At 41.3% G+C, this 121,132-nt stretch overlaps 1 protein-coding gene across 1 annotated transcript; it reads left to right on the top strand.

Annotated features, from left to right (window-relative positions):
- Positions 1–34,748: 34,748 nt before the first annotated feature.
- Positions 34,749–107,529, top strand: efna3b (ephrin-A3b). The gene is made up of 6 exons (XM_042490685.1): positions 34,749–35,111; positions 35,341–35,560; positions 93,258–93,550; positions 96,922–96,987; positions 98,028–98,105; positions 107,081–107,529. Exons 2-6 carry the CDS (start codon positions 35,451–35,453, stop codon positions 107,197–107,199), a joined length of 666 nt encoding a protein of 221 aa, XP_042346619.1. The 5' UTR covers positions 34,749–35,111; positions 35,341–35,450; the 3' UTR covers positions 107,200–107,529.
- The last annotated feature ends 13,603 nt before the right edge of the window (positions 107,530–121,132 follow it).

Genomic DNA, 121,132 nt, shown 5'->3' with positions numbered 1-121,132 from the left:
AGGTGTTCAAGTGTCTTTGAGGAGGTGGTTCACTGATTTCAACAAGATAAGTTCCTCCTGCATTCCCTCCTAACCCCCCCAGCGTGTAGTTACAGTGTAACTCCAGGTATCTGAGTTGGGCAACAGAAGGCTATATTTGGGGGTTACAAAAATGAGATGGGAGGGGGGGTTTCAGGGGTCCTCCTTTAGAAAATTATGAGCATCAAACACTCACTTTCAAGCATTGCACAGATTTTTTTATAGCACCAATTTGTGCCTTTTCTGTTTCAATTCATGGTGGAAATGTCTTATTGTTATTATCATTATTATTATTATTATTATTGTTATTATGTCAAAATAAAAGTCCTTTGGGACCATGGATAAATTAAAGAACAGGCCTACTGAGCACAGGGGCCAAAAGTGTCACATGGCCCCCCTGGCCAGCACCCGCAAAATGTCAAATTAGCAATACGTGCCAACCAGAAAGAAGAGGTAAAATATCGACAAAGAGACACAAAAATACCACAAAGAGATGCAAAGGAACTGTAAAGAGACTCATAATAACTACAAAAAGGGGCAAAGCAAACACAAAGAGACATAAAAGTGCTAAAAATGGGCTAAAACAAACAAACTCACAAAAAACAACAAAGATGCAAAAAATTTTCCCCCAGAAACACAACATATCAAATTGAGATACAGAGGACCTGCAAATAGACCAAAAAAGGCAAAAAATGACAAACAAAAAATACAAAGAGACAAAAAAAAAAGCACCAAAATGTGCTTAAGACACAAAGTGACAAAAAGTGACACAAAATGATGACAAAGAAACATAAAATTCTCACAGAAACACAACATACCAGGTAGGATAGACTCAAAGTAATCAATCAGTGGGGAGCCACACCACCCCTTTGACTGTTGGCTACAAGATCCCAATTTAGTTCAGCTACAGTTGGCTGCATGAGCTGTTTGTGTGTGTGTGTGTGTGTGTGTGTGTGTGTGTGTGTGTGTTGAGAAGTATTAATTCACTGGTTGTTGTCAGCCGCCCCAGGGGAGGGTGTAGTGACAGTAATCACTACGCCTCCATGGGCGAAAGCCACTGGTGGTCCTCTCTAATTATCTGATTCTCTTAAGTGAGTGAGTGTGTGTGTGTGTGTGTGTGTGTGTGTGTGTGTGTGTGATTACTATTGTTTCAGCACTATCAGTCACCCAGACAAAGTTACATTGATAGCTTTGTGTTATTAGGGGCTGAAACTGCACGTTTGGCTATTTCCTTTCTGCAGGACTCCCCCCTTCCTTCTCCCGCTCTCTCTATCTTTTATCCTGCGTGTGTGTGGTTCATCGTGTACATTTGCGCGTGGCACTAGGACTCATTAGCTCACTTCCTGGAGGTCCTGATCATTAATTTCCCATGATGCCTCAGTGCTCCTGTGTGGCTAATTTGTCCCTAGTGAGCTCGCGCTCCCTCAGCAAACGTGGAGCGGACCACAGAGGAGTAACTCACTCTGCAGGGGTCTCTCTCTCTCTCTCCCTCTCTCGTTATGATTGATCTGTAGAAACAGACAGAGCCTAACAAATTTGGTAAGAGTGCCAGAGGTTAATAATACTTTGTGAAAATTCATTTAATTCTCTCTCCTTTTCTCTGAAAAACTTTCTAACTTTCAATTTGGAATTGTCTTCAGAACATAACAGTTTAAGTACGCAGTGGCCCTGCAGCTAATTCTTCTGTCTCAGACTATAAATTGACCAGTTTTCCCTCCTTGACTCAGATTAGATTGCAGAGAAAAGTGGTCTCATTTACCTCATGGGAGCACCAATTGAAATCTACAGTTATGATGCACTAAATTAAGAGCCGTGTTGATTGCAAAGCTGATGGATTTTGCACGTACTAATGGCCGTGTTAACTTAACAGCCAGAAATGGAAATCTTCGCACGAACTTTACAGCTTCCCCTCTCACAAACCTTTTCTTTCTCTTTCTCCTGTTCTCTTTAATATTTTCTCCAACTCCTGTGTGTCTGCTATTCATCATTATCAGCACTCTTTCCAAAATCTTTTCTCTCTTTTTTCCTCAATCTCTATCCATCATCCGTCCTAATCTTCCCTCTCATTGATCTTCTCATTACTGGTCAAATATGTTTTCCCCCCACATCTCCTGGCACAGTTTATCTCGGCAAACATTTTTCTGTTATCCCACAGAGTTTGTCCTTTACTCTACTCGTCATGTATGAATCATATAAACCTTAAAAAGTATTTCTCACGTGGAGTGATTATCTTCAACTAAATGTGCAACGATTTAAGTTTAAATTGGTTTGTTTTTTTTTTCAAAAACATGGGGAGAAGGCAATGAAAACAGGGCCCAAAAAATCTGCAGGAAATTTGTGGGGAAAAAAAGCTAAAAATGATTCATGAATATGTCAACATGAAGTTCCAGCCTGTATTGATTTTCTCCAATTTCTGTAACATGTGGAAATCTGGGGTAAGAGGTTCAAGAAGTGGTCAGCTGTTTTTTTACCAAAAAGCATGCACAGATATAGAAAATGATAAACTAAAGAAAAGACAAAAAAGCCATGTCGTTAGAAGAACTTATTGGCATTGTAAGTTTCTGCAAACCACAAATACATTTGTATATTTCATGTAAACATTTTACAGTGACAAAATATATAGATGATTTGTAATCGGGCAAAGAAAGAGGGGATGGAGGATGGTGTGACATCCAAGTGCGACGTCGCAGACCATCATTTGAGACCTTTAAACAACTAAAGCATCTGTTTTTAAGTGAGTGATAGCTGTGTTTCCAGCAGCTTTTTGCATCCAAAGTTGGGTGGGTTTTTTTTTTACAACCTGTTGCTGATTTTTGAGTGGGAATAGTACTACAACAAACAGTTATTTTTTACAAAGACATTGCTGCAGTATCTGCAACATTATAACGTACAAATGTAACATATACAGTGGTTTTTGCAGAAATGCACAATTGTAACATTTTTTTCTGACAATTGATTGGAAAGTGTCTTGGTGAAGTGCCGGGCTCCCACAGACTTCCAGAACAGCTTCAGCGGTCCTTGTTATAGATTCTGTGCATCTCTGGGGATCTATTTGAGGAATGAACACCATTCCTCCAAAAGATGTTTGACAATGATAGAGTCTAACAGAACGCTGTCTTACAAATCTCCCATAAGTGCTCTACTGGGTTAAGATCTGGTGAGTGCAAAGGGCATAGCATATGATTCATATCATTTTATATTTATCAAACCAGTCAGTGCAAACCAGTCAATGACCCCTTAACCCTTTAAAACCTGCATGGACATAACTTTTCCTGTGTTCAGATTTGTTCACGATTTCAATCTTTGAACTCTGAGCAAACGAGCAGCTTGGCAAGAAATGTTACGCAAATTGCAGGAAATTAGTTGATTTGGAAAATTATTTTTAAAAAAGCTTATTATAGGCATGTCTGGTGCCTCAGTGGATAGAGCAGACACCCCATGTATGAAGGCAATGTCCTTGCAGCAGCAGCAGCCGTGGGTTTGACTCTGGCTCATGGCCTTTTGCTGCATGTTGTCCCCGCTCTCTCCCCCTTTCATGCTGTCCCTCGTCCTATCCAATAAAGGCAAAAATGCCAAAAAAAGCTTATTATATACTTCTATAATTATAATTATCATATTTATATACTTAAAATTACCCTACAGGATTAAGTTCTCAAGCATTTTTTCCTGGGCCATTTCCTTATTTGTTTGTTGTTTTTCTATTTGTTTGTTTTGTCAACTTTTTTTTTCTAATTTGCCCATAATTTCTTGTAATTTATCAAAAAAATTTCCTTTATGCTAATTTTTGGGTAATTTCTCAAGTTTCTCATTGCAAAAACTGAAGCTAATTTGCTGAGTTTTCAAACGGTTTAAGTGCCCTAAATGGAATTGGCATTCTGCACTGTATTTACTTCGATTTGTCACACATCCGTGTTGTAATTCTATTATTATTTCTAAATATTTAGACACATTGCATTCATTTTTTTTACTATCATATGGAATAGGGGGAATATTCCTTTAAGTCTCTTTTCCTTTTTCCTTTTCCTGCCGTTCCTCCTCTTTCGCTCTCCTCACCATCACTCGCTCTTCTCTCTCTCTTTTGTACAGTAGTGTCAGTAGCCTCTTAATCCTGTTATCTCCACATATACAGGCTGACACCAAGCCACTAGCCAGAGCTGTAATCAACTACCCTACACACACACACACACACACACACACACACACACACACACACAGCATGAACACACTCCTCTCTCTTTATCACTCTGTCTCTCACACACTCAAAGCGGGCCTGGCCCCATTCTCCATCTACTCTGTAATCCCGCTATTTTTGGTCTCTTACTATTTTGATCGGCCATATGCCTGCATGTTTCATGCACATCTTGGCTTGTCTATCACTCATCACTTGAGAACTACTGCTTCCCATAAGATATCTTGTCTTCGCCTGTCACTCCTCCCTTTCCACCTCACTTTTACACCACTCCATGTCCTCCTCTCTTTCCATTTCTTTCTGTGGTGCCTGCAACATTAATACTCATCTCCACTTCATCAGAGAGTACTCTAATTTCTTTTATTTGGCTTAATGATCAGCCAGGATTATTACAAGTTTGTTAACTCACTCTCACCCTACACTAACTTACAAAAGAAGCCTTTTTCCTAGGCTCTCTCTTTTTCTTTTATTTTTGTCATTATGTTCTTTCTGGAGCTGCTTTTTCCCCCTGCCTTTCCTCTGCACGCCTACTTCACTTATTTGCAACAGTGCCAATTTTAAGGGGTCATCACTTTATTTGTGTGTATTTTTCATTCTCACCTTTTTCTTTCTGTAAAAGTACATTGTGTGCGGCTCTTTTCTTGCGTGTACCTCCGCTCTTTTCCTCCCCTTCCCTCGCTGCGTCTCAGTTCCGTAATTACAGCTCTGGACTCAAGCAGTGATGGTAAATGCTTTTCTATTCCCCTCTCTCCATCACTCCCCCTCAATCTCCATCTTTCTCTTTTTCTCACCAAGCAAATTACATCTTGGTTACTATAGAGACGTGTTTATTGAATGCTTTTTGTCGCACTTTCTTAGTTCCCCCCTTAGCCCCTTCGCCTTTTCTCCTCTCTTTTTTCCCCCTGCAGCTCCACCTGTCTTGTGTTTACTTTTTCTCACACACCTGTATACTGACGGTCATCTGTGTGTCTTTTTCTTCATTTCAGTTCTCTCTTTTGTTGTCTGAGGAGCCACCTCAACTTCTTTGGGGACTAATAGTGGACATTTGTAAAGAAAAGATGAGAATTGAGTATGTCGGATAGATTTTCAATGCAGTAGTCGGGGCTATTGTTGTCTCTGTGTACTACATGTAAGCAGATAAAGAAAGCAAGGTCTCTTCTGCAGCATGTGCTATCCATTACTATTGACTGTGTAAGTGGCCCTCCCTGAATACAACACTCTGAGATGTGAGCAATCCGATTGTGCCTCTTCTTTGTTCTCATCATCACAGACACAGTGCCGAATCTGCTTTTCTGTCTTTCTCTATTGGCTTTTCTCTGTCTCTGTTTGTTCATCCTTCTTTCAAAGCTGCTGAGCCCTTTCTTCTTGTGTCGCCCATCTTTGATGAAGGTGGAAATCAAACTTCAAAACTCTTTTTTGTACTGATGGAAATGTATCTTTAGCATTATGTGCACAAAGCTGGATTTGCATGCTTGCACAATTTTTTTCTTGAGCCTCCTCTTTGATCAGATACATACCTACTTAAAGCTGTAGTTGGTTACTTTTATGAAATCAACTTTTTGTCATGTTTATGAAAACTGAGACAGCTGTCCATGAGATAGATATCTCTGAATGAAAATCATGCTCCTCTTCCTCCTTGTACTTGCCCTAATGCCATTCGCTAGAATCCAGCACAGGTGAATGAAGACAACCAGTCACAGCTGAACATACTTGTGTACTGTCAAATGAGCCAGATCAAAATAAATCGACAAAAAACGCCTGTAAATAGGCTAACTGTTTGAGCTATTCAGATCTCCTCACTGAGAAATAACATTAAAACTACTTAGACAGCTGTTCAAACATTCTTCGCAAAATGAGCAAGACTTATTGATGCTGATAAAGCAGGACTTGCTCATGTCCACTACATGTCCCCCGAACTGTGCGTCCTATTCGGGAAAAACTGCTCTCCAAATGACAGTTTCTTGAGTCCGTAGGAGTATATAACAAATTATTTCACGTTATTTTTTTTTAAAAGAAGACTGACTAAGAAACAAAAAGCACTGGTCTAATGTAAGAATTATGCCCTGTAATTTAAAATAGCAGCACACTGTTAAGGGCCCCCATCCTGTTGCTTCAAGTGGACCAATCAACAATGCATTGCTAACTACACTACCAAACCGTTTTTGACACATACAGTATTTTACCGTTGAAGACTGGCTGTAGATTAACAGCAACTGCTTACAGTGAACACTAAAATATGTTACTGAAAGCATCTGGGGGGAGAAACAGGCAATGCAGTGACAGAATCTTGATTTATATCTGATCAATTTTGTACATTTTTTAAATTGCTTCTATATTTTTTATCTCTTACACTATTTAAATTCAATATTTTTATTCTTCCTTTATGTTAACTGTTTTGCACCAAAACACCAGGTCCAACTCCTTGTATATGTTAATGTACTTGGCAATAAAACCGGATTCTGATTCTGATTCTGAAAAGTGCTGCCAAGTTTGACATTTTGGCCACAGTTCATGAGCAGTGATTGACATGATTGACAGCTGCATCAGGTACACTGGGATATTTTGCAAGAGAATAAGTTACTGGTCATACTGGACCAAATTGAGGCTGTTGTAGAAAAAAACTGTAGCAAGGGTGTGATTGATTTCTTGAACTTTCAGTATTTCATTTTTAAAAGAAAGAATGTGTTATTTTAGCATTTAAATGTTGAAAATCTCATTTTAAATAAGATTTTTTTTCAGTTTGGATGAAATATCAACATCCAGAATGATAATCTATTACAGTATGTTCACACGTAAAAATAATTTGACTCTTTTTGTGAGAAGCTCACTATATACAGCAGCCTACATAAATTGTAATACATAAACAGACATGCAACTGCATGTCTAAGACATTAAGTTTAACAACAACAACAATAAAAAACTGGTGAAGCTATTATGTGACATGATGAGGGCTGACCAATATTTAAACTTGGTCCACTGATAGAGAACATTAGATGTGGTTCTGAGGACTACAAAAGGCTAATAAGTGGATTTTGAGTTAGAACCTGAGCTGGTGATGAAGTGGAGATAAGCATTAATGCTGCAGGAACCACAGAAAAAACAACACCTGAGATGGTTTATGGTGGTGAAACAAACGTTCAGTTCACAGGAAACAGCTCTGGTGGACATTCCTGCAGTCAGCATTCAAATGGCACACTTCCTAAAAACTCGGGACACCTGTGGTATTGTGCTTTGTGATCAAACTGCACATTTTGGAGTGGCCTTTTATTGTGACGATCCCAAGACACACCTGTGTAGTACCGATGCTGTTTAATCAGCATCTTGATGTGCCACACCTGTCAGGTGGATGGATTATCTTAGCAAAGGAAAAGTGCTTGCTAACACAGATTTTAATAAATTTGTGACCAAAAGTTAAAAGGAATATATCTACTGAGTGCATGAAAAATGTCTTTAAACTTAAAATTGTGGAAAATGTTTATTCACACTGGTGCTTTCCACACTGTGACATGTCAAAATGTTTTCTAATAAAAAAAAAAAGCTGTGTTGACAGTTGACAAGGATATTACTGTAGAAAGTATTCAGATCCTTTACTTAAGTGGAAGTATTAATATCACACTGTAAAAATACTGTTACAAGTTAAAGTTCTGTATTTAAAATGGTATTTAAGTAGAAGTAAGTAAGGAACATTTACTGAATAAATAAATAAATAAAACAAAAAAGAAAAAAAAAATAAACCAGAAGACTACTTTATATACTGCTACCCTGTTTATCAAAAATATTTGACAATTTTTTTTTTTTTTGTCATTCAGCTTATTTATGAATTGACTTTTGTTTCAGCTGTACTTGTATTAACTGTTGGGTTGTTTGATAAAAAAAAAAGTTTCTTGCTTTTTATGCAAAAATCTTAATTTGTCAAGTAGCTAGTAACTAAAGCTTTCAGATGTAAAAATAACAATATTTCTCTCTGTTATGTAGTGGAGTAAAAGTATAGCGTCGCATGAAAAGAACAGACTCAAATGAAGTGAAAGTACCACAAATTTTCACAGTGCAGTACTTGAGTAGGTGTACTTGGTTACATTCCACCATTTACTGCATGCACCTGCTGTTTCACAATGATTCTTTTATGCTAATATACCTATTTTATATTATAATGTATGTGTAGTATCACAGGGTGCTCACATGGTTAATGTGTCTAGACACTGACGATTATGAACTCTGGATTTTGATAAATAGAAAAGCAGTTTTGTAAAAGAACATTTTTTATATTCCACCATGTGTGGTATCAAAAAAAGTATAATCTTGACATTACTAGTATTCAAAAAGCCCCCAGTCCGAGTGCTGGACACATCCCGCTCTCATCCTCACTCTTTCCACAGTGTTGCTTTGCCTTTCTTGTCACCTACTTTCTGTCTCCCCTGTCCTCCCTCCTCCCCTCTCGCAGCATTTGTGGATGATTAGTTGAGTCAGATGGAAGCAAGAAGAGGACACGCGGCCCGCTCTGCATATTCATCTGTCCTTCTGTTCCTTCTATTCACTCTGCCCCCTCGCTGCGGACTCTCTCTGCTCTCTGTCCACTTTTCTCTCCGTCCTCCCTGCGTGCCAGCAGTCATCCTCTTCCCCCCCAAACACCCCCACAATTTATCCTCTCCTCCCCTTCTGTCCCCTACTGTACAGTGTCTCCCTTCGCTCCCCTTCTCCATCCCAGATAGACCGAGCGAACCCTCTGTAGTAAAATTAACTTTGAGATGAATGAGGCGATGGCTGTTTGCGCACGCAGTTTGACACTCTGCCAAAATGCAGTGAAGGTTATGTCTTGATCTATTTACTGCCAAGACACTCCACTTTTGTGACTTCTTCCAATTACGCTCTGCTGTCTAAAAAGAATCAATTCCGCTCTGTGCCAAAAAAGAGACTTCCAATTTAAATACAGCCAAACAGCAGGCAGCGGGGCAGTGTGGTGGTTGAAGTGACTGTCCCAGTACAACACATCAAGCTTTGAACCCCATCAAAGTGCCTTTGAGGAGGACACAAATCCCTTACCTGCTCAGTCATGTGGCCCTGAAAGAGATAAGAGAATAAATGAGTCTTTTTTTAGTAGCTGTGTGCTGTGTGACGAGAGGCCAACACATACCAGAACTCGATTGTCATTTTGTGTGTTTCTATAAACACTCGCTTTAGACACCAATATAGAAAAGAGGAAATGTTGACACCTTTGATGTAAAGTCACAATATCCTATATTTAAGTGGATCAAAGCTGGCAGATACAAGTGTCGTACAAACAAAACTCCATTTAGTTTTGTCTCGTCTTTGTGACCTCTATATATTCATTCACTCCTTGCTGCTTTCTTCATTAAGTGCACAAACACACACACACACACACAAACGAGTGTTTTCTAGTGTGTGTCTTTGTGTCTGTAATCTCCTGACTGTCAGTGTGTGTTTTTGTGGGCAGCGATCTGATGGGGATTTGGCAGACATGCTTATGTGGTAGGAACTAAAAGCACGTTAATTGTTCCCCTAGGAAATGTTCAAACAGGCCGGACCACTTAGAATTATGGGCTGAAGATAAAAATGCAGATTTTTTTTTTTTTTTACCCTGTCAATGACTTTTTTCCCCATCAACGATTTTTCCTGTGAGTTATTACTGCGGAATCAGACACTGGCAGTGTGTGTGTGTGTGTGTGTGCGTGTGTGTGTGTGTGTGTGTGTGTATTCGAGAGAGGGAGACTTCTCTGTGTGTTTGCGTGTCATAAAAACTCCTTCTCTGCTGTTCTTACAGTGCGCATTTGACAGGTTTACAATGAATACCTGCAAACATTTAATTAAACTGGAAAAGGCGTGCATGTTTTCCAATAATCCCACTTCATGCTCTGTAATTAACTCTACACACACTATAATTTAATTGCTCTGGGAGGAGACGTGCTGTAAAGGAACAAACAATATGCTCGGCATATAGCTAAGACATAATTACCCTGATCGGATAGATTTACCTCCAATGCCGACACAGAGAAAACTAAATGAACAAGAGCTCAAAGTTTCTGTTAACAGGTTCTTGCAACTCCCACGTGTCGATGCAGCGGCTGCTGGTTTGTCATTTGAATTATTAATTGCTAGTTATTGTCTTATTGCTCGAGGATGTGGACTCTCAGACTGTGGCGTTTTTCCCCTCCGCAGAAGATGGGGGAAAGTGATATCTTCTAATGATTGCCCTCTCAGTCTCCCCCTCGCCCCCCTCTCCTTCGCCGTCTTTCAGTAAATGAGGGAAAGTGATATGGTTCTCTAATGACCAGTGTGAATAATCGCCATCTAAATAAAGGCTCTGTTTGGTGCTCTCCCAGTCTGTCTCTCACTATCATCCTCTGGCCCATTAGCTGATGAACATACTTCTCCAGTCTTGTCTCCCTCTGTCAATTTCACACCTCTAAACTCTACTTTTTTCACTGTGTTAGGGTGAAGTCAGGTAATGTGGAACACTTTTGGGCAGATTACTGAGAAACCACCACTTAAACTCTGAATACTACTTTATCCCTATGAAACCTGAACAAGTTGACTTGTTATGGCTTTGATATAATCAGGCATTCCTAGTGCTGTGAAAATATCTTAATTCTAACTCAAACATTTAATTAAATGCAAAATCTTACAACCACTTTTGTTGTTATGTCCTCATTATTTTACTTGCAGTATTATTTTTTATCAAAATTACTAAATCAACATGCCATGGCTTTTCTTGCATGTTTGGCGACCAGTGCACTTTTTAATCTTAGTTGAACCCATTGTACTTATCTCAGACCAATAAAAAAAAGATGAATGTAAAGCACGTTTGTATTAACATTGCAATGCATGTTCGGTGCCTGGCTTCTAATATTTAAAGAGCCCAAGATGTAAAACCTTATTTGTCCCATTTTACCTGATGTCCCAAATTACCTGACTTCACCCTATCTCATGGCCAGAGTGCTGTCCCTCTTTCATCATTGATCTTCTGTTTAAAGTTTTTTTTTTCTCTCTGGTCCCATCCTTTTCCTCTACCTCAAACCAGATGGTCCATCTTTTATGTGCTTGTCAGTTTGCACATCCCCAGTCCATTACAGCTGTTGGGTGTGTGTGCGCGTATGTGTATTTTCTCTCTCTCTCTCCACAGATCAGAGAGGAGCTCAAATTGACATCCATTTCGGCTGCACGTTTAGCTTTTATATCCTCAGCCGGAGTGAATGGTGAGAGGAACCGGAAGACATGAAAGAGTGGGAGAGTGCTGGGGAGATAAAAGAAAAGCACTAGAAAAACCTCGCTGTCTGTCCGCACGTTTATTTTGTGCTTACTAAAGTTCTTCTTCTCGCACATTCTCTCTCTTCGTTGGGGTGAGGAGGAGCTGAGTTATTAAAACGCCAACCTTTCCAACAAGAGGCAATAAATCAAACTAAATATCCAGGGGAGAGAGAAAGAGGAGAGAGACAGAGGAGGAGAGAGAGAGAACGTGGAAATGAAAAATAGGGAATGGATAAGTCTAGGAGGGGGATTTGATGAGCAGAAGGCTTGGGAAAGAGGGAGAGGAGACGCAATGAGAGAGCGGTATTATAAATTGATGTAGAGGATGAGAGGAGAAGAAAGTAGCGAGGAAAATAATGAGAGTCTCATCCGGCCGGTCTGATGCCTCCCCTCGCCTCATCCACTTTGATTACAGACAGACAGGCCGGCCAATCAGGGTTAATTCCCCATCACTGCAAATCAGTCGGTCAGTGAGCGACTGTAAATGTTTTCCGCAGTTTGTGGCAAATGTGACTTCAACCAGAAAAAACATGGAGTAATGGAGACAAAAGAGCTGATGGATGGATGTCAGGCCTTTACAGCTGTGATGATGATGTACAGATGATGAGAGGAGTTGGATGTGAAGCCTCAGTATAACCCGAACACCATCTGGACCAGGAGAATTATAGCCAAAGAAAAGTTAAAGTACATGAACCCCTCGACATCTACTCCATAAACTCAAATTAAACCAAGAAAACGCTGGCCGGTGGATACAAACAGATCTTGCAACCCAAAGACAGATGCTAAAATCCATACACTAATGGTATGCAGGGGCGGAGCCAGATGTAAACATTCAGGGCTCAGCCAAAACCTAGGGCATGCTCTCCCAGGGAGATTTGTCTCATTTACAGCAGCTAAGAAGAACTTCTTGAAGATGTTGGCTTAAGAGTTGAGATCGAAAGATTTTGTTACGCTAAATAAAGATAAATTAATCAGTCAATTAATTATTCTCCACTTCCAGCTTCTAAAAAGTGAAGACTTTTGGCTCTCCCGTGTGTCATATCACTATGAAATGAATTGAAATAGGAAACAGTCTCTTTTTTTAAAAAAAAAAAGTCCTTCTGGGATCAAAATTGGATTCAAATGTTGTGTGGCATGGAGTAAGTGTGCAGGTGTTTCGTCATGTACACTATTTTTTGATTTCCTTGATGTGCAAATACTTACTCTCTTGAATGACTCTTTAACCCCTCTCCAGTGGCTCCTTGTCGTATTGACAAAAAATGTATATGGAAATGTCTAAAGGTGATTTTTGTCTTTGTTTCTACGTTTTAAATCTTATTTTTCTCTGATGTAAGCCAAAAGTGATTCATTTCGTCAATAAAAATGTGCCTCACATGTTTGCAGCCCGGCACCTTTTCCTCTAAATTTTGCTGAACCTCAGTGGCAGTGGTTAGTCTTGATTCTAAGGCAGTAAAGCTATTGGTTCCAAATCCAAAAAAAGAAAACTTCTCAAAGGAAAATAGAAAATAGACAGATTTGTTACCTTTCACTGCCAACACTGCAAAGGTAACCTTTTGAGAGCTAAGCACCTGGTTTGATTTCTTTCAAAAATATGAGCAAAATGAGCAACTTAACAAGACATGGCCCAAAAAATAAGCAAAAAATAGTGCAAAGGTTACAAGAAAATTACCTGAAAATAAGAAAAAAAAGGTTAAAAAAATGAAAAAACAAATTTGCTGAAAAATAAAAACTGTATTTACTTTATATATTTTATTATATTTTTATGGAACATAATTTTTAAAATAAAATTATTTTAATTATAAACATAGGATTTGGACATTTTCCTTTTTTTGGGATACTATTCTTATCCTCCTCTTTTTAAAAAGTTTTTAGGTAATTTCCTTGTCACCTTCTGCCAATTTCTTGCAATTCATGGAGCATTTCTTGCCAAGCTAGCCACTGCCTTTTTCCTGTTTTCGAAAGAAATCAAACCATTTCGCTCAGCTTGTGAAAGGTGTCTGAATGCAGCAAAAGAAAACTGATGTCTCTTCAGGTTTTAAAGGGTTTAAGTACCAAACAATCACCTTGTGGTAAAATATAGATGCTTCTTTAGACTAATTAGTAATGTTTGGCCAGTAAAGGTTGCCGACCCCTGGCGTAGAGTACAAATATGTATGTATAAACCAGATGTCTTTATTAATTACATTCTGAATCATTGTAGGCTACTTACTGTAGTTAACCTTGACTTGTGCAACATGATCGTGGTACTAAAGCAGCTTTAAATTAGAGACAGAGGCCGTATAGAGGAGACACGGGGCAGAGGGGGCAGTTTGAGCATGACATTGAGAGGGCGCCGAGGTTAAGTGGTTAAATGGTTTAGGCCCTCTGAAGTGGCTGCTGTCCCCCTCCCCACCTCCGTCCTGTGCTCCCTCTCTCTACCCCATTTGTCTTTAAATGACTAATTTGAGAAAAGAGACATCAATCATAACTCAGACACACCGAGAAGCGTGCGCGCACACACACACACACACACACACACACACACACACACACACACACATCCACATCCACATGCTGCATTAGTGTTTATAGATGGACTCTGTGCTTTCTTGCATGTGTGTGTGTTTCTCTTTTTTTTTTTTTGGAGATTCGGGAGACTTCCAGGGTAATAGAGAGATTCAGGGAGCGTGAAAGAGAGATGGAGCAATAAAGAGTAACACTCTTCTTCTCTCTCCTCCATCTCTTTCCCCCACTGGACCATGAGATGGGCTGTATTTCACTACATGCATTTTTAAAAAGAAAGCAATTATTATTTGCCAAGTCTGAGCATAATTATGTAATTTTTAACAAGCTTCCTCTACGGGCAGTATTTTGTATTTTTGAAAGTGTTTGACTATATAATGTATGAAAATAGAATTTAGGATTTTTCCCTGCTGAGAAGTAATTTAAGGTACTGCTGTAAAAATAAAACAAAGAAGAGAAACCAGTTAATCAAGACCTTGGTAGAGCTGGAAACATGTCTGAAGACTGTCAAAAGACAGATCTGACAACTTGTCTCCTTTAATAACTTAACAAATATCTTCCTGCCCACAATTTGTGTCTGATTTCTGATTATTGGGATGATTTAATTCTAAGAAAAAGTCTTATGTTAGACATCAAACAAGGAATACTATCTACTCAATGACTAATCCAAGGTGTAACACCATCTCTGAGAAACTGACTTAATGAAATAATATTAAATTACTACTCATTTTTAAAGGGATATTTGAGTTTTTTTAAGCAGGGTTGTATGGGCTACTCAGCCATAAACAGTATATTACCAACAGTAGATGTCAGCTGGCCCTCCCTCAGTTTGGAGAAGCAGGCTGGAGTCCAATGGGGAAGCTAAACATTGTACAGCTGTGGAAGGGTCAGCAACAAAACATCTTTTAGCTACCTTAAAAAGTCCCACCTACAAATATCAATATCGGTTTAAGTGTATACTATATTAAGAGTATTTCGCTGCTTTATTTAATGCCAGAGAGTGATTTTCAGTAGGAAAATGAAGCTCTCTCTTCAAAGCCAAACTCCATTAAAAAAAAATCATTGATTTAACATCGCTGAACACAGCAGCTGCTGGTCTGCACTGCCTCGACCAGTTAAGTTTGTTGGTGTTATTGAGTGACTTTGGTGTTTAAAAGGGTCGCTTCAGATTCACCAGCGTCACACAATAACACAAAGTAACTAACTGAATCAAAGCAGCAGTAGACCAGCAACTCCTGGTTTCAGCGAGCTAAAATTACTGTTTTTATCGATGGAGTCTGGTGGCTTTGACAAGAGTATAGATGGGGAACTGAAGACATTAACGTCTATCCCATTGAAACGGGTTGTCTGCCGGAAAGGTATTTAAGTTGTTAAAATACTCTCAATATAGCACACACTGGAACTGATATTGTTTTTTGGGGTTTATTTTAGGTGGCAGAAATACGTTTTGTTGCTGACCTCCTTCCACAGCATTGCTTAACTTCTGTGTCGGACTCCAGCCTGCTTCTCCAAACTGTGGCCGTGCCGACCACCATCTACTATGTTTAATATACTGACTGACTATGGATATGGACACTTTAAAAAATCCAAACTATACCCTGGACTTTAAACTAAATCCCTGAGTAGTCAACACTCTTTTTAAAATCCTGAGCAATTAAAACCAGTGAAAACTTTCACCGTTTGGACCCTTTCGTTTAGATTGTGAGAGCCTTTTTCTCCTCTCCTGTTTGTATGTTTAGACTTCAGGGTCTGAGGCAAGAGTTGACCCAAGTGAATAAGAAAACGGACTTGAAAGACAGGGGCATCATCCTGCTGCTGTGAGCATGAAAAACAACTGTGAGCCAATGAAAACAAGATGATGAATAATGGAAAAGCAAACAGAGAGACTACGGTTAGGCTATTGTTTGCTGTTCTATCAATTTCTGGGGTTGTTGCAAGGAATCACATATTTTGATTCAGTATTTTTTCCCATCAGAATATTAATTTACTTGGTAGCATTTTATCTTATATATTTCTGAGCTTTTCTCTGACATTTTTGCCACTTAATGCACAAGGAGACACACGTGAAAGAGTGCTGTATATCAGTAAATGGTTTTACATTAATGAATGGACTTTGCTCAGCTCTAAGCGCTTGCACACACACTCACAGACACACAGACAGACAGACACACACACACACACACACACACACTACGATGTCATACACACAAGGTAGCTGACCCTATATGCTGCTACTAATTGAATCACGTACTACATTTCCTGCAGGATTAGTTTAGCCTGAGAGAACGGCAATGACTGCACGCACTGTAAGACAGTTGGTGTTTGTGCATCTGTGTGTATACTGTGTATTCATCGGGATGGAGAACCTACATATCAATTATTCATCTTGTGTGCTGCTCAATCAGATACTCAGGTATCCATCTCTGCCTCTTTCTCACCTGCAGGGATTACAGGAGGTGCGGTGATGGGACACACTATGTTGGTTTCACAGTGAATTAGCATGCTGCTGTTGTGCTGGCCAGGAGGAATGTGCCACAATGGTTACTGATAGAAGGTGGGAAATGCTCATGCTACTGGTCTTACTGGGTGATCTGCTGTTGCAACGGAGTCCCAGCTGACTGTGTTTAACTGACAGAATTTCAACCTCCATGGCCTAGGAGGGGTTGCATAAATAATAAAAAACCAACCCGTGAAGGGCATTACAAGCTGTCAAGGAAGGACTGAGCAATAATGCCAGCTTTGTTAGCCGATGAAATAAGATTTAGCATCAACAATGTGGTTTTGGTTTTACAACTGGATCTGAAGATGGAAAATCCTCATATATGTGCCACTCAAACGCATCTACTTTACACTGATCCAAATATGTTTTTAAGCCATCGGTAAGCTCTGTAAGCACTTAAGTACAGCGGAGCTCATCTTATCTAAATAAGATAAGATACGATATACTTTACTGTCCCCAAGGGGAAATTTCGCTCAAGCAGCTTCAATCAGCTTAAACAAAATGTATCAACAAGATAGTACAGTGATACTCTGAGGACACAATAATAAATTAAATATAAAAATAAGAATAGAATATAAAAAGTAACACAAAAAAATTAAATAAAATTCCAAAACATCACTGCATTTAGATGGCTATTTTTCACGATGGGATTGTGCCACGAAAAATGACTTTTTTTTTTCAAAGACATCGCCGCTTTTCTTGCCGGAATGGTGCACTGGAAAGTGATTGGGTTTTTTTTCACCAAGATATTGCTCCATTTTCTGCTAAGACAGTACGACAAAAAGCATTTGTTTTTTGTCAAGACATTTTGCATTTTCAGACAGCAAAGTGCCAAAAAAGTGGTTGTTTTTTTATTGAAATTGTTGCATTTCCTGCAGAGATAATACCTGCTGGGTCATTTAAGCTAAAACTCGTTCTTACCCTAACTGTAACTAAGTGGTTTATGAACCTTAAACCTTATCATGAGTTAATCACTGCTTCTTTAAATGTAAAGTTTCAACGTGACCGCTACAAAATAAGGTACAAATTTAACTTGTCTGTAGTTTGCAGAAACATACAATGCCAGCATTTCTTCTCATTATTGGGTATGACACCAAAGTCGGCTGCCAAGACTCGTGCTCCTCCTCAACTTTATACTGTCACATACCTTTACACACTTAACCTATTGTTTTACAAACTGTTCACACCTTAATATGTATTACTTCTCACTGTATATAGAGATTTGCTAAATTCCTGTTCACATTCACTTTATTCAGTTGCAATCCTGTCTATACAAATTTAAAATGCGTTATTTATATTCTATTTATCTTTTTACCTGCAATTTTTTATGCCTTAAATTCAGATTTTGCGTTCATTGTGTATTCTCTTTTTTTAAAAACTAATATTTAATGGGCATTTTTGGAGGGAGCCTAATGCCAAAGTTTTTCATTGCCAGTGGCTGCTTTTATTGAACTTGACCTGCAGACTGACATTGGCATCCCTTGAGCCTTGCTGCTAACATGGCTGAAGGCAAATCTTTAACATCTAGGACGAATTTTTCAAATGACTGTTTCTGAACTTCTTCCGCTTTTCCTCTGTGTAACATTCGAATCAGACATCACTTACTCTCTCTCCAGCATAAGTGATGGAAGCTCCTGTTTTGTTTTTTTGCTTTTTTTCAGAATTGAAAGTGTAGTTGGTGCATTACCATGCAGCCAACCATACAGTAGGTGCTCTGGGGTCACCAAGACATGACAGGAAGGTAGATGGTAGCTTGTTAGTAGGCTTTGGCTGTGAGCACGCTGTGACCTTTGACCTGAGTCTGGACTGCTAAATGTTGGGAGTCCTTTGCTCTGTCTGCTGCATCTGTCTGCGACTGCAGCAAACAGCTCACACAAAGTTCCAGCCTCAAATGTCAAAGGTCAGGGAGCCAGAATTAATGAGATTGCTTAACATTTTACAATATGTATGCTTGGTCATGTTTTGCTGACTGCCATTAGCAAAGCACTGCTAGCAGATAACAGGAGCGCCTTATTCACACACAAAACTGTATCTTCCACTGTAATTCTACCCACCTCACGTATTAAACTACAGATCTCTTGTTGAGTCACAGTCATGAAGTGTGGCAGCTGTTATTAGGTCCTGCATGACACTGAACATGGCGTGTGCTCGTATGTGTGTTAGTGCCTCTGCATGCCATTTACTGCAAAGCACCACTTTCAGCTTCACTGGTGGATCTTTTTTCAGAAAGGCGACATAGGCGGCTTAAAAAAGATGATCAAAAGATCGGTCTGTAGTAGGGGTACCATCTTTAGTCTTGGTAATGTTCACCTTAATGTGTCCATCAGTGTGCTTTGTGGAAAGCATCAGAGTAACAGAAAATGAAAAGGAAAAAGCCATCCAGGCGGCAATACAAAATTATGAAAGAAAAGATAACAACATCTGCAAATCTGCACATACCATAATTTACTTTTTGTTATTTATTATCATTGTTTGTTGGCTAGGTTGTTTATTTGTGTTGATTTCTCAATAGCTTTTGTTCTTATTTGTCAGACATAGATAATAACTATATTTTTTAAGGGAGGGGAATGTGAGGAAGCGTGCCCAAGGTGCTGAAAGTGCTAGGTCCGACACTGCTGAGCTTGTTATTCTGGTCTTTGCTTTCCGCATTGAGAGCCCAAGACACTCCCTTTTCTGTCTTGTGCTGCATAAAAGAAATTAAACTTTTTTCATCTTTCTATAGTTTCAAGATAAAAATAAAACTTAGAAGATTTTCAGCATGTGACATTTTTAAATCCAGAGGTGAGACAGTGCTGCGAAACTTCCCCTTCACTCAAAAATGTGTTTTACTCATTTTTACTTTCCTTGAGCACAATAACGTGCCGAGTTTGACACTAGGAGGCTGTTTTCATGTTCATCTGTTGAAAGCTTCTCTGTGCTCACCTTAAATCTGATTTTAACACGTGTGCATACAAGGGGTTTGTGGCATAATTTCAAAGTCAGCGTAACATGAGTGTGATGTGGAAACGTGAAGCCTCCTTCGCACATACACTGAGTGAACTTTTCAGTGAAGTAGGAGATGGCTTGTGTCCAGTAGTTTAACTTTTGAACTAACACATATTTGCATATTCATAGATGGATTGTGAAATGTTTAATGAGGGATAAGGAGCAGATGGACTTTTTTAATAGATTCGTGAACTCTGTGTGGGGAAAAACATATCAATCTCGAGTATTTTTGTGTGTCTTAGAACATGTATGGAGGGGATCGTACGCCTGACCATAAAAATAGTGTCATTTTTTTACCAAAAACACGGAAACCTGGGAAAAAGACACATTTTCAACAAAGAAATACATTGTGATTTTGTGCCCTGGTTGGGGCGCCAATCATAAACTGCAACTGCCTCAGTTTGAGCTCGACCAGAGCATTTTGTTATACTTTGTTCCCCATGTAGTCTCTCTCATCCCCTAAAATTCTGTCTTCTTTCTTTAAAGGCCACACCAACCTGACATAAAAGAAGTGGCGATGAACTGTTGTATTGCCTCAACTCGCCTGTGTCCTGGCCTAAAAGTTGTGCTTCAACAATCCAACGGCCAACTCATAAGTTTTGCTACTGTATGAGAGGAATTAACTTTCCATACCAGTAGGTGGCAGTAGTCTGTACAGTATTCGTCATTAAAAATGGAAGAGCTCAATGGCCAAAAAAATAATATTACCTAAGATTTTTAATCTCACACCCTCTTGCCTTTCTCACTTCTGGGGAAACAGCCAGTCAGAGTGATTTTACTCACTGACAGGTTCTGCTGGGTCAACAGCCGACTTGGTATGCTGAATCGTCCAAAGAACAGACGACAAGGGCCGACAAGGTCCGACAAGGTCTGACTTTTGCCAACGGTGCGGGACACACTGCAAAAACTAGGGTGGACTGCCTGTACATCAGCTTGGTGTGTCAGGGCCCTAAGAGAGGTACACTATCCCCCAAAATATCTACCAAAAAACATTAATTAACTGATACCTCACTTAATTTTAGGTGATAAAAACATTTAGCTGAAAAAACCAAAAGGTTTGAAAACAGTTGACTCTATCATTTATGATTCATTCCAGTTTTGAAAAGGACTTAAAGACATCAACAAGTAAGACCTGCAATTGCTTTACCGGTCTTTAGTAACACAAGTAAACAAGGTAACTGAACACTCACTGTGACTGTCAAGCATGTTTTTTTTGGTACCATAGCCACCTGAAATTATGAAGTGACTACTAAAGCCCATGATTGCCTCGAGGGCAGCAAATCAATGTAAACATGCACACAGTATGAGTAAATGTTTAGATAATGGGCTGAACTGATAAACCCAGGAAATTCTTGAGTCATTTAAGCACATTATTGCCATCACTTGCATTGTGACCACACAGTGCGTATGGTATTATTTTAGCTTCATGCTGTGTATGTATGTATGCCAGAATCAAGAGCTGGCATGGACCACCGTTGGCTCCTTCCAAACTCATCCCTCATTATTCCCTCCATCCCTGAGGTCTCATGAGGGGAAAAGGGATGCAGACGACAACAGTGACAGGCTGATCCGCTCCTCAGTAAGAGCAGGGAATGAGGGGTGAGCCAGAGGAGGACAGTGAGACGATAAAGAGGACAAGAGTAGTGCTCAGAGCCTGATTGTGTGTGTACAAAAAAAGAGAGAGCAAGATAAGAAGAGGTAAGTGGTTTACAGTGCTGTGTATACTGTATGTAGGAGGAGGAGTGGAGCAGGAGAAGAGGCATTGACTGGCTTGGCGAAACAATAAAAATAGTGCTGACATGGTACAGTTAATGTGTGTGTGTGTTTGTCAGCACGTATACGGGGAAGTGGGAGAGGCAGAGTGGGGCTGAAATCCTTCCCGGAGCAGTGATAAAAACAGAAGGAATGATGTGACAACAAAGGAGAGAAATCAAAGTGAAGGAAAGGGGAGAGCACAGGTTGCTTCGATTACCATCCCAGATGTTAAATTGCACCTATTTAGTTAACTGCTGATGGGATCGATGGGGGGAAATTGAGAAGGGAGAGGGGAAGATGGAGGGACGAAAGTGAGGGGAAAGTGGCAGTGGTGGTGGTGGAAGAGTCGCAAGAGGAAATGTTGCAAAAAGCAAGAGCAGCAGAGGTAAAGAAGGAGAGAGAGAGCAAAAAGAGGGATGGTGGGTTGCGATGATGGATGCGCTGCTCTCGTTTCGTGCCCCCTAACGAAGACTCTAATTAGTGTTTGTGTAATTCCACACTGTCTCCTCCGCCTGCTCATCTTAATTAACTACATTCATCTTCCCCTCCCTCCATCCATCCCTTTCTCTCCCTCCCTCTGCCCTCCTAAAATAACATACTGACTGTCTGAACCCCACCTGGACCAGACCTGCTTTTACTTACTCACTATCTCTCTTTCGCTCCCTCTCCTTGCTGCCACTCGCTTTTTTCTCCCCCCCTCTTTTCTCTCCACTGCATGCATCTGATGTCTCTTTTCTTCCTGCTTCACCTTGAAAAAACTCTCTTGCAGCTGACTATGTTAGTGCTTGGCCGGTGTAAAAGCCTGCCCACCCCTGTGAGTCTCCAGAGCCGTGTATTGTGACGGCTCATTTAGTCATTCTGGTCATTAATTTCATCAATAGGCTCAAGAAGTAGCAGCGACACCACTAGAAATACGCGGCTACTCCGACTTAGTCATACATTAAAGCCAAGTGACATCCCCCCTCCTACCAAAACAGCAAGCCGATAAATTCAGCAGTAACTCTAAAACAAATTGAGGACGACACGAGGCAAACAAAACAAGGAAACAGGGGAAAAAAGGAGCCAAATGATTTCGCTAAATCTGGCTCTACTTCAGCTATTTGAGGGCCAATTGGGTTTAGGGGACAGTTACACAAGTGTTTGAATGGCAGTCGGAGGAGGAGGAGAGATAGAGGGAGCTGTGTGAAGTGCATTTACAGATGGAGATGACAGGGCTGTTGATGACTTGTCTGTATTGTGTTATTGTAGCAAGCTGCAGATGGATCGGAGTACCTGCCATCATTTAGCCCCACAGTCTGAAATGGCTTTCCTGCTTTCAGGCTTTCAGCAGTCAGTCAGTGTGACAAAGGACTGCTGGGAGTCAGAGCCTGTGTTTCACAGCACCCCATCTCTGCACGAACACACACACAAATGCGTGCGCAGTCGTAAATATTCGGCACACATGGGCACCCATGCACACAAACCCAATCAGACGAGCTGCGGAGGAGGGCCCTCAGTGCTCGCCGTCGCACAAATCAGGTGCCACTCAAAGTCGGTGCAAGAGAAAAAAACATTTGTATTTATGTGTTCTATATATGTGTGTGTGTGTGTGTGTGTGTGTGTTAACATGTTTGTGTATACGCGCTGATGCTCTGGACACAGTAGTAAGCTCCAGTTTGCTGAGAGCAGCACAAATGGTTTTTCATCCTCTTTGGTATGGACACCCAAAGACCCACTTACACCCATAATGCACCATCGCAACCCAGAATGCATTTCACCCTTCAAATTTGTGGGATGCCTGTACCAGCCCAGATAGCCATCATATTCCTCATATGGGGAAAAGACACATGAATGCTCATCCTACACACACACACACTACATTGATGGCAATTACAAGTCAATCGGTCCCCTCTCCTGCTGAGGGTCAGAGGTTAATCTACCAGGGTTTCACCTGACAGCACTTCCTCGCAGCGGCCAAGCAGAGGTAAGAGAGGGATGCTGGGAGCAACGGGCCAATAGAGATAGAGCGAGGGAGGAGGAAGCCAGGAGCAATAGTGCGACAGAGATAGCAGTGGGGACAGAAATAAGGGGATTGAGATAGAATGACAAAGAGGAAGCTACAGGCAAGAGAGAAAGAAATGGAGAAAGAAGACAGAGCAACACAGATACAGGCGCAGAGGATGCCGACTGGCTACCAATCATGCTCAAAATGGGCAAAAATCTCCCGGCCGCTCTTTCAACTTCCCTCACAGATATGATGTCACCATCAGAAGCTCCGAGGAGCCATCCTTGAGGGTGGAAGGTGCCTTTAGGCATTGATCTCAGATCAGCTTAGCCACTGGAATACCTAACCTTTAACAATAAAAGGAAAATGCAAATCTGACCTTAGATGACAGTGTAAGTTAAACCTTTTCCCACTCTCCTAATCTCGGTGCCCACTGGGCTCGGCGTCACCTGTGCTGCTGCTGCTGTGGCTGATGAAATGTAGATGTTACAAAGAACGCGTGGCAGCTGGCTTTTTCAACCTGCACCTGTTCCTTTTCCATGTGTGTGCATGTGTGTCTGTCTGCAGATCTGAAGGGGAGGGGGTGTTCTTCTTGTGTATGCGTGTGTGCATACCTGCTGTCTTCAGTGTTTCTGTGCTGTCTGCAGAAGTACACTCGCGGGGGCTAATACAGTACAGAGACTTGTGATATATGAGACGTCAGGAACATTTGTCTAAAGAGCCCCAAAGCCCAACCACTCTTATACATAAACTTGCAGCAGTGCACACACAAACACTTGCTTGTAAGACACACAAACACACACACACTCTAACTATCTTCTTAAGTGGCCTAAACTTTTTACAGACTTGCCAGGTCTGTAAAAGTAAACCGTCATAACTATGTAACATAACATCATAACAGGTGTCCTGCATGAGTTAATGAAGCAATTAAAACACTATCAAGCTGTAAAAAATTAGCAAGTTCAGTTGACCTTGATTTTGCATCAATAAAGAGGCAACCTATGTAGGAGAGGTGGTGTGGCATGTCTGTGCAAAGAAGCCTTATGTTTCTGAATCCGTTCATGGATTGTGTTTCTTGTTATGTTACAGTCACTGTGTACACAACATTTAAGATTAAGTTGATTAGAATTTCATTTTCTAGGAATAAGGTACACATTTAGACAATTTGCTAATTTTAACACTCAGGCCTGTTTGTCTTTAAAAGTCCAGTGTGTTGGATTTGGGGAAATCTATTGACAAAAATAGTACGCAATATCTATAATTGTGTTTTCACAAGACTGTGGGTTTTGTTTCAACATTGAGGGGGATACATATAACTCTGGTTTGTTTTTTTGCACTTAATATCATGCGCTCCAATTAATTTTTATGCATCTTTTTTCTTTTCTTTCTTTTTTTTTTGTATTTTATGCTTCGTGGTGGAGATATGTCTAATTTGATCAAAATAAAAGTCATCTGGTACGTTCATGTTTCTATGTTCATGCACATATTATAAGTATTGAGGGGGACATGTCCCCTACATCCCCACACAATCTATGCTTGTGTGTTTTTGGTAGTTTATAATGACCCTTAAATAAGAATTGTTGTGTTTTTGTTACCTTAGAATGAGCTGTTTATATGCGGAGTGGGTTCTCTTCCACAGAGTCTGCCATATTGTGTCTATAGTAGCCCCGAATGGACAAATCAAACTCTGGCTCTAGATAGTGCAACTGTAGAGCTAACTGCATGCTGTTTTCATTGTTAATAATATGACTGTCCGTCTAATTAGTTATTTGTATCTATTTTAGTTATTGTTTTTACCAGTGCCCCCTGTGTGTCATTCGTTTTGGTCATCTTAATTCAGCATTTCTTTTTCAAGCATTTTTGCAGCTCTGGAGACTCACACCTAAAACACTTAATGTTGAGTTTTTTTCCCTTTAACTTGTCGCCCATGTGTATATATGTGTTGCATATGGTGTGATCTATCACAGTTTCTCTTTTGCAAGAGTACAAATAACATGATAGAGAAGACTCTTTCCTTCTGTAAAAAAATGGTTTCACTGCAATTGTAGTGGTAAATGAAAAGTAGGAACTATGAACTATGAAATCATGCCTTATTTAGAAGGTGAATAATCACCTCAGTGTGCTATGTTTGTCATTCATTTCTTTTAGAAAATGCCATCATGTCACTTTCATCTGCCCAATATTTTGTATTTATGCATTATGTATTATTGTGTATTATTTTTAAAAGGATGCGTAAGCTCATATTTGCCATAAGGAATGTATGTCAAGAGGGTTAAGTTACTTAAAAGCAAAATATATCCCCACTTATTATTGTGGCCCTCCTTCTTCTTCCTATTTTCTTTCTTTTTGGCCACTGTAAACTCTTCTCTTCTTTCACTGATGCGCTCTGTCTGATTTATGTCAAGATCTTTGGTTAAAAAAAATGCAAAATAAGTGAATACAGGCCTTTGTGTCTGAGTGCGATAGAAAGAGAGAGGGGTAGAAAAAAAAGAAGAGATTTGCAATTGTGCATCACTTTCTGTGTGTGAAGCTAGTCAGATATTTCTATCAATTTTACGTTGAGATGATACTAAGCAAGAGATTAGACTGTTCCCTGCAGGGCCACACAGCCTGAATTAATTAAAAAACGCATTTATTTATCCAAAAAGAAACATAAAACATAATCTTGATGCTTTAATAGCAAATGACGGCAGCAGAGAGTGTTGACTCATCACCTTCAGTGTAGATTTGTGTGTGTGTGTGTGTCTTTTTAAACCACCTAAACTTTCCTGCACTTTTTTTTCCCCCAAACAAATCGCTCATGCACCTTCCTAAGAAATCAATCAACAGAGGTTCCCTGCATTAAAAATAATGTCTGAAATGGGAAACTCAGCAGATTTTTTTTTTTTCTTTTGGATCAGCGCCGGTCTCCTCTCGTTGAAATTGGGGATCATCCTCTCGCAGCTACTGACACCGACTTCTGATGTGGAAGTTAAATAAATAAAATCATTTCTCCATGGTAATTTTCGTCAAACCTGCCAAATGCAGCCTAAATATTTGACATGGAAGGAGAGAAGATCAGTGAGAAGTGAGATCAAAGGAGGGGGTGTGTGTGAGTGTGCGAGTGTGTGCGCGAGTGTGTGTTGGGATGGTGCAAGTAGTGATGAAACGTACTCTGCAGTGTGATATTTTCAACACCACCAAATTCCGCTCCATCTCCTCCACACATGGGAGTAATCTAAACTCAAAGCAACGTCAGTGTGTCTGAGCGCGCGTGTGTGTGTGTGTCTCTCCAGCCAGAAGCAACTATTCTTCATATTCCTGTCACCTACTCTTCCTCTCTCTCATCTTCCTCTGTCTCCAAAACAACACACACACAAACACACAAAACGATTGTATTTGTCTTTATCAGTCCCTCCATTTTCTTCACCCCTCCTTGTGTTCGGCCTCCTTCGTTCAATATTTCATGCTGTTGAGAGCGTATCTATTCTGAGCTCTCTCTCTTTCTCTCTCTCTCTACACACGCCCTCTCCTCCCTCCATCCCTCCCGTCTTCTTAAAAAAAAAACCTCTCTCTACACATCACTCTTGCTGTCCTCTCCCTCCTTCTGCACCTCTATAAATCTCTCTCTCCCCCTCACTCTCTATATCTCATTGCACTCCTAATGTTCTGTGCCCCATCTAACTCTTTCTCCCAACTCTGACTTACATTCTCTTCCACCCTTTCATTTCCTTTTTCCTCCACCCTCTCCTCCGTCCCCTCTGCTGGCTCACTTTGCGTGACTGTTCAAAAGTATCAGCTCCTCTTCTCCTTCCCTTAACCCCTCACTCGTTCTCTCTCCTCTCTCCCCCTTGGATTCCCCTCCAACCAAAACACAGAGAAAGCCCTGTTCTCTCTTTTTGCACCTCTTTCGTTCCTTGCATCCCCCTCCCTCCCCCTCCACGCACTGTTCTCCTTCTCCCATGCAATCTTAGTGGCACCTCATCCTCCATTTTTTTCCCTCCTCCGAAGCTCTACTCAGCTCCATCTCCACTCCCCCCTCCTCGGTCTCCTCCTCGCTCTTAGCCTGTACCAGTGTTGTTTTAGGCACAGCAGTGAAAGGTAAACAGAGAGATTGAAAATTCGTGTCAGTCAGTCGGGTGAGAGAGGGACAGGGAGGGAGGGGGAGCAGAAGAGGTGGTGAGGGAGCGAGAGGAGGCGGGGGGAGTGTCAGTACAATTTACTAACACAACAGTGAACAGCGAAGCAGGCCAAGACACAGAGCGAGCAGGAGGCGGAGTGAGAAAGAGACTCCCAGTTCAAGAATTCCATTGAAATGCAGCACACATACAAGTGTACAAAAATATAAAGTGTTTAGTGTACATTTACATGATGTTCATGTACGTGTAAGGCTTCCGCTGAATTCATATGTGCACTGTTCACTTCCCGGGGCCCCAGAGAGGGATGTTACTCCTATAAGGGCCTAATATCCAATCATCAGTGCTATGAGAAAGCTCCGATTAGATTTCGAGGTTGCAGAAAGGAGCACTTGACAGATGTGTTGTTGGCTGGCTCTGAGTTGGAAATGTCATAAGAGCTTCGGTGTCACCACATGCAGTCAGCCCCGAGGTCGTTTCTCATAATAACCCCAATACAAAAGTAATCCAATAGCACTGCAACCCACGCCTGGAAAATCCAACCTGGATGATTAGAATTGACAGGGGCGTTTGCTGAAACAGAACATGTCAGCGTCTGTTTCAAAGAAAATGAACAGAAAAGCGAGAAGTGGGATTTTTGTTATTCAAAAAAGTGCCAAATCTCTGCCTCTGTTGGTGTCTGACTTTGTCTTCCTGCACCTGATTTACAGTTTCCTTTCAAATGTAGCCACATGGAATATTTACAACCAGCCCCCTGCAACCGCTGTACAGTCAATCATCCTGTTATAGGCTGCAGTTTAAAGGGTAAGCTCACCTAAATGGCATGACGTGGAAATCTCATAATCAAAGACAGACCAATAAAGTAAGAAAGCACAAAATGTCTTTGTGAGTATTATTAAAGCAGCTTTTCTTAAAAGTAAAAAAAAAAAAAAGGAGGAGGTGTCGTCACAGCCTGGGGTCTGATCATGAGACAAAGAGAGAACAAATGCACCAAGTATTTATAGTTTTTTTGTACAACATGTGGTTGTGGAAATGTCAAACAAAGAGTTAGGGAGGGTAAAACAAAGGGTGTGCCCCGTCTATCAGACAGTTTCCACCCTGATGACCACTTCCACTTTACATTTTGACATTTTCAAATTCCTAATCGCAGAACATATCTCCAGGGATGAAAATTAGCACCAGCCAAATGCTGGTAAAACATGTAAGTTTCTGCTAGATTTGCTTTACTCATCAGCCAAAATCACAAGTGGCTGGTAGATTTTTAAATTCACTAGTTGGGGTAGCAGGTGGACAAAAATGTTAATTTCCAACCCTGCATCTGAGAGGGCTTTGGTTAAAACAAGAGAGTTCAAAAGGTTATGTCATAATATACATAAGCGTTCAAGAGGTTAGCTCATGAGACAAAATTTTCCAAAACTTGGCAAAACGCAATTCCTCACTAAAGGTCAGACTGGGAACAAAATTCAGCCCCCCGTCATACATTCACCAGCAACTAAATTGGATTGACATGACTCAAAGCCTACAGCACAGTAGTTTAATTCACCTGCATCTCATCAATGTAATTATTAAAACACAGGGCCCAGGTACACCAAATTAATGCTAATACAGCACAAACACATGAATTCATCTGCAAGCCAACAGCACAATAAGCTGACAAAAATCACCTATATCTCACCTGTATCTCATCAACGCAGGGTTTACAACACAGGACCCATGTGCACTAAATTAATGCCAACACAGCACAGACATTATATTCACCTGCATCTCAACAGGATTTACAGAAACACTCAAAACTACCAGCATAATGACCAAGGGATGATGTATTGCAAAATGAACCCTGAGAGGATGATTTGTGGAGAGGTCTTGCATCACCCTGGGATTCCACATTGATTTAAGAATGATTTCTTACTGAACTTTAATCCACTTATTTTTTCAGTGTAAAATAACAGGGAATTTAATTTAAGTTCTCATATTTTTAATAACAGTAACACCACTCATGACCTTACCCTTAAAGATATAATTTGTTATTATGATGATACAATTAACAAATATTTGATCTATGTTTTTTATGTTAATGGGGAAACTCTATATCCATAAACATATTTTTGTTTAAGATCACACTCTATCTTTTTTTTTGATTGATTTAAACTCTATGCTTTCCTCTTACTCTTACAAATAACAAAAAAAAACCCCAACAGATTCTTAGACTATTACAGAAACTTATATGGCAAAACCCCCTGATTTGATATGAATATGCATTATTTTTGTTTGCTTTCTTTTGTTTCTGCCAATGTCCATTTTTTAAAAGATCTTTATCGGTTTATGTATTGATATTAGGATTATTTATTATTATTATAACGTTCTCAGTACAATGTCATTTCTCTATGCTGACATGTATGTTGGTGTTCTTGTTTGCCTGACATATATTGAACTTTTTTTTTTTTTTGGTTAACTAAAGCTGTGGAAAAAAACGAAATGATTTATAGCTCTCGATAAATGTCTAATCAGAACTGAAGACATAGCAACGGCCCGCTCTTCATAGCAACTGTCTACTGCTCGGAAATATCAGGTCTTACTGCAGCTAACTAGCTAGCTCCATTAACTGCCAGTACCTCAGCTTACTTAGCAATGGCGGTCTCACCTGTCAAGAAGTGACGTTCGTCCTCCTCCTCTTGTCCCTGGCCTGTAACGTTACTCCGCTGGTATCATCCTGGTCCTGTCCATTCTGTCCAAACCGTCCAAACTCTGTCCTTGTCTCCGTTTGAAGTTAGCTTTGCCGGCTCCGTTAGCAATATCCATGACCTGCCGGGAGGTCTTCTGCTAACGAAGAGTTTCGACGCTATCGGTATTTTTAAATAAGTGTATTTTTTTCTTTTTTCTCGAGCCTTTTTGTGCTCCAACTTTTCGGTTTGGGTTCCTTTTTCCATTTCTTTTGTGTTTTTCTTTTAATTATTAGGCCACTCTTTCTGCCTTATTCACTTCTTTCCTGCTTGACTTTTGACATTATGTGATGGACCGATCCACCTGAAGCTGTGGGGGGAGGTACGGCCAGTACCACTGCATCTGCTTTACGTAGGTAGAGTATTTACATATTTGGGGCAGTGTAACTCCTTATCAGTATTTTCTCCATATGCCAATATTTGGTATGAGTGTGATTATTTGACAATGCACAAAAATAACGATGTAAAAAAACCAGTGTTGCTAGTAATCACTGACATATGCTAGACTGTGATCATTTAAAAGTAATACTTAACATGTATCTTAAAAATATTGCACTAGAATGGTTAATTTTATTTTTTTTCATCTAAAAACAGTGGAATCATGACATAAAAGCTGGCATTTAAAGGGTTATAATTCTGAAAATTAATGAATATTTGATATTTTTGGTTAGGACTGAAGTTGGTTTGAAAAATTAACTTAATGAAAGTAGAAAATAATGTTAATGTATCATATCTATCATTTTATTTTATTTACATTTTTTTTTAAAAAGGGTAATATTAAAGTTGGAACTTAGAGTTAAAATGCCTGACTTAACAGCAGAAATATTTGTGTTTGAATGAATTTCCCCATTCATGAAAATTGTTCAGGGGTTGAGTTTTTAGAGCTCACTTGTTTAAACCAACCTCATTTGTGCTTGAATACACATAATTACCAGCATGGCTGCTTTGAGTGACAGGTGGGTTCAATCTGTGGACAAGCTGCCATCATGGCAACAATGCTGGTTAGGTAACAAAACCATGGCGTAACCCCAGATTCACAGAGTATAGGCGTAACTGTGGTTATCTCTGCGCTGTTTTGGTGTGTTTTCAGTTAATGAAGGTTAATAAACATATTGGTCGCCTAATAAAAGTCTTGTTCAGCATTTGATTGTACAAACGGCTGTCAATCATGGCAATCAATCTTTTGTAAGATTTAATATCTCATTTAAACCGAACAAATCATGAAAATAAACACTTGAACAAACATCAGGGGGATGAGAACTACCTTCAGAGCCAGAAACCTTCTTTGGGAAAAAGTTATTTGGTGTGTACTTTGAGTTTTTAGTTTGTCCTATGTCTATTCAGTAACATGAAGGGGCGGGTCTTAGGACCTGTAATGCAGTCAGTCGAGATCGAATAACCTCATTTTGGGGGAGCTGTCACATCTTTATATACAGTCTGTGGTTGTAAAAAATGATCCCAAGGAGTCAGAGGCTCAGTTTCCGGTAAGTAAATTTTGTTTTAATGGTTTTAAGCTTGTTTTTTTTTTTGGTTTTTTTTTGCTAGCATTAGTATTATTACAGTTAACCACAGCTGTAAATGCACTGTGCTAACCAAGCTAGCAGCTAGAATTAGGGTTAGCGCCACACTCTTGTCCAAATATTGTCACTTCTGGCAACAAAAATCCAAGATGGCAACATCCAAAATGCCAAACTTGATGCTTCAAAATGGGAAACAACAAACTAATGGGTAATGCTATGGTGGCTATGACCATTAGCCTATTTTATATGGTGTATGGTCTTTATGTTAAGCTAAGCTAACTGCCTTCTTGCTATAGCTTCATACTTTATGGACAGACTTTTGAGAGAAATCAATGTTCTTACCACGCAAGACAATAAAAGTGACTCCCAAAATGTTAGGCAGTATGTTTTATCTTTATAATGTTGTGACCACCTTAAGAGAAATGTAGCTTAATGTAGCTTCAGCACTGTACAGGGATGTCAGCAGAAATTTTAGAGAGCCCTAAAATTGTCTGCAGAGATACCATGAGAGCTTAATCATAAAATATGTATGTATCTATGTTTATATGTGCAGGGCATGTATATTTGATTGTAGCAGGTGTTTTACTGTGCTGCTGTGATACTACACAATTCAGTGTGGCGATAAACAGAGATACAACACAGGGAGACTAAGGAGAAATGATAGCAGGGAGGACAGGAGGCAAAGGAGGAGTGCTCATTAAAAAAGTTGCATGCCCGCTGTAACAGAGAGAGATGGAGAGAGAGGCAGAGGCAGAGGAGACAGGTAGCCCACTAGAGACAGAGAGGCAAAATAGCAGAGCCAGGTAGCACCGATCGCAGAACAGAGAAAGTTTGCATTGGAAATGGGAGGATAAGGCGAAGAGAAGAGGAAGAAGAGAGAGCGATAGAGACAGAGAGGGGATTAAATGGACAGCTCATGAGAGAAGTGGAAGGACTGGAGAAGACAGAGGGATTCCCCGATGGCATCTCATCTCACTCTCTTTCTTGCTCTCCTTCTCCCCTATTTCCCTCCTTTTTTCTCCCAATAAATCATTCTGACTTCTCCTTAACCAACTCATTCCCAGCAGGCGGCAAGAAAACTGTAACAATCTTTCTCCTATCTGCTATCTCTCTCTTTTTCTCACTCCCTCCTCCTGTCTCTTTGCCTGTCTGGCCTGTTCCTACACGCACACACACACACACACACACACAGACACACACTCACACCTCAGATGCACAGTTTGTGGCAGTGCAGGTGACAGAGGGGGGCAAATTACTGAACATTTTTACCCCGTCGCTGCAGAACAGGTCTGATATAATATATAATTGCAGCCACATCACACTCGCAGGAAAATAGCTCTAATTCTATGATACGATAATTGCTTAAGTAAATTTTTAACGGGAAATTTAATTTATGGGGCAATTTGCAAAATAAAACAGCAAGTCATTTCTGCCTTATCAAAACTTAAAGGTGAAGTGTGAAAGATTTAGGAGGGTTTGGTGGCGTCTAGCGGTGAACTGCAGGTTTCAATCAGCTAAAACTTCTCCTGGTATGAATTCCTTCAGTGTGTTGATGGTTTTTACCGTGAAATGAATTATCTGCAGTGGTCTCTTCCTCTCCAAAACAAACAGACCAGGTGATTAAAAGTGGTAGAAACACTGAATAAAGCAGTTTGACGTTACAAATCAGTTTATCTCTTGTGCTGCTTGCCTGCCACATGCTATTATGTTCTCACTATTTCTGATCCAGATGTTCAGGAGATTTTTACCGTAAGACGAATTATCCACAGAGTACTCCTCTTATTCAAAACAAATGGACCTGTTGATGTAAACTGGCAAAAATACTGAATTAAGCAGTTCCATATTACATATCAGTGTTTCACCGATGCTCTTTGACATGTTGCTGCAGGTGGCTCGTCCACCACATGCTAATGCGTGCTCGCCTTTTAACTTAAGATCTATAGGTTCAGGAGGTTTTTGCTGGAAGCTGAATTATCCGTAGAGGTCTCGGCCACCCTAAAACAAAGGGACCCAGTGATTAAAACCAGTAAAAACACTGAATAAAGCAGTTTCACATTACAAATCAATGTAACTCTGGTGCTGCTCACTGCAGATGGATCTGACCACAGTGGCTAATGCAAAATGCAGCAATCCTAAAAACACAATTGTTTTTGGTTCGGTCGTTCTGTATACTGTGGAAACATGGAGGTGCAAAATGGCAATCTCCATAAACAAGGACCCGCTCCCTGTCCCACTGGGCAATTTAACGTTAAAAATATGTTTAATAAATGTTAACGCGAGGGTATGCAGTACTTTTGTGAAATATATTTGTTTTTATGTATTTTTATCTAACCTATTTAATAATTATTTTAAAATATGGTCCATATTCAGGCCGTGGAGCGATGTAGCTGATCGCGATCTATAACAGGGCTAATGTTTTGGACAATGCTGATGTCTGTTGCTCAGTGGGTAGATGTAAACAGCATATTCTAAGATAACAAAAACAAAACAATTCTTATTGTCAGGAAATTATACACTAAAGAAAACACACTTATGATATTATATTCCATTTCAGCCAATATATTCCCTAAATCCTGCACACTGGACCTTAAAAGTCAGTATAATATCACTGTGAACCTTCAGTATAACAGCTCGTATATTTTCTTTATGGTGGATGGATTACGTGAGAGGACATGCGCGTGTATATGTGTGCGCGTGAGCATGCTGTAGCTATAAGAGGATTGTGCATGATAATAGTACTGTATTAGACTGATTTACAGTGTCTGGCGGTGGATCTAAACAAGGAGGGGTGTCGGTGGTGGAGAATATGTGCTCGCGTGAGTTTATGGGTGTTTTTTAAGCTTCTGTAATAAAAATGCACAAAGTGTGTGTGTGTGTGTGTGTGTGTGTGTGTGGCTGGAGAGCACTAGGAGGTTTGAAAAATGGGCTGCAGATGGTGGCTGCAGACGTTTGTGGCATAGAGGGGGGGATTCAAAGCTTTCTACTTTTACACCGGCACTGGAGGTCGAATAGTTGTCACAAAAAAAAGAAAAAACTTTAAGTCGCAGCAGCAGTGATGCCTGATGTGCGGCGACTCGGCCACAATATTGGAGGAATGCGCTTTTGTCGCTCGCAGGGGGTGGAGTTAGAAAGTGAACGAGTGCTGCCTACCAAACAGAGAGAGGAGGAGAAGGAGGAGAGAGAGAGAAAGGAGAGAGACGGGTGGGCAGGCTGCTCACCGTAAACGATGGTTGTCGGATAGAGTCTTGGAAGACCTCATGAAACTGACTGCTTGAATTGTTTGCAGGCGATTATAGAGCTCAGGCGTGCTTTGCATCTCGCGGATCCTTGGAGGGGAGAAAAAGCTGCAGCGGAGGAAGAACAGTTTACAAAAAAAAGAGGAGGACTTTAATAATATCTAGGTGCATTTTTTCTCCACTGTTAATCTCCCTTTTCACGTCAGCAGCAACACTTTCCCAGCGGACTGGACCGTTTCATGCCCGGAAGAAGACCGACCTCCCGCTTGGACCCGACGCCGGCCTCCCTCACTCCTCTGACGGGCTCCGAAGCAGCACTTCCCGGTGAGAAGAGAGGACCAAAAGGGGACTCATAAGGACTTCCACAAACCTCCAAAAGGATTTGTTGGAGAGGGTGGGAGGGTTGTTTCGCAGTCTGGTTTACTGGGGGAGGGGGGGAGGTTTTAGCCACACCACAATAGACTTTTACAACAGTTATTAACCACAGCAAGTCTTTATATCCGTTTGTATGCATGCATGAAGCTTTTGTTTCCCCCCTCTCCCCGTCTGTTAGGCATTTGCTGGGATGTTTGAGTCGCGTTGTTTGGTGGGGTGAAGGGACCGAGAGAGTGGCCGGAGAGACCGAAAAGGGGGACGGAGGAGGCCGAGAGAGGAGCCGAGAGCATGGCTCTGGTAGCGCTGTCTCTCTGGGTGCTAACGAGTCTCACCTGGGCGGACGTGGTCCCGGTGTCAGCCAACAGGCACTCCGTTTACTGGAACAGCTCCAACATACAGTAAGACGCCTTCATTTCTCTATCAGTGTGTGAGTGTGTATGCTATTGATCTCTCTATTCTCCACCTGTTCAAGAAAAACACCTCCTGATTTGCTCTCTTAGGGCTGCCCATGACACTTCAGTGCTGTTTTGAGCTTAAATGTGTCCTTCTAATGCTTTATCAGGGTTGCAGCAGTTCCTCCAGTGTCTCCCTGTCCTTTATAAGAATTTAGATCCACAAAAGCTACTCAAACAGGCCTCTCATGTTTCTCTGTATGGTGAAGCTATTTTTGAGTCTCTGTCAGACCCCTACTGTGAAGTCAAGGTGGCTCCAAACCATCTTTTCAGCACCTTTTGCACAAATAGTCGTACATATTTAGTTCCTGTCAATTTTTCTGTTTAACCAATTCAATTTTATTTATAAAGTCCATTATTACAAATCACAATTTGCATTAGAGGGCATTACAGCATTCCTCTGTCCTTGGACCCTCACAGCGGACAAGGAAAAACTCGCCCCAAAATACCTCTTTAACGGTTAAAAATGGTAGAAACCTCAGGAAGAGCAGCTGAGGAGGTATCCCTCTTCCAGGACGGACAAAATTGCAATAGATGTAGTGTTTACAGGAAAGATCAACATACTAAAATTACAGTAATATATGACAAAATGTTACATAGGAAAGAGAGAGAGAGGGAGAGTCAGCCCCCCCCCCTCTTCTCTACCTTCAGCCTTGCAGGAAGAAAAAGGAGAATCACATGTTATTCTCCCTCCTCTGTCTCCGTCATGTGGCTCTCCCCTCTCAGTCTTTCAGGGCTCTTTCTCTGTCTTCTCCTCTATCTGGTTCAATTAGGAGCACTTCTTCATCCTGACCCCATTGTGTTGTAGCAGTGTCACTATTCAATCTCTCCCTCTCGCTCACTCTCCAACTTGCTCTCTCCTTCTATCCCTCTCTAACCCCCTTTCTTGTTTACACTCAGACCGTTGGCCTTTTTGTTATCCTCCTAATCCCTCGCTCCTCGCCCCTATCTCAATTCAAGTGAAACCCTTTTTTTTTTTTTACACTCTCTTTTTTCTTGAAAGCTGCCTTTTTAATACTGTCCTCGTGAGTCCATGGCTCTGCTGCTGGATCCTTAAGAATGTAGCGTCAGTCTGCTGCAACACACTGTTGGCTTATCTCTCTTCCCAAGATTCACTGTAAAATCTTGTATATTTGTGTCGTATTGGCTGCGTTTCCACATCCTAATCTGTATGCTCCTTCTCTTCAGTCCAAAATATGCACATCAAATGTTTTTTATTTGCGACTGAGTGCCAAATTAACATGAAATATTTCCAAGATGTCATTTTAGGAAGCTAATTTGGCAAGCTGTGTGATCTAATTTATTTAGATTTTCTCGATAATGTCGCAAAAATGATGCAACAATCAACCTCAATTTCAGGTCTCAGAGGTGCCCAAGAGCGCATGTCACACACTAACACACACCTTCCTTTTTCGCTCTCCATCTTGCAGTGAATCCTGTCTATGTGTGAGCACTGTTTCCGCTGTCGGGCGGCCCTTAAAACATCTCAGGTTGTTGTATTTACATCTTCAGCAGAATTTAGTGGACCCCAAAGATGAGCAGCCAGATATACAGCGGCTCACATTTTTACAAGGGCGCTTATTAAAGGCGTAAACAAAATGAAATCTCAGAAAATACGCTGTTGTTTTTGCAGGAGGGGGATCAATGATTCTGTCGGCCGACAATAACTCTAGGCCAATGATTTTAGTTTACAGCGTGGAATAAAAGTACGAGGGGCAAGCGAATTTATGCCTCGACAACAGAATTACTATACATGAAGTACTGCGTAAAGTAATAGGAGCGGAAAACATTATGATATTGGCTGTGGTTTGATGCTGTAAACAATATTAGTTTTCCTGAATGCGAGAAAATAATTTTACCCGCATATTTTGGAGAAACTAATATTGCGTGCACAGTTGCTGCTAATGCATTTTAGCTGATGTATTTCTCTCAATCTGGAGGACGCTCATCTCCAATTTCGATACTTTTTTTTTTTTTTTTACAATTTGATAATAAATGGTAATGAAATTCCACCTTCAGTTTCTATGTAAGAGACAGAAGTTGATTTAGATAAAATGTGAGGGGGAAAAACGCTTCAAGGCATGAAGGAAAGGGAAAGAAGTGAACCCGGCACCTCGGTGCAATCAGCTCGACGTAACATGAGCAGCTTTGACCTTGGTGAAATGTATATTTAATTAAGTAATTTGTCAGCTGCCTTTTGTATATACAAGACTGTTTGTAAAGGGAAAAAAGGCAGTATCTGATTTTTCTGACAAAGCAGTGGGAGTACTACAGCAGTCTGGAGCAGCCTAACCTTTAACCTGACTGTCCAGGACCTGAGTACTGCAGAGCCCTGCAGTCTCTCTCTCCCTCCACACATTCACTGCCAATACGCTTTTCATCCCAGCGGCAGAATATTCTTAGCCCCTGCAGTGTGAGTCTTAGAGTGTGTGTCTTTTATAAAAGACTGTGGTTAATTAAAGAACACTGCATCTCAGTGGACCTGCCTCATCCCTGATCTTCCCATCTCTGCCTCTCTCTCTTCTCTCTTCCTCAGTGCACACATACACAATGACAATGTGTAAGCAGCGAGTGGGGATAACTTTTTTCAATTCAGCCTACTTATTGAATTAGGAGACAAAGGGGGCCACGGACAGTGACACACAAAAGACAGATAAACTGCAGGATAACCTGTCTAATCCAGCCTTTCATACACTTCCTAGCCATTTTTCAACGGCGCAGATCCCATTCCTCGGCATTTATTCTAATCTCTGCACTCAACACCACAACATCCCACATTTTGTAGGGTTGGCTGGCGTGTCTCTAGCCGTTGGCAATCGGCCTCTCTGGAGTTTCTCTAACTCACAGTGCAGTGTGGAGGTTTAGAAGGCCAATAATAAGCTGTAGTATAGCTGTCAGTTTGAGTGGTAAACACATTGTAAAGCCTCAGGACCCCGCAGTTTCTCAACCAGCTTCTGACCCCGAGCCACTCATCAACCACGAGAGACAGGCTGAGACTGTTACCAAGGATTAACTGCTTCGCACACACACATGTGCACGCTTGTACATTTTTACATTTAACTATGATTGCGCGAGTCCACACAAACAACATATACGCACGTCTCTGCTGTGTACTTTTTTAACTTCCAGAAGATGGATCATTTCCTGCATTCGTGTATTGCACAATGGCTGTTGCCACCACCTATCAGTCACTTGTCACTGATATCCCTGGGCATGAGTGTGTGTGCGATGGTGTGCGTTTTAGTGTGTGCGAGAACTCGTGTATGTGTGTGTTTACCCCGTTACAGATGTCTCTGTTCGTCGATGGGTGACCGAAACAAAAACAAATCCATCAGTCCGTTAAATCACACATTATCTTCCACCACCTGGCAATTAACCACCGCTGTGAGTGTGAGTGTGTGTGCGTGCGCGTGCACACATATATGTGTGTAATCTAATAACACAGGAGTTAACTGGTTTGCATAATAGATATCTGGTGATATCTCTTAATTTATCAGTTGTGTATTTCAGAAGCGATTAGGTTGAACAAACGCATAAGCATTTCTAGACAGTAGCTGTGTGTGTGTGTGTGTGTTTGCATATGTGTATCAATGACATTGTCACCTCAACGCATGCCACTGGAATGAAGCCAGCTATCGCAAGCAGAATTTGCCTCTCATATGAATGCACATGCGTACGTGTGGTAATCGATGCCGAGGTGGAACTTGTTTTATATTCATCCAGCTCGTCAGAGTGTGCAGAGACACGTCACGCAGGGCAGGAGAGAAATAATGCAAGAATATGAGAAGAGGGAGACAGTGAGAGAGAGAGAGAGAGAGAGAGAGAGATGCTATAGGACTGGTTAGAGGAGAGAAGTCAGGAGTAATACAGACAGATTTGGGTTTTGAATTGTAATAGAGCAGGGGGAGGAGGGTCATCATAATAATGGTAATAATGCTCGGCCAGTGCCCTGATCTACACATTAGACATCATAACACAGGCCCAGTTTATGTGTGTGTGTGTGTGTGTGTGTATGTGTGTGTGTGTGTGTGTGTGTGTGTGAGAGAAACAGACGAGAGGATTAGGCAGGCCAATCAACCATCCCCTTGACAGCAGCACAAAACTATCTGTCTCCCAGCCCCACTTAGGACAACAACATTTACATTTATGAATATCTGCACAAAGGAGAGCATTACTCACTCACTATCACAAGGCGCACGGCCCGTCTGTGTGTGTGTGCCATGTGTGTGTACAGCCCATTCGTCATTTGCGCCGCTATGTCAGCTACCACTGTGATGTGTGTTTGTGCACATGCAAAAATAAAACCGCACACACAGGCTCAGTGATCATCATAATATCTAATATATAGACACAGTGATTAGGCTGTTCATTAGGAAGGAATATTAAGGCCACGTTGTGTACGGGTGAATGGATTCTGGTTTGGCGACGTGTGGGTGTTAAAGTGTGTGTGTGGCGTGCAGACACCGGCATAGAGACGTCATTAATTAAAAGCAATAGGGAACACCTGTGTGATGGATGACTACTGTTCGCATAATAAGATCCAGTGGTCCTTTCTCTCTCTCACTCGTGCTGTTGCTCTCTATGTGTGTGCGTAGGAGTAAATACATTTTTCTGATTGGATGGGGATTGTCTGGTAGGTGAGCCAAGCAATAAGGGACATGTACACAAAAGGAAGGGAAAGAAATGAATTATTTTCTCGTCCTCTATCTGTTTTTTCTTTTTTTACCTCTTTGGGGATGAGCTAGATTTCAGGAGTGTGCTCCCACCTCTCTGTTCTTCTCTCATCCTCCAGTTGCCTGATGGGAAAGCACTCTTGGGGTGGTGGTATTTTGGGAACTGTGTGGTTTAATGTGAATGTTGTGAGAGCTCTGTCAAATTAACTTGGACTAAATCTTTCCAGTGCAAGGAAATGTGTCGCCTTTCTTTGTTGTCTGCTTTTCCTTCACCTCAACCACACTTTCATTTCCCCCCCTTCTCGTCTCCTCTCTTTTTACACACTTTGAGATTTTGACCAAAGCCACCCTCAAACACACCTCCTTGCAGATCCTATAAATTTACACACACACATAAAACGCTCGCATTGATCTTGAGAAAAAGACAAGCCTGAAATATTCAGCCCACCCCAGTTTTTCTACATCTCTTGATTGGCTCTTTCATTTCCTCAAACACTGTCCCGCTTACATGATCGACTAATCGGAAGCATTGCTGTGAAAATGGAGTATTGATGTTCGGCGTCAGCGCTTGCTCCGTCTCGGATCAAACGCAAACCGGTCACTGTAATGGTATGGATTCAAAGGAAGTGGGTTCTTAGGGATTTTAGGGATGTAATTCTGCTAAAACCAAGCTTATGTGTGAGTCGGACCAAGCTGAGCAATTCTGACCCAGCCTGCCACAAAGTAAGGGTCTTATAGTTGTAAATGCTTGGTCCAGGATTGGTATTGATTTAACTGACTGTTGATTCCATGCTGGTGGCTCAGCAGTTAGCAAAGATGCTTTGCAGGCTGTATTTATCTAGACTTTCACAGTTGTGTAAAGAAATTGCACTGAATGGTTGTCCAGAACTCAAAACACACCTACCTCAGAGTTGTTTTGTCAGTGAAGTTTTCAACACAAACAGAGCGAGGAAAAGATGTAATGATTAACAGCCATCATAATCATAAAGGTAAATTAATGGTAATTATAAAGTTAATATATAATTAACTAGTGATGTCCCAGTCACCAGCTTTTCGGCGTCAAAAATTCAAAAAGAAATATGCGCAATTAATTGAATCTTTGACAGAGTATAACATGAGACCGTAAGTCTGATAGTATCATCAACCATAATAGTTATAGAAAAGAATACTTTCCATTTCCTTTTCTACATAGAGATTGCACTATATCGCCCGCTAGAAAGTCCACTCTTCACACTGCCTTTGCATTTTATCCAACATCAAATATCAGCTTGTTGGAGCTTTCAAAACTCAATGTTTTCCCAATTTGCTGAGATTTATGAGGGCTGTTATTCTTCTTAGAGTTAGCTGGTAACTGCTGCTAGCCCTGTGTTGTGTGTTGCAGGCATAACGTCAATCCCTGCCCACAGTACCACCCTGTTGGCTGACCCTTTTACATTTCGATTCCACATTTGTAGCTCTTATTTAGTATGGTGAGGCGGCACAACAGCACAATGTTCTTGCCTTGAACAGGCAGTGTAAAAGGAGCTCAAGACGGCAAAACTGGTACCAACCGTTTACAGGTGATTTGCCAAGCTTGTTCTAGATCCGCGCTATGGCAGTTTTTGATCTTTATCTGACTCACTGACAGAAGATGACAGCGAATTGGAGTCACAAAACTATCTCTAAGTTTAAATGTCCTTGTTTGAAAAGAACTAATAAAATGTGTTCATATATATATATTTGGACGCTGATATGGATGTTAAAAAAAACAGTTGAATCCGCAAGGCATGCGCTTCAGCCCCAAGCTTAACACATTCAGAACAGTGGCCAGATGATGCTGGTACAGTTGATGCAGGAAAAATAAAATACAGAAAATAGCATTACTGCTAGAGTTTCCCACAGGTTGAGAATTTATTTTTGGTAGTCAACCTCGAGGGAGGTGGAGGTGTAGCGTGGTGGGCTGCAGTGAATTCACAAGAGCTGCACATGAATGCTGTGTTCTGGCAGACTTTTCAGTCAGTGCTCGATTCGTTCAAATTTCCACACAGATTTGAACAGGAAGGAATAATAAATACAGAAAATGAAAAAAATCTGTGTGAGTGGGCCACCCAAGTAAATTTTATGCATGGGAAATGTTGACTGTTAAAGTCAATAAAGGCTAAAACATGCTTGATAAACATGACACACAAATTATAATTGCTTGCACCATTTAACACCGCATGCCTTTTTTTTTCTTTTTGTAAGAAGTCTTTTTTTTTTTTTTTTAATTTGTGCATCGGTTAAAATAATGTGTTTGACTTTGCTGTCAGCCTGTTTTTGTGGTCTAAGCACGTCTGTGTGTCATTTGGGTAAAACATCAAGGATAATGCATGCAGAACCAATATGTGTTGATAATGTGATATGGATTCACTTGGAATGTGTCCTTATCAATGCTCGGGACCAGTGATTTATGTGATTCATGACACTATCAAATCAGAGAAAGCCACAAATTTACGCAATTTTGAGGAAAGTGTATGTTATCAGAGCTTTGAGATTCAGACAGTGCATTCACAGTTGTTATGTCCCTTGTAATTGCTATATTTATTTGCTTTCAATAAAGTTTGAATGACATGTTTGGATGGAGCAATATTTCCCCAGACAAAATCAAAATGTTGAATAGAGTCGCTATCTTTGAATATCTTTGAGAATGACGTTTGTTGCTTGAATCAAATTTTCTGTTTTCCACATCTGCTGAAACGTGCATGTTTATCATATCATTTGCCACCTGCTGGGAACCCCTAATAGCTCTGAGCAGCTCTGCAGCTCAGCTAAATCCCGGAGCAGACAGGGTGACTTTTCTCACTTAAAAAGCTGATAAAATGGCTTTATCGTTATGTCCTAAAAGGATAGCTAAATGTGCATCGCTCCCTTGAGCCAGTTAGGACCAGTTTCTTAATCAGAGATGCTTGATAGATATGGTTTCATTTTGGTCCTTGTGTGCGTGGGTTTCCACCTGCTTCCAACAACATGTCATCAGTTAGACCGGACAGACTAAATTACCCAAAGGTGTGACTGGTACTGTGACTGATTGCTCTTCTTGCTGTTTGTTGTGTAGAGGCCACTGTATACGTTTCAGAAGTGCTGTCTGGACAGTCTGAAAATGATGAAAAGCTCCTTTCAGGTGTTCAGATAATGTGTACCCAAGTCACCCAATTATTGTAAGTTTCCAAAACCAACAAGCTGGCTGCTACACCTGCGTCCCGGCCAGGTGTGCACAGGTGTGAAAATGGGGTTGAGCTCCAAATGTGGTGCAAATTCTGCCGCGATCGATTCCATGTTTGCAGCAGCAGAGAGGCTGTGTGCTTTTGGAGGAAGGTCAGGAGGACTGGAACCAAAGATTTGCGAGGAGATGAAATCGTTTCAGAAGGTTGCAGGGAAAGGTTGCAGCGGTGTGAACTGGCCTCTCTCAGCTCAGCCCTGCTGATGTATACTTCCTATTGAGATGTACGACTTAGCAATTCTGCTCATTCTAATAGTATACATGAAATGAGTAGTGGTGTAATATAAAATTACTCTGTAGTGGTAATATTTTTAAATGGGGGAAAATGGTCAGTCGAATTGTTCTACCCCTGAAATCTCAAATAAAGATATTATAATGGAGTATCAAAATATGCTTTCCATATTCTTACATTACACTTCCTCCTATTTGTAATCATTTTTCAATCGGGCAACAAGATTTTTGATTTGCACAACATGGACGCGTTTTTCAACAGGGCATCATAAATCTACAAAACACTGCCTGACGGTGTTTCCTGCAGCTCAGCTTATCAAGACGCCCGTGGCTGAATTCGGAACGTTAGACTAATTATATATTTCAACAGCCAATCAGTTTTTAGTGAAGTCAGCTGGTCAAGTCAGTTACAAACAGTCAGTGGACAGCGTGTTTGCTTGCTGTAACATTTTCAGGCAACAGACCAACGTCTCCACCGAACTGCCGACCCGCTGACCCGAAAAGTATTCTTACAGTCTACTTGTAGCTCACCTGAAAAGCTGGAAGTTAGATTTGAAGTACAGACAGTCGTTGCTGTGGAGGCGATACACTGTCTCGTTTAGTGTCATCGGTGTAAACTAGAGTTTCGATCGGGCCCAAAAAAATCAGACCTGACCTGACATGAACCCATGTAGAACCCATGCACGAAGCACAGCAGCATTTTAGGCCTGACCCCAATTAAAAGCCCGTACTTCCACCGTAATTTTTTCACATTAAAACATCTATTCCAATCATAAGTTAACTAAAGTCTTTTCCGTGCAGTAATGACATTTGTGACGAGGGCTGCGTTTGTGAATAGCCACTCTGAGCACCAGAGCGCCCTCTGGCACAAACCGGACCATTTGTAAATTTCAGTCACTGTTGTAAAATTGCGTTTGGGTCAGAGCAACACACTCTCGGAGCAGCTGAACGACAGGCATAGTGACAGTGAGATACAGAACACTTTAACACCAAGAACCCAACCAAATTCAAGCCCAGGGAAATGTTGACAAATTATATATTGGGGGGTCGGGTCTGGCCCAGTCTGGATCAGACAGAGGATCAAAGCTCTATAGTGTAAACTGGCAGGTGTTTACAAAATTGCAGACCAGGACATGGGAAGTTGCTTCAACTTAAATGTTGTCTGGAATGTTTGGACTTAACAGTTAAAGAACAGAGATCCATTTTGTATTGCGGTTAAGTGACTTTTGATCGCACTGAGCACGCAGGAGCTCACACAAACTCAAACACATCAATACTGACTTCTCCATCGGAGATTTCGGGATGTTTGGTGGCCTGTGTTCACTGCTCTGAATAACGTGGAGGTAATCCAGGGACACCGTCTGTATGAGGAGTGTAAGGGTATAGAAAAGAAATGCAGAGCGCACAAATGAGACTGAATAGTGACAGTAAAGTGACTAAACGGATCTTTTTAGGATGCTGAATTCTCAAAAATCACACAGCAATAACTAGAGGAGCTGTGTCAGAGTCCCGCAGTGTTTGTGCTGATTTAAGTTACAACGCTGCCGTCTGAGGCGGATGAATTGCTTTCTTTTCCTTGACAGCCAAATTATTGAATGACCGTCTTCCCTCGTTATCTGTATCTGTTTTAGGCAAAACGCAAGCCGAAACAAGAATTTATCTTTCCCACCCATGTGTTAAATTTGAACAAATTGTCCACAGAGAACAAAATCCCACAACAATGGGCTGGAGGCAATACATGACACACACACACACATGCGCACACACACACACATACACACACACACACACACACACACACACACTCGATGTTGTTGATATTAACATTATTTTCTGAGCCGACGCCTAAGCTCCAGCAGTGTAATCAGGTGCTAATAACAAGGCTGTGATGTTTACAAGCTGTTTCAAAGCGCTTTATGTATCTGTGTGTGTGTGTGTGTGTGTGTGTGTGTGAGTATACTCTATGTGATGTCTACTCTATTCCTCGCCAGCGCTCTTGGGGCTTTGTGGAGAGGGGGGTGTACTAATAATGTAGACTGTCAGCTCTTGCACACACACACACACACACGCACACACACCAGATGCTCATATGGTGTGTTTGTGATGTGGCTAATGGTAGCAGCGTAGTGGCAGTGTGAAGCCATATGCTGAGCCTGATCACAACAGAGCAGAGTGGTCTAGCGTTAATAAACTCTACCGACATGACAATTAGGAATCCGCCACATAAAGACAATACGGTCGCATGTGAAAATGCAGCTGTTTTCATCAAACCCACTGGGGAAGCAACTGTCGGCGGTGAGGACGGGACGGAGGAGCAGCAGGGAGGAGAGCCGCTGCATTTACAGCAGCGGCGTCTATTGTTGCTGTTCGCTGGGCAGAAATGATGCTTATTGTTGAGCTTTGATTATGAATGTTGTTATCGGCTCATCGAGTCGTAAACAACTTCAGTGGTTTACTTTGAAGGCAGCTTCTCTGTTACAGGTTTTCATAAGAAACAATTACGCCGAGATATGAGAAAGTCCTGATTGAGGAGGTTTGATATAGCAGCCAGAGGAGAGGGGAAAAAGGCAAGGCAGGGTCCTCACTTCAACAAACTGCAGAGGACACAGAATTATGCTTATTCCATCCACAGAGAGAGCGCGGCGGAGAGGGAGAGTGTCTTTAATTGAGGTTTTATCCATTTAAGCTGTCACTAAGAGGCCAACTCTGAAACCTTTTAACCACTCTCCTCTCAGTAATGACACAAATCAGAGAGGAAATGTGTTTGTGTCTGAGCGGCGGTACGGATGTGTGCGGGTGCGCGTGCGCCGGCGCGTGTCGGCGTTCGTGAAGCAGGAGGGTAATTATGCGGAAATTGGGAAATGGCTAAGTGAATTATGACCTTGTTTCAGCAGAAGGCTTTAATCAGTCCCAGCCAGGCCAGGGAGGGAGGCAGAAATGTTCGCTACACAAGCACTCCTGCTCCTGATGGCAACAGCAAACCAGTCAGTAAAGCTGTCAACCAGTTTCACGTGTCAGTGGAAACCAGACGGTCAACCAATAATTTATACGGTGACGGGCATATTCAGAAAACTATTGGCAGAAAATTCATGTATGCTCATGGAGGCTAAAATGGTCTCAGAGTTAAACTTGTTATTGTTTTGGTCTTCCAGTGTGTGTTCTGCCTACATGTGGGGTTGTGTGTGTGGGGTTTGGCAATAATCCAAAATCATTATACAGTTAACTGACTTTCAGTGTAATTATATTGTAGAAAAAAGATTGTTAGACTGCAATCAACAATTATTTATATCATCAATGAATCTAAAGGTTATTTTCTCCATTCATTGATTAATACGTTATATAAAATCTCAGAAAAAATTTGAAAAAATGGACAGTTGCCAACTTCTCATAGCCCAAGGTGACATCTTCACATTTCTTTGTCTAACCAACAACTCAAAACCCCTAAATATTCAGTGTACAATGATTTAAAATCATGCAGTCATATGTATATGTTCCTATATTTTTATTGTGATCATTGTGTGTCTATAAATTTCTCATGCTGCTGTCTTGGTCAGGTCTCCCTTGAAAAAGAGATTGATGATTTTAATGGGGCTTATCTGGTTAAATATGGGTTAAAATCTTTTTAAAAAATTGCAAATGGTCAGAATGGTTGGCAGTTGTCCTTTCCACTACTAGTAGATTAGTCGACTAATTGTTGCAGCTCTAGCACGAGTTATTCAGTGTTTCTGGATCTGCCGACAGTTGTCTGCAGATTTTGTCCTACTCCTAAAGTGCAAAACAAAATAAAACTTTAAAACTTTGTGGCCTGGTACACATTTACCTACATGTGGTCTGTTTACTGCAGGAAGCTTCAAGGTCGCTCGAAAGATGTGTTGCAAATCATCAGATCAGGTATAAAATATATGAAGGTACTTTTGTCTTGATAGTCTTTTCTGGGGGTTTCATTATGTACGCTAATTGTACATTTAGACAAGCGCATGCACTTACTTCATTGTAAGGGAACAAATTGTCTTGCAGTTGATCAATCTTAAATGTGCAAAGAAAAGAGGAGCATGAGTGAGTTGAAAACAAAAAGCAGCCCACTGGACACATGAAAGTAGCAGCTCATCGTGTAATTTTGTCGACCGCTTGCAGGTGGTGTTGCACGAAGCAAAGCAGAATTTGAAATGCTTTGGCCCAGCGCACACACACTTGTGATCGATGTCAGTGCAACATGTCATTTTGGTCTCAAACTGGCTGTGTTGCCTGTGAAAACATGCTCATTTTAATTTTGTTGTAGCACTTTTCAGCCATCAATGTTCATGTGTGTGGGTGCACATGACTGCTAATGTGTAGATGGCGAGTGTGTTCGCTTGTTCATGTATGAATAGCTCCCGCTGTGCAGATGTGTGTATGGTCAGCAGCACTGCTGTGTGTCAGTGTGTCTCTGAGTGCCTCTGTTGGTTCTGGTCTGGCTGTCTATTTCTGTCAGCGTTGGATCGATGGCGTCCTACAGACACTGCACTCCTCTCCTGGATGTTTCAGCCTGTTCCTCCTCTCTCTCTCTCTTTCTCTCTCTGCTGCTCTGCCCTCCCCTTCCTCCCTCTGCCTCTCCGTCTCTCCCGCTGCCTCTCCTGTTGGCTCGGCTTCTCGGCATCACTTCTTCCTCTCCTCGTCATTGTCCTCCTCTGCATCACCGTACTACTCTCGAGTCTCTCTTCAGATCAGACAATGAGCCCTCAGTGTGAGTTTGTGTGTGTGTGTGTGTGTGTGTGTGTGTGTGTGTGTGTGTGTATTTTCAGAAAAATTCTTGCAGCTTCTTTATGAGGGATTCCTGTTCTTGGCTTCACATTTTGGCCAGTTTGTGTTGGCGTGCTGAATGCCAATAAAATGCTGCAGCTAAAATCATTTTTTTAGTTATTTGTACGTCTTTGTGAAGCCTGTGTGTGAGCGCAGTGTCTGAAACAATTAGCCGATAAATGTATAAGTCAGTGTATAGAAACCTAATTTCCAATGATTTTGATCAAGAATCAATAAACCCTTTCAAGGAAAATGCCATATTCATTGATCCAAGCTTCTCCGATGTGAAGATTAGTTGCTTTCTTTAGTTTGATATTGTTAAAAATGTCCAATGAGTTGGGATTTTGGACAAAACGAGCTATTTTAAGACATCATCTTTGGCTGTTGGAAATTGAGATGGGCTTTTTTCCACCAAACACTTAATCAGCTGATTGAAAAGAGATTAGTAGATAATGACGATATTCATCATTTGCAGCTTTACTGTGAGCACAAGTCGGTGATAAGGACAAAATGTTCTATCATGGTATACTAGTTGAAACAATGAGTTAATTAATGGATTAGTAAATCAGCAACAACTTTTTTTGATTGCATGATATATTGTGTAAGTCAGTTATTGGGCTGAAATGCCAAACAGAGGGTTCTTAAATGTGAGATCTGTTAATGTCTCAATCAAAATGGATGAATTTTTGATGGCCAGACAGGACACACATGAATTATTGAGAGATTTATTGACAATAAAAATAATCCTGTCTTGCAGCCTTTAAATGCTAATTTTAAATGAAATTCTGTTGAAAGAACCAAAAAATCCCACACACAGTCAATCACTTGTACCTTACCATTGGCGGATATAAAGGTATTCCCGAGAAGCAGCTTTTATGTGTTTTTTGTGATCTTGGTGTTGTGGAGGATTGATTTCACTTTGTGTTTAATTACTCCATGTGCACTGACTTGAGGAATCATTGGTTTGAAAAAATTAAGTTGAGACAAAAAATGCATGAAAACTAAGACAGAAAACATTTTATCTTGGGATGGATTATCTTGAGAAAATCAAATGTTGCAATATTTTTGACCAAATACCTCTTATCGATTGTGACAATATTGTCGGTATTGTCGAGTAAAGGCAAATAATAGAGCAGCTAGAACGGTCTGGTGAGTTTAGAAAATGACATCACTTCACCGTAACACAGCCTTTAAAACGATATGCAAAATGTAAGATGATATTTAGTTTAATATCATGATATTGATATAATACCGATAAATTGTCCAGCCATAATTTTTCCATCATAATAACACCATTTTGTTTTACAAATGTTATGCTTTGACACATTTGTGGAACTATATATCATGACTGGTCATGTGACCATGTTGGTTGTTGTTGTCTACTGTCTACTGTCAGCTCATATGGGCTGGGCTCTGTGTGGACGAGGACACTAAAATAATAATAATTTTTAAAAAATTTAAAAATCAAAATCAAAGATCCTGTACTTGCTTTAATAAAGACATTTCAGTTTCAGTCATCAGACCCTCATCAGGCACAATTCAAGTCTGTGAGCATTGCTAATGAAGCGAGTTCAAGGGATCAACAGGGGATGCATTTGTCGATACAATTTTCTGGCTTGCAAGAACTTTGCAGTAATTGTTACCCACTGAAAAGTCATCTGAGAAATCATTTATAAATGAAACAGCCAAATGGGAAAGTCTGTTTTTGTCTCAGCCACTGAATTAAATACCTGACAAATCCAGATAGTTCATCAGTGCTCTGCAAAAATCCAATACTTCCATAAAGCAGCCCTAGTCATTGATTTGCAACCTTGCCTGCAATGGCAATTGACACATTCCTATTGACTGGAGGTATATATTATTATACTGTACTGCACAGTACAGTATATTATTTGCGAGGTGTAGTGCATGTGTTTTTGACCATTGGTGTGCAATTTATTTATTTTTTTATGTGCACATGCATTAACATGAAGGACAGCTGTGTCTTTGTGCAGACATGTGTGCACGCCGAACAGACACAATGGTTCTCAATGAAGGCAGATAGAAAGAGGATGGCTGAGAGCGAGAGATGCTGGCTGGCCTCAGTGCTCACACCCACGCTGTCTGTAGGCTCTTGCTTTCCCTTCCTACGCTCTGAGGCACGGCAATGTGCTAGCACTGCTGTAGTAAGGCCACACATATGAATGAGTGTTTACTACCTCTTTCAGCCAACTTCTCTCTCCAGTTGGACAATCATTTTTTAATGAAAGTGCAGGGCGGCTGCTAGAGGTGGGTACGTATGCTGTCTTTATTTCACTTGTATTGTAGGGAGGGCGAATGTGTGTAGAGGATAGCAGGGGGGTGGTGGAGGATGTGGGGGTTGCAGGGTTGTTGTAATGAATGTTCTGCAGTTAAAAAGAATTCTGTGTCACTTCCCGGGAGAGAGAGAAATAAAGGTGGTGGAGGGGGGAGAGGGAGATGTGGGAGGAGATGCTGAGAAATAGGATGTGTTGTGTTGATGGAGCAGAGTTCTTCGCAGCCAGGCAAACTCTCCTCCCATCCTAGTATGTGCGTATATGTGTATGTGTGTGTGTATGAGTGTGTGTGGGGTGCCGAAAGAAAGCGCGGAAGACGGCATGTGAATGCCCCACAGCCTACAAGCATACCACCCACACACATTACCCACATGTATTAGACCCATACATATGCATACTTTTCGCTCTCTTCTTCTCTTTCCATTTTTCCCTTCTGTTTTTACCCCCCTTCCATACGTGCACACACACAATCTCTCACTAACGCACACACACGTGCAGGGAAAACTCGTTTCACAGGGACCATCTCTGTCATTACCTCCCACAGCTTCCTCAAGGGAGTACATTGTTATTTTCTTCCAGCCCTGATCAAATAAAGTGGAGCAAAGAGAGAACACACACACACTCCTCCGCGCACGAACATATAGGATAACACACACCGTATACTCCTATGTTTGCTAAACCGTGATTGAATAAAACACAGAATGATGACACCCATCCGCCCACTTGTTTTGTGTGTTGTCGCTCACACCACACACGCTGAGTGTTTTACCCCCTTGAGGTGAAAAGTAAATCCAAGCATATGTATTGCATCACGGGGTGCAATTTTCTACAGTATCAGTTCAGATAATCAAAGGCTCCATGACACTCTCCTCTTAGAGCGGAGAGGTCTGCAGAGATAGGAGGCGATGGGCAGACCAGTTAAAACTCGGCATCAGCCATATCGGTGGGCCTCTGTTGTTGCTGGAGAGGAAGAAAAAAAAGACAGAGAGAGCACACAACAAGAAAGACCAGACAGAGAAAAAGAAAATCATTGATGGAGGGTGAAGGGGAAAGAGGGGAGGGCACCGAAGAATAGAGAAAGGAGGGCCCTGCAGAACAGTACTGCCAAAACTGAGGTCAATTGTGATGAAAATGACCGTTCACATGACCACAATAGCGGCTGAGTGACAGCACTAAAGCGGCATGGACGGGCTTATCCTGATCACTCAGGGCCTTGACTGGGGAAATCACAATGCCCTGGAGATCTGTCCTTTTTGGGCTTGGAGGATCACAGAGTGCCCACGGTCCCAAGCTTTGGCCCTGAAATGTCCCTGACATTACCATATCAATGCCGCCCCGGCTATTCCGCCAAGGAGCAGGGCGGCTAGCGATAGTGCCTCCCGGTTAGCATCGCCCTGTGCCTTCACAGGGCTATTCAGCGGGGAGTCAATGCTAACTCAATGCTAAGTGTGAATGGGAAGAAGTGTAAGCTCACTCCTTTAGCGTGAACCCATGTCTGGCGGTCCATTCATGGCGGTGTTTGTGTGTATTTATGAGTGTCTCTGTGTCGTTTTCACTCTTTATCTCTGTGACCCACTTTATTTTTCACATTTTAAGATGTTCTCATGTATATCTGTACCTCTGTACGCTGTTGATGCTAATAAAACTGTGTCCGTAGCATAAAGTATTACATTTCTGCCAAAAGTTGGCATTGATTTGCTATTCTTAACTTTCGAATGATAATTTTTAGTATTGTATTTTGGCTACATTCCTCTTCAGCTGCTTGACAACATGTAATATTTGAATTCTTTTTAAGCACTTGGCCTCTGTTATTAAATGCATGAAACAGTTTTTCTCTTTTTTTTTTTATTTAATCGAAAAACAACATTCCCCAGTCGCCCAATAAAACTGGGCAAACAGTAACTGATAAGAAATCATGGTACGTGCCTGAAAACTCCAGAGGAGCTGTTAAATTGACCTTGTTGTAAGATTATTTTCTCAACTGCAATGTCCAGAATTGAAACCCAACAGGGAAGAAAAGTGCTTAAAGTGCTCCAAAAATGGAAGATCTACAGTTCCATGACAAATGGGCAAACTCCGCCTGGACTGGGTTGTACCAACTCCCCCTAAATCCATGACTGGGTTTTTGTGTTGAGTCTTTAAGATGTTTTTATTAATGCCTAGTTAGTTTGAAGCTAGTGATTTATTACATTTGTAAAGCAGTGTTGTACCCACTTAAAGGTTCTTTATGTGACTTTCAGAGCATTAATAAAGCAGCAAACTGCTATTTTGCTATGAAAAGATACAGTGAATCAAAGGCGTCTTGAGCAGAGAATGATGTCATGCTACCTCTGTATGTGTTATAATCTGAGCTTCTCTGTGGTTGGTTTTGGTTAGCCGGTTCGGCTCCCCACTGGTGCGCTGGTGAGTTCTTTGCACTGCAATCATAGGGCACCTACCGTTAATATTTGTACAGTTTCATCACGCAAGCGTAGCAACAACCCTCCGGTTCCCTCCTGGTTAACACCGCTGACTCTGTCAGCACTGTCACTGTTGTTTAGTGCTGTTTACACAGTTAGCACTGTTAGCTGCTAGCTGCTAGCTCAGCCACCTCCATATGCAGACAACTTAAATGTATGGCCAAACTCTGTAGCACAAAACAGGAGGTAACTGCAACATCGTGAGCTGTAACATTATTTACAAAATACACTATTTAACTTTGCTGCCAGTCCTTTATAAATGGTAACTTTATTAATATATGCATACATGTGGATATATATGTGTTGGTAACACTTATAGAGTTTGAAATGAACAGGAAGTTATCAAGTATGTATTTTTGGGGAACTGTTATTTAAAATCTTCCTATTATCAATATAAAACCACATTTTAATCAAGTGTTTTGTCAGACACATTGACCATATGCCAATAACTTTTATCTAAAAGCGTTATACTCTTACCAGCTGTGTCAGATATTTAATTAATCCTGGCAGATGTAACCTGCTGATCATGATGACATGATTTTGAAAGCTACTAAGCAGCTACTTCATGGACCTTGTGGTGAGATGTTTTGGTATTAGTATCCATGTATCTCCTTTTATATCTATTCTCCACAACCTGGTACAGCTCCCCTCGCAAAACTAGTAAAACAGCAGCGCTGACGGTGTGTAAGAGAAGAGAGTATGGTGTGAGAAGAGCTTACAGCCTCCCTGTGATATCTGTATATCACGTGCCACTCACAGTAGATGGCCTTTGATATCATTACGGTGCAATTAGAGGTATTAGCAGGTAAGAGTACAAGCCACAATGCAGTGTTAACCTCATTATTACGCGATGGGGAGGAAATGGATGATCTGGAGAAGAAGGGTCGGTTTTTAAATGATGCAGAAGGGACGGAGGATGAGTGAGAGAGCGGAAGGAAGGAAGAAGGGAGAAAATCGATGGCTAAAAGTAAAGGATGGGAAACTAAAAGGGCAGTGAAGAGAGGAAGACAGGTGAGATATTGGCCGTAGACTTCTTGCTTTGTCATTGGAAATCAGAGCCGTAGGGCAGGACGCAGTTTGATTTTGTTGTTCTTGTTTTAATCTGTCAGTCAAAGCACACACACACTCACACACACACACACACACACACACACACAGATGGATAGCCTCCAGTCTGCCACTGAGTATCGGCAGAGAGCTGAGAGGTTATCATGCGTTGTCAGGTGCCAGACTGACTCTTGGTAGCAGGTTTGTCATTTGTAATTAGAGAGTAACGGAGAGCTGGCTTGTTTTTTCTCACCTCGCTCTCCTATTCTCTGGCTGAAGGCTGTCTCTGGGTATCGACAGACAAGTGATGGGACACACACACACACACACACACACACACAAATACATGCACTGACACACGTTTGATGAGCCAAGTTTGATTCCATTAAGTGGAGTTTGTCAGTTAGTCGGTGAAGTGTTGGGGCGAATGCTGATTGCCAGACAGCGAATCCCACGGAGCTAAACAGGATCTGAAGCAGCCTGTTCAAGACACTCACAACACCGAGGGTGACTGAGCAGTGGCAGGCCTAACTATGATTATTTTATGTCAGTCACATACACACACACACACACACACACACACACACACACACACACACACAGCCTATCTGGTGTTGTATGGCTATGTGGTCACGGTCCATGCGGCTCCGAGTTCTGGTCACGGTTAAAAAGGCTTCCTTCTGGAGAGGAGGGGGGAGTTGAGTCTTAAGACGGGAGAAGGAGATGTGGAGGAGGGTGGGAGGGAATAAGAGGAGCAGGAGATAATAGGAGAGGGCTAACAGTGGGGGTTGGAGGGCCGGGATGGACCAAAAGAGGGAGTGAAAAGGGGAAGATAGAGGCTGAAGGTGGGTTTTTCCGAGTATGAAAGCCTGCGTGCCTCCATTCCTGTGCCATTGATGTATTCTAATGCTAAGTGTGTAAGGCTGGGCCTCGACTGGTCTCTGGGAGAGACGAGCCTTTGATAGGCACAACCGAGCTCTGGGACAGATCCCTCGCATGCCATTCATATGCATATCTGTGTGTGTGTGTGTGTGTGTGTGTGTGTGTGTGTGCATGTACACACTGGTGTTTTTTTTGCCATTTAAGTAACTGTTTTTTAGCCATTTGCGCCACTGGTAGATTGGTCTCATTTCCATATCAATGTGAGAATGTTTTAGACTGTTTAGAGCACAGTGCACCCTAATCCTAAATTACCCCCTAGGACTATGTTGCTGGATGTTTTTATGATCAGGCATCCTATGATTCTGTGTGGAAGGAGCTCGAGCATGCAGCGTCTCGTGTGTGGCCGCGATGCATCGGACCACATCTGATCACGTAATTGGCCATCTGCAGAAGAGGGCAGAGTGCAGAATCTCAAAGATGACTACATTTCACCAGCCTGTTCGGGAGATATGTCTCTGTGTGTGTGTGTGTGTGTGTGTGTGTGTGTGTGTGTGTGTGTGTGTGTGTGTGTGTACTTGCTACATAGTAGCCCTTTTTACACAGAGAATGCGCTATAGAGTGCCCCAGGGTTGAAGTTTTTCTGTAGGCCAACCCAGAAGCTTATAAATTTAAATTTATAAAGGTTTATGATACTTACGCATTTTGTTCAGCAAGTTAATCTTCACAAATGAACACTCCTGTCAGGAATTTTGAAGCCTAGATGCAATAGCCAGAAGGAAAAAGCTGATGTTAGGCAATAAATGAACTACACTACAGTCGCGTAAAGCCGCGTTCAGCTTGATGACGTTCTATAGTCTCATTTAGACACTTGTAAGCAACTACTTTTCTTAAAACACATAAAAGCTTCAAAGTTCACGAGTGGGGTATTTACTGAGGTATTTTTGTGTCCAAGAGCAAGTCCCTTTTTTGTGCCTCCTTTGCCTGTGTACGCAGAACCAAATGGCAGCGGCTTCCCTCCGTTACAGTATGCGATTTTAAATTGCGTCTGGTATTGCCAAACTAAAAGAGGTCTGACAGGTGACATAAAACATACACATTGTCAGCCCTTTCTAAACAGTAACAATCACATAACACAGCAATTACAATCATTTGCATTCTCTGTCATATGGCGGCCGATCTCGTCCTATGGTCAGAGTATAAGGAATCCCCGGACCTCACTCTTTTCCCAGGTTGCAGCCATTTACGGGCACTGTTCTTCTTCTTTGAGTTAGATGCTTTTAAAATCTACTGCGGTGGGCCACCAACATGACAGGACATCAGACATCAAAATGTCACGTTGGTCCTGCAAATGGTCCCAGCTTATCGGCTGTCCTGTTTATGAAAAACACAAACCCTTTTTACACAGCACTATAGAGTCACTACAAAGTCCCTTCTTTATGTCTCCTTTGCATTTTTCACATTGAACCAAATGACTGCAGCATCATTTTGTTCCAGTTTGTGATTATACACTGCATCCTGGCAACCCGCAATCAAGAGGCATGACGACGTGACATGTAACACAGCGTCAGCCTCTAGTGCGACATATAATATATGCGTCGACAGGGCTTTCTTAACACTAACAAAGGCATAATATGTCAGTCACCATCATTTACTGTCTCTGTTGAGGGCAGCTGATCCTGTCCTCTGCTCGGAGGGTAAGGAGCCCCCAAATCTCACAGTTCCCCCAGTTCACGGACATTTACGACCAATGTTCTTCTTTTAATTAGCTGCTAATTGTTAACAGCTGCTTTAAATCCCCCAAAATGTGGCCACCAATTTAATAGGTAATCAAAATGTCACGACTCTGCACCCATGGCCACATCTTTCCAGCATCACATTTTACACAGACCTCATATCGGCGCTGTTGCTACCTCCGATCCTGGCTCAGAGGCGAGGCAACTCTGCCCCCCCTATTCCGCGATCGTACCTTATAGGCCAAATGCAGGCAGCATAATGGCGTGACCTTTCCACCTTGAACCAACAGTGTAAAGTCAGTGCTCTTACAACCCTCCGTTTGGGGCTTAAAGGCGAAACTTCTGTCTTTCCATCCCGCTGTCGTACCTTTCATACAGAGCAGCGAAGTGGCATAACATTGCGACCTTGAACAGGCAGTGTTAAAGCAACTAGTGATTACCAAAACATGTTTTTAATTAAGTAAGGGAGGATATTTTTGGAAAGTTAGGACATTTTCGCTGGTCACCTCTTCTTCTAAGGCCTATTTGAGGGTGAAGACTTTGTTTAAAAGTTCAGGATAGAAAAAGGTTCATGCCAGGGTTGGGGTTAGGCATTTCCTTGTGACGGTTAAACTTAGGGTAAGGGGTTAGGGAATACATTATGTCAACTCGGGCCTCACAATGATAGGGGCACAAAAATGCATGTGTGTGTGTGTGTGTGTGTGTGTGTGTGCAGCGTGATGCACGTTAGCCCTACAAACTGTGTGCATACGAAGAGAAGGCCTGGCCGTTGTGCGTATCGCTTTGTTTGCCGTGTGTTCCGGTCCCCAACCGATTACAGCGTGAAATTCCACACACATTGTATAGCAATGGGGAGTCTCACATGTGGACAGGCACACACAAACAAGCGCTCACACACAATAACACACCAAAGCGAGAAGTCAGAGAGGGCTGTTAATGACTGTCGGGGACAGAAAGGCAGCGGGACTGTGTTGGTGTCAAGGCTTTGTGACAGATGCTGGTTGTAAAATGCCTTGCTCACAGGTTTATTGTCATGAAAAAAAAGTAGCGATCAGATTCAGCAAGATTGATGCCATTCCTTCTTTCTTTCTGCGTTTTTCACACACACTCAGACACACACACACTCCGTGGGTCCTAATCCCCCCTCTGAGCCCTGGAGATTCTCTCCCATCAGTGACCCTCCTTCCACTTGAGCACTTTGGTTTGTTTCTCTCCCTCCCCTTCCTGCTCAGATTTGTTCTTCTACTTCAACCTCCTCTCCTGCTTGTTCATCTTACTTCACCTCCTCTCACCCGCATACTTCACTGTGTATTTATCTGTGTGCGCGCCACCTTCCCGTGCGTGTGAGCGTATATGTGTTTTTGCGAGCGATAGGGGAGGGGGGAGGAGTGTGTCAAAGAGTGCTCGCCTTTATACTTTCATTGCCTCTCTTTCTGCTCAGAAATATGATGGATGTTTCAAAACAGAGCGAAGCCTGAATATCAGTGCCAGCCACTGATGTTGCTTTCACCCTCCGAATATGTGTGTGTGTGTGTAGGTGTGTGTGCGCTTAGAGGCACTGGAGGTTATTTGATCTCATTGTGTTGTTGGAGAGGAGGCTGCTCTCTTGCTTTATGACCGGTGCTGTAGGGAGATATTCAGCTTCACCTGCCTCTCCTCGACGATCCATCATCCCTCTCTCAGCAGACGAACACACTGCACTCATCTTATTACTTCCCCTCACACTCTCAGAAACATTTAAGACTTTCTCTCGCTTGCTCACACTCACACGTGCCGTAATGTATGCACATATTCTCAAACTCTCTACACAGTTTGTCCCATAGGCCGGGACAAAAAAACTTGTTTGTGCGCTTCACAGCGTATAAATGAGTGACAAAGCGAGCACATGTTCTAATAATATAATAAAATCTGATAGGGGTTCTGCGAGTGATTATAAGCCGATGCAGTGTGAAAGCAATGCGGCTCCTTCGTTAGGACGTTAAGTGTGTGGTAAACTGAACAGGGACGAGGACTTGGCTAATGACTGTTTCTGCACACTTCATCAGATTGCTCGCCCGCAATATTGCCTCATATCACTCTCTGGCACCATTGGCGCTTAATAGTGTGTGTGCGTTTGATGGTGTCTGCGTGCATATGTTTTGTGTGTGTGTGTGTGTTTGTGTGTGTGTGTGTACGTCTGATCACGACGTATATTGCTTTGTAGAGCCATTACAGTTTAATAGGCGTAGTGGAATGCACGGCGCGTTAATGCTCTGGCAACATGAAGTAATGACACAATAAAACAATTAAATATGGTGGGGGAGAATTACTTTGCGAACAAGCCGCACCTCGAAGCAATTTGGGCTGAGACGGAATAAACAGAAAGTACAGATCAGGCTTATTAAAGCTCTGCTTCTCTCTCTACCTCGCTCTCTTCATTGGATGCCAAATCTCTTGTCAGTATGACTTTATATTTGCTGATTCACAGGCTGACGAACCAAAGAACAATTCTCATTGGAATTAGAGAAAAGTGATTTCTGAGTGATTATGTGCACGTGTACGTGAGTGTGTTTTAATGGCAGGTAATGCGTTGCTCGAGAGCACATTACAGTTTTCAGATCGAGGGCTATTTCCATTATTGATCAGTCTGTCGATTATTTTTTTTTAGATTAATTGTTAAGTCTATAAAGTGTCTGAAAATTGTGAGAAATGGCCGTGACAATTTCTCATAGCCCAAGGTGATGTCTTTAAATTGATTTTTTTTTTTTCTGATGGAAGATATTCAATTCGTAATGATATGAAGTCGAGAAAGCTAATCTTTGTATTAAGAAGCTGGAGGCACCAAACGTGTGGCATCTTCGCTCGAAAAATTATGAATTATGATCTATCTTGTAGACAGTTTTCTTTCACTTAATTATTGATCAATTGACCAAACCTTACAGCAGTATCAAGAATTTTTTTTGGGTGGTAAAAATTCATAGTCAGTTGTTCAGCAGTGTTGCATAAAATCATGAGTTAAAAAATTAAAAGCACTTTTTTGTATACTTGTTTACAAACCCTGTTTTTATGTTTGGGTCTTTCTGTGTGGAGCTCACAAGTTCTCCCAGTGTCTGCATGGGGCTCCCTTGGGTGCTCTGGTTTCCTCCAGCACTCCAAAATAAAGCGTGTTGAGTAAACTAAAAACACATGGTTAGTTCACACTGCGATATTCAGCCTCCGCCACCCTGCACTGAATAAATGTAAAAATGTTTGTAAAAATAGTTGCTCTTGGATAGTTATTTTTTATTCAATTTTTTATCGATCATTGTCGAGGCTTCTGTACAAATCTTAATTCAGAATTGCAAGTTATTTTACTTATTCTACATAAAGCAAAGGATAATTAAACACCACTGCTGTGATCTTTTCTTCAATTTTTCAGGAAATGAACAATATTCTCCATAGGTGCACTTCACAGTATGCCATGGCCACATTAATACAGAACCCCTGTCAATGAACAGTTACCACTGGAGTGCACTTATTGTCAGTAAACAGCATATAAAACTCATCAATATAAGAAAATACGTTAACAATAAGTCAAGGCAGAGTGAGGCAACACAATAAGATCAGTCGATATCGATCTTGAGACCTCTGCTACTCATTTAGAGGCTTGGGGTCAGGGATTATAACCTCAGCAAGCTTGTTTATTTAAGTAAGAGTAAGAGGGTAATTTTGTAATATAACAAATATTTTTACTGTCTGCTGTTGTGTTTGACTGTCATAGGCATCTTAAAAAGACAAGCTTGCCGAGGTCATCGTCCCGGGCCTCAAGCCTCTGAGTACCAGAGGTCTCGAGAGGCATGCAGTGTTTTAGATATGTATCTATATTGGTGTCTGTGATATTCTCACGTTGAAAGTTATAAAGAGCAAAAACAGTCAACTAAATGTAGAGATGTTAAACCAAATATATTCATAAAACATACTGTAATTTGTGGTGGTTTTGCTCCCTCATGCACCTTATATATCTGTGTCTTGTATTGTAATGTGTTGTAATTTAAAGGAGTAACTTAATAACATAACTAGTTACAAATTCCGACAAGTAACTAAGTGAAAAGTTGCACAACAAAAAGTTACACTGACATTAAGTTTTTTTTTTGTGAGTGAGCAGTTAGCAGTGCAACTCTCTCACAGCCAGCCTGTAGCAAACAGTTGCCTTTTGCATATCTGTGTAGTTTGAAAATGCTACAACACACTAATGAGACACATCATGTCCAAGGTCACACAGTGGTGTCTGAAGTTAACTTAAAAAAAAAAGTCATAAATGAGCGTCGAGATCTTTTCCCAAAGCGCTGTTAAAATCTGGCTGGCATCGGGCAAACTAACAAACAGAAGCAGAGCAATTAAGGTCAGACCTCCAACCATATTCAGTGTGGGCGACCGCCATATGTGTATATCTGAGTTTAGATACTGATTTGTTTATATGTTGGTAAGTGTAGGAGTTAGTGTGATTGTAAATTTTCTGACTCACTGACCAGACTGTGAAACCACCACTGGGAAATTCTGAGGCAATTCGTCTGTTTTTATGTAGGCGTTCGTCTAAGAGTCTCCCTCTCTTCTTCTATTTCTTCTTTCTTTGTCCTTTCTCACATGTGTGTCTTTATGTAATCGTTCGTAGAGATCTGTTGAGAATTAGAGATCGAAAACCCATTTACAGAGGTTACCTACGTTAAGTCAGCCTATTTGTCTGCAGTGAAATCGAAACCGTACCCTCTGCCGCTTTCTGCCTTTCTCCCGCTCTTTTTCCCCTCTCTCAAACTGTCTCTCCCGCAACCTCTCTCTCTCCGAGGGTCACAACTCCACAATGGAGGAGCGATAAGAGGAGAGATAAGATGATTGGGAAGAAATGAGGGAATTTGTTAAAGATAGAGGGATGGACAGAGAGGTTGTTAGTGAGGAATAAAGAGGAGACAGAGTGTTGGGGTGAAGCCACATTTGATGAAGGGTGAAGAGCAAAGCCACATAAAGGCGTACGTTTTGTTTTATTTGTTGCTCCTCACAAAACAGATTATTTTACAACTTAAAAATGACGCTTTTTCTAAAAGTGGAAACATTAAAAAAACGTAAATTTGTCCTAAAAAACATCACCTCACACAGACACAGTCAAGGGCTGGCCGATAATGCAGTAAAATTCTCATGGTGAGATATTGCAGTTCTAATGTCAGCATGATAACTTTTTATTAAATTTGTTAGTCTGGGATACTTATTGGAAATTTTTGAGTTATGTCCGTAATAACTCCCTGTTTAATATATAGTGCAATATTTTTACTGTCTGCCCTTGTGTTCGAGTGTCTGAGTTTGAAATATGCGGCCCATATAGCTTCCTAAAAAGTTCCTAAAATTAAAAAAAATGTAGACTCTGTGACATTACGTTACTTTCTGTTATCAGTTCCACAACACAATGCATTACATATTTTGGATGTTAAAACAAGATGCGCCACAACCTGTCATTGTTAACACAAAATGATGATTCGTAATTATCCAACATCGCACTACTCTGTAAAGTAAACCACTGAGTGATTATTACAGAGACTAATGACTTGATAAACAAGACAGATATTTCAGACACAACCCAAGATGTTGTTTAAGTAAATCACCCTACGTGGACTCCCAACACAATTAAGTTGAGCTAATGGTGTTGTAGTCATCGCAATATTAATTTGATCCATATCAGCCAGACAGCAACATTAAGCAGCCAACTGTCCGTTTCTTCTGAGTCCGTGTGATCGTTTAGTTTGTAAGCAAACGTAGATGAGGATGCCTAGACTACTGTGTTATTCACATATTTATATTCATGTTGTCAGAATGTGATTTGGCTGCACAGGAGTCGTCATTCCCTAACCCATGTCTCGGTGGTAGTGATTCGTGGGTCAGGGGTTTTTAAAACCCAGACCAAAGCAGCCTGTTATGAAACCCAATCCAGTTGACTGACTCGTAATCACACGTGTTAATTAATCAGCTGAACCCAACCGGCAAACTGAAGCTGAAAGTTTCTGGTAATGACCATTGTTAATAACGACTTTCTTGGTGTTGGCTGTATTGTATGTAATTTCCAGCAAATACCATAATATATCTGTGATTTCTGTTTAAAAGGTACAAGCGCAAGTACTCACTTATTTCACCTAAGTATGATCTTGAGCGCACAGCCAATAATTTGTGTGGTTTAAGAAAGAGAAAGAGATGACTGGTTGCTTTGTAGACTATACTCAAATGTAGTCCAAAAACTTAACGTATCGGGTGCTCGTGGAAAATGGGAACCATCAGGATAAAATAGGAAGGAAATCCAGACAATTAAAAAGCCTTTATTATAGTGGCTAAATCATTAAAAAAGCCAACATGTCTCAACCAGTACTGGTCTTGTCAGGGTTTATTTTTTTAAAGCCCTGACAAAGAACCATAGTGGTCGAAACATGTTGGCTTTTTAATGACTAAGCCACTATAATAAAGCCTCGTTAATGTAATTCCTCCATGTTTTTTTCACCTTTTTTACACTTTTGGTGTGCCTGGATTTCCTTTCTGTTTAACTTGTGTGGTTTGTTTACATGAGCACACAGCTGATAGGTAGAGAGGTTGTTTATAAGTGTTAAGAGAAAGGTGAAAGGTGGACTATTGTACAATAAGTTATTAACTTACTCAGAAAGCTGTTTGTTCTTTTAATGGCCTGCCTCCCTTAAACTTCCTTGCATTACTTCTTGCTACAACTGGTGACATTTATGACCTTCAGTCACTGCTCAATATTACCTTGAAAACTAAATGATAGAGGGCAACAACAATTTTGTGTTTGCCAACTGAAAGAGAAAGATGAAGATGGGATTTTTCTCTTTTTGGCTTTAAAAGAAAAGTTTTAGAAAAAGACCAGAAAGTGTGGCTGGAAAGTCTGTTTGGCACAAATGTGTATGAAAAACTATCTGCATATGTGCGGTCATGGCTGAAGTGAATGAGAGGGAGAGAGATTGGAAAAGATGGGTAGGAGGGGGGTGAGAGTGTGTTATTAAATGATGCGTGGCGACCGTAGGGGTGGTGGTGGAGGATTTATGGTGAGAAATAGCATGATACGAGAAAAGAGGGGCGAGCCCGGAATGATGGAAAACAGGATTAGATAGACAACGCCGTGGGGAAGTGGTTTGGGCCTGTAGTGAGGAAAACTGTGCGAGCGAGTAAAGTGACAGAGGTGGCCAGTGTATGAACGTGAGAGAGAGAGAGTGTGAGAGGGGAGAGAGGAGAGGCATAAATGAGTCAAGGTAGGAAATCAGAGTGGATAAGCTGGAGCCAGGCGAAGGAGGACGAAGGAGATGTGTTGGCGAGTTGGGTGAGGCAACGGAGGGATAGAGAAGCAGAGGAGAGAGACAGAAAGTCAGTGTAACTGTAACAGAGTCTGACACAAAGCTCCGACCTAAGCTAATAGCCTGTCTATTAATATCTGCTGCTAATGACTGCCACTCCCTGTCACAGAATGGCAGAGAGCATAATCCTTATTCATCAGTTTTTAACTTTTGCTTCCTGAATAATGATCCTGATAAAGTCTTTAAATATGGAGGAGAACAGAGTGACTTGCTGAGTGATAATCATTTTCAAAATGACATAGGCGCTTCTGCAGCTTTGGCCCAGTGAGAAGACTGAGGATAAAGGCTGGAAGGTTGCTGGTTTGACTGGCAGAAAAATATGTAGGAGGGGAGAGAGCCAAACTGACCCAAAACAGCTCAGTGTGAAAGGAAAAGTTTGACATTTAGGGATTTTCTTGCAGAGTTATATGAGAACATTTAAGTGACTCATATTTGTTAAATATGAAACTACAGCCAGGGAGATGGTTTTGCGCTCAAATCTAAAGGTGCCGTTGACGTGCCGTTAGGTTACATTTCTGGTGAGGTGCACGCCAGGCAATAGCTTTGGCTACAGCGTAGAGTGCACTCGTATGCAGAGCCTGTAGGTACAGCTTTGATTCAACGCAGAAGTATGTGGCCTTTGTACACCAATTCCACTTTTATTTTGTCAGAAATTTTTGCACATTTTGAAATAAATACGACTACAAGTCGTGTCAATCATGGTTGGGCATTAATACCAAAAAATATTGTGTCATCAAAGTTTTTTGAACAGGTTCAATTTTTGCGTGTTTCGCATCTGTCAAAAGCCTTTAGACAGGTGTTTGCACAAGAAGCAGTGAACAAAATATGGCCGCTGAACACTTCCGCAGATGAGCATCCTTTCATAACTCGGATCACTTTCAGCAGCTAGTGATATTTATGTGGATGATGGCGAGGAGGAGGATGAGGATTGCACACAGACGGAGAGACGAAAATGTGGCGACAGAGAGGGAGGACAGTTTAGCCCCTTCGTTTAGCCGGGATGCCAAACAAAGACCCAGGGAGAGAGTGGTGACTGGCAGGGAGGTAACCCCAGGGGAGAGAGGCAAGGGAGGAAATGTGTCTTTTCGTTTTGTCTTGTATTATGAATTTTTGCAACAAATTAAGCAATAAAATTCACCAGAGTTAGTGTGCAGGGTTTTTGTGCATAATGTGTTATTTTTCTTTTTTTTCTTTCTTTTTTTATGACGGACTAAAACAGTGCAAGGGCTAAAACAGACAACATAAGCGCAATGCATGCTGCATTTTATGAGCAAGGTTTCAATGTTAAAATTTTTATAAGGGATTAAAGTGATGAACTGGACACATACCTTGATCTGCATAGATGGATAATGTTCTTGAAAGTTTATTGGAAATGCAAGTAGTGCCATGCTCCTGATTTAATTTTTTTTTTTTAAATTTTGTCGATGGAGATCTGTGATATCCGTCTCGACGCTCTTTGGCATTTTTTTGCCGCTGCATGTGTTTGTTGCGCAAGTTGACGAATTTCAGGGATAAAAGGGGATGCAAATGAGAGGGTGACATTCTCTGTCTGGTTGCATTTTTTCTTAAATATCATAGATAAGCAAATGTATATGCCATGATAACTGTTATTTTTCTTACCATGAAACGGGTATAATCCTGGTAAAACACACAAAACACAACTTTTTGGCAGATGACTGTGTTATTTTGCCAAAGCCCTCTGCATCCGTACCCTGCATTCTGAAATGAGGGGCTTGTTTTTTTTGCCCCCAGTGCTTATGTGGCTCTAAACAGAGCCTAATGCTTCTCTGTCATGAAGCAAACACTGTTTTTATGCCCTTAAACAGTGATTCCAATGTGACCACAGCTTTTTTATACTTTTTTTTTCGTTTTTCCTACCTTCATTGTAATTCTGTGTTAATACGCATAGTTAAAGACATTTTTAAGTACTTCTCGCCATACCTCTCAGGCTCATTAATTCCCATTCAATTACAAACAGCACAGAAATCCCCAGAGACGTCTAATTCAGTCAGTGAAGGTAATCAGTCAGTGTGAATGAGAAGCCAATAATTGTTTTTTAAAGTGTTGCATCAGCACAGCGGCACCAGGCAACGCAGCTTTGCAAACAACAGGTTTAGGTCGGCTCTTCATAAAAACGTACACATTACGTGAAGAGGGAATAAACACGACACTGTGAAAACTAGACCTGAAGTTTGTGTTTCATTATTAGTCTGACTTCCTCTCTTGAAAAGACGGTGGACCTCAATTGATTTCTGGGTCACAGGCAGGAGGAAGGAAGACAGAGAAAGCAGGGATGCATAAATTGTGAATTAAGAAAAGACAGCAATCTATTCTTTGTCTCTATAGATGTGTTAAAATTCTGGAAAAGCATGACTCAACAGACAGACAGCTCAAATCTATAGACAAACCAAAGCAAGACGCTTCTGGCAGTTAATTAAATCTAAAATAGGCATCTCTGTGCTGTATAATTTATACAGTGTTTGTTTGAGAGTATTAAAGCTCCAAGTTCCACTGAAGGGAAGAGAAGATAAGTTGCATTACAACTTACATTACACACAAATGGGAAGCAATTTGGGAGTCAACATGTGGCCCAAAAACTTTTGCATGAAGACATAAGAAGCCTAAAGGCCCTGACACACCAACCTGTTGTCTGTTGGTCAATGTCGGGCCGGATGTGAGCATCTGCGTTCCTTGTTTTGGCGGTTTGTCCTATTCTGTTGGCACAGTCGACCCTTTTCTCCCAGCTTATTTAGCATGTTGAGTCAGAGATGGCGGAGCCCTAACCTGGTACAACCATCCTGATAACGGGAGCTCAACATTCTGTTTCTCTATCAGTCTGGACTCGCTGCTGCCCCAGAAACGTTACGTGGGTAGGAGTACTTGTTTTGACAGAAAAATGTCTTCAACTAATCCTGACATTAGCACTAGTGTCTGCTGACAGTGAGGGCAAAAAGAAGAACAATATATGTATTTACCTTTGTGTGTGACGTGTACTTCGTCGACAACAATCCCCACAAGGTTTTTGTGATACCAGCATATTTTGGTATTTCTTATTCAGCAACCAGCTGCCTCTGCTCCGCCAAATACCAGCTGGCAACCTCCTTGTTGCATGTCCTAAGCATTGTGAAAATATGATCTGCATGGCCGTGATCCCCAGCTTTGAAGCCTCTGTATCTGGTCCTCCATTAATGCAATCAGTGATGAAACAAAAATAAACATTGTATTTGCACCGGATAACATTTTCATCACCAACAGAGCCAGTCAAAAAATCAAGTTTTTGCCAAATCCAGTCAGGAGAATGGCGAAAACTTCTTTTCCTCCCAGAAATTCTGTGTCCTTGTTTAATTGTCGTTGTTGACTCTATTGAATTAACTTCACTTATTGCATGTTTAATCTGCTAATGCTAAAGTTAGCACGTTGCTGCGTGAGCAGCAGCCTGCATGCTACGTCATCCACGATATCGCAGTCCCTGATTGACTGCTTTGCAGTTGCAGTGGGGATCCCTGATTGGCCCGACTGGACTGCAGTGGATTCAGACAGTGAAACAGAAGGTTGAGCTGACGTCATCAGGATGGTCTTACCAGGCTAGCTCAGCCCGTCTGTGAATTAAATCTCTCTGATTGGCAGTGTAGGTCATTGCACGCGAAGAGAAATGAAAGTGATCATATCAAAGTTGTTGTTTGTTGGGTTGTGTATTTAATGTTCGAACTGACTAACTTCTGTCTTAAATCCGTTCCGTCGGTCTTCTGTTGTTGTTTGTTTGTTATTTCTGCAATGATGAATACAGACTATTGCTGCCTGCAGCTATCTAGAGTTATTTGTACTCATGCAGGCAAAGAACATACATGCTAGTTGGCTGTTGTCTGTAGTCTTTGCGATTTGTTCAAGTGCAACTTTTTGGCAACGTGAGGCGACACAACAGTCGGCCTTTGTCTCCACTAGTTTTGTGTTTCGTGCGTCTGGACCTTAATATCAACTGTCACCATCAACAAAGCTACAATCACCCATGTTACAAAAGTACTAGAAAGATAATGTTGCAGGAAACTGCAGAAAATGAGCAGAAATGTGCAAACAAGGTGGAATTGTCCTTTAAACTTGTGCCAATCCCACAGAGCTGCTCTGTTACCAACAGCAGACTCTCACTAATGAATTAAAGATTCCAAAAAATTTAATTAAAATCTCCACAGTAGATTAAGCAGTACATCAAATAGATGCTTTTATTCTCATCATTAGTTCACAAAAAGTTTGATATGCTAAATGTAAAACTGCACATGGTCCAAAGAAAGGGACAATTCTCATAAACAGCAACCAATTACACTCTACGCCACCGCCTCCTTTTTCTCTTTTACCTCATTATTTCCATCTTTCCGCCATTACCCAAAAATCATTTAATTTTCTTTCATTTGTTCTTTTTAATTCTTAGTTTATGCATCTTTGTGTCCTTCACTTGCATCCCTTTGCCTTAGTTCATCCCTCTTTCAAGGCTAGGAAGAGATGTAAGGCTACAAAGCGAGGACAGACGAGTCAGTGCAACACATATTTCTTTGTAGGATGTATTTGATCAGCCATGCATCATCGTATATGACACACATTCCAATTAAAGACTTGGGCACCGGATGCAGTGTGTCTCTCTCATCGGGCTCGTCTGGAAAGCTTCGCCCTCTGAGGACCTGTTGAAATGTCCTTGATAACTGAGGGTCTAGATCGATTTTCAGCACACAAGCCGTAGTGTGGCGGAGGCAAAAACCAAATCTCTCTTTGCTCCATCTTCTCTCGCAGTCCAGACTGCCTGCCTGTCTCTCTCCATTTCTGCAGTGAACCTCTTCTTTAAAACATCTCCCCGTCGGTCTGACCCTTGACACACACACACACACACACACACACACACACACACACACACACACAAAATAAGGGTATGCAAGAGCCGAAACACACACACACACACTGTGATGTTTTGCTGTCTCTCTAGCTGCCCCACTTTGCTCCTCGCAGAGTGGTTATGTAAAGATTGGACTCTCACTAACACTTGCACACATGTAAAATACTATATATATATATAGTAGCACTGTCACGTCAGTGTTAAATGGTGCATTAAGGTCTCTTAAGGAGCAGCGAGATGCAGAAACGATATCATACAGGCACAGTTGCGCTAGGGGAAGACATGATGACGTGAAATCACGGCTCCCTCTCTCGCCATAATGGTCGCACGGAGAGGGAGGAGCGAGTGGGGGAGAGAGTGAGGTAGCGAAAGAGGAAAATAAACAAGTTGAGAAAGAGAGAGGCGAGAGACAAGGGGGTAATAAAGGGAAGGCAGAGACATGAAGGCTGACACTGCACATTCGTACTCAGTGGGAGGTCCAAAGTGTTGTGTGTTTCTTACACCTCTGAAGTTTCTTTGTCTCATTTTGCCTCTCATAACACAACACTGATGGGTGTGTGTGTGTGTGTGTGTGTGTGTGTGTGTGTGTGTGGTACTGTCTGCTGCTGCTCTAACTGCGTGTAGAAGACCTTTTGAGTCACCAGGGTGGCATAACACACACACATACACACACACACTCACACACAAATGCCTGCTACATATAAATGAACAGCAATCTGCTCCATGTTACAGCTAGTGTGACTCACTGTAACGGAGCACTGCATCAGACAAAGGGTCAGACACACACACACACACACACACACACACACACACACACACACACAGGGCGCATTAGCCAAGCTTGAAGGTATATGTCGCTGGAAACACCAGCAGTCTTCTCCCCCCTCCCTTTCATTTTCTCCCTGACCCTGCTGCCCTCTCGCTCTGTTTCTTCCTCCCTCCCCTGACCACCCTCACTTCCTCCCTCCATCTCTCGCTCCTTCATTTCACCCGTCACTCAGTCTTCCTCCTCTTTTGTCGTCAGTTTCTCCACCAGTATCTTCTTTGCTGTCCTTTTGTCTCCCTGCAGGAAAATTTAGCGTAGGGTCTGCTTTTGCAATCAGCACACAAACAGATACAACAATAACAGCAGCGATGCAGTGGCATGGGCACACGCAAACACACACACAACATAAACAAGGATTTTAATTTGTGTATTTATGCAAAGCCAGCATTTGCTATTCAAACCAGCCGACCACAACCAATTACAACCAATCCAATTACCTTCTACATGCAACACTTGATATCAAGAAAAGGTCTGCTTAGACCTTCACGAACAATGCTGCGATTCAAACAAGCACATGCCGATGATTGTGTGTGCATGCGTGCATATGTGTGTGTGTGTGTGTGTGTGTGTGTGTGTGTGTGTGTGTACTGACCTGCAGGTTATTCCCTGGTTGGCTCATCGTCATGTCTGATTGGCTGCCTGCCGGTTTCATCACATTGCACCAGAGACAGAAACAGACCTCATGGCCTCTCACCCACAGGTCCCTCTCTTTCCCTTTCTGTCTGTCTCTCTCTCTTTCTCTCTGTGCCTCTCAGTCCGACTGAGCCGAGCTCAGAGCCCGGTGTTGGCTGACTTTGGTTTTGTCTGGCAGGCCAAGCTGTAGGGAAGCACTTTGATTGAAGAGACAGAACAAAAGCTCACACTGCCATCTTTGAAGCAGCTGTCCTGCGCATGACAGTCTCGTGCACACAGACAACACGCACACACGTGCCAGACAAATCCTTGTGGATACACTGACACACACACACACACACACACACACTCACACACGCACACAGACACACACACACATGCACACACACGCTTGTGGGTATACACATACAAGGACATATGAGTCAGCCTGCAGGAGCAGCTGTGACACCTGCAAAATGTGTATGTAATCAGTCTGCTTCTCACACATATTAGTAAACTAACGTCCTGTTCTTTTACCTGCCCAGTGCACACAGACTCATATACACACACACACACACACACACACACACACACACACACACACACACACACACAGACCATCTGCTTATCATCCCTTTGTAAACAGCTAATGTTTTGGGTACTAAAGCTTTATCTTCATTTGCTCCAATTTTAGAGGGTCTTCAGAGCAACAAGCAAATGTCTTGTTTGGTTCTGTCGACAGGCCTTTTTTTGTCACAGACATATTTCAAATGCTGGAATAAAATCATTAGATTTCAACCTCAGCTGCTGCGGGCTCCCATGATGTTGATCGTTTGGTGTAAGGTTGTCAGAAAACTCAGTCCAATCTTTTGAAATCAGTCTTTTTCTTCTCCTGACGTCTCGACAGATCACTGTCTCCAGCTCTTAACAGGAAGTAGCAAACCATGCAGACATTTAACGGGGCTCCAGAGAAGTGCCAGAACATGTTGTGGAGCAAACAAGGATCACTGCGAAATTCGATGTGCATCTGATCCACCTACCAGCATTTATTTCAGTGAGAAATCTTTAATTTTTGAAACTGTTCATCTCAAGTTACTTTCCAACTAAAATAGTGCATCTAACCAACGGAGGCTGGTCGCGAGTTGAGGCGACAAAATCCAAACTGTAAAGTTTGTACATAAATACAATTTATCTTTACGGATCATATTGATGAAAAATGAACATGAATACTGTCTACATATTACGCCTTTTGTCTTGTCCTTCTAGAGTAATGTACTTTTTGGACATGTAGGGATTTGTTAATATGTCATATTTCTTAAGGGGAGTTAGATGAAGATTTTTCTGCCAGAAGCAGGACGAGAAATAAGTGAAAAAAGAATCTAGTTGTAGTCATGCACAAAGTGACCCTGCAAGATCAATAGTCAAAGTAGTCAAAATCAGTAGAAAAATGTACTGTGAATAAAAAATCACAATGTCTTTAGATGTGAGAAGACGACAGTCTTTAAAATGTCTTCTAGTGAAGGGTCAGCAGTACAGTTTGATCATCTTACTGATAGATAAGCAATCATTGTGCCCCATGATAAACCAGAATATGAATTTTATATCAGAAAAGCAATACTTGTTTCCAATATACAGTATATGTCACATTTTCTGTAAATTTAATTAAGAATCTCTATGTGGATTTGAAAAAAGTGATGGTGATTGGCAGTGATAACTCAAAATGATCATATTTTAGAATAAATATCTCAGAAAATCATTTCATTACATAAATGCAGCCTTAAAGAACAGAAAAATGTTGATGACAACCAATTTGCAGGTAATATTGAATCCTATACAACCATCGTCATTTCGTCTTCTCACTGTGTCTGATCCTCTTTGCTGTTCCTCTGACCAGGAAGAGGAAATGATGGCGCGTAGAAGCAGGAAAGGTGAGACAGACTGGCTGACAGGGAGAAATAGAGGAGAATAGATGGAGGTGGCAGAGGGAAGCATTTAGAGTGAGTTAACTCTGCCTCTGAGAGACAAACTAAGTTCAGAGCTGCGGCCGCTGTTAGCTCAGTGACAATGATAAACATTACAGCAAACTAATGGATGGTCGAGACGGCGGCCGCTGCCTCTGATGTTGCTTTATCTTCTCTCTGAACACCCAACACCATATTGCTCCCAACCTCCACGGCCCCGGACAGGAACGTGTGCTAAGCAAATCGCCGACCACACCGACCGACAATAAAGCTCGGGTTTGAATTTCAATCAGCCCATGAGCGGGAGGAGGGATGGAAAGATGGAGGAAGGCAGGCGGAAGGAGGGCGCCGATGAGAGGAGGAGAGATAGAAGGATGGAGGGAAAGAGGGGGGAGAGATGAAGGGGTCAGCCTGGTGAGATAAGGGAGGGCAGGGAATGGAAAATGGAGAATGAAAGTGAAAGCAGATGGAGATATTTTACATAGAGGCAGATAGATGGATGACAGGGGGTGCGACGAGGGGACAGGGCGGAGAGATAATTACTAAGATAGAGAGGGAAGTAAACGACAGGAGAGAAAGAGGGAAAGGGATTACGACTTTACACCACGGTGGAAAGATTGGCAGTGCCAGACGGAGAGCGAGGGAGGACGGAGAGGTTCAGGAGATGGGGGGAACAGGTGATGCCAAACAGAGGCAGAAAAGACAGAAAAAGAAAGTGTGTTTGAAGGGGAGTGAGGACAGCGAGCGAGGGAGAAAGTCCTTGCCAGAGGGGACGAAAACGTCAAACAGCAAACACTGTTGATTCATTTCTCTCATGTGTTTTTTTTTTTATGTCAGCTGTGCCCGTTTGTGTTCTCGTCACACTTACACACATCTGTGCTCACGCACGCGCTCAACAACTTGTACAGCATCAATTCTATGCCAGCTACACACACACACACACACACACACACAAACTCAGACGCTGCCATTCATAAAGGCACAACAATGGCCTCCCAAGACATGACAGCATCTTTTCATATTCCTGAAATTGGCTGAATCAAAGTGCTGTTAATAAGGCAGGGAGTCGGCCTGTCAAAAGAGCTCCACAGCAGCTGAGGTGAGCAGGTGGCACATCTGGTTTCAAAAGAGATATTTTTAAATCTCACACCAGAAGGCAGCGATATACCAACGACGGTCCCCGAGTATTCCTGCATTCACATTTCAGACAGTATCCAGTACAGTAGAGCGTGCACTGGAGGTGCATTGTGTCCCACAGGAGGAAGGTGGTAAACTCTGAGAAATAGAGTTGTGTAGTGGGAGGAGGTATTTTGGGCATCCAGGTTTTCTGGAGGTAAAAGTGTTCATTTTTTTGCCTAGAAAATGTTAAGTGACAAGCAGCTTTGGTGGGCTTAAAACTCTCCTGGTTGAATCATAAGTGTAAAGGATAACTAACTAAGTTAGAAAATAGCTAAATGTACAAGCTTTTGTGTCAACAGTCATCAGGAGAGAAAGTGAACAATGACTTTATCCGGTAATAGAGGTGAAAATTTAGCGGGCAGCGTTGCTCCTGCGGAGGCCACACAATGTAAATTTTACAATTGGCTCTTCGGTTGTTTGGGGCAAATTAACACAAAACGTCCATTACAGGAGACAAGAATTTGCTTTCCTTGGTGTCTAACAAACCTTTACACTGAGCAGCTTACTTTTAGATTCTTGATCAGTTTTGGATGAATTTGACTACTGAGGTGTGGTTCTGTCTATGATCTGACTACATGCCTTCAGCTGACTTGTTATTGGTTGGAGAGTCATACACAGGAGCATAATTTATCCGGGGGAGGCATCACTTTTTGAGAGGGAAACATTGTAATTCATAATTCACATTTTACGGTCTGAAAATGTTTAACAGTTTGGAAGTTGGAATGAGGTTTGTGTCTTCTAAGTTGTTGGAAATTGCATAACGAGTGAATGGAGAGAATGGAAGTAAAAATAAGTCAAAAATCTGTATGAAATCTTTAAAGTGGTAACATTATCTGCTATAGTGGAGCTCTAGTTTAAGCACTGTAAGAGGAAGATGAGATACATTTTGAAATTGTGAACTCCATAATGGAGTTCAAATTTCGTTTTTTCTCCAAAAATATAAAAGAGATAAATGAAAAACAAAACTTCACACATTTTCTATTACTGCACAACCTTCATAGTTTTTCTGCAGTTTCTTAATCAGTGTGACAGTCTGACCTGTGCCAGCATGCCATCCTACCTTAAGTTAAAGTAACTTTATTTTAAAAAGGTGTCAAATATCTGTTTATGGCAACTTTGTAATTAGTCTCTTGGACTAGTTTTATAATATATACATATTTTGATATTCATATGGCATTAAGATGTAGGGCAGATATCAGGACACTATTTTGAACTAAATTCAAGCAATAGGTGAAAAAATACACAATGTTCGTGGTGGTTTTATTCTACAACTTTTCACCTATGGTTGAGTCGGTAAATTCAATTTGATTGCTTTTTTTTTCCACATTTAATATTTTTGTTATAATCATCCATTTCATGAAGGGCACGTATCTAATTTTAATTTTATCTATTTTTTTTAATTTATTTTTTTTAAACGTGCTTTGTTCTACTGTGGGTAGAGATATATGAAAAGCTAAAGGGCTATGAGGATTTATGCCTGTAACTCGCACCTTTGAAATCAGAATTTCACCCGGTGGTCTTACCAAATTGATGGAAAAAAAAGAAACATGATTTCTCTGCTGTTGGCTGTAATGACATAAACATACACAATTATTATCCAGGACTCTTCAAACTGGAATTGGCAGTGGAGAAAAATACTTCCCCAACCTGCAGTTCCTCCAACTTTGCACCTCTCCACAAAAAGAAGTAAATTATTACTCCTGCAGGTAGAGTTTGGCAACAAAGATTGAATTCCTCCAACTTCTGCCCTCGACTGTGAAGGTGAAAACAAGGTAGCAGTTGGGAAAAGTACACACCAACATACCGCACATTCTTACCAACCCTCATTCCTCGAATAAAATGAGAGCTTTTCACCAACATGAATGGTCTTTTTCGGCCACAGTGTGAAGAGAGCAGCGCCCATTAGCAGACTGATGTCGGCCGCATCTGCACTGACAAGTTTTTTGGTGGAAGCGTGATGGAGGGATGAGGAAAGGAAGGGCTGAAGGAGGAAAGAGATTAGATAAAGATGAAGCCCGTCTTGTAGCTGTCCTGTTTGCGTGTGCTCCCGTCTCTGTCTGCATGGATGATAGAATATGACGCTGACTTAGTGTCAGACTCTTTGCTGACACATACTGTAGTTAGAAAGAGATTAGAGAGATGTGAGAGGAAGGAGGGGAGACGGCGAAAGGGTGAAGGATGGAGAGAAAGAGATAAAAGAGGACAGATGCCTTGCCCAGTGGAAGTCTGTGTTTTAAGTTGTCATTTCTGTAAAATGTGAGTGAATGAGAATTTACTCTCGACTCATTCTTCCTCATCTCCACCCTCCTCTTCTTCATCTCTCACCTTCACTTTTTGAGCGTCCCTTCCTCCTTTGTTCTGCTGCTCTCTTCAGTTTTCTCGACTTTTCTCTGAATCTGTGCATTTGTTGTCGCTCTCTGCAAAACGAACTGGCCATGAGTAGAGCTTTTTCTGATTTACTGTCATTGTGACTTTGACTCTCTATTTCTGTCTCTCTCTCTCCTCTTGAGTCCCATATTAAATTTTAATTCCCTGCCGGGGAGGGCCAGAGAGCCCGATAGTGACAGAGCCTGACAGAGGCATGGTAAAGAAAATGTAGATAGAGTGATGGCTTAGAGGTGCAGCACGTGCCTGTGTGTGTGTGTGTGTGTGTGTGTGTGTGAGAGTGAGATTGAAAGAGGAACAAAACATATGTTCATGTTTCTCTTTGTGTCGACTTTTTTTCTGCTGTTATTACGTGACAGCTGTTTGTAATGTCTTTAGATTAAGACTAGAAATGTGCAGCAAATGTACACAAATGTTAAAATCTCCTACCTAAATGTGCATTTGCGCGTGTGCCCGTCTGAGTGCGCCTTTGCCCGTTATTGCCCGTGCTCCGTCAGCAGAAAGTTGGCACAGAAACTGATAAACCATTATGCACGACGTGGGAGTGCATGTTTATGTGCCATTTTGTGTGTACGTGTGTGTGCAAGCCCGCCTGTGTGTGTTGGGTTTAATGATCTTTTTTGATGGTCTGGTGTAGCGGATATTGAGATGGATGGTCCATATGCTCTTTATTGTCCATGCATATTTCATATTCCAGCAGCAAAAGCAGAGCAGAGCAGAGCAGGCATTGCTTATATGGCCAGGATGTTGCACTGGGACGTGGGCTGACTTTATGAGAGCTCATATACACATCCCACCGCTTTGTCCCCTTTGAATAAACTCCCAAATAAATACAACGCATTTCATAACACTTTCCGGAAAAGACGCCTAAAAAAAATCCATAAACCTTAATGTCGACATGGGATGTCAGATCTTAAATAGACCCATGTGGCCGCCTGCTGCATGATTCACTGCTGTTGTCACCAGTGCATGTCACTAGTGCAAAGGACAGTTAAAGTAATAATCTTTATATGAATAAACACCAACTTGCCATTCCTCTTTACAAAACACAATAGTGATTGAGCTGATACCTTTTTCATTTCCTGTTCTTTCTTGAGAAATACCCCGAGGCGCACAGAAAAGCGATGTCTTTTATGCTTCCAGCAGCAGCAGCAGTTTGTTTTGGAATAAACAGATGAAGAGCTCAATAGTTGAAATAAAAGCGCGAAACCTACAGAAAGTCAAACCTCATCAAAGCAAAGTGCATTGAAAAAAAGGCATTTCACATTATGCTGCAATATTTCAGATAATGTTTGTTTATTTATTTTTTTGAGGGAAGTTCAGGGCAAAAGCACCTAAGGTAAGCAATGATCAGTTAGCGCAGAAGATGTTGCCGAAATAATAAAAAAAAATAAAGAAGCCCACTGTGGATTACCACCTAAATTAAAGCAGTAAGTCACAGTGAAGCTGCAGCGTGAGCGCAGACACATGCAGTACACCCACACACAAACAAGGATGGAAAAGAAAATCTTTTTTTTTGGGCATGGTGGTATTGCTTTGTCAAGTCCATGATACACTTTCTTAGAGATGTCGCCTCCCACGGACTCATTTCACATGCACAAAGTCAAGGAGGTGCTTAGGATGCGGACGTCAAGTTTACGTTTTTGTGAGTGGCTTGTGCTTGTAAACATAATGAAATGAGATATATTATCTCTGAGCATCTTATAGGGACGTGTCCTTTCCCTTTGAATAATGATTGAATGCAGCACGAGGATGGTGTTTTTATTTATGTGTTCTCAGATGCACTTGGAAAAGCCCAGCACACAAGCACACAAGCACATGAATGCACATTTTGCTGACTGTTTGAAGATGATTGACAGGTCGCCACCACATGGAGAGGCATATTGACTTCATGAGAGAGAGAGGGGGAGAGAGGGGGAGAGAGAGGGCGGGGACAACGGGGACGACAGATTGACAGGCCAGTAAAATGAGACAGAAAAGGAGGGAGAGGTGTCGTCGGAGGAGGAGTGAGAGGACGTCAAAAAGATTGAACCTGAAATGAAAAATTGAACGAGAGACGGATGGAAGGACACTGATAAGGATGGAGAGACAGAGGAGGAGAGTAGGGCAGAGCGAGTGATAGTGGGGGAGAAAGAGAGAGAGAGAGGGGAGGGGGGAAACGGGAGAGGATGTTCCACTGATAGACTGTCGAGTCTGACAGGGTCTGCTCATGTTCAGTGGAGAGAGTCAGCCACATCATGAAATACTGACACCCACAAACACACACACACACAAGCTTGTAGAATCAACAGGATTTAAAGCTTAATGCACGTAATCGTACGCTAACAGGGTTCTTTAAACTGCACCTCCGTTTACTTACATTTTAATTGCCGTGTGAGACTCCAGCTACTCGCCTGTCCTCAAGCTTTGCAAATTATTCCATTTTCATCAGCGTCCTGCTCCAATTTCATGTTTTATTGTTTGTATCGACTTTCACAGGCCTTACAGAGTTTCCTGACAGGTAATTTACTGGAGTGTGAGGAAGATATCACACAGCAGGACGGACACTGTGGTATCAGGCCTTGTTAAGAGGAATAATTGAAGGTTTGCCGGTATAAACATTTTCAAACTGGTCTGATTTTAAGCTAAACATTGTATAGGACCGGTATGCCAAATTTTACCAGGTGACATGACTAACAGCAACTATTGCATTGCATTGCATTGTTTGCATTGTGTAATGTCTGAACTCTCTGTCCAAAGTGACACCCTAAATACACACTTCTATTACGTCGTAAACAAACCACTTAAAAAAAACACTGTGCACTTGAGATCAGACTGGAGATGTAACCCTTTAAAACATGGGGTAGTAACCTACTTGCTATCTTCTATGCTATGCTTGGAGCGTTATGTTTTGGGGTTTTTTTGGCTTTTTGCCTTTATTTGATAGGACAGAAAGGAAGCATGAAAGGGAACGAGAGAAATGACGACATGCAGCAAAGGGCCACGAGCTGGAGGGAAACCCGCAGCTGCTGCGGCAAGGACATTGCTGTTGTACGTGGGGCGCCCGCTCTAACCACTGAGCTACTGGGCGCCCCGTAATGTTACCTTCTAAACAGAAAAGACACGTTCTATATCGTGATATTTACAAGAAATGACATACAATATAGCCCGTAGGTTATTAGCGATGCTCATTTCCCAAAAACTTTCAGCTCCCTGGGGATCTCCAGCCAGCTGCCGCCTTCTTTTGTAGTTAAAGAACAAGGTGTCATGTAGACAATTCATCATTTGTCTAGTGCGACGCTTTCAAAACGAGAAATAAATCGAAACAGGGTGACCGACAAAAGTTCAGCTTGCTCTTCTTGCATTGCTCTTTTGTCAGCTTCAAATCCAAGATGTTGTCATATTGATGCATTTTTAGATTTCTTAAGGGGCAAACTCTGCTGTGTTGCCTCTCGTCACCCCAAAAAAACGCGTGACTTTCTAGTAAACAAACACAGCATGTGCTAATCACACCATCTCTACTGAAATTTGATCTCTTTCATGTTGCCAGTGCTCGGCTCATGGCCTGTCAGACACTAGTTGCTCCATTAGTCTGTTTAACAAGCATAATATCGTGTTAATCATACTGTCATATTACTCATTGCTTATTACTTATGCAATACAAGTTGTAGTGACAAATTCTGCATAAAATCGAGCTCTAAAACTGAGCCAGAGGAGTAAAACTGGAAATCTAATCTGGAAGTCTAATAGCAAGGCAAAGCTTTATGCAGTGGCATCTGTAAAACAGTAAGCATCCCCTCCACACACACTTCAGAAACACACCGCACAAACCAAAAGTTTCTGTTTTCACTGTGAGTGCATCACCACTAGTCACTTGTAAGCCTATTGTGTGCAGAGTTAAAAATCTGGCATTGATAGATTTTTTGGCTCATTCATCACCCAACAAAATCTTTTTGTTTCTGTTATCACTTTGGCCCGTGCGCTGTGGAAGGTCTCAGCACTGAAACATCTCTTCTGTGCTTGTCTTTTATGTTCTGCTTTGATAAAGAATAAAAATAGAAAACTCTCGAGATGAAGTGAGGCTGAACACTGTTTTTTTTGGAGTGCAGGCTTTTTTTTTATTCTTTCATTGTTTGACTCCATTGATTCCACGCAGCAGAAATTATTTTCCTAAATGGGTAATTGAGCACTTATCGCTTAGATTAGCATTGTGTCTCAATCTGCATGCTTTAATTTCAGGCCTTTGTGACCGAGTATATGTGAATGCATTTAATTAATTCCCCACGTCACAGTGCATTAATAGAACATCCATAATGCTCGCAAGCTCAATGTCATCTTCTATCTGACAAGAATACCCAGACGCATTTAAACACTTAAAGGCTTCATGCTGATGCTTGCTTGTCCTACCAAGTCTGCTATTTATCTGGCTGCCTTTTTGTGTGTGTGTGTGTGTGTGTGTGTGTGTGTGTGTGTGTGTGTGTTATCCATCTGTTGTACCCTGAGAGCAACAGAGCTTCCATTTGCCCCTAAAACTCATGTGCGAGCTCTGTTTCTGCTCTTGTTCCAGTGTGTTTCATCTCTTTTTGAACAAATTAAATGGTTGGAGAGAGGAACAGTGTGTAAGATTTAGGGAGATTAGGTGGCATATATCACTAAGGATTGCAGATTTCACCCAGCTGAACCTAAAAGCAGTTTCACATAATAATAAATCAGTGATTCTCCCACCTTATTCGGCACATCACAGACTCGCCGCTGGCCCAGCACCTGCTAATGTGTGCTCACTAATTTTCTCTGATAACTTAATCTGTGCTCACCTTATTTCTGATCCAGACGAAGTTGAGAGATCTCCTCCTTTCCAAAACAAACAGATCTGGTGATTAAAACTAGTAAAAGCCCTGAATGAAGCAGTTTCACGTTACAAATCAGTTTTTCTCTGATGCTGTTTGGCACGTCAGAGACCGGCCACTAGCGCAGCACCTGCGCTCACTTTTTTCCTGTGATAACTGAAGATCCAGATGTTCAGATGGTTGGAAGCTGAGTTATCCGAGGAGATTTCCCTCTCCAAAACAAACCTGGTGATTAAAATCAGTACAAAACACTGAATAAAGTATTTTCATGTTTTAAAAAAAACCTGTTTTTCCAGCAAACTTGCTGCTGAGGGGCTGCGAGCTACAGTTGCCAAGAAGCAAAAAAACAAACGGCCCTATCTGGGACCCCTGTTTGATCTGTCCATCATGGGCTACTGTACAGACATGGCAGTGCAATATTGTGATCACTGTAAATGATCACCCACAGCCTTTGTAGACATAAACGGCTCACTCTGAGGTGACGAAAAGTCATAAAACTGGGTCTAAACTATAATAACACAGTCACGTCAGTCCTTATTTCACCTTTGGATGTCCCTTCTAGTATCCACATGAAATCACCCTGCACAGCTAACTGGTCACACAGTACATGACCAACCCAAATGTTGCCTGTAGCCCTTAGTAACACACCCCCGCTCCCCCCTCTCTGCTTTTAACCTTAATTCTTTGTTCCTTTTGCAGCCAAACTGAGATGCAACACAAAAAACCTTCCTCCTGAAAACTGTGAATTTGCCACAGTAATAGCCGATGATTTGTGATAATGTGGAATAGTAATAAGTGGTACTTAATTAGCCATTAGAGAGACAGAGGGGAGATGGTGGATAAAGAGGGGATAGATGGGTTTTCGCACAAAGCAATGAACCCCTGTAGCCCCCTGTTTTTTTTTCTACAATAGTCCCATAGCTAGGGCTTCTTCTGTCGCCATGGAGACTAATGTTGAAAGCCAGCTGTGGTTTTGTCTTGGAAGCCCATTAGGCTGGAGCTCAGTTGGCACTCCTCTCTGTCTCGCTTTTCTTTCTGGCTTCACCCCCTCAGACTCACAAAGGCGAAAATATCCTCTGCGTTTTTAACTTGTCTGTGATATCGGACATGGGTCAAACAACGGTTGCAAATCATTCTGAGCTTTTGTTTTAGTCCGTTTGAAGTGCTTGATAGAGGGGTTTTTTTCTCTTACATCAGCCAAGTTGGCCACACATGCACAGTTGGCTCCGGCACAGACAAAAAAGCAAAGTGAGTTTTAAATAGTTTGCCTTAGTCGCTGATATCTTTTATATGGACTCCACCCACTTCGCAGATCAAGTAGGTTAAAACAAGTGCAAGCAGATAAGGAATTATTTGCAAATCCTATCTGACCCAGGTCCGCTTGATGGATGGCGCTACTTCTCATTCTACGATGTCCCTCTGTCTGGCGAGCACTGTTCCTTGCCCCGCATCCCTTATTAAATGTGGCTCAGGAGAGGGATCTGAGTAATGTTGTTGTTGTTGTCGAGAACGGTTTATCCCAGCGCTGGAGCTCTTTTCCCCGCAGCCCTGATATTCAAGCCTCCAGACCCCGACCCAAACACATCAGTCAGCGGGACACGGGGTGCCGTGTGACTCGGCCAGGAAGTGGGCTGAGGCAGGGCGGGGAGAATGATTGTTATGCAGCAGATTGATCAGGTTTCACAGGACACGGCCCAAACTATCAATCTGCAGGACTGTACGCACAGTGTGTGTGTGTGTTTTTGTGTGGTTTTTGCACGGGCGGGGTCAGGACAAGTGTTGTGTGTTTGGGGCAGAGAATCAATAGCTGGGTCAGAGGGTAATGTCTCACTGAGTGCTGAGTCTATACACAGCCATCAGACAGGATCACTATCAATCATGGGAGAGCTTAGGAAACATACACTCTCTTTCTCTTCTCTGTGTGCCTTTTTGCCTCTGCTGGCCTGCCGTCTGATGGGATCACTATGGCTCATGTAAGGGTTTTGGGAACAGAGACAGCGGGAGATGTGGGGAAACAGAGAGATAGGATTGATTGGAGCAAAGTGATAGAATAAGAGGGAGAGATTGGTTGGTATTGGCAACCACTTGGTGAATGACACTTGAGCGGTGGAAGAAGCCTTAAAGTGGAGAAACCCTTTGGAGCGTAAAATAGGCTGGGAGGGGACGGTTGTGAAATGGACGATAAATTAAAGTTGAAAACAAAATCAATAAACACGCAAATTAAGGTAAAGACCACAAGTCCCAGACTCACTCGCAGGTTTAACAACATTTTTTTTATCAAAGTGCACTGTCTTCCCTCTTCCCTGTCCTTGTCGTTCATCCTTTCATCTGCCCACGTCTCTGATCTCCTATTTTTTCCCCCTTTGTCTCCGTATTCTGCTCTCGTTTCTGCCATCTGTTGTTTCATGCAGTTGTTCATTTTAATTTCCCCGCATCCATCCATCTGTGTCATGCCTGTTCGGACAAAACCCACAAAATGAAGCGCGCGTGATTGATTGCAAAAAAAAAAAAACATGCATGTGTTTGAGAACATGCTACATATAATGGGTTAGGAGTGTGTCTGTTGAACGTGGCTGTGTGTGAAAGCGAGACAGCTCAGTTCAAAGGGCTAATAACGCCTGCCATTAGGGTTTCGTGCTGCCGGAGCACTCTCTCTCACACCACACAGTCAATATCCACAGGGGGGGGGGGGGGGGGGGGGGGGGCAGAGGGATGATGGATGGAGGAAGGAGAGGAGGGGAGGTAAGAGAAAGAGTGCTTAAGAGCTCGAGAGAAGCGAGACAAGAGCAGAAAAACGGAGCAAACGAGGTAGAAGATGTAAGAAAAGGGTGGAAATAGAGAGAGTGCGGCTCGGAGAATGCTGCCCGTGTTATGGGATCATGTCAGCGCTACGTGTGAGGCCGCTTGGCAAGAAACCCTGTTAGCTGTAATACTTTGATCAATTACCAATGATGAACCATCGCTCTGCAGGGCAGGACTGTGTATGTGAGTGTGTGCGTGGAGCGGCCTTGAGAGAAGGCAGCATATTCCAGTCTGTTGGACACACTCTAGACAGGTATTGATTTCAATGGGGAGAATTTAGAACCTACTCAACCACTACACCCTATCAGACACACACCCTCAGACGCCCAAACACACACATACACACCTGCGGGCATAGACATAAACACACATGCATGTTCCTCCAGTGGTTCAGGGTGATACGATGGAGAGGAAAGACGAAAAAGAGGCAGATCTTATTCCCCAGCAGTCACACATGTCGATATCTTTAATGTCAACCGATATTGAATTAGATGGCATCACTGAGGGGCATGTACACACACACACACACACACACACACACACACACACACACACGCGTTTGTTTTGGAAACACTCTTGTCTGCATGCTTTCCTCTCAGGCAAAAGTCAAACTAAGACAGAAAAGTGAGAACAAATGGAGGTGAGGAGACAAAAGAGAGAGGGAGAGCAGAGGGAGTGGGAAGAGGATACAGTAGGAAGGACTCCTGCCTGTGTTTGATGAGGGCCTCATTGATGCTACAGATCTCTGGGAGTCTCCATTCAGCGGGGGAGCCGTTCAATTATACCTACCGCTCTGCCGGCTGATTGGAGTCCTCCCGCAACAATGTTAGCATCTCTGTACCGAAACCGAGATGGGATTAAGAATTCTGGCCTCGGGAGGCAGAATGGCTTTTAAGTCCTGATTGGCAATCATTTGTAACACTGCCGGACGAGTTTTAATCCAGCCCAACCTTGTACCCATCAGCAGTGTCTCCTTTGATTTACTTTAACCTTGATTTACCTTGGCATGCATTTCCTTTTTGGCAGTTGCACCCTCGCAACCCCAATCAGCCACCCGTGGTTCATCGTTGAGCTCTTAGTAGTTGGGGAGAATCAAACTTGTGTCCATGTGTGCCCTGTAGGTCAAGTCCTCAGATGTGCCATGCTAACATGTTAGCGTACCCTGTGCTAAGTGACTGTTGGCAGCTAGCGTCACCTTTTGTGAGAAAGTAATTTAGAAGCTCGAGCATTTCTTTTTTTGTATTTTTTAAAATATTAAATATGCAACTTTTCGGAAAGAAGAGACCAGTGTTATATATTAATTTGTGTACTGACATTATACCACTCATTTCCAACAATGTTCAAATCCAGAGAAATCTGTCATTTTTATCACACATGGTTCGAGTCATTTGGTCACCATCACCTGTTAGCGGTGATGCATATCAGTCAGGGTTGTGGTTGTCTGCCTGAAGCTGTCATAAATTGACTTGGCAGCCAGTTTTAAGCCTTATTTTATTTAATACGTTTTGTAGATCTTGATCGATTTCAATTATATCTTTTAACTGCACGAAGGACTACAGTCATCGAATGTCTGGATCTTAAGTTATTAGAGAAACAAACGTTCGGCTCCAGCTCCTGCTGTGCCAAACAACATTGTAGAAACATCGATTTTTATCGTGAAACTGCTTTATTCAATGCTTTTTAGTTTTAATCACCTGATGTGTTTGTTTGGGAGAGGAAGAGAATTCTGTGGATGATTCGGCTCCTGGTAAAAACCTCCTAAACACAAAACACCAAAGGAAACCTAACTAGGAGAGCTGCCTGCAGTGAAGATGTTGCTCTGTCTTTTGTAATTGTTTTGAGGAATTGGAACTTAGAATTGCTCTAAAAAGTTGTTTCTTCATAATGAAAAATCAATAAATAGATCTTTTTCATTATTTTTTTAAACTCGTCTCAGTAGGAAAAAGCATAGGTTTTACTAATTACATTAATGAATGCTCTGTTTCGTCCATGACAGAGAGCTTGTTTATACTTGGTATTTACTTGCGTTTTGGTGATTCAAACACTAGTGGACAGCCGACATACATTGTCATTTACGCCTGTGTCCGTATGGTTCTCCAGCTGAACACCTGTGTTCAAATTTTGTTACTGCCCACGTCACTTGTTCTACAAGTTCCTGACCAGTAATTACATCTACACTCTCACTAGCTGCTTGGTAGTTACCAAATATCCCTGTCAGCAGATAGGTCTTCTTCCATAGGGCAAAACGATGAATGGTCATACAACACTTCATCCAACTCATTGTTATTTGGGCAAGTAATACAGAATTAGCGCATTGTCCTGAAAATTACTGCCATGTCCTGCATAGATGACTTAGTCCCTGACAGAGACGCATCAGGATGCAACAGTATTTACACTATAAAAGATTAGGGGCTGTGTCTGACTCAGAATTATGCCAGTCAAGTCTGATTAGGTTGTTCAATACGAATGATAGATGATGCGTTTTGTTTTCCTTACAGAGTTTTAAAGTTTGAATGGGGCTCCATGGCATTCATGTAGTATATAGTAATCAAGCTGACGGTGCTAATGACGGATTGCAAATGCGCAACAACTTTTTTTGCCGACACCAGATATCAACAAAAGTCAGAGACTATATCCTGTTTACTTTTTGTGAGCTATAAATTCCCCTCTTCTCTCCCTTTGTGCCAATGCCTGCATGCTGTAGCTGCAAAGAGTAGCGTGAATGTCAAGAGCACTTACCTCGCAGCAAAATCTGGGGACCAAAACATCCCCAGAAGTAGACTGCACAGAAAAAACAACTGCCCGACCCCAATCAACTCAGAGTCACCAACTAATGAGTCCAGCCTCTGACTTTGAAGGCTCAGCCCAATAAAAGATATGTGGACAAAAGCCTGCCAGACTACCTCGGCAGGTGATATGAGTGATCGACTCACTATGTCTTAGTGGTCTTAACACTTGTATTTAGCGCTGTCCACTTGTGATCAGATCACCTGTGAGTCATTATGCTCAATACCAGGATCCGGAGTTCAGCCATCATTCATGGTATTTATAGCTGTGCTGTTTTCCTTTGTAAAACAACCATATTATTGTAAATATGTGAATCCACATAATATGATACATAACAGTTTATATAGTTTACCAAAATTTCAAACTTCCTTTCACGGCTGATTGTTGCATTGTGTTTCGTTAATGCATTTTCCTCTGCGTTCTGCGGCAACTCATGAGTTTTTTTTTCTTACGTCCCATTTTTGCTCACCTGTCATCACACTAGGGTTTAACAAGACACCATGTGCAAAATGTGCATAAGTGATTAACCTTTCCCACCTGACAAGAGTATTTAACAAAAGCACTTCTGAGTTTTCACACCAGCCTTGGTATTTGATTGGTTCAGACACTTCACTCAAAATATTGTTTCCACGGAATCAGAGGTCAACTACCACCACGTGCAAAGAGCAGAGTGGATAATCTACAGGGAAAACATGGATGTGGTATATTGAACAATGTGCTATTGTTTGCAAAAGCACAGTATGTATGCATAATACCGTGCTGTGATTCTGTCATGGTTAAAGGAGAAAAGAACACTTACTGGCTTAAATTTTTTGAGCTCTTCAGTCGGCCTCAGCGCCCCTGTTTCTCAACAAAGTCTGCCATCTTAACAACAGAGAACAGCAGCATAAGCTGGTCCTCCAAGCTGTTGTTACAAAAAGGAATGATTGCTCTTACTGTCAAAGTGTTTTATTGATGTACGGTGCTCCAACAGGCCAGCCAGATAATAGGCAGGCAGGGGGTAACTCTGTGGCATTATGTTGCCCACGACTGATTTATATAGGCAACATACTCTCTCTCTCCCTCTCTCTCGCGCTCTCTGATGTGATTTTACAGTAGTGACATTGATCCAGGCCCACTTTGATCTTGCTCTTAGCTGTTGCTCTCTCTCGCTCCCTCCCGCTATCACCCTCCGCTCCCTGGTGGCCAGACTCTGCAGCTTTTAACCCCAACTACCCCTCGTCTCATCCTATAAACCCTCCCATCGTGCTCCCCGTTCTTCCATCGCTCCATCCCTGTAGTGGATCTGTAGATATAAGTGTTCTTTTGCTCGCTGAAGCCTCAGCTCATCAGAGTTATGTTGTCGATAAAACGTCCCACCGCATCTCTCGGCTCTCCCCACTATCAGCTTCAACTAAGCAGTTGACACGTACCAGGGAGGAAATTAGTAGAGATCCAACACAAAATGAAAGGGAGGCGTCGGGAGAGAGCCGAGGAAAGCAACACATCATGACATTTCATAAGACACTCCACCTCTTACTTTCTGTATCGCTGTGTATCTCCATCTCTCTTGATTTGGAATTTTCAGTGAGCATTAATATCCAATAAACTCCAGTATAATAAAGGGGACTAAAAAAAAAATCCTCTGAAATAGGGCTGCACATTTCGGGATAAAATGAGAATCATGATTTTCTGAGTCTGAGTGGATTTTCCTCTCATGAATCTTAGAGAAACCAGGTTTTAAAATTTAAATATTTATTGCCTTTTGTCTTGAAGCAGACTGAAGGAAGACTATGATCGTTGCTGGTGAATTTGAACAAAGCAAAGGGCACATTCCCAGCAGACAGTTTATAGCCAACTTTAATAAGTAACAGCGTGTTTAGCTCTTAGAAGCTTTCATTTTGCTGTCTGAAAAGATTCAGACTTTTTTTTTCATCATTGTGAAAAAGCCTATTTTATAAATGGAATCAAAAAATTAAAACCCCTTTGTACACATCAGAGCATGTAACATTGTGATTGAAAACAAAACGTATGTAAACCATGTGACCCCAAAAACACACCGCCACATTAACACATGGATTACGGTTATCGACCAATACCAGGCTTTATTTGTCAGTTCAAAGTCTGTATATCACACTTTGTGTAGCTGAACAGAATTATTAATCTATCTAATATGAATGTTTAAAGGGACAGTTTACTCTTCTTACTCGTAGTACTTTTTTATCAGTGTAAGTTGTTTTGAGTTGGTGTGAGTGTTGGATTTTTGGCTGTAAAGATGTCTGCCTTCTCTCTACCATATTGGAACTAGATGGCACTCGGTTTTTGGTGCTCAAAGCGTCAAAAAAATAATTAAATAAAATTACATTTGAAAAACTCAACAGAAATGTCTCTCCAGGAATCATGACCTGTTTACTCAAGATAATCCACAGACCTTGTTGTGAGCAATTTCATGTAGGAACTATTTTCTTCATGCCACACCGCACCCACCAACCGTATCACCAAACAAAAGGAAGCGTGCATCTGCTTGTAGATAAAGTTACAGCTCAGCCGAGGAGGATGCCATTAATGTTTTACATCTCGGGCTGTCAGAGGTCTCTAGTCCATGCGTAGATGTACACTTCCTTCTGCATGGTGATACAGTTGGCAGGTGTAGTTTGGTAGAGAAGAAACGGTTCCTACATGAAACTGCTCACAACAAGGTCTGTGGATTATCTTAAGTACCTGGGTCATGTTTTCCGGAAAGAGACATTGCTGTTGAGTTTTTCATTTGTTTGGTTTTTTTTTTTGGCATTTTGAGCACTACAAGGCGAGTGCTATCTAGTTCCATTATCGTTGAGTGAAGGCAGACGTCTCTACAGCTGTAAACTCCAACACTCGGCAACTCACACCAAAACAGTCTCATTTGTAAAAAGCTCTACAGGTAAGATTGTACTTTTTAATTAGGGGTGAAATGTTAATTTAAAAACACATAATTAAAGTGAAAGCATTCAAACGCCAACATTTTAAACTCCTCATTCCTCAACTGTATTTAATCTGGATTGATCACAGCCAGCCGATACTTGATTTACTGAAAGGTCAGTATCAGCAGCCGTGCTGATCCAGTGTGTCAGAAAAGTTCAGAAAGTCAAGTCCTGGACTTGCATTATGTTTTACAGGGTTTTTAATATCCTCAATGTACATACAAGATAGCACTGTATACAAATGAGACAACAGAGGTATAAAAAACAGCTTTCAATACTGTTAATCCTTCGAAACATGCTCACTCATAAACACAAATTCACGCTTTAATTGTCTATTTTCTGATTATCCACAGCCTGAAACTAAAGCATTAAGTGTTCTCAAACAGATTATTGTAACATTCAAGCATTTTCATGCTCATTTAACATGATATTAGATTTGCTGTTAAGACACACTTGTGGAAAATCGTCCCTTTTTGTGTATTTTATATGTGTATGTCAGAGACACACCCCTTAAGATGCCACTACATCAAATATTGAAGGCTGGCAGGTGAGTTGCTGCGTTATCGTACATAGAAATGTTTTTTGGCACACACAAACCAAAGCGTGTGTGCGTACACGCGCGCACGCACACACACAGAGTGGGAATCCTAAAGCCAGCTTTTATCTCAGAGAAGTGATTTACTTTCAGATTACTCAAGATGCTCTGAGTTGCCCTCCCCCTCATTTTTCTCTCTTTCTTTTCCACCATTTATCCCTTCATCTCTGAGAACTTGCTTTTCTTTGGTGGCGTAAAACTCTCCAACCGCCTTTTTTTTGTTGTTTTCTGTCTGCTCTGTTCTGCCTCTCTCTCTTCTTTTACTCAATTTGCATTCACGCCTCCCTGGTGCAACCAAACTCATCCCTCACTCATGTTCGTTCTCCCTCTCTCTCTTTTTTTTTGCATTCACTATAAATATAGTTCCCTTGAAGCATTTTAGGCTTTTTTTTCTACCACTAATACCCTCTGTAGGCTAGTAAATGATGTAATGAGAAAAAGTGATGAGAGGAGAGGAGTGGAGGAGGAGAGCAAAGGATGGATGTTGAACAATTAATCTTCTGCTCATGTTAGTCTGAGAGAAAGGGATGAGAGGAATGGAGAGCAGGGGGAGAAAGACAAATTCAGGAAGGATTTGAAGAGAGCGGTAAGGAGTGATGGAGAGAGGGAGACATTGGGAACAGTGTTTCGATCTTCATTTAATAATTGAATAATAATCCCCCTTGAGACATGACCTAGAACTGGCAAAGAGAGAGGCAGCGTCAGGCTGAGGATGACACACTGCTGCCCCCTTGTGATTTTATGATGTCACCACTATAACATCTGAGTGAGTGTGTGAGTGTGTGTGTGTGTGTGTGTGTGTGTGTGTGTGTGCGCTCACACATGCTCATTGGCGTGTGTATGATTTACAACTGCAACCTGTCTCTGTCACACAGATATGGGCCCGTGTCTGTGATGGGGAGAAAAAGAGGGCTTTTGGATGTCAGGAAAGAATCTATTTCACTTTGTCACACAAGCTACACACACACACACACACACTCCCAGACACAGATTCAGACCTTATCTTCCTGTCAAGCCGAGTCTTTTTTGGGGTTGACGCTGATATATGAGCTTTGGGGTGGGGGAGAAACGTAGCCGGGACGTTGACGGCTGACGTGAGCGCAACGTTGCGCTCAGGTTGATGTACGAGCACTGGGGTTAGGGGACAACGCTACGCTGACACCAGGAGAAGGAGCTGTGGCCCTGGGGCCTTCAGTCCATACTGAAGAGCCAGCTCCGCATTCTCTGCATGCAGCAGCCCTGCAGCTACAAATACACACACACTTACACACACACACCTGCTTTGTGTTATTAATAACTCAATAACTCTCTAACAAAGATTTGTTTGACCCTGGCTGAACATTCAGGCTAAAATGCGTGTGTACGAAACAACACACACTTACCAGACAACGATGTGAAGAGGTATGTTGTCTTTGCAGAGACAGGAAATTCTGTGCAGAGGCCCGAAAACTGTGTGCATATAAAAACGCATAATTGAGAATAAGAGCTGTGGTGCATGTGCGTTTCTGTGCATATTTGAATATTAGTGCCAATTTAACTTTTGAAATGACGAGCCCTTTAATACATTATGAAACATTTTGCACATAAAAGTAATAGAGCTGCACAATTGATTAAAATATCATCAAATTTACAACGTTGCCAAGTGAAATATCCAGATCGCATGAGCTGTAAGTTTTTGATGAAGGTAATTATATCACTGTGGTGCCACAAAGATGCCTCAGCTTACAAATCATACTACAGATGTAAGAAAACATGCTTGTGCTACAGTACAGACACCACCAAAAATCACATCATCGTTATTATTTTGCCCGTGAAAATGAAATTCAGAAATTACCATTCCCACTAAAATCGTGACTTGTATTGCAGTATCTCTCAAAATAATCACAGGATGATTTTTTTGGCATGTCATGCCCAAAAGCATCCTATGTGGTACATTTTAATAATCTATTTATTTTGTGTGTTTACTGAGCACCGTGAGCTGCATTCATTGCATGAATTGCATTATTTAACCCATTGAAACCAAGATCGACATTAGTTTCTAGTTATAGACATTTTAACAATTTGAAACCTGAGCTTGATTTTTGTCAAAGACATAGTAAAAAAAAAAAGGTTTCCACAAATTTCCAAGAAATTAAAATATGTCTTTTCAAATAATCTATTTGTTATTTGTATTCTTAATTATTAAAAGTTTATCTTTGAAGTTATATTGCATAAATATATTTATTATTATTTACATTGCTTTATTTTAGCACTTTTTCAAGTTATTTATTCTTTAAATGATCTTTTTGGTGCCATTTTTTCAGATAATTTTCTTGTATGTGTAACTTTTCATCAGTTTGATCTAATTTTTGGGTAATTTCTTGTAAAGTTGATCTTTGCCCTCTTCCCATGTTTTTGAGGAAATCAGCCCAATTTGTTAGTTTCAAAAGGATAAAGAGAATATATTTTTATTCATTCATGAAGCACAAGATTAATTAAGTTTTTTTTTTTTTTAATTATTTCCAGAGGTAGTTTAGATGTAACAAAAAATAAAAGACTGACTGGCAGGCAAAAACATTTCCTCCCTTGAAATTCTGCAAATGTTTTGTTTTTCCAGTGGCTTGCAAACAATCAAAAAAAAAAAATCATAAAACCAATTATGGTGTGTTTACTCTAATTAGTTTGCCTGTGAAAGATGACAGATTCATGATAAATGCATTGTTTATTTAAAGAATAAAACAGCTTAAATCAATTTTAAAGGTGAAAATTTAAATAATGTTATTTGTGTATTTTAATTTTATGATTATATTCGATTATAGCCCTCTCTGGTCAGCAGGCTTTGTTGGGTTTTATTAAGCTGTACCCGGGAATAAATCCAGTTCTGGTGAGGGTTCTCTCAGTAAATGAGGTCAACAAGCTGCCTGCGAGCTTAAGGTCCAGCTCAACTTTGTCCACATTTAATAGCAATTTAAAACGCTCTTATTTTCTCAGGCTTATGGTTAATTGGTGTGTGTTTGTGTGTGTACTCCATTGGTCACACTTATGTTGTGTTCCTACATATTTAAGCTACTTATGTTTTTATATTTTCCTCTGTTGTCCTTCAGTGTAAAGCCTTATAAGTTTATGTGTAATTATAGGTGCCTTACTCATTCTCACTGTTTGCTCTTTCTCTCTGTGTCCAGTCTGCGTAGGGAGGGCTACACAATGCAGGTGAACGTCAACGACTACCTGGACATCTACTGCCCTCATTACAACGACAGCCAGCGTATGGTGGGCACCGGAGAGCAGTACGTCCTCTACATGGTCAGTTACCGCGGTTACAGGAACTGCGACCCCCAGCTGGGCTTCAAGAGGTGGGAGTGTAACCGGCCCCACGCCCCCCACGCGCCCATCAAGTTCTCAGAGAAGTTCCAGCGCTACAGCGCCTTCTCGCTGGGCTACGAGTTCCACGTCGGACAGGAGTACTACTACATCTGTGAGTGGATTCAAACGGACATCACATCACTAAGTGCTTGTGTGTGTCGTTGAAATATAAATGACAACACAAATCATAGTAAAAGCTTTCTGTTCTTGCAGGAGGTCATTAAGACCAAAACAGTAATGTGGCAAACACTCCCTGTAAGATTTAACGTGTTATTCTTTTAATGTTATGTGGATCTTGATGATTAACTCAGTTCAGATTAGTCCAAATCCATCCTCAGGTAATTTCAGGATAACAAATTGCTGTTTCCCATCTAATCAAATCACCCTGCAGTCAAGCAGGCTCATCCATTTTGTTGATTGCTAATCAAATTAACTCACAACACCTTGCACAAATATGACACTGTATAAATAATGAACTCTTGGCTTGTCATGAAACTATTTAAAAACAAATATGTCAGGCCAAGGATGAATGTCTCATGCATTAAATGGCTATATAATGAGCGCAGCACTCATTTAACCTACATTAGTTGATGGGAAACGTCTGTAGGAATTTTTTCTGCAACACTATAATCAGAAAGCAGCTCCGTGCCTCCTTGTTTTTTGTTTTTTTCTGTAAGCTGATGTCTACAAAACCTCAAAAATGTCTTTTAATCATTAAACGAAGACATAATATCAATATAAAACATATATTGGTGCAATATCTTACATTATCTCAAATGAAGCCATTTGAACTTGAAAAGTTTTAACAAATTGGACGTATGTTTTGTTTTTTATAGCAGACATTTTGACACGTCACGGTAGGAGGATCACATGCGTGACTAATGACATTGATGGTAGTGCTGTCCTCATCTGTCTGTCCACTCGTGTCCCAGTAAGATGTGACAGTTTGACATTAATCCATTATTTACAATGTCAGGACCTGTACGTTACTTAGCCAAACTAAGTCAAATTTAGACTTAAATTAATGAGGATCAGTGGGACATTTTCACATATGCCACCAGATGTTGCCTCTGAGCAACAAGGTCATGCACCTGGTGTTTTTTTTTTATCTTTATCGTGTGTCTTGCAGTGCTGTGTATGTATAGTTTTGAGCGCTGTAATTTTTATGTCTCTGCGCAGGTGACAGCCTTGACTGAAGGCATTATGTTTTTGGGTCGTCCAGACGTTCCTAATGCTATATGTCAAGAACGCTGGAGGGAATTTCCTCAAATTAGCACAAACTTCCACATGGACTCCACAATTAACTGATTAGATTTTGGTGGTCAAAGATCATTTTGACCCCCCAAAACACACATTCATACGCTAATTATGAAAAGAATTCACACCAGTGTCAAACTGAATTGAGTATTGAAGTGATTTTAAATCCAAAAGGTCAAAGGTCAGCTTCATTTCGACATCATAATGTTCTGCAAAACATTTTTTCTGGACGTCATTCAACACCATAATGCCAGAACAGAAGGGGACACATTTGGTGTAATACTGAATTGGTGGTGCTAATCTGAAACTGTGCTGATTGTATAGGTCATGTGTGCTCCGGGGGAGGGGGGAGCATTCAGGTTTTAGAGTTTGTTGCTCCATTGCAGCAACATTGTCTGTTGTTGTGGCTCCACATGACAGACATGGATGTAAACTGCAACTTTAGCAGCTTGCCTATTTATTGTGCAGGAAGTCCCGTGTCACATCAGTGCAATTCTTTCTGACAAATCACTGTTTGAACTCCACCTTATAGTGTCGGGTCAGCTCGCTTTAAGCCTCAACCATGGTGGCACCAAAAGCAATACCACTATCCCCAATTTTTGCTAATGGAAAACCGAAAATAGAGCAAGCCAGGCTGATAAGAGCAGTGCCGTATTGTACAGTGGAAATTCAGCATTATGTACTGAAAGTCTTCCACATCAGAAGTCGCCTACTGAAATGTCTGTCCGTCCTGGAAGAGGGATCCCTCCTCAGCTGCTCTTCCTGAGGTTTCTAGCATTTTTTTTTCACCCTTTGTTAAGTTTTTTTTTTGGGGGGGGGGGGGGGGGTCTTATTGTGAAGCTCCAAGGACAGGGGGATTTCGTATTTCGTAAAGCCCTCTGAGGCAAATTGTGATTTATGATAATGGACTTTATAGATCAAATTGAAATTGAATAAAAATGATTATTCCTACATGCTTTATGACTGAACTTTGACTCGACTAATCTGTAAAGCACTTTGGATTGCGTTTGGATATGAAATGTGCAATATTAATACATTTGCCCTGCCTCTAAATTTCAGTCACTATCAAATTTGATAATTAATAATTTGGCTGATCCATGCTGTGTGAGCAACAACCCCTGTAGACAGCATGTTTTTGGCCACACCGCTGAACACAATTTTTTTGCACTGTTTTTCCTGTAGGGGGTCTCATAGGCAAAAAGCAGGAGATAAAAGTGATGCACCAAATTTGGTAACATGCAATAGAAACACTTTGACAGTCTACCATAGTTACTGTTTTAGGTAGGAGTCACTAGAACTGAATATATATAGAGTGAGAGTGCTTATTTGATTCTGCAGTAATATGTAGAATACAGTGCGGGACTGACTATTTTTAGAAAATACAGTTGTAAGTCTCAAACCATGACTGTATAATGGCAGCCTGTGTGCTCTAGTGCATCCTGGGATACCCAAAATAACTGACAGTGATGCACATAGTGTTTTATGTTATGTGTAAGATTGTACTTTAAGTGGGTTTAAAATGTCTCGTTTGGCTCACATGTAATCTGTTTCACAGTGTCAGTATGAGCTGATACTGATCCAGTTGTTTTCCTGCAATAATAATAATAATAATAACTTTATTCATATAGCACTTTTCATACAAGAAATGCAGCCAAACATGCTTTACAACAAAGAAATGACATGCACCAAGTGCTTCACATGAAAAGACACAGAAGACATAAAGACATAATAAAACCAGCATGTAAAAATAAGATAAGATCAGAAAAGAATACATAAAATACATCTTCACATGAATAAAACCCACTTGATTATACTAGTGAAAGTAAGATAAAAATATGAATAAAAATAGAATGCAGAGAATGCATAACATAAAATGGAAAATAAAACCCATTGAGATAATATTACTAAAAATAAAGCTAAAAATAGTGTGAAAAATGCTTAAAATTCAGGAAAACACAACATTTTAAAGAGGTGCAGCAGTGTGAAGCTGTTAAGTCAGAGCTAGTTAAAGGCTAAAGTGAAGAGATAAGTTTTTAGTTTTCTTTTAAAAGTATTTAGGTGACTTCTCTGATATTTGTAGGCAGTGTGTTCCAGAGCTTTGGGGCGTAACTTTTTGATATGTTATTCACCTTTGAAGCAGAAAACTTGTGCATTTTTATTTCCTAATTATTTTGTAATACATGCGAATACACAAAGTAACCTGTGGTGCATTTTGTATTTCCACAGCCACGCCCACCCATCATCACGGCCGCAGCTGCCTGAGACTACGAGTGTACGTCTGCTGCTCCACGGGTGAGTCTCTCGCTGTGTGTGTGGTGTGTGACCTGTAATGCAACGCTTGGACCTGTTTGCAGACTGTACCTGCACCCATCTGGCCACTCTACCCATCTGGCAGGCAAAGGGCTCCCCACGAATTCTCCTGCACACACACACACACACACACACTTATTACTCACACACATACCGGCTGCATACAGATGCTGCATACACAATCTAAATACAGTCTAAAACAGGCAGAGCTATTAATACTCCTGCTGAGTTTCCCCTGCAGCATTTTCACTTGCAGCACCCCCCTTGCTCCTCGTTTTCTTTCCTCCTCTCTCTCTATCTCTTTCTCTGTCTTTTTTCTCTCCCTCCACAGCAGCAGAGAGGAGCAGCTCAAGCTTTGAAGGCCCTCACCCCCCCCCCCCCCCCTTCTCCTCTCCCTCTTTCCTCCTCTTTCACCCCTCCTCCCTCGCTCCCTGTCAGAATCCATTTATTGCTGTGTGCGGTCAGTGGGTGGCTATGTATATGTAGTGTTAACCTCTCTCGCTCGCTTGCTTGCCTTCCCTCAATCTCTCGACCCTCTCCCACTCAGTCACACACACACACACACTCACACATACACACTCAGACTTTGATCCCTGGCCTGTCCGGTCCTTTTAACTTCCACAGCCCTGTAGTGTTAACCTCTCCTCCCTTTCACCCCCCCCCCCCCCCCTCCTTCGCTCTCCTTCCCTTTCACACACACTGCCTCTCTTCAGTTTGATCTGCCTCCCCTCACCTTCCCTCTTCCCTCTCTCCCTCTCTCTCTCTCTCTCTCTCTCTCTCTCAGGGCTGCTGGTGAAGTTATGGCTTGTCAGTCTGCTCCGGGGGATTTTTTTTTTAACCCCTACACCCTTGCCTTGCTGCTCTCTCGCATGTTTCTCTCAACATGTCAAGTTGAATCTAATTAAAATCTTCTAGGTTGGGGCAGTGGTTTAACCCATGCTGCCTCGCCCTCCCTCTGTCTCTGTCTCACTCAATTTCCTCACCCCTCTCTCTCTCTCTCTCTCTCTCTCTCTCTCTTCCAGCCTCTGACGTGGATGATGAGCCAGAGCCTACAGAACCAGACTACACGCTTAGACCAGGCCTAAAACTTGACGATATTGGTGAGTCATGAAAGCAATCACTTAAACTCACATGAAGTGAGTAAGTGTGGCGGGCAATCACTCGGTCTGTCTGGGTTCATAAAAACAGACATAGAGTCATGTTTGTCAGTCCGATCTCATCAGCCTCACATCATGGAAATCATGTGATTCACACGATTCAAGCTGACATATTGACATTAAAGGATGATTACCCTGTTTTTTCTTATTTTCAACAAATCCCACACACAAAACGCACTAAAAGTTATATATATGTTCTTTATTATTATTATTATGATTATTATTATTATTATTATTATTAGTAGTAGTAGTAGTAGTAGTAGTAGTAGTAGTAGTAGTAGTAGTAGTAGTATTATTATTATTATTATTATTTTGCTAAAGACATAAATCTGTTAAAACAGATTTCTTCATTTATTTTAAAAAGAGGCTCAGCACTTTTAAACAGCTGGGCGCTGTAGTTTGAGGAAAAGTTACTTAGATGGGAATGAATGGAGCATTTGTTGGCCACTACTTTAAGCACCAGATAGACCTGTCATGATAATTACGTCATCGACTTATCAAGGTCAGCAAAAATGATCAAGGTCATGTCCATATATCGTATGATATCGCACTTGTGTGTACATGTGTGTTGGTTGACATAAGAATGCCACAAAAATTGTCGTCATTATGGTGCCAGAATAGGCAGCAGAGGTTTTCTGACAATTATAAGAGTTGGTCACAGCACCTCAGCTGAATAAACAGAAAAAAATATTTTGCTGTAATACTGTAATTTCTGGACAAATTAAAAGTTCATTGCTCTTTGAGAGAAGGTACATGCATTATTCTAAAAATGATCATAATGTTTACAATTATTTCCGAGACAATATATCAAAAATAGTTATTGTGACAGGACTAGCAATGGATAAAGACACATTTGGGTCTCTGCAGTGACTTCATACGGCTACATGATGTATGCGGGACTTAAAATAAACAACACCTCCTGTGTTTATTGTAATGAAGGAACATGTGACTCACAACTTCTGGGGCTCATTTGTGTTTTTATGCGCTCTCACCGGCAATAGCTGTGTCCTGGAGGCATTCTGTGTTCAGGTTGTCCATCTGTCTGTCTGTACAAAAGTCCAATTCTCAGTGATATCTCAGGAATGCTTATAGGGAATTTCTTCAAATTTGGCTCAAACGTCCACTTGGATTCAGCAATAAAGAAATAAGATTTTAGTAATCCTAAGTCAAAACCAAGGTCAGTTTGACCTCATCTATCTCATTCTAGTTTAATAAGTCTTGAACAACAAAGATGGTCTGTGACACAGATGCCTGTGTAGGTCTCGTCTGTTCAGGCAATACTCAGAATTATTGTTGAAAAAAGAAAGAATAAAAAAAATACTATGCCTGGTTTTCCCTCGTTTGTGGCAATAATGGTAGGTTAAAAAATTAATTTGAATTTTTTTTTTGTTTTATTCAAACTTGAACATTATGTTTAGATTCTTGGATACAGACGTAAAAAAGACTAAATATTTGCATCTTCACCAACACCTATACCTGTCCTTCACCGCCCTATCCTTGAATAATGATCACTTGGCGCTTCTTTTTAGGAAAATATTGTGTCTTCACATTGCCAGCTATAAATCAGAACTTTTTTTCTCCAAATGCTTGGGCCGCATTGTCAGGCTGCATTCAGCCAAGAGTAGCTCCACCAATCAGATAGGCAGGACAGCGTGTGTCTAGTCTGACAGACAAAATCCAGGGCAAAGCAAACCTTTTGCAAGCACATATCAAGTAGTTGAAATGAATCGATATATAAACATTTAGTATTGACTCAAAGCTTCTGTCATTTGTAGAGAGATTTGTATGATGACAGCTGGACAATAACAGCAGACTGATTGGTGAGATTGTGAATCACTTCTACATTAAAGCTTTTAAAAACGATCAAGAAAATAGAAAAACATCCGTCAACACACTTGTCATTTCATGTGATTTGTTGACAATAACAGAAATGTAAATATCACTATCTTTATGATCCGGCAGCATATTAATCGTTAATATTTGATGGCCAGAAGTTCACTGACCGTGCAGCATCAGAAGCGGCCAGTTAGAGTGAAATGTGCCGTTTTCAGAGGAGACCTTCAGCGCAGCTAACTTCACAGCACCAGCTGGCTTGGCAAGCTGCTGATCCTGCTAAACAACTACATGCATATTCATTTCACACTTGTCGTCTTCACCCGGATATGCAAAGAACACAGAGTTTCATGGTTAGTTCTTTAAAAAAAAAAAATTCAGATTTCCTGTAGTTAACTAAGTGCTCCCACGTTGCCCTTATGTTGCTCTCGACAGGATTACACAACAGCTGAAATCATGGGAATCATGCTAAATCTGTTCGCGCTGGAACTGTATGAAATCTGGCAGCGACTAAAGAAAGCAGCCGAGCAGTAAATCAATAAGTGACAGACTTTAGGATAATCTCTCAGATGATCATGTGGTTGCAGCACAATAACAACGTGTACAGCTAGCTTGGCCTAGCTTACTGCCACACATTACACAACCAGACATGTGGGTATCAATCAACATCCTGTCTCGCTTTCGCACTCTTCTCCAAGGTAGCCTGTAAAATATGGTGCTGTGTTGTTAATCTGAGCCCGCGTGCGTGCCTTTGCGTCATAAATCAGTCTGCTCGCATAACAGTCATAAGGAAGCTCATCACCGGCTGCGTCGAATGGCTGCATGTCACAGAGTTTGTGGAGATGCCTCTCCCTCACCTCTTTTTCCTCCCTCTGTCATCCTTTCATCTCCTTTTTCTCCCTCACTCCATCTCCTTCCTCCAGGCCCTCCTCATCCTCCCGCTCTTTAATTCCCATCCTCCATTTTTCCTCCCAGAGCACAAGTAGGAATGCAGTGGAGGGGAAAGCCACCAAAACTCAGTTTATTCACCTTTTGATGTGTGAAATTGAGTTTTCCCTCTTTTAACATATTTTTTTTCCCAGTGCGATATTAATCTTAGGGTTATAGTTTGCATTCATGCTATCACAGTGATGTAAGCTATACTAAAAAAGAGCAATGATTTTATTTGAAAATGATATTGTTTGCTTACCTTTTAGTAACTGCAGATTGGAGATAGTTCACCCATACTTTTGTTCACCATTACATCACAATTCACACATTCTCATCACGTATTCCGACTTGTGCACCTTCCTTCCTTTCCTGCGAATATTTGTAAACACAAATGCAAAAGGTGCTCATTTGAGTCAATGGAAATCCTCTCAAAAGTATGAGGAAAAGACAATGCAACCTAACAAGGCATGGCTAAAAAATCAGCAAGACATTTGTAAAGAATTACAAGAAAATTAACTGAAATCTGATGAAAATAAAAAAATACATGAATACATTTATCTACAATTCTACAATTCTACAATTTCATTTAGCAGACGCTTTTATCCAAAGCGACGTGCAACACAAGCAAGAATTTAGACTTAAAATTTATGTTCTATTATGTTTATGTTCTGTAACATAGTCTTTGTTTTCCTGACTATATGTATTTTGTATTTTTTTTTTTACTATGTAAAAAGATTTTTTAAATTTTTTTTCTTATCACCTTTTACTAATTTCTCAAAATGTATGGGACATTTCTTGGTCATTGCCCCACCCCCAACCCGCCCATATTCGTTAAAGAAATCAAATCAAATTTGCCTCCATTTCAAAGGGTTAAATAGCTTGTGAAAGGCATTTGAATGCTGTGCAAATAAACTGATGTTGATCCAGGTTGCAAAGGGTTAATTACAAGTTACACAAAAGAAAATACGGAAAAGAAAAGGTTATTTCCACATAACAATGCACTTGAACAGATGAGGGCTGTGAGCCACATGAAAATAGTGTTAATATTAAGCGAACGGCTGACAAAATAGCCGCGCACAAATTACCCCGGCTCCTGTGGGTCATTTTCACCTGTAGTGCTGTGCTGCCAATTAAATTAATAGGATAACTCAAGTGGTGCAAGAGGAAGTGTGGAAATCAGCAGGGAGCTGTGAAATGAACTGAAAACAAAGAAGCAGTAGAGTTTCCTATTCCCCTCCCTCGTTCTCGCTCCTCCCGACTGCCGATTAGACTCATCACATCATAGTTTTAATTACTGTTATTCAAAGTTCACGTCAGCACATTCGCACAAACACGCAAAAAAACTGCTCGGCTCAAATCTGCCTGATTACGGCGTCTGAAAATGTTTAACTAAGCTGAATGTTGCAAGCTCTAGTTGTAAACCACCCGTCTCTCCCCTTCACTGCTCACAGTTTATTTCCTGGGCGCTGCCCCTTTCAATCAGTGTCTACAGCCCAACAGTGGTTCCCTCCTGAATACGGCCTCTAGTATTAGATTTCATTTAGATCTCATTTACAACACAGATGGAATGGTGCTAGCAGCTCCCCGTGCAGCCATGTGATTACTGATGGCTTTCAGAGGGAGGATACTCATTTACCAACCCTGTTGGCTCAGGTTACTGCATCTGACGATCAGCTCCGGCCATTAGTGGAGAAAATCAGAAGCTCTTTCTTTAATGGGGTTTATTGTAGCAATTAGCACTCCTTTAAGCGACAGTGTGCTCGGGTTACTCTGCCAGCATCATCAGGTTGAGCATCAGCAGGCAGAACACAGCAAAAAACTGCATGTCGCCGACGTTTCGATAACATCTGTACAAACAGTTGTATTACGCACTTGAGTTTGTATGAAAAATATCCCCTATAAAGGTCAGGCAATCATTTATGTACATTAAGGTGCAAAAGTCTTAGGCCACCTCTGATTTATTGTTTTAGCAAAGTTGTAATAAGGAAATATTTATGTATTCCTATATATGTATATTTATTTATCATGATACAAATAGAGCATACAGAGAACATGTACAAACACCCTATAAGTCCAAACCAAACGGCTTCTTCAGACTGAAGTCAGTATTTAGTGTGACCTCTTGAACAGACCAAGTCCAAGTTTTCTTAAATAATGTTCAGGTTTACCAGAAGTTTTAAGTAACTGACGTCGCTTTAGGCTGATGCTATGGAACGGAGGGTTTGTCATTTGGCAGCTTTGGTTCCTCTGTCCCTCCCTCCCTCGCCTCCTCTGCTTGCATCTCCCATGGGCGGGACTGAGATGCAAGGACGGAAAGCGAGTGAGGGGAGCGAGGAGATACATTAGTATGATGAAATGCACCCGTAGTCGCAGTTTCAAGCTTCCTTTTTAGCTTTTAACCACCAGGTAGAGGTATCAGCAGCTAATTGATACCAGGTGTGCCTGCTGATTGCTCAGGTGCATCAATTAGACTGATGGTGTCACAGCCCTTAATTGCTTCTGGGATTAAAAATCAACACTCAATGCTCTCAACAACATGCAATCAATTTCAGTTCCTTAGAGGCATTTAAACCACTGTTTAAGGAATATTTACATCTGCTACTTGCAAATGCTTCTTCTTCTATCCTCGACTTTATGTTTATGTGGGACATGACTTGGCAAATATTTTTACAATGCAAAAATGTCACAATATGCATCATGAGGCTGAAATCTATTGGATTGCACAATCAACTCAACAAAGACACTTCTCAAATGGTGCTCAGTCTTGTTATTTACACACAGCCTAACGCCAGAGGGTGCAGTTAAATTACATATATGAGCACTGTGAACTGCCAGAGGTGAGAAAATGGTTACATTTTCTTTAAAAAAAAGTATTTGATTGGTCTGAAACCTTTTTTTTCTATTACAAACAGGCAATCATTGTTCTTCCAAACAAGTTTAGTTATTTGCTGTTTTTCTTACACTGGCACTCCGCTCATTTTATGGTCAATTTATCAGTCACAAAGAGTACTTCTCAGTGTCTAAAAATAGTTGTGTATTGTCTTCTATGGCTCTGCAAAACCTTTGTTAAGTTTTGAGTTGAATGAAGTGGGTATTAACCAGTCAGGGAGGATCTAATAAAAGATGCTTTTCTATCAGTTGTGTCTGTGGAGTTTCAGACGACTGCAAAGACCCTTTAATGAGGACGTTCTGATCCGGGCACGCCACAAATTATAACTTCTACGATTACCGCATAGATGAGTCAACACATCTCTGACAACTACAATTAAAGATAATTATTTTCATAAAGCATACATTACAAGACTCATGAATTATGTGCCAATATATGGGGGGGGGGAGGGGACTGCTTTTCAAAAAATACATGAAATATTGTGTTTGGAGTACAAAATGTGCATATTTCATATAATGTTTAATAAAATGTATCATTATCTTGTACGCCAAATTAAAATTCAAGAATATTTTATGACAGACAAATCACACACACACACACACACACACACACACACACACACACACACACACAATCAGAGACTAAGATATCTCCTTGTTCTTGTCAACATGACACTCAAATTCATAGATGCCTCTAGGTGTCTGAGCTTCCTAATTATCAGGCGGATGTTGCCTACTTCTCTGCTCCAAATGACACACACACACACACACGGTAATCACACACATGGTAATAACACACAGCTTCCTTGTGTGAGCTGCTGTTTAGCACGGCAACATGTCAGAAGGTCATAAGGCACGTCACATGCTGCACGAACATCGCGCCAAAAACACGCGCCAATAATTACGTGTTTATCTGTGACAGACAGTTAGTGAGAGACAGTGCGTGTGTGTTTGTGTGTGTGTAGATGTGTAATGAGGCGATTAGTAGAGCCACACTTTAGAACCAGTTTTGCGAGATGCTCCACAGTCTGCTGTTTGCGTCTTCAAAACCACACTGCTCTGTCAGTCAGCGCCCGAAGTAACAGCGTCCCGACCCCTCGGCTCCATGCTCGGTTACAGAGCGGTCAAAGCATTTAACCTGAGCTCCACTGCTGCATAGACCTCATTAGATCGGCCAGCAGAGCATACCAGAAGAGGCCATCTCTAAAACCAGGTGTCAGTTAGTCATTACTCTGCTGTCTGACCCACAGAGCAGCTGGAAACATTCTGGAGCTAGATATGGCGCCGCGTGGAAACACTGAGAATATCCCCACTTCACTTTCGATGCCATTGGAGCATTAACACAATAGCTCCTAATCAGCATCAGCCGTCCCCTGTACAGACAGAAAATTGTGCTTCTGTCTGGTCTCCAGTCTCATTAATCAAATGACTACAGAGGGTGTGTCTGGCCGCACGTGTGTCTCATAAGTGTAGGCGCGCAGCCAACTGTCTGGTGTTTTTGTACATTGATGAGACATCAACACTCAGCGTGTAGCCTGCAACAAAAGACTGCAAACTATTTTTGGACATCACCAGGTGTACTTGCAGGGGGATTGGGGGGGGGGTTACAGTATATACACTGCGTACTGGTGTGAAAGAATGCAAGTGTGCAACTGGGAATTATTAGAACAATAAGAGCTGTCTGAAAGCAGCTGCAGCTCAGTTATAATCAAGTGGATTTACTGGTATTTAAAGGGATAGTTCACTCTAAATCAAAAACATGCATATTTGTTTTCTTACCTGATGTGCTATTTATCAGTCTAGATTGTTTTGGTGTGGGTTGCAGAGTGTTGGAGATATCTGCCGTAGAGATGTCTGCCTTCTCTTATTATAATGGAACTAGATGGCACTCTGCTTGTCGTGCTCAAAGTGCCAAAATAATACATTTTTCACCCGGTTACTCAAGATAATAGTAAGCAGTTTTAAGTAGAAACTACTTGCCACCTGCATCACCGTGCACAAAAAAATTGTGCCACTAAGTCAGAGATTTATGCTGCGTTTTATTGCAATTCAAAAGTCAATAAATCCATGTGGGTTTTTCCGACTCCAATCTAAATGTGTTCCAGTGCATCTGCTTGGGAAAACATGGATGCCTGCAGCAAACTCATGTTTGTTTTGTTAGCCTCTGAACATCAGAAGCATGTAAACAACTGAACACGCATCATTGCAAGTTTGTATGATCATGAATGCCGTGCGAGGTGACAATGTGCATTCTACAAGAGGTGTTTAAGTGGCAAAGCAGGCAGACATGCACTATAAGTCCGACAGTACTAATCACAGACACCCCATCTCCCATAGAAAGACATTTTTAGGATCAGTAGACTACATGCAGATTCACTGATATAGGTGGCTAACAGAGACAGGAGGAGTAGGCTAGTAGGTTAGTAGGCTACTACATGCTCATTAAGAGTTCTATTAAACACAAATGAAACTGAATTGAAATGGAAATGCCATAACAAAGTTATAGCATATTTCACAGCACAAACATTATAAAAAGTAAAAATTGACACGATTTGGAAGGAGTTTCCGATTTGGAATCCTGACTTCAATGGCCATTTCATTGCACTTTTCTGACTTGGAGGTCGTTTTTTTACAGCAGCACTCGATGCTCTCAACAACATGCAATCAACTTCAGCTCCATCGATGCTTTAAACCACTGTTTTTTTCAGGTTTATATCTGCTACTTGCAAATGCTTCCTTTTCTTTTGTTTCATTCTCGCCTTCATGCTCATTAGGGATGTTAAAGTGTAGGACTTAGAACAATACTTCACAGTGCAAAAATGTGACTATGCATCGCGGGGCTTAAACAATGGACTGCTGCAGTATTGAATGAATTACAGTATATACAGTGTGTCTGTGTGCAAGTCTGAGAGTGTGTGACTGGGAATGTGTCATTTTATTAGAACAATAAAAGCTCTCTGATAACAGCTGCAGCAGTCTGCCATGCAAGCGCTGCTGTGTTGTCTATTTTGCAGACTTTTAACATTTAGTGGGAGTGCCACTCTGCTCTAAGCTGCCTTTTTTTAGTCATAAAAAAAGTGTTTCAGTCAAAGCTGTGCTGTGTAAGCAGATTATAGCTCAATTAGAAGCACAGATAAACTTATCTTTTTTCCCCTTGTTTCCCTTTCAAGTTTATCAAGTGCAGAAAAAGCCTCTGCTAGCGTTGTAATGAGATGATATAAAGACATCACTCTCCCTCATTCTCTGCTCTTTCTCTCTCTTTCCAGATGAATTTAACCCCTTTGTTCCCAAGCTGGAGAAGAGCGTCAGCGGAAGCAGCCCATCCAGGGATCGCCTTCTTCTCACCGTGACGATGCTCCTTCTGGCCGCTCTCTTCATCTCCTAGCAACGGCCATCCCATCAGCGTCACCATGCCAACTAGCCTTGGGAGGGTGTACAGTATCAGCGGGTGGGAGAGTTGAGGAAAGGGGGAGTCAGGAGGAGAGGAGAGTTACAACACCACAAATAGAGCAGAAGGCAAAGAGGAGTAAGAAATGAGAGTTTTCAAGCATCACAGTGTGTGTGTGTGTGTGTGTGTGTGTGTGTGTGTGTGTGTTTGTACAGCTGTCTGTCTGAGTGTGGTTTTAGTGGAGTTGAAAGACCTTCAGGCTCTCGGTGACACAGACTGAACCGTATGTTCCATTAAAGTCAGCCTGTGCATACAGATGCAGGTGTGGTAGACTGTGTGTGTGTGTGTGTGTGTGTGTGTGTGTGTGTGTGTGTGTGTGTGTGTGTGTGTGTGTGTGTGTGTGTGTGTGTGTGTGTGTGTGTGTGTGTGTGTGTGTGTCTGTCTGTCTGTCTGTCTGAACAGGCCACAGGTTGAGCTTGTTGAATCATGCACACCACACAAAGCATTTATACAACAGGAGAGGCGGGGCTGAAATCCAAGTAAAAAAAAACAAAACAACAGAAGAAAAAGCATCAAATCCATCCACCCAATTGAAAACCATTTGGAGACTTTCCCCTGGATCTGATTGGCTGAAACACTTCCTTAGGGCTAGTTGCCATAGTTTCTTGCAACAAGAATTAAACTGAACTCAAATGAACTGAATCAGATAGATCTCATCAGAACTGAACTGAAATTGCCTTTTTTTTTGTTTTGGTTGTTGTTGTTATTGTTGTTGATGATCTTGATTCTGGGAACTTGTCCCAGTCCAAGGAGGGATCCAGCTGACAAACTGGTCCTGTGTAGGAGACTAGTCAAAGTAGCTGATAGTTCATAAACACACCCTGGGACTCAAGACGTTTTAGTTGTCATCTCCACTCTGTCTGCTGTGTCATCCTGCGTTCACCATCAGCACGTCTAATGAAGGCAACAGGGCTGGACGGGGTCGGGGGGGAAATACAGAGCATTTAAACACTGAATCACTTAACGAAAAAAAGGGGGATTTACTGTAGATGTGCCACAGAAACCGCAAGGATTTGTTGATGTTCTAAGTTGCTGTGTTACTTTTCTGTCCCGTCTTTGAGGTACTCAGTTAGTCCTCCGTCATCTCTGAGGTTAAGAAGCACACGATGGCTACGGAGCAGCCATGGATACACTCAGCAATACTGCCCTCCTCCCAGCCGACTGCAGGCCGTTTGGAGGAGAGCATGAAGAGGAGGAGGCACCAAGGACAGTCACTCACACAAGCATCTTCGACCAGGTCCAGTCTCGGATAATAAGAAGATAAGAAGATCGGTGTCGGTGTAGCAGCCTGCTCCACCAATCTCATCTCTGTAAACCCATTCGTCAGATGCCACATGTAAACGGTTTTTCTGTTAATGTACGAGTGTTTGTATGACAGAAAAACATATGTGTGAGTGTGCCACGTGTGTGTGTGTTTGAGAGTGAAAGAGACTATTTTAAAGGGATATGTCATATTTTTTTAAGTGGGGTTGTTTGGGGTACTTGTTCATTGTTAGTGTATGACTTATTGTAGATAAAGGTCTGGGATGGCCCAGTTTGGAGAAGCAAGCTGGAGTCCGACACAGAAGCTATACAATGTACTGCTGTGGACTGGGGCAGCGGCAAAACATATTTAAGCCACCTTTAAAAGAAATCAGAGAGTATTTTCTAAGCTTTACCTTTTGGTCAGACAGCCCGTTCCTACAGGAAAGCAGTTAACAGCTTCAGTTTTCATCTATGCTCTGTCAAAAGCACCAGACTCCACTGACAAAACATCATTTTAGCACACTGCACATAGATGCTGCTGGTCTACCACTGCTTCAAAAAGTTAGCCTGTGTTTTTCTGTGACTTTGCTGAATCTGAATTAACCCTTTTAAATGCCAATGTCACACAATAACTCAAACAAACTAACTGATCAAGGCAGCGTCAGACCAGCAGAGCTTGTGTTTAGCAATTTTAAATCGCTGTTTTTCTCAGTGGAGTCTGGCTTTGAAGCGAGCAATTACACAACCTCATTTTCCAATTGGAAATCACTGCCTGACACAAACAAAAGCAGAGGAAATACTCTCAATTTAGTGTACACTTAAACTAGTATTGATTTATTTTTTTTAGGTGGCTAAAATGTGTTTTGTTGCAGTTCAGCAGTTCATTTCTTAGCTTCCATGTCAGACTCCAGACTGCTTTTCCAAACTGGCTGCGTGTTGACCGACATCCGACATGTATGTAATATACTGTCAATGGATAAATATCTCATACAACCCCACCTCCAAAAAACCTGAACTGTCCCTTTAAATGGTACTAACAGCCTGAAAATACATCCACATACTGTACATCTTATAAGTATGAAAATGCAAAATAATAAAAAAAAAAATCAATATACAAACTAAAGCAACAAGTAATACATACAAACCAAGTGCTTTGGTGGGGAGGTACGGCAATTCAAAACTCAAACAACTGTACCAGTCGGTTGCTTCAGAATAGCGTTTCCATAGCAACTAGCACCTTATTCACCATGGTTACCCCCACCCTGCCAACGATGGACTCTAGTAGGGCATGGCTTATAGTAGCTGATAACAATGATGAAGGTGAAAATGATTATAATGATAATGACGATGATGGTGATGGAGCCGACAGCTGTCTGCCAGGGTCACGCAGCGGCTCACCCACCAGCACGTGAGGCGTTCAAGTACTCGTGTAAATGTCAAAACGGACAAAAGAATGGAATAACAATGTCTTGAAATTTGCCAAGGTGAAATGTGACATAAGCATTTTTACAAACTTGAAGCTCAGTTTCCTTGTGGTAGTTTTTTTTTTTAGTTTTTTTTTTTTCTTTTTTTTTAATTATTATTGGTGTATTTTTTGTTTTCTTGAGGGGGACGACAGGGGTTTAAAAGTTGGAGAATTGGGTGGGTTGAGCCATATGTAAACTTGGGCTGCACTCTGTGGGTCTCTTACTCAAAGGTTAAGTTAGTACAATATCCATAGAGATCTATATAGTCAAATTAAATATATATATATATAGTCGCTGTGGTTCCTGTACCATTTGGCTTGTGACTCTTTTAAAGGACACTTCACCAAATTCTACACAGTAGGATGAGTTTACTCATAGCAGGAATTATTATTCAGATAATTGTAAAATATCTCCTGTGGCTTTGGAGGCAGCTTTTTTATGATGTCATGAGGGTTAGTTTGGTTTGGGGTCAGTGACCAGTACAATCATGGGATGATTATCCTCAAAATTTGTTTATACTAGCAGAAGAAGCCATGGTGCAGGCCTGGTGTAGTTTATCGGTCCCACCAGTATTTTGTGACGTCGCGATTGCAGCAATTGATGCAAACGCTTGTGCTAACCTGGCAGGGAGAGCTGGAGGAGAGCAGCTAACAGAGACAACCACTCTGCGCTTAATCAAACTGCAGCAGCAGCAGCAGATCGTCGGCAATCGGCAAAACTCAAATAGACACTAATTCTGTTGTCAGGAAAATGTTAACGGAAAAGTAGGTGGCTGGGCGACAGTGGTAAACACTGACATACTGTCAAACATGTAAGTTGGATCGGATTTGGCTGCTCAATATGAATATTCACAGATTCATCTTATTCTCTGTACAAAGTTTTCAAGTTTAACAGGCCTCGCAGGGCGTTCAGTGTGACAGTGGCAATTAGGTCATATAGTAAAACAGCTTATGGCGATAACTACGGATCAGGAATGTGCAACTTTTTTTGCTGACACTAGATGTCAACAAAAGCCAAAGACTATCGTATTAACTCGCAGTGAGGTCACTTCTTCACCTTACAGTGCGGTTTCTGTCCCCCTCTGTGCCGCTGCAGCATGTCCGCAACTGCAAAGAGTAGCATGAAAGTCAGGAGAACTCGTGAACAAAATATCCCCAGATTTTTGTTGCAACCCCTTGGTGGGGGGGTCTAGTCCACCAGGTTGGGAACCACAGATATATATAGGATTTCATTCAAATGCAGTTATTTTTATACATCATTGTGCTCGTAGTTTGGGAATAATGTGGGTGTTTTTCCCCAGAGTGTGTCAGTTTGCCAGATAATCTTCTGACAGTGAAAGCGCACATTTTTGAATTCATAAATGCTCTTGTCACCCAAACAAGGATCTTGTCGGTTGAAACATTTTACCAGTGTGTGAATCAACCCAGGTGTATATATGGCTCTTGGTGGGAGGGCGATGTAGGAGGGGTTTGGGGTCCTAGTGTGGAGCGGGAGGGTTGAAGAGCTGTGCGAGAGGGTAAATCACTCTTCAAGAAGTTGCACTTAAGAACTTAGACACGAGAGCAAGAAAGCGTGTGTGTGTGTCTGAATGTGTGTGTGTGTCAGGGAAAGTAAGAATCAGAGCTCATTTCTGTTAATCACTTCATGTCTGTGTGCAGGAGCTTTAGGGTGAGATGCTGTCTGTGTGTGTGTGTGTGTGTGTGTGTGTGTGTGTGTGTGTGTGTGTGTGTGCGGGTGAGCGAGTGAGCAACAGTCTCTTTGTTTCTGCTCTTCCCATGTGCGTATGAGCGAGCGAATGTGTGACCGATTGTTGTCTGGCAAAACAAAAAAAAGCATTTAATAGTGTTGGAAACAACAATTACAATCATGTTTACCTTCGACTGGAATGACTTTAAATGAACTTGAAAATAAACTGTAAACTGAACAAACCATAACAGAGGTTATAACAATGATCATGATAACAAAATAATAAGCTTACAAATCTTACTTTTAACAAGATGTGTGTTCGGCTCTTTATTTTCCCTTTTCTAATCCCCCCCGCCCTCCCTGCTCTCTCTGTCTTTGAGGATCTGAAAAAACAGGGAACAAGCGTGGAGCTAATCCAAGACAACAGATGGAGGGGGTTGCAGGAAAGGTTTTACCTGGTATATTCATTTCTCTGTAGATAATGTTGTTTGGGAGCTCACAGATGTGATTTTCCATATCAAAGTTGGTGTGGCGACGCTCTCCCTCAGCAGTAATACCTTTACACGCTCCGATTAGGAGAGATAAGCGCTTCAATCAGCAGCCCAACATTTGAATGACAATGGGAGAGGCCAGCAGTGTGTACCTGTATGTCTGGACCAGCTGATGGAGGGATAAAGCTGCCACTGATGTCAGAGCACAGCCGGGCTCTCTGTCTGTGATCTTATGCAACAGGTCTTTGTCATATGGGAGATATTCTCGACTGAGTGACAGGAGATCACGAGGAAGAAGATGGACAGATAGAGGTCAGCACCCGGGTAGGTGTGGTAGTGAGAAGATGTGAAAGACAGAAGTTTGTTGATGAAAGATGAGTGTTCACACACAATAATCTGAAGTGTGGGAACAAAGTGATTCTCGACACACAGTCCAGTTTTTGAATATGTAATACTCAACCTGTGTAGGCTTGAAAGGTGGCTTTTAAAAGGCTGAACTTAATTTTCACATTGAACCATTCCTGCAACATAGGCCACTTCTCTGATGACTGTACAAATGGTTCCAGCCTAGATCTGAAACTATTAATGAATCAAACTTATGATTGTCATAAAGTTAACCAGAAACTTTTTTTGTTAATCTATTAAAAACTTTGTTTTGTAAGATCCAGATCGAGAGATAACGATCCCTCGATCTGGATCGATATATTGATTCGATGATCAACGATGCAATTTGATCAATCATATCATCATTTTTAGGATGCGCCTTGATTTTAAAATTCTGTGTTACCAGGCAGATAATGGCGAGCACAAGAGAAATACAATGAGGATAATGCATAAAGTTGGACTGGAATAAATAAACAGCATGGGAATATTTTGGCTTCGGGAGAAAGCTCAATTTCTCAGTTTCTCAGTTTTTCAGCCAAATTTCTCAATTTCTCAGTTTTGAGATCAATAAAGTATATCTATCTATCTATCTAAGTATGAGTCAACAGGCGAAGCAGGTGCGGTACGTAATGACGTCATGGGATTTACTACGACGCACGTTCCTTGAAAGCGTCTCGCTCGTTAGCTTTTCGCAGCAACATTAGCTGCTCTGTTTCAACAAATTTAGGCTAAAAACAACATACATGCAGATTAAAATTCAACGCTGCTGTCGGGAGATGCGGTGACTTTAACCAGCGGTGAGTGAGAAAAATAAAATAACAACATGTAAATTGTTAAGCTAAACTTCATTAGCGGCTAGGCTAATTTATGCAACGTTAAGAGCTGAAGCTAATACTGTGTGACGAGCATAAACAACTGTTGTTTTGTCTGTGAGCCTTGATAGTTATTATTTAGCCGAATTTTACGCTGTTGTTAAATGGTCTTGTTTTTTGGGTTGTTGGTAGAAGTTTGCCTTTAGGGCTTTGAGTCATTTAGTACTGAAATTTTATTAAAAACATAATGGTTTGGGTTCAAATTAAGACATTTCTTCCTGCTTCCTGGCAGAAAGCCCTAAAAGTTAACTTTTCCCACGAGCTTTTTTGTGAGATACTGGTGTCAGTTTTAAGTAAATTTAACTGCACTTTACTGGTAACCATTATTTACAATTATCTATGTGATGTTTTTATGTTTTATGGCCAAAAACAAACAAACAAACAAACAAAATTAAGGGGCTGCAGCTTCTTCTGTAACAGATTGTGTTAAATGGGCATGATATCATTGCATATCGATCGCAGGCTCCTAAATCAAACCAAAATCATATCGTGGCAGATTTGTGATAGTGGAAAATAGTGTATCATTGTCCAAAGAAATCGATAATATTGCATTGTGATAAAACTGGTGATTTACACCCCTAATATAACATCCCACTCCCTCTTGACTTCAGCCATTTGTTTGCTCTCCTCGCTTTTGTTTCTCTTCTTGTGCACTGAGCTGAACTGCCCGTCAGAGTAATTCTCTCACCGACAGACTCTACTGGCTCTGATGTCAATCAAACCTGTTGAATCCGCCAAAAAACAGGAAAAAAGGGCTGACTAGTGCCAACAGTTTGGGACACACTGCAAAAACTATGGTGACAGACACTGACCGGAGGCCACTGACCAACAGCTGACTGTCGGCTTGGAAAATCAAGGCTGTCAGAATATTCTGACTGTGAATAAAGTAGCGATTTTTCACTGGTTTATATTTAATAAATTGGTTGGTCTGCAGGGAGTGTTTCCTACTCTGCAGATATTTTTGGCTGAAGTGTCACTTTAATGAGATACAATAACAGAGTCTTAGTTTTGGCTCCAACTGATATGTTGAAAAAAGTGCTCTAGTTATGTGTGCAAAACACATTTGCTAACGTGTGCGAAAGCTGTACTGTAAAATGCTTCCTTTTTTTCTTTATTACATTTAGAAAAAGTACAACTATTTGAGCCCAACTTTCCTCTCTACCAGGTACAGATATATGTGTTTTGGCTGAGTGAAGAAGCACAAGCAGAAGGACCCAGATTCAGGACAAGAGGTAGGTGGATAAAAATACTTTAACTGACGAGCACAGGCTACAGGCCGATGAGGTAAATGTCAGGTGGGCAGGCTAACAGGCAGGGACAATCAGGACGCAGGGAAACTTGAAGGGAACGTGAGTAGATGATCTGGTAAAGAACAAAGTGCAGGTAAGAGTAGAAGACACTAATTGAGAAAGTGAGAACAGGTGAGCAGACAGCAGAACTGATGAAGGACAGGTGAAACTAACCAGAGCAGGGCAGACAATCAAAAAGGTGCGAAAACACAAAGACAGAAAGTAAAACCAGACATGAGGAGTGAACCTAAAAAAATAAAACAAAAAACAGGCTAAACATGAAAGTATATAAAACAAGGAAAAACACAAACTGAAAACCCCAAAAACAAGGTCCACAAGATAATGGGGAAACCCAGGATCATGACAGTATGAAGTTTTGCTTTAGGCTATGAACACTGCAATGATGATCCTGCTGATCTAACCCTTAAAAAACCCCCATCATAATTTCCATTTGGAAACAGACACATCATAAGTGGAGGAGCATCCCGGCAGTGAATCAGACATTAGCGGCGTTTGAGACGTGAACCTGATGGATGAATGCGATGACTGGCACGACCTAACAAACCATATTCTGCCAACATTAAGTCTGCATTTCTGAGAATCACCCTGACTCACTTCAGGCTGACATTAGGCTTCTAGACATTAGTTGATTTTTTTTTTAAAAAGTCAAAACACTCCCTCCCTTATTAATCTGAGGCCAGTATTCTGCATCATGCTCACTGTTGTCATTGGGTTAAAATCCAACAGGGAACTACCTAACAGAATTAACCGGACTGAATAACTTAGCTTTATTTATTTATTTATTTATTTTTATTAATTTTTTTATTTAGCTTTTTTTGTGGGTCTCACCAACAGTAGTTGATGAAGTACCTTTAAGCCAAAAGTCTTACCAGAAAGTAAGTGAATGAATGACTGGTTGAAGTTAAAGTCGCCTATTCGAATATTACTTCTTGAGTAAAAGTCTTAAAATCTATGGTATTTACCATACTTAAGTATCAACAGTAATTTTAATTAACATGAATGTAATTAAGTGTTGAAAGTAAAAGTACAAGTACATTCTGTTTGAACTGTCTGAACTTTTTTTACAACTTAAGCCTTTGAACCTGAGGAAATTGGCTTAACCCTCTGGCTGGGTTTTAATTTTATAAATATTAAATATTCATTAATTCTTATAATTTTAAAGGCTTTAAAGAACAAAATCCAGTTTGTCTTACACTCCCATTCATTCATTCGTCCGTTAGTTCCCTTCCTCCTTTCCTCAGTCCCTATTTTGTAGTATGTGACTAAAATATGCAGGGGGGAAATGTAGTGAAGCAGAATTTTACATTTTATGTATGAAATGTAGTGGATTAAAAGTAAAAGTTGACAGAAATATAAAAACTCAAATAAAGTACAGACACTAATCGTTAAGTACTATGACAAAGTACTATTACTTCATTTCAGTGCACTGTTGCTCATCTACCACGACCCCTCTGTGTCTCACTGATCTGTTTGCCAGCCTGTGCTGTAGTAACCAGCACTGACCACTTGGTGCCGCTGTTCAGTCACAGCTTTCTTTGAATAGAGGTGCTGCTCTTGAATGCCCCTGCCTTGTAATCCTTTATCTGAATACATAAATCCATTAAAGCCACAATGGACGTTGTGTAACTGGTGTCATTGGGATTAAACGTGCAGATTTATTTTACTGGGTTATTTTATTTGTTATTTAACCTTTATTTAAACAGGTGATGTCATTCAGACACATGGTCTCATTCTCAAAATAGACCAGGTTAACAGCACACAACACAAAGTTACAGACACACAAAATGATACTGGACAGCTTTTTTTCCTTCTGTAGCTTATTCCAGATTGAGGGGGCAGAGATGGCCTTTTTACCAATTTCTGTACAGACTGAGGGGATGTGAGTAATTAAGCTCTTGGAGCACAGACTATGACAGCACAGTTTTCATGACTGGTAAATGGATGAATAAGTGGACAGCATGGCTTTAGATGAAGTTATACCACTGCAAAACTCTTTGCAGGGATGGATTATTTAATTTGTCTAACAGGCACAGGCCCAGGGGCCCCAAGTGTCAGGTACCCATCTCAGGTCCCCACACTTCACCTGCAATATGTCACTCAAATTAACAAATACTGGTGAGGAAGAGACCTGAAATGACCACAAATATTCAGAAAGAGATGCAAAGGAACTGCAAAGGGCCACACAATACCCATATAAAGGGCAAAATAATCTCAAAGAGACACAAAATTACCCCAAAGTGATACAGAATGCCCACAAGAGACTTAAAATGACTACAAAGACACATAAAAAGACATAACGGAGATGCAAAGGAGCTGAAAAGAGACACAAAATATCCACAAAAAGACCAAAGCAACCTCATAGAGCCACAAAATTACCTCAAAGTGATACAGAATGCCCAAAAAGCACCGAAGTTAGTGCACACTGGTCATGAAGAGACTTAAAATGACCAAAAAGACAAAAAAAATACCAAAAGGAGATACCAAAGAATTGGGAAGAGACACAAAACCTACAAAAAAGGAGTAAAACAATCTCACAGAGACACAAAATGACCAAAAGAGACACAAGATGCATCTCATAGTGATACAGAATGACCACAAATCACTAAAGTTAGCACATAATGGTTGTGAATAGACTTAAAATGACCACAAAGAGACACACAAAGACCAAAAGGAGATGTAAAGGAACTGAAAAAAACCACAAAGTACCCAGGCTAAAACAATCTCGAAGAGACACAAAACCACAAAGAGATACAGTACGAGGAGACGCAGTACAACAAAACAAAGAGGCACCACTGCCACAAAGCCTGTGTCTTGCTCCTGTGTAGGAGAGGTGGGAGCCTTTTGCATATGTGTGCCCAGGGGCCCGTTCCCTCATGATCTGCCCATGGATCTGTGCATAATTAAAGATAATCAGTTGTCTAAAGAATATGATGGTGTGTGAGGGGTTTACAGCCAGTGATGAATCTCAGCTCACGTCAGCATTGTCCACAAGAGGAAATAAAGTGGCAGCAACAAGCTGTTTCTTGGCATTAAACAAGAAGTAGGATCCGTTCCTAAAACAGAATCCTAATTTTGTGGTTCTGAGTAGTGTATTTGCAGTATGTTAAAGTAGATGACTTCATGGAGAGAGTTTGCTGTGGCTCGCCAAAGGTGAGAATGAGGCTGTGAAGGCCATAGACGTGCACTCTTGCATAGCAACCATTGAAAAATTATGCAATCGGAGGCTTCGGCAAACGGCTGTTCAAACTCGTCCTCCATTCATGAATGTCAAGGCGATGTTTCCGTCTGCATTCATTTATCACAATGAGTCAGGCTCAGGAGAAAATGTTCTGTCTTCTCTGATTGTGTTTGTTTAACAGAGAAAACAATGTTACGCATGGGAAGACTTGCAAATAAGAAGCTCTTAACGATTGTTCTACAAATATCTGAACCACTCACATGCACAAAACGTCTGACATTACAGCTAACTGTCTCCACTGCATGTCTGAACCTAGTCTCAAAGATGTGAGGAACACTTAAAGCCTAATTTATAGCTGTTTGTTTAAGGGTTACAGTCTCCTCAAACATCTTCACATTCAAGGATTTAAAAAGAAACTGTCGTTTATTACCACTTAGGTTTGTAGAGAAATGACCAATGTAGTCTCATGGTGGTGCTTATAAAACAATATTGCCAAAGCCTCAGATACAATTAAATGACTATTATAAATAAATACAAGAAAAAAAAATCAATAATATATTCAAATCTACAGAAATCCATTGGATAAAACAATAGATGCATAAATAAAAAGAGCAATGGTTTTTGAGAAAAGTGGGGAAAAGTAACACCCCCACCTTTGCTTCCTAACATTCGACAGTGTGCTGTACAGAGCACGCGTAAAATGATTTCAACGGCGAAAATGTCACAAAATGCGTGAAGTATTATTTGGTTATTTATCTTAAATGACGCATAATCAATTTTGTGTAAAATCTGCGAAATCCTATGATGATTGCTCACAAGATGACGTGCACTAACAGCATCTGCTTGGACAGACTTGCAGCTGCAGTTTGCAAACTTGTTGTATAATTGTCTCAATAAAGTTGATTACCCCACCCCTGAAAAAAAAAAGCCAAGAAACTTGCAGTTGCAGTCTGAGAGTGCTGCCAAGTTGTCATCGCACACCACTGAAAATTTCCATTTTAGGCATTTATTTGACAAAAAATAATGTTTTTATCAACTTTGGTAATTTAAAAAGAGTACAGAAGCGCTAATTGAGTTGAAATGTACGCTTTCGCTGCTCTTGTCATCTTGCCCCTCAAGCTGCGGTCAGGACTGGAGTCTCCCGGTTCTCCACTGTCACATGCTGTGAACACATCGAGCAAACTTAGTGAAATTTCACAGGGGTAAATGGCATGGAGGTCTCTAGCTTGGTTGGGAATGAAAGAGGGGGAACTGAAAATGTAACACATATGTATTATATTCATGGGCAGGAAGTATTTTTTCAGCTATCGACAAAAAAGGTAATCTGTACGTAATATCTAAGCGTACAACACAGTGTTAGTGTATGTTACAGCGAGTATGTCTGGTCAAAGCTGAACCCTTAAGTTGGGCTGTAAGTTTTTTAAAATAATTTAAATGGACATGAGCCGCCGTTCTTTTTTTGCTTCACCTTCGTTCACAGGTTTGTTTTAGAACCTGTATCTGACCGCTCATGCTTATTGCGCTTTTGGACATACACTGAACAAGAATTTAAAATCAACATTTTGTTTTTGCTCACATTTTTTGCGCTGAGCACTTCTCCTTTTCCAAGAAAATTCATCTACCTGACAGGTGTGGCATATTAAGGTGCTGATGAAACAGCTTGATTACTACACAGGTGTACCTTGGGCTGGTCCCTAAAGCAGGAGACTCTAAAATTTGCAGTTTTATCTTGAAAAAGAGGCATTTATTTTGATTTTACATGACCGTAGCTGCAGAAATCCATCTTTTAATCTCCATCTTCATCTTCACGTAGAGTCGATCTGGCTGTTGATTGTGGCCTGTGGAACGTCGGCCCACTCGTCTCGTGGCTCTGTGAAGTTGGAGGATATTGGCAGGAATTGCAACATGCTGTTGTACATGTCGATCCAGAGCATCCCAAACATGCTCAGTGGGTGACATGTCTGGTGGATGTATTATCTTGGAAAAGGTTAGTGCTCAATATCAATTTTAACACATTTGTGACCAGAGGTTGAGAGAAACAATCATTTTGTTTTTGTGTGCATTAGATAAAGTCTTAGATCTTTAATTTCAGCCTGTGAAAATGGGGTCAAAAACATAAGTGTTGTTTACATTTTTGTTCATCGTCTTTCGTTGCGTTGCCACATTCTGAGATTTTGTGAATTTGGTGAGGTAAGCAGTAAGTGAAGTTAGTAAGCATAAATAGGAAAATGTACTTTAAGTACAAGAAGTAAAAGTACCCAATTCAGAAAAAAATTGAAAATAAAAACTATTTAAACAAATAATAATGATAAATAAGAAAAATGACTGAAGTGTCATTTAAAAAATTTTTAAAAAAGTATCCAATTCAGAAATATAAAAAAAAACACCCAGTGCGAATCATTTCAGATTTGCACTGGGTAGTTGCATTTGTAACAAAATGTTATTTTATATACTCTTCTTATTATTATTTTCATGAAAATAGTATTCTTAATTTGTAAAGTAACTAGTAACTAAAGCCTTGTAGATTAATGTAATGAAGTAAATAGTAAAGTATTTCCCTCTGACATGTAGTGGAGTAAATGAATAAAGATGGAAACAAAGAAAGGATTCAAGTAAAGTACAATTCCCTTAAATTTGTACTTAAATACAGTGTATAATGTACTTAGTTACAGTCCAGCATTGATTGTACGATATTGACCATGAAAAATAAAGTTTCCCACATGAGAGACGCTGTGTGGCTGCAGTGAGGCAGTAGACGGGCATGGAGTGTAAAAAAAATGGAGAACGTATCAAAATATATTTTACTGTATTTATTAGCAACCAAGCTAACATTTGCCAGTTAGCTAGGTTTCCATGTGCGTCACGTAGGGCACTGCCCACATTGAACACGAACATCGCCTCAGTGGGCGACGGCCACTTGCCTGCAGTAGCTCATACGTGACCGTACCCTGATGTGATAGGCTGGTAGAATCAATGGCGTACCAAAATTAAACATATGGTTTCGATGATTTAGAAAACATCAGCGTCCACACACCCATCCATCTATAACACCCAATGACGCATAAACAGAAAGACCACAAATGAAACAGATGATCCCCCCGTTGACACACGCCCTGCTCCCTCTGCGCCCTTAGTCAGGTCTGTGTGGCGAGGAGCTCAGTGACGGCCGCAGCAACGAGGCAAGGGAAGCCCTCCTACTCTGCCTTATGGCTCCTGCTTGAAAAACCTGCTCCTCGGC

The sequence above is a fragment of the Plectropomus leopardus genome, chromosome 7 (assembly GCF_008729295.1).
Source record: "Plectropomus leopardus isolate mb chromosome 7, YSFRI_Pleo_2.0, whole genome shotgun sequence".
NCBI classification, from domain to species: Eukaryota; Metazoa; Chordata; class Actinopteri; order Perciformes; family Serranidae; genus Plectropomus; species Plectropomus leopardus.
The sequence above is the reverse complement of the archived record's forward strand: the minus strand, read 5'-3'. Positions and strand labels throughout refer to the sequence as shown.

What these genes read in the sequence shown, in the direction of transcription:
- efna3b (XM_042490685.1), top strand. Translation starts at nt 35,451, where the DNA reads ATGGCTCTGGTAGCGCTGTCTCTCTGGGTGCTAACGAGTCTCACCTGG. An exon ending in TGGAACAGCTCCAACATACA is followed by an intron (nt 35,561 to 93,257) that starts GTAAGACGCCTT and finishes CTCTGTGTCCAG; the next exon opens with TCTGCGTAGGGAGGGCTACA. An exon ending in CCTAAAACTTGACGATATTG is followed by an intron (nt 98,106 to 107,080) that starts GTGAGTCATGAA and finishes CTCTCTTTCCAG; the next exon opens with ATGAATTTAACCCCTTTGTT.